Source organism: Falco rusticolus, chromosome 6 (genome assembly GCF_015220075.1).
Source record: "Falco rusticolus isolate bFalRus1 chromosome 6, bFalRus1.pri, whole genome shotgun sequence".
Taxonomy (NCBI): domain Eukaryota; kingdom Metazoa; phylum Chordata; class Aves; order Falconiformes; family Falconidae; genus Falco; species Falco rusticolus.
In genome coordinates this window covers 67688342-67832520 of record NC_051192.1, presented here as the reverse complement: position 1 = coordinate 67832520, position 144179 = coordinate 67688342, and the positions used below count along the sequence as shown (strand labels likewise).

At 39.2% G+C, this 144179-nt stretch overlaps 3 protein-coding genes and 1 long non-coding RNA gene across 10 annotated transcripts; 2 read left to right on the top strand and 2 right to left on the bottom strand.

Moving 5' to 3' along the window:
* Positions 1–31681: 31681 nt before the first annotated feature.
* SH3YL1 (SH3 and SYLF domain containing 1) lies at positions 31682–81946 on the bottom strand. Of its 2 annotated transcripts, none has more exons than XM_037393062.1 (10): positions 81796–81946; positions 69458–69568; positions 68342–68455; positions 67792–67856; positions 64994–65106; positions 62319–62447; positions 60367–60529; positions 59620–59692; positions 58846–58902; positions 31682–32273 (listed from the first exon to the last, which is right to left on the bottom strand). In XM_037393062.1, coding segments are annotated over exons 1-10 (1026 nt in total). In that variant the 5' UTR covers positions 81797–81946; the 3' UTR covers positions 31682–32073. The 2 variants fall into 2 exon arrangements, with proteins under 2 accessions (XP_037248959.1, XP_037248958.1); XM_037393061.1 differs by having other exon boundaries at positions 60385–60529; positions 81796–81900.
* ACP1 (acid phosphatase 1) lies at positions 81548–103180 on the top strand. 4 transcript variants are annotated; one of them, XM_037393064.1, is made up of 6 exons: positions 81548–81704; positions 92531–92604; positions 92885–92998; positions 97438–97499; positions 99754–99859; positions 100757–103180. In XM_037393064.1, the coding sequence occupies exons 1-6, from the start codon at positions 81563–81565 to the stop codon at positions 100832–100834; spliced, it is 576 nt and encodes a 191-aa protein (XP_037248961.1). In that variant the 5' UTR covers positions 81548–81562; the 3' UTR covers positions 100835–103180. The 4 variants fall into 4 exon arrangements, with proteins under 4 accessions (XP_037248961.1, XP_037248960.1, XP_037248963.1 ...); XM_037393063.1 differs by lacking the exon at positions 92885–92998 and adding an exon at positions 92716–92829; XM_037393066.1 differs by lacking the exon at positions 81548–81704 and adding an exon at positions 82081–82194.
* Positions 103181–104193: 1013 nt separating this feature from the next.
* ALKAL2 (ALK and LTK ligand 2) lies at positions 104194–119781 on the bottom strand. Its single transcript, XM_037393068.1, has 6 exons — positions 119496–119781; positions 118260–118584; positions 115764–115817; positions 115572–115652; positions 113163–113229; positions 104194–105194 (listed from the first exon to the last, which is right to left on the bottom strand). Exons 2-5 carry the CDS (start codon positions 118516–118518, stop codon positions 113165–113167), a joined length of 459 nt encoding a protein of 152 aa, XP_037248965.1. The 5' UTR covers positions 118519–118584; positions 119496–119781; the 3' UTR covers positions 104194–105194; positions 113163–113164.
* Positions 119782–121149: 1368 nt separating this feature from the next.
* On the top strand, positions 121150–126901 carry LOC119150505. Of its 3 annotated transcripts, XR_005105086.1 has the most exons (4): positions 121150–121522; positions 121631–122850; positions 125452–125532; positions 126410–126901. It is a non-coding gene; the product is annotated as an uncharacterized LOC119150505 (long non-coding RNA). The 3 variants fall into 3 exon arrangements; XR_005105084.1 differs by having other exon boundaries at positions 121150–122850; XR_005105085.1 differs by having other exon boundaries at positions 121150–122863.
* The last annotated feature ends 17278 nt before the right edge of the window (positions 126902–144179 follow it).

Genomic DNA, 144179 nt, shown 5'->3' with positions numbered 1-144179 from the left:
CGGCAGGAGACACAAACCACCTGGTGGGTCTGATGGAGCTTGGAGCAGACCCAGCCGTCCCCACTGACAGGCTCTAGCTTTCCTGATTTTCAATATGCTATTTCAGCACTGAAATGTAAGGAATAAATTAAAAAAAAATATTTTTTTTTTTTTAATTGTAGTTTTCCAGCCGGTAGGAATACACCGGGTCTCCGGAGCGGAGCGCTGGGCTGGTGCGAAAAGCCCCTCGGCTGCTGAGGAACCAGCCGCGGTATTTAGTGACATCTAGGGACTGTCTGACAGCACTGCAGCTCCGCAGTGTCACCGGCTGTCCCCAAACTGCGGCCGGAGGTTTGAACTCTGAAGGCTGCAGATGGACATTTCCAACTCTGCAGGGATGAGCGGTGAAGTCGGTCATGATCTGTGGGGAGCGACAAACCCCGAGCCACTACTTTATGTTTTAAACGAAGCATTCCGAATGACTTAAATATCGCAGGTTTTGACCAGAATAGGTTTTTTTGCTATAATTCTGTTTACACCCTTTTTCTCCCATGAAATTACATGCCTTTCACTATTTGTGGTTTATTTTCAAAAAAGTGCCATGATAGTGCATTCTGGCAAAGGCTGCACTGGCAATTTTTTCGTAGGGATGAACATAAAAATAGATCACTTCTCATAAAATGCTAAAACTCTGTGGTGATGAATTAATTTTTTTCTACAACTAAAACTGCTACCAGAATTTGGAACTGCACGGGCATGCTGCTAGGCTAAAAACACATATCCAAATATTTGGTTACGGTGCATCCCTATGGAGAGTTGCTATTGCCTTATCTTTCAGTGCAGAAAACAATACTACTAAATGTAATGGTCTTGAGACATTGTTTACATTTATTACTGTGCTAAAGAATAATCATTATTTATTTTGTTATATTAATTAGGTGTTATTGACTTAGAAAGTGTTGCTACGTTAGATACTTCTAGTGTAAGATTGTAAGGACTAATCAGCATTCAACCTATATTTAAATCTACACAACAGTTATTTAAAAACTCACAGTATTTTTAAGAGTGGCAGTCTGTTTCTAGGAACAAAATAAAGACCAGTAGCCCTTAGATCTAACGCCAGTGCTACTGGTGATCTTGCTAGACTGTGAGGATGATATTTAACCTTTTTTGCCTAATGCTGCTCTCCTTGACATGCATGTCAGAGAACAGGAGCCAGCCAAGTGTGACTCAGAGGAGGGGACGGCGGCTAACTGCTCAGATCCCCCAGTTCTGCAAGCTGGAGTACTGTGTCTCTGGGTGGGTGTCAGTGGTGGCATCTGACTCTTGGTGGCTGTGGCTGGCCAGGCAGCCCCCGCAAGCAGTGACTCGGCCTGGACAGCCCAGCCTCCAGTGGGTTTGCCCGGGGCTGTATTCACCCTTCCACCAGGCACTGTGGGCAGGGGGGGACTTATTTACTCAATACCTGGTAAATATAGGGTTCAGGGAGAGTGTGCTTGATTACATTTTAGAGTAGCTAAGTTATGGAATAATTTAAGGCATTATTGGTTAAGAAGCAAGGTTCTTGATGCATTTCTCATTTGTGTGTATCCAAGGATTGTAAGTGAATAAACATCAGTTTCTTATTAACCAGCATTTCTACTCTTTCAATCCCACTTTGAAGAGCTGGGGAAGCTGTTTTTAATTCAGTTTACCCTTTGAGTCCCCTGCCATCGGAATTTCTAGGCATCAGCCACTCGGGAAGCAACTGCTGAGCCAGAGGACCATGTCTGTCCACCACTTAACCTGCAGCCTCACACTGCACCGCCAGCTCCTTCAGACAGCAAGGGAGGAGTTACGCTGGGTATTTCAGGGCAAGAGGGAAGGGCTAGCACTTCATACTTAGAGTAAGATGCTTACTCTGAGTGGTGGTGGGGCTGCTGGGGGACCCAGCTGTGTTTGTCATGGGAGTGCAGCAGCAGCAGATCATGGGCAGCACAGGTGTCGGGGTGCCATCAGCACCTCCCTTAAACCATGTGGGAGCCAATGTGGACAGGGCAAGGTATGGCCCAAAGTAAAACACCTCTACTGAAAATTCCTCCTTCTCTCCCACCCAAACCCATTTGGAATTACAGAAATGAATGCAAAACCCAGAGATCTTTAGTCATACTGTTCTGCACAAAAAATACTCTGGAGGTTTAGCTCTCATGACAGGATTCTTTCAAACTTGGGATTGCTTTGCTAAGAAGCCAGCTGCACTGTAAATGCAAACACGTCCGTGCTTGGAGGACTGAACAGCAGGATGAGCCACAGTGGCATCGGGGGACCTTGCAGTGTCACAGTAATTGTGTTGCTAGCACCTGTGATCCCTGGTAATCATTCCAGAGGCGGTTCTTGCTAGGAAGTCTGCTAGTTAAATAAACAGAAAGAAGGGCAATAAGAGGCACAAAAGGACCTTGTAGTCTAAGGTCCCAGAGTGGGCTCCATTTAAGAGCACTAGAACCCGTATCTACCCTCCTTTCCAAATTTAGTGAGGGATGTCAGAGCATTTCAGTGGTTATTAGCTATCTCAGCTGTGGAAGAATATCCTCCAGAACCTGATTTGGATATGTGGTGGGCAGCCTTTCCTCTGGCTATCAAAGGAGCTCAGCTGAGGTCATGTGTAACTCTGGCACCTCAATCTCCAAAAACATGGAGTGAATTTCAGCCTATATTTCTGGTGTGACAATCTAAATAACCAGCTTTGCTGACAGTTAATTTCTCAGTAAGAGATTATGTACCGAGGGGTGGTGGAAGGCAACATGCTTACTTGTTTATTTCCTTTATTTTTAAACTCAGATGTGTTTTTTGAAGTTGCCTGTAATAGTATGCTGCTGGGAGGGTTCCCAGTGCCTTTCATTCCTTGAGGTTCTCGGGTCTGTGGTTACTCTGCTGGTCTCTGGAAAGCTTTTACTGCACATGCTTATCACTAAGGAGCTGTTTGCACTATTACGAGCATATTGCTGATTAAATAACCCTGATCCATTCTGAATTTCATGTCGCACACCTTCACAGGATTAGCCCAGCTTTCAGTGTGCACCTGGCAGACCACGGTGATGCTGTCCGCTCCTGGACTACACAGCTAAACAGCCCATACCCCAGGGGTCCGTGCAGCTGTGCGCCCCTTTTGTCCTGCTGCTGCTCCACTGACAGCTCCACCAAAAGAGTGGCTACAACATGTGAGCCTCCACTCTGCATGGATGCGGCTCCTGCACCTTCCCGAGCAAAGCAGCTTGTGCCTGGTTGACCTTGGATGGAGGCAGAGAGGGCATGAGGCTGCCGGCACCAGTCAGCATGGCCTTGCCCTGCTGTTTGGCGGTCACTTGAGGTTCCAGTTCTTCTCCCTTCTGCCATCTGCTTCATGTAGGCTTTTCTCATGTTAATTACTAACCTACTTATTTGCTTATGAATAGGATAAATTATGTTTCTCCCTGGAGAAATCAAGTGCTCCCACTCTGAGGTTCCTTCAGAGAGAAACCTGTGCCCAGGCTCAATAGAAATAATTGCCTTTGCCCCAGTGTAATGATAAAGAGATAAGCAATCTTGCAGCCCAGCAGTTTAGTGAATCTATCTTCTCTTCCTAACGGCTGGATTAGAGGCTTTGTGCTCCCAGGCTCTGGAATAGTTTCCATCTCTCAGAGAATACAAATAATTGCTAAGAACAAACCATGCTAACACAGTTGTTATATATTTCTTGGTTGAGTTATCAGCAATAACTTATCTATTATCTGAGGTTTATTGTTTTGGCACCTTTGGGAAACATATATGAAGCACAATGAATATAAATCACATTGCATTTTGACAGTATCTTAAGATTTATGGAGAAACAAAAGAGAAAACAGACCCACTTTGTATGTGGAAAGGATGGGAAAATTATTGATTCAAAAAACTCTTAGAATGGTCTCAGTCTGGTAAGACAATGAGAGCATAAGTTTAACTTTAGATCCATGGAATAATGCCAGTGACTTGAAAACAGTAAGGGATTTTCAAGCAGCTTACTGATACGGGGCAGGAAGGGAAATGCTTTTGTTTTCCAGAGTCACAGATAGACTGACAGAGAATGCTTTTGAACATCCTGCCTGCAGTTTGTACTGTTTATAGTAAGTTAACAACCACGAGAAAGTCTTCTCTATTCAGTTTTCAAGGAAAAATGTTTGCCACCAGAACAGGGGGAACAGCTGAAATACAGGAAAGCCTAATTACACTCATGAATCTGTTCAATCCAGAGACCCTGAAGCAACAACACCATTGCCATTTTCCCTGAAAAGTATTTGATTTTCAGTCTCTTGTACAAATTATTTATTTCCTCCTAGGTCCTGTAATATGCCTCTAATCATTAAGGTGATTCCCAGAGCATGGAAGTGAGTAACCTAATTCCTTATAAACTTTATTCAGCCCACCTGAGTCCTAGGCAAAATTTCAGTTTTGAATCAGATGGAAAATACCTTGTGGCAGAAGTAGCCGCTTCTGTTGCCCCAACACAATGAGGACAAGTTGTCTGTCAGTCCTGCCCCTGGTTGCTCACCCAACTAAAGGCACTGGTCTTGTGACATCCAACCCTGATGGCAACACAAATCTGCATCCTCAGAAAGACATATCTCATCCTGACATTGACATCTTACTGGAGCAACACCTAGAATATTAGTTTGGTGCATTCTGATGAATTAAAATTTGATTCCAACTGAAAAATGCCACCATGATAAAACTCAAATAGTTTGAGACAAATTAAATTGCTTTAGATTGGGTTAATGCCTAGTTTGAGCAAAAGTGTTATTAAAAATATGCCAATATTTCCACCACCACATTAGTAATTACATTAGCCTGGCCATAAACTTTCATCAACCAATATTTTAGAGGTCATCCACTAAACCAAGTTATTAATTATGCACATAGACATAATTCTTAGTTACTTAAATAGTGACAAAGTAATTGGAGTTTATAAAAAAAGCAAAATGAAGAGACCTTGATTAGGAAATTCCTAGAAAACTCAAATTGGAAGAAACAAATATCTTAGTGATGTGATTTTCACAGAAAAACATAGTGAAAAATGACAAGTCCAAAAGTAAGAAAGGATACAAATCAAGGAAAGCATCTGCACTAACAGATAACAGGCATGGGAGATTATTGTGCTAATAAAGCTTTAAACACATATACTTCTGTCTTCTGTCCTTTTAAAAAATACTGATGATCAACAACAGAAGAAGTGACATTATGGATTTCTGGCTAAACAGGCACAGAAGCATATGTATTACTAGGTATGGGACATCAAATCCCAGTATAACAACTTGTCCAAAGGCTTTTGTGGTGCATGAAACTAGCAGTTTAGAAACACAAGACTAATGCTCCTTCGAAAAGAGATGATGATTGATGGTTCATTTAATGTACTATGGGACCAGATCTTTGATCATCAGTGACAGAAGGTACAAAAGTTTTCATTGCCTATAAAGGACAGCCTTAAACATCAAACATCACTTTGCCTACTCAACGGCAGCTCTGTTTATAAGATTATTCCCATTATTTCCACTATTTTATAATCCTTAGGTATTATAAGAACTAACATCTAGGCTTATCTAGGCTCTCTTTCTCACGGAAGATTGGACCAGATGAACTTTCAAGGTCTCTTCTAACCTGGGCTGTTCTGTGATTCTATGTTTTTATGAAAACATTGTTTATTCATTTTTGTTCTTATACGTTAAGAGGTCCAGTGTGATATGTACTATTAAAATAACGATATTCCTCAAAAAAATGTAAAGATTCCGGTTATGTGGCAGTCTGCAAACCTCTGCACAGGTGAAACACACAAGCAGCACTTGGGATAAATAACCCTTCTTTGGGTCTGAGGTAGGAAAAGCAAATCTGAAGTTGAGAGGTCAAGAACAGACTGAGAAAGGCTGAGAACAAAACAACTGTTCTGAGTTTAATTTAATTATTTTAATGAATTAGACAATTTGAAAAAACGGAGTAGAATGGTAGAGGATTTTAAAAGAGGGTAGATGAGGTCAATAGTCCCAGTGGAATAAAGAGACATTCGTGGAAGAGAAAGCTTAATAGGAAAAAGATTTTCTGTTGTCTATAAAACAAATGAAATAATGAATTTTAATTTTCCAGTTCAGCTTTTGAAGGGGAACAGGGCAAAGAGCTCAAACTTGAAGTGTCTGCTTTATGAAAAATATTCTCCCAATGCTAACCTGATGCTTATGTACATTAGTGATGATGTGTTCAACTTGTATACAACTTGGTTAATTTTGTCCTTGTAGCACCATTCTCTACTTGATACCTGGATGAAGCACATCACATTCAGAAAAGGACCACTGAACTGTCTATACATTGCGTTAGCTCTGTTGGCACGGGACCCTTACTGTGATGGCTGCAGAGTGGGGGTGACTGGTTTTAACACTTAACAGGCATCATTTGGCATATCAAAAGATAGCATCCCTGCCTACAGATCTTGCCTCTCCTCTGTCTTCAGACTGCTAGGGCTGTTACAATACAAAAGGCCAAAATGAGAGTAAGTTATTTAGTATTTAAAGAGAGCAAACCCAATTATTTTCAGACACAGCAACCGACTTTTGGTCCTTCTGCCTCACACAGGCAAAATGAAATGTGATTTCACCTATATATTGGACTTTTTTAGCTTTCGGCATACTTACACCAAACTGTGGGAGCTTTCTGACTCGCTTTACTGCTTGAAATGCAGTTATAGGACTTTCTTCTCATACACAATTTACATTGTTAGCAGCAGAAGCAGCCCAACTGGGAAACTTGGTCTAAGAGGCTGCCACACTTTGCTGGTGGTCACTAAAGCTCAGAAAGATGCTTCAGGGCTGATTATGATGGGGGGAAACTGTTTATTGCCCTGTGCTAGCCTTCTGAAAAATGTCTTTGCTGTTCAGCTCAGACTGATAGTCTTGTCTACTGGAATCCTTACTGCACCATCTCCATTGAAGTCAAAGGCAGGCATTAATATTTGAGTGGAGCCTGTGTTTGTTAAGCGCCCATCATCGTTAGCCCCTGCGTCTTAAGCTGAGGTCATTAGATACTTCAACCCATACAGTGTCACATCTAGCTCCAGCTGTGTGTGCTCCCTGCACCTCAGCTCCTTACTGTATAAAGAGCTCAGGTACGTGTAGTAAAGTTGCAGTGGCTGACACCCACTGATGTTACACTGTTGTTTCTGTCCCCCTACTCCTAGAGGATTTGTTGCAGGTACCCTGTAGTGCCATCTCCAGCCGTTTGATCTCTTCTTTTCTTCACCTATCCAAGCCACCTGAGCCACTGGGACCCTGGAGAAAAGACAATGGGTGGCATTAGGCTGCCCTTACTGGGTAAGGGTGTTGTCAGCATTGTCAGCATCTCACTGTGTCATCAAGGCATTGCAAAGATGATACAGGAGGAGCCAGGATATGTCCTTAAACATTTGGTTTGTTCCTAGAGAATACAATAATTAAAGTAATTAAAAAGCAAACCTTAATCTAAGACAGCCTCATACACTGTCTCGTTGTTTTAGGGGAAAACCATATTTGTAACCCTTTTCATCAACAGTTTTAGTTATAATGACTGCACGGCTCTTCACTAAACCCCACACGATCTATGCATCCCATGGAGACTGGGTGCCTGTTTAAATAGCTAAATCTTTCTTTCCACTAAACAGCGCTAGGGAACCATGCTGAATTTGAGATAAATGGAAACTAGGATATATAAAACAATTACTATCTTATATTTTAAAAAGAAGAGTTTTGCAGTGGGGGAAAACCCAACCAAACATAAGTGGCGCTGTTCAGGGTAGGCTGTACATTTCTGACAGAAACACTGTCCGTTTACTTGTAAATCTTATCAGAAAATCCTTCTTGTGATGCAAACACCATACTTTTTAAGTAGTTGAAGCCTTTTATTTACCTATGCCCACAGTATACGATTTTTTTCAGTCTTTTTTGCACCTTCACTTCCATTAAACTGTGGTCTCAATTAATCCTCCTTAATTTTAGGCTGTCAATCAAGTGAATTAAGAACTAATGTCTTGAGATGCTCTGAGGCCACTGCAACTGCCCTCTAGACATGTCTTTTTCCCCGTGAGGCCATGGAGGGGAACTCAGATGCCTCAGACACAAGCCCAAGCAAAGCTGGATGACCGGTTTAGTGTTGAAGTTACAAGGGAGGAAGGGCTGGGGGCTGGGGTTTATTTCCATTTTCTACAACAAAACTTTTCCTTTGACACTCTTGATTAACTCTGTAGTTGACAGCAGACAGCATTTTCCTTCTTTAGACAATCAAAGTAATGAATTTCATGTGATCGCTGATACCTAACTATTTGTTTTCCTTCATTACCTCTCTGAAATTCGGACTCCTGATTTCTGCTGGAAAGGAAAAGGAAATGGTGAAGAAGGGGGAAAATTTAAATGGACAGATGACTCTAAAGACTTTTTATGTTCATTTTAACTTGACTCTTTCCAGATTAAATAAAAGGCTACAAGGTAGTGTTGACTGTGTCTGCATACCAGCCTGCAAACTTGCAACTTTCATTCAAGCTATGAATCAGATTGTGAAAGCTTATGTTCACATAACTAAACGTTCTCCAAGCCAAATGCCATCTGTGGCTGTTGCCTGCCTCAGCTTGCTGTGCTGGAGGGGATATTCATAGCACTGACCCCAGGAGGGGCTTGGGGGAAGACACTCCCCAGCAGCTGAGGAATAGCAATAAGAGAATTTCATGGCATGAACAGCAATGTTGATGCCTTAGACCTCTGAAAGGAGGGAATGACGGTGAATTTCTGTAATATTGGGTCCATTATCTTCTTTCTTTGTGACCTGCATTTCCTCCCACTTACAAAAATGATCTGAGAATGGAATAGCAGTAAAGCATTGCCATAGCTTGCCTTCTGGGATGGGTAGATTTGGGTCTCATTGCCCAGAACCTCACATTCTGGATGCGGTGTTAGCAGTGCCTACAGTGCCCTCTGTGCTCAGGAGCTGTTGGCAAAGCATCACCAAAAATACATAGGATTCAAGCATGTGATACAAGTTCTCAGAAGTGGTCGTGATGCTTTGGTGTTCCTCTGTGCCTGTGGTTCCTGAATACTCTCAAATGTCAGGATTCTCTTTGTTAACATTCCTTGTTCTTGTTGAGGGGACAGGAGGCAGGAATTCGGGGTGCAGCCAAATGCCTGAACTATGCTTTAAACTAAGGTCATCTGAGTTAGAGCTAGGTAAATAAACTGTCTGAGGCTGCTAATACATCCTTTGAATTTTGTTTATTTACCGCATTCCGGTGGTATGGCTTACACACTATCAAATCTACTTTTGTCAAATGCAGGAAGAAAAGAAAACCATTCTCCTCTGCACCAAGAGTCTGGAAGCCAAGTTTCTGTCTGGAACAATCTTAAAGGGCTGATTTATATAGACATCCAGAAATACAGGTTTATAAAGAAGAGGCAGAATGTCCCAGTGCTGTGCGTGAAAGTGGGGATTGCTACATTGCCTTAAAAAGCAGAAACATACACAAACCAAAATCCTCTAGAAGATGATAATAATAATTTTTTAATCTGTTCTCTTTGAAGTAGTTCTTTTCCTTAAGTGAAAACATGTGTGGGAGATCCAATATCTTACTAGGTATCAAGCTTACCTGTCTGAAGAGTATTTTAATAAAATTTGTGTTAGGGTTTACATATCCTTACAAGTGTAACTACTTTTCTCCCCAAAGTGCAGTCTTTGGTAGCAGTCTCACACAATTCCATGAGATGGTGTACGTGAACATAAATTCAGAATTTAATTTTCCCATGTTGAGAAATTTCTACTCCTAAAATGAAGTGGCTCATCACTTTTCAAGGGGAAGATTTGGTAGAAAATGGGGAGAGCTGACTTATGGTTGTGAACATTACTGTATAGAAGATGGCAGACAGTCTTAAATAGTTCACCACAGTTCAGCCAGAGGAATCAGATGATCCCAGAACACTGAGAGAACTGGCACACAGAGCTGGAAGTCTGGTAGAAACTGTTATAAATATACCCATCACACTGACTGTGGTAGCTTTTGACTAGAGAATAATAAACTCACTAGCTATATTTAATGAAAGAAAAACATAAACCAGGCATCTACAGATCCATTTGTCAGTATTCGTAATTTCAGAACAATTTTGAAGAAAAACATAAGTAAAGATGTGGAAGAACTGCAACAATACTTACCAAATAAGGGTTATGCAAGGCTTATCTGGCAGCTTTTGTGATAAGCTATTCCTGGGTAAGGGTGATGAACCAGAGCCAAACTATCCAGACCTGTCTAAAACACTTGCTATAGCCTTTGATCATATCCTACGTGAGAACTGAACTGAAATGAAGAAGATGAGGAAAATGGAAAGTGATCCTCAGGATGGAGATACTTAACAGGGAACAAGGGAGGGGTTTCTTCAAGCACATATATCCGGAGCTGAAAAGGGCGCTTTTTTGACAGAGATCGGTCATGAGATGGGGCTCATTTAATATTTTATTGATGGCCTTCCCACACAAGGTCTTACAGACTTTGCTAAAAAGCAGAGCACTAAGAAGCATTACAAGCTCACAGGGGGGTCAAGATCTGGACAGTCTTGAGACCTGAATTTATAGAAATAGGGTGAGAGTTAACAGCACAGAGTAGAAGTTAGAGCACCGGGGGATTATGAATTAGCTTCAGAAGTAATGTCTTCTACAAATTAAGCAGTGGAAGGCCCCCAGTGTTCTGATGACAAAGTGTAAACTGACTTTAAAAAGTCCAAAGGCGTGTTTTCTTTCTTGCCCAAACTCTTCTCAAAAATGTGGTTTTGCTGAATGAGACTGCATTTCACGATGCATTTACCTGCTATCCTACTTTCTTTCTTCAGCAGTGGGTTGTTCTGTTTCTCAGCTTCTGAGTGTTTGCAAGCTATTCTCATGGCAATCACTGGGAAGGAAAATGAAACCCACAAAGAAATAAGAGGAAGAGCTTTTGTGTTTCAAGACAGCAGCAAAAATTAGTAACCTGCTCACTGAATTTTCCTTTGCCTTTTGGCAGGATTATGCAAAAGGAAGAAGAGAGGGATATTTTTTTAAGAGGTAAGGCAGATGTTTGCTAGAAAAGATATCTCCTACACGGGGTTTCAGACAGCTCAACAGGGTTGTGCATTTTGTCTGATGCACCAAAAGAAAACCTCCGCAGGTATCAGTAACAGAGTTACTGAAGGATGAGGGCGCCAGCGATCACTGCTGCATGCATTTGGCTTGCAGCTGGGCTTCAGCAGCAGCCTGTGCAGGGTGAGAGTGAGGAGGGGGGATGCTCTGGCCGCACTGTCCAGCTCTTGTGTAACACAGTTCCTGGACCTCACTTGTGGGAAAACTAATTTTTGGGGGTACCCACAGGCAGTCAGGAGGATTACACTAATCAGTGCAGGTGCAGGGGACAAGGTCTGAGTAGTTTATTGAAGAACAGGCTGGGGAAGAACCAAGGGGGTGTGTTTTCTTCTGGTGGAGATTTTTTAAGGGCAGCCTGCCAAGCATTTCAGCAGCTAATTATATCAGGAGTTTATTTTTTGAAGTGTTTATAAGTGATCCAAAAAGAGGGAGGTTTGATTCTTCCACTTGACATGTGCCAAATATAATTGGAATGATCACACACCGGTCAATCTGTGAACAAATTGGATTTGCAATTTTGGCAATCACCCGGCTTTTGAAAGGCCCTCTGGAAATCAGGATGGTTTGTTTCATACAACGCTGACAGTTTGTGCACAAAAAAAGAACAGAAAAATAAGCACTTTCCTGATAGGCAAATAAGACCTAGGATGAAATCTTATTCTTTTGAAGTTGATGGCAAAATTCCCATTGGCCATGATTTCACCTCAAACTTTTCAGCAGTGAACCTACTAGTTCCTAGTAGATCTGCAGAAAAAACACTATGAAAAGTGATCAGATAAAGTTATCTTTTCTTCTTGCAAACATTCCCAGCTGTAAACACTGTGTATGATCAAGCTGACATTATCCTACCTGTAAAAAACCCCTCATTTATAGAAATTAGGAAGTGAGGGAAGTCATTATTTTCTTTAGGTCAATAATATAATGGCAGGGGAATTTCTAAAGATGCTTAAAACAAAGGCTGAGGACTTTTCCACTCCTATCTTCAATATCCTTTTCTTGTCCATCTGGTCCCTTGACTTTATCAGCCTGTTATTCTGAAAGACTGGCTCAAGGTCAGTTGCTTCTACTAATTTGTTTGTACTTCTTATGTATTCTTCTAAATTGTTTTCATCTTTCCTGTTTTCAAAGTCTGTGGGGCTTACTTTTTAAAAGCCTAGAAGGAGAAATGGAAAATAAGTAAGAATTTCTTGCTTTGAATTTTGCCATTTCATCTTTTCTCCCAATTTATCTCTTTTTTTTTAATTATTAAATTTTAGAACTTTCCCAATATTTTAATTAGAGATGAAAAAACTAAAAGAGAACCTTTTTAAATTTAAATTTAAAACTGCTTCATTTAGGCCCTAATTCAGTAAAGAAACTTAATTCTCTGTTAAATTTAAGCATTTCCTGAAGTTCAGTGTGACTTAAGCATGTTAAATGTATTTCTCAAGAGAAACAGAATATATCTATATATATCTTTCACCTACACAGCATGAGACCGTGTATTTGAGATTGCCACTATCACTGTCCAGTAACCTTCACTTCAGGTTCTCCTACTACCAGCTCAGCTATTTTGACTCCTGTGGGAGCAAGATACATTTCTTTCGTTGTTTCTCTCCGTGTTGGGTGTTAGTTGTTAGAACTTGTAAACCTTTCTCATTGATACATATTCGTGTTTGAGACAAAGAGCAAAACCTCAACAATTACTTATCCTTCCTAAAAAATGTCATTTATACATGGTATGTTCAAAACCAAAGAAAAATTACAAGAGTTTGTTCACAGAAATAAAAGGATTCCAAACCAAAATGCACTGTTGTAGATGCTGTGTATGCGGATGCAAAATTCCTTTCTAAATCAGACTTTCAGTTTCAGTGATCGTAAGCTTTGGGCAATGTAACAATGGATAAAATAATGCTTTCCAAACTGTTTATTAACTCAACTGACTACCAAGAATCTCTATCTATCAAAATCCAAGTTAGCTATTGCTCTGCTGGCTGCCACTGATGACAAAGTTTAGACTGCCTGAGAGCAAGACTCCCACTGAAACGAACTAAGCCATCAGAATTCTGCATTTTTGAAAGGCAGCCAAAATATACTTAAAATTTGCTTCTGTCATGAAGACTTTATCCATTCTATATACTATTTCCTTGGTAAATTTTATCCCATAATGTGAAGTACAGATACTCAATTAATGACCAGGTAAATGTAAAATTTTAAAAGCATATTAAAGTCTATGGAGCTCATACTAATGTTAGCATTTTAACATGACATAGATTTGCAAAAAGGACTATCAGGTCATGTAAATTAAAGTACTGTGTCAATTTTTTGTAGTTACAGAATCACCTGAAATGTCAAGCTATTCCTTGTGTTTCTGGGTAGCTAGGTGTGGCCCATGTAATCACATTAGTGTATCTATGAAGAAAAGTAACAGTAACTGTGGTTTTCCCCCTCTCCCGTGCTAAATTTTGTATTGAGCTTAAAAGCATATTTTTCTTTGATTCTGCAAGGAACTGAGTTGATGTACCAAAAAGGGGGGTGGGGGTGGGAGTGGCAAATTCCAGGACAGTGAATGTGAAGGAATAATTTTTGTATTTAGTTTTGATGGGTTTTGGAAATCACACGCATTAGGGACAGATGCGCTAAGGCCAAAAGGAGAACTGCTTCATTGAGATTTGCACAGTCCATTGCTTACAGATCTGCTCACAGCTGAACGCTTTCTACTTACTGCTCATGCCATTGCCGCGGCAGGCTCAGCCTGACCAGCGCTTGGGGCGGCTATTAATAATCCGCAGGAGGGAAAGTTTTGCTAATAAAAATTACAAACAGCTTAGCTTGCAACATGATGTTTCTTGAGAGGGCTTCCAAGTTTTAGCTGTATTTCTGGCTTCGCAGAACACAGATTTTTTGTGTAATCCTTGGGTGGGGGCCTTGCTAATATTTGTGTTGTGCCAATTTTATGCTTTTGGCTTCATGGGAAGAGGACAAGTAGAAATAAAAAGATATTTAATATCATTGGGAACTCGATAGAACAACAGGCATCTCTTCCATTTATCGTTAGTTTACAGGAGCAAATGGACTGTTCAGTTCTGCCTTCCTCCTCAGGCCTTAAAGAGGACTCTCAAAATAAAAGGGGGCTGACACACCAAACACAAAACATTTGGATGAATTAATTGGTGGTGGAAGTCTTCTGATACAATTCTTTTTCACTCTTTCTATTCTACAGCTTCTTCCCAAGTTCATGCCTTCCCTTCTTATCTTGCCCAGCCTCTCATTTTCTCGCCAATTCCAGTGTTGACTGACAGTCCTCTTTACACCGCAGCTCCTCTTTACTGAAGCAGACCGATAAGACCATGTTAGCTGGTTAGATAGTTATTTATCCTCTCTGTTTATCCCCTCTATTTATCTGGAATTACAAGATCTTCTTCCAGGAGTGACATATCCCTTGCTCCTTTCCCTTTGCTCCACATGACTTGGGCTTTGACTCTTCCTGCTCATTGTACATGAAGAAACTGATACCTGGGCAGTAGTGTCTTGTATGTCGCACAAACGCTTAGCAAGAAGCCTTGATCCGCTTCTCATGTTTTCCCAATTATAGTAATTTGATTTAGAACATTTAAAGGATTAGGAAAAATACCCCAGAAGATAAGAAAATGGTAAACATGGGTACTCTTGAGCTAATATAGAGCCCACCATTGTTCTTGCTGACATTGATCGCAGAATCATAGAATCACACAATGGACAGGGTTGGAAAGCACCTCTGAAGATCACCTAGTCCAACTCACCCTGCAGGTTCAACTACAGCAGGTTGCACAGGGTCACATCCAGGCACATTGTGAATGCCTGCAGAGAAGGAGACTCCACAGCCCCTCTGGGCAGCCTGTGCCAGGGCTCTGGCACCCTCAAAGGAAAGTTCTTCCTCATATTCAGATGGAACTCCCTGTGTTGCAGTTTGTGCCCGTTGACCCTTGTCCTGTCGCTGGGCACCACTGAAAAGAGCCCGGCCCCATCCTCTTGGCACCGACTCTTAAGATATTTGTAGACATTTGTTATCTCCCCTCTTAGTCTTCTCTCCAGGCTAAACAGGCCCAGCTCTCTCAGCCTCCCCTCACAAGGGAGATGCTCCAGTACCATAATCATGTTCATAGCCCTCTGCTGTGTCCTCTCCAGTAGTTCCCAGTCTCTCTTGAACTGGGGAGCCCAGAACTGGACACAGCACCCCAGATGCAGCCTCACCAGGGCAGAGCAGAGGGGCAGGATCACCTCCCTCCATCTCCTGGCCACACTCCTCCTGATGCACCCCAGGGTCCTACTGATAGCATCTTTTAATCTGTGATCTGCCTGGGGCTATGTCCACTGTAATTCTATGGATGTTGACACACTAGCTAACAGCTCTATAAATTAAATGCCCTTTACCTCAGACTCTTCAAATATGTTCAGTGAGGCAGCTCATTTCTTAAAAGAATATCCTTAGGCATTCAATATAAAACTCTCTGAAGTTAATTCCTAATGATTTCAAAAGCAATTGGATCAAACCTTTTTAGCATATAAGCTATTTTGATCTAGTTTCCTGTGGGTTTGGTTTGATTGTTTGGGGTTTGTTTTGGGTTGGGTTTTGGTTTTGTTTTTTGGGTTTTTTTGGTTGGTTGCTTGGGGTTTTTTTGCATTTCAGCATTTACTAAAGGACTTGGACCACAATGGGAAAGCAGTAAAAATGACCCTTTTCTTTCTTACATTCTTTTTAATTGCAGTGAGAGCCTCCTATTGTGTATTCATCATTCATGCAATACTTCTACTTTTCACAGCTGTTTCAAGTCAGATAAGATATATAGCATCTGTATACTCCCACCAGCAAACAGCCAGCACCCAAACTTGCCAAACTAGAAGGTGCATTTTCTTGGCCTGGTCTCCTGTTGGCTTTGGACCTAGTGAGCACAAACTATGGCCACTTTTAGTGTCTCTGAGACAGACCCACTTGCTGTCTGTTTGCTTTAGGGTAAGCCAGGCAGGTGTTCAGGTGACAGTGCCTTTCTAAACAAAAAGGACATGTATGCAACAGAACCTTGCACAGACTTCCACCCTGCTGCGAAAGAGAGCTGCTGTCTTCACCACTCTTCCCCCACCGTGTTCCCACAGTACAGATGCTTATTTTAAACTTTTTTTTTCCTTTTCCCACATTCTCAGTTCTTTTTGATAACATACATATAATTGTGAAAATATAAAGGGGCCAAAGGTTTGCTTTTGGAGCAATAGATGCCCAGGACAACCAGGGTTTACCCAAGATTGCAAGTCTTCTCTGGGATACAGCTTCAATTATTTTCTGGGTGCATAGCAACATTACAACTAATTTGCTTTCACTTTCTTTAACACCATGGAGACCACAGGGAGTTCAGCATATTACTGTGCTGTCCGCTATAAGTGACTAGTCCAAAACGACTGCACACAGGCAGTAAGTTGAACAGAGCTGCAAAGGTTTCAAGATGGAGAATCTAACAGAAGTGGCTTAGAAATATACTTCCATCTTTCAAATGTAGCTGTGCTCCATTCCTGCTGTATAATAGTCCTGGAATTGTTTTAAACACAGGATATTCTTCACATTGCACATGGAAAAGAGAAGTGGGAAAGGCTGGCTCAACCAAGAGATTGCATCAAGCAAGTGGCAGATGAGTGAGCTGGATGGACACACACAAACAGCTTTGTCTCTGCCTGCTGCTTTGCCATTTTCCTGGCCTGGCAGTCGGGTCCTTGATCACCTCTGTTTCCAAAAAAAGTGTGACCAAAACTTTATCTTCTAGTTTAAAGAGATGACACTTTATCTTATGCCACTGTCTCTGATGTGAAAGCTGTCTGTAACACCTAAATTCAGGAGTATAAAAGACAAAGTTGTCAGACTTTGAGAACAAACTTACATACATTTGCCCAGAGAAGACATCATTTTAACAGGGGTTACTTACGTGTCTACGCTGACCTTAGGAAATCACTTTATTCTTACTCAAAGGGAAAATTTTTCTGTGCCAGTTCACTCCTTGGCCTCCTTGCTGAGTGTGCTAACCTGGAAGTTTGTTTCATCTATGAATACAAAATATACTTTTTTAATGATAGGAAGCAATATTATTTGGTTTGGTCCTGTTTTGGATTCATGGGGTAACATCGGTGAAGGAATCATACCCAGGCACTCAAATTAAAATCAGGCCTATATCGTATCTGCACCCCCCGAGTTATATTTGGCAGTGTACAAGTATTTTGAAAGTCATGGGAAGTGAGCAGACCTTGAAAAAATACGGATACTCCAAATGTTGATATCATTGCTGTAAACTGTTTCATGGCTTTGGTATTTGGAGTACTCTACACTGTTTAATTTGGGCTATTAACATTCCAAATGAAAGTAGCAAGAACTCTACCAGAAGTTTATCTTTCTTTGGCTAATCTTAACATGCACCCAAGTCTCTGTCTAGCTTTCCAAGAACCACATGGTATGGTTATATTTCAGAAGCACATTATCTATGCTGCCTGCCTTAGCTGTTTCGCTGATACTGCCGCAGTGCCCCCCCCGGAAGCACTCACCTCTCTCCAGTGACTATGTAGGGAGTCTGCTCTTCTAGTTTTTCTTTCCTGAAGCTAAACAAAATTAGATCTTACAGTAGACTAAATCAAAGAATGCCTATAAGTCCACCAGTGTCAAGTTAGAGTTTTGATCCTTTAAATCTTATTCAGGCAAGTAAATCAGCAGTGCTGCTTGTGGAGTGGAAGAGAAGCAAAGCTATGTTATTAATGGTCACAGACCAGGGCTTCAGAACATCTACGGCTTTTGCTCCACTCAGCCTTAAAATTCCCATGCTCAGATCCCTCCCTCCATTGCTGTATTTCAGCCAATTTCTAAGTAATATTCCCAGCACAATATAATCCTGAACTTCAAAGCAGACTCTTAGTTTTTTACAGATATAGTAAAAGCATAGTTATGAAAATAAACATTAGCTAATAATATAAGGATGGAAGGAGCAAGACACAATATAATCCAATCAAAGAGGTTCAGTCCAGCATTATTCCATCAAATACTACATATAGATATGCACACATGAAGAGGCACTCATAAAATCTGCTGCGCAGGATCTACCTTTAGCTTACCCAGACCCTCCACTTTATTACCTACTGATGCAGTAAAGCCTATTGGAATTAACTTAATAAGCGCAATGAACAGATACCAAAGAACAGGATTTGTAAGAATCTTCTTTCTCTGCAACCACAGTTTCAGCTGGCTTCAAGTGTATTTTCCTTTAACATTCAAATCTGACACATCAATAGGGGAAAGTTTGCATTTGCTTTACTACAGACAATTACTAGACTGTTGTACTGTTAGTGCAAGAAAAATAAGGCCAGGTGAAGAAAAAAGGAAGGAAAGGATTATAATTATACACTGCATATTTAAGGTTTTCTCTCTCTGATGAACACATTCTACTGCAGAGATTCCAATCTCCTTTTCTTTCAGTAGTTTCTTTGCTCTGAAAGGCCATGAAATGCATAAACACAAATGTAAGGCAATATGTAGGAAAACTACTGAAACACTGTAGGATGACATAACTACTGGGAAAGTAGAAGAAAAGTCTCAGGGGGCTGGAACACCTGAAACACACTTGAAGAAAATTTTATTTTTCCTGATTTTTATTGAAATTATCCTTCAACACTCCCACCCCCCACCCCCCGGTTTGGGATGAAAAAAATAAATCTAAACATTTTCTATTTCAAACAGTTTAAAAATTGGACAGTTCTTGTGAAAGGGAGTATTTCATAGATAATTCCATTCTACTGAAAGAATTAATTTTGTCAAACCCCGCCCCCCCCCAGCTGTGATTCAAAGAATTAGAGAAGACCACATACTAGGAGGAACACATTGCCCTTTCAGCACCAGAAACTGGGACAATGGCCTCCATACACTTCTCGATCCTGATGCAAGGATAATCCCTTGCTGCCATCATTTCAGTTATGCAGGTCTGTACGTGGCACGTGGATAGCTGTACGTGCTTAGGTGCTTAGGTAAAATGTAATGTAGGGAAAGAAAATTCTTAGGAAAGCTGTGGTGCTTAGGTAAAATGTAATGTAGGGAAAGAAAATTCTGTGGATAGTTAGTGTAAGCGCTTATAGGATGATGGATTTGTAATTGTATAGTCTTTATTCTGAAGGAACTAAAATTTGTGAGCTGGAAAAAATAGATCTGAATAAACATTAATTAATGTACCCACCTTTCCCACATAAATAGAGGAAACTCATACTAACATACTTGTTTCACGAAGCATAGATACCATTGCCATCCTTATGTGTGCAATGCTTCACTTATGGTTATCTTGTTCCACTACCAAGTCCTGTAAGAGATTCTGCATAATCTTTTTATTTAAGTTTGGCATTGTTTGAGTGGTACTTGGGCAAGTTTCATCCTGTTTCAATAAAGGCTAGCTGTTTTGTACCTCCTGAAGCACGTATAGGAAGAAGATACTTCCAGCTTCCTTGCATTCAAGAGTATCTGCTGACCTCCTCTGCTGCACTAAAGACCTATTTAAAATATATTGTCACTTGGATTAAAGCTAATTCTGACACAAAAGAAAATTATGCAATATCCCCATACTATTTTAGGTTTATCGAATTCATTGATCTTACTAGGAGCTGGCCATCAAATACCTTTCAGCAGTAGAAAGCAGTGGGATGCCCACAGCGTTACTCTACACAGTAGGCAAATGCAAAGGTTTTGTAGTGAGGAAAAGATAAAGACAAGTATAGACAGTTTAAGAGAGTTAAGTGCATTTGGTAGATTTAAAAGGGCAGATGCTGTTTCAGAATGCCAGACATGTTATCCAGCTGTTTTTACAAGACAGGAACGCAACAGTCGAAAGGATGATACAAAATCCCCTGGGGAAAGCAAGGTGAAGTGAATGCTTGGGAGCAAGCGGGAAGCACACTGAAAGAGCAGGGGGAAGGAAAAACCGCGGCCAGGCAGCCTGCCAAGCACAGAGGCAACACTACACAGACTCTGCAGAACATACAAGCACAGAATAGAGATATAGTTGAGAGATGAATAATGATTTCTTGACTTTTTAACCCTTTCCTGCATGTATTTCTGAATAATAAGAGACTGAAGAAAGCCAATTCCGCATCACTGTTGACAGTTTTCTTAGATGAAGGGATTATTCTTGTGGTGTCAAATACAGTTGAGTTTATCTTGTTGTGCTGTCTGGAAGCAAAGAAGTGCAACCATGAAATTCAGTTTAAGATTAAAAGAACTGGGATGATATTGCTGGCTACAAAAGGATGACAGTGCAGACCCATTGTGGAGCCCTGACAATTTTCAAAAGCTTCCCACCATTTTCATTTATCACATTAAAAGGTTCATTGTTTCCTTAGACTTTCAGGTTTCAGGTCATGCTCCAGAAGAAGAATTCCCTTTTCCTTCCTTATTCCAAAAATTACTAAGGGACGTTATATATATTCAGAAGCCAAGGCACCAGGAGAGACTAACCACATTGTTAATGCTTTCGGTTGATTCTACTCACCTTTCACTGCACCATGTAAGCAAATATAAATACAGGTTGCAAAGGATGGACTCTATGATGGAAGGCAGACCCTATAGGCAGTTCCTCAGCCTCAAAGAAAACAGCTGCATAGGAAGAAGATATCTTTGTGGTTCAGTAAAGCATTAAGTTCTCAAATTTTTGAGCAGTGCACAGAACAACTACAGAAAGGACATATAGACCTCTGACAACCCATTTCCAGGAGGAAAGGTCTTGAGAAGAACCTGAAAATTTTATTTTCTTCCAGGAAATCAGTTGGAAATGTCTTCAACAATTTTTGAAATAAACTTTGATGTGTTCCACTGCCCCAAATCACATTTCCACTGAAGCCAATGGCAATATTCCTGCAGATTTCAGTGGCTATAAAATCAAGACGATGCTGTTGATACAGAAAATAGTGCCTCATAATTCATTTCATGCTTAGATGTCAGAACAGATTTGTTAAGATGTTTTAATTCCTCAGCTGTCATTGAACTAAGTAGAGGCAGGCACTATAGTAATACTCTTCTATAATATTTGAATCAGAGGACTTAAAGCTATTGCATAAATCCATACAATCAACTAATACTTCAGATCACTTAAACTGATCATGTTCATATTTTTAATTCAAGCAGTAGCCTCAAATGTACAAAGATTTTTTTTCATCTTAAGTTATTATGTTTGCTATCAATTGGTATCTGGTTTCTTGGTTTAGCTTTTGCTACCTGCAGAAAACTCTGAAAAGGAAACACAGCAAATCTGTGGAAATTATGCATTTTAGACATGTCAGAATTTTAAGGCTTATTACTCTGCTAACTCCATTACCCTTTACTTATCTCCTAGTCTACATTGTTCAGACACCTATTCTGGTTTTCACAGCAGCTTGTAAGACACTTTCACTAGAACTGAGAAAGGAACTCTCCATCTATCATGGAGGTGTACAACTTTCTTTAAAAACAACAGCCCAGGCTTTTCTAGGGCAGAATGACTTTTTATCTGTGTGACAGAAATCCCAGCTGACAGCCCTGTTTATGCTACAGAAAATAATGACTGCTGACAGTCTCAAGGACCACCCGGTGCGTTATTTACATTTGAAACATTTGAAATCAGCTCTGTTTAGATAATGCTTCAGTTTTGCATCTGGCTTGCCTGCACATGTTGCTTGTATGCTGTTTTAAAGTTAGTACATCTCATTTGAACGGTAATCAATAATGTCCAAGTTTCATACTGTCAGCCAGGATCTTTTAACGTGAAACTGCTGAGTTTCATGTTAAACACTTTATTCATTTGGATTTTGGAGCCCAGCTGTTAACAGAAGACTGTCCATGTTTAAGAAAACTGGCATTTTAAAAATGTGGTGATTAATGTTTAGGCTTTTTATTCTGACATCACCAGCAGGAGAAGTACATTAATATAATTATTTAATATTATAACATGTAAAAGATAGATATTCCAGGCTACCTGAGGTTCTTAGGCTTGGTATGTACACTGTTTTTAGATATAATCAACAATCAGTGTTGTTATATTAAGAGCCCTAGATTAAGATGTATGATTTGAACAGTTTTAAAAAATAACAGCCTTTCATAAGATCTGTGTTTTCTTCAGTTCAGGAAGTTCTCTTTTCAGCTCACTATTTTTCATCTCTGTTTTGCCGAGAATATTTCTAAACTGATCAAAAGAAGAATAACTCGAAGGGTGTTCTGTTAATCTAAAACAATTCTCTGAATATGAAGTTGAATAGATATATATTTTTGTCCAGCATTTGTCTTAGTACCAAAAAAGGCAATGATGAAATAAGCAGATAGCTTGAGTGTGTCAAAAATAGCAGCTAAGATTAATAACCCTTATTAATTCCTACTACCGAAGTAAATATGAACTTATATTGCTGCTAACTGTATCTTTCCCTTGCTTAGATTTTCCATTCTTCATTCACAGTGTCAGTGATCCATAGTTTCAGTTCATGTTCCAGTTTGGAAACTTTTGTTAATAGGATCTGAAATTGTGTCTTCTTGCTTAATTTAGTAGGTCATAGAGAAATAATCATACTTATTTCTGAAATGCAAGAATAAAGAATTTATATACAAAGAGCATCCTGAAGGATTGCCAACAAAATGACATCAGGATGACAGTTTCAAGGAACAAGCTTATCTTCTCTACTACAGACTCTAGCAAGTACCCTGGAAGGCATCTCATGCAAGCTACCTTTCTTGACTGCTTTGGAAAATGCAGACATCTAGCTTGGGAGGATTCCTAAACTTACCTGAACAGGTACATGAAAGTAGATGGCACAAATCTAGGTATATTTTAAAAACTAAAAAAGCTCTTTGGATGATGTGTCGTTGATGCTGAATATCCTTCCCCTCCACTTTTGGTTGTTTTTTTGCATTTATCAGCAGCGTGGTAATGGGTGCTACTCTACAGAAGGGGACTTCTGTGTATCACAAGAAAAAGCCTTGCTACAAAAGGAAAGTTCTTGACATCATGAAATACCCTAACTTAAGCTAAGGTGATGTTCCAAACCTTGATAAAGCAAAACAAGGAAATAGCTAGAGGATTTTACCTTTTCTATAGCAAATTGTTCTTTATGCTATCCAAAGAGCAATTGTGATCTGGGATCTTCAGAAAGACAGGCTCTTTCCTTTGGCTGCCATGTGCATGACCAGACTCCAAGGCATCTACAGGAAAAGATGCTGGCAACCCACACAGGAATCTGCAAAGAAGGTCAGGGCTGCTTCAGAGCTTCACTTGTAATTGGCTTAAAAAACATGAGATGTATGCGGTGGCTGTTTAAATACAGAAGTAACTGACCAGAAGAACACACAGATGGTAATATAGGAAAAAAAATACTTAGCATGGACTGATGCAAAGTCAGTATCCTTTCTGCTAGGAATGTGAGCTACTGGAAAACTACACTAAGAGTATGTATTGCTTGAGTGTGATGCCCATGAAGAAAATACTGACTGAATTGTTTTCAGAGGCATATAAATACATCCATAATCTCTGTCTTAACACTGTAATGTAAGCTCAGCCTGGCTCCTAGTCAAGTCAGCAGAGTAACGCAGTTTTTAAGTAAATGTAGCACCATTTAACATTTAAAGTCTACCTCAAGCTACCAAAAGAATCCCACTGATGTAAAATCAGCTGGAACAGGCCCAAGCATTTTCAGCATTGCCAGAAGGGAACAAGGGGTTAGTCTGAAAAGCATGAAATCAGATATGCAAAAGAAGTGATCCAAAACACATCAAATACAATCTTCGGCTGTGAAATCTTAAAGCAGCTTGTCCTGGCTCATGTTTGTAAGAATCTGATGGCTGACAAGAAACCAATTACAATAAAAGACTGCTGTTTTGAGTTTCTGGCTTAACTGTGGCCTTAACTTTGACATCAAATATGACAGAAGAAAACCGGGAACATTAAAATACAAGACACGTTAAAGAGAATAGCAGGTTGAGAGCAAGTAATAGCCTGAGGCAGGTTTTAAAAGGTAATGGGCGGATCTAGTTTCCAGAAAAAAAGACCACCACAGAATGTATAATTGAAATTAAACCCATTATTTTAACAGACATCACCTCTGCTTAAAAAATGTTCATTTTGTCCCAATTTTCTGCAGTTGATAAAATATTACAGAACAGCACCTATTTAAGTGGCTTGATGCTGTAGTAATCAAAACGGTCTCACAAGCAGCTGGGACTGCTGATCAGCAACAACACTTTTGCATCCAGTTGCTTTATTCATTTCCCTCAACAGCATTCTCTAAATTTACTGCTAGGCATAACTCACATTTAATTGTGTGAGTATAAAATGATTTAAAACCCTTGGAGAAAAAGGATTTGACTAGCATTTGCATTTGGAAAATAAAATTGATATGTCTGAAAGCATAAAAGGCACTGCAAATACGGTGAAAACAGAGGTTCAGAAACCCAGAATTTTAATGAAGTTTGTTGTGACACCATGTATCTGATCTGACAGAATAACAACTTTCATTTACAGGAGTGACGTGAGAATTTAGGCTGCCAAAGCCAGTTACCTAGTCTCTTCTCTTTTTTTGCACATAAATCCCCCTGCCTCCCCCCCGGCCCCAACTCACTCTTTGGAACAGTAGTTAGCATTACTCAGATGTTTGAAGGCAGGCCACAGGAAGGTTAGGTTTAATTGCTCTGGATGCTGTCAAATACAGTCCTCGAGCATTGCGTTTACCAAGTCAGATACTTAAAGGCTGTGCATAGCACAGGAATAGTGCAAGACTTGAGAGGGATACACAGGTGGAAGAGAAGAAGAGCAGAGGGGAAATTATTTGCTTCAAAAATTCTTGAGCAATAAAATCACTTTGACTATGATTATTGCTTTTGTGAATGGAATCAGTTGTATTCAGGTAGCTTATAGAAACACTTCACATACTTAAAATGACCTTCAGGCTCATTATTACCACTACAGACAGTGTTCCCAGGTTCAACAAGCAAGCAGCTCCTAGACAGCTACGTTTAGCTCCTCTAGGCACTGCCCAGCCTGTTTCTCTGCCTCTCATATAGACTTTTATATAAAACAAATTCTCAAGCTGAAGGCTAGGAATACACATGCTAGGAATATTTGCCTTTTCCATGTTAAATGGATTTGAAGTTTGCCAGGTAAAAGGTTTGAAAAATGTTGAAGAGAACTCCAAAGCTGGTACTACCTATAAGCTTTATAAAGGCAGGTGCAAAGACTCATCTGAACGATGTAGATGGTAGAATTCCTCTGTAGTCTACAGTTACCGGAATTTTTATTTCTACTGTTAAAAAAACAGATGTAGGTAAAGAATTACAGGATGGACTGCAGATATAGAAGAACACATGGATATCAACCGAGTGTTAAGAGTTAGCATGCATTACTTCATACGCTCCTGACATTTAAGGAACTATTTGCACTTAATTTTAGATGAAGTTAACTAAAAACTTTTCCAAAGAATGAAGCTTGCTATTTCTTTTTATTTATTTTTCTTACATTAGTTATGGCATGGGAAAGACCCAAAAGGTTTTCTTTGCAGTATTTCTAATTCAATTAAGAGCAAGAACCAATTAAAAACTCACAAATGGTTTCCCATGAACTTTTAGACTGAAGTGTTGGATATATTTAGATTCTCAATACAACATAATACAACCATCTGATTTCAAAATATTCTGGCCAAATTTTTAGAAATAGATGCCTATAGGTAGGATGCTGTGTTTATATTTAGGTAACACAGAAGAAAGGTCTGCATTTCAAAAGGTCTATGCATCTAAATACCCACAATAAATCAACATAAATAGTTGCAGGTCAGCTTGCTTTAGATCAAACGATTCTTTTAAAGATCTACTGCAAAGGCTATGTAAACGACTTTTTGTCTTCCTTATGATCCTATAGGCATAAACTACGCACAGAATTAGTAGAAATACATGCAATGTGGATTTGAGAATGTAAAGTTTGACACAATTTGTAAAAATCTGGTTTCAAAATTTGTGCAAGCATGATTAAAGCTACTCTAGAAATGTATTGAGCTTTTCAAGGGGAAACTCAGTCATTTTTCAAGGAGATGCCAGTACTCAATCCTAAGGAATTTCTGCCTGCCATCCTACTCCCACTTTATTAAAGCAAATAGAACAAAACATCACTGAGGAAGACATTCAGTCAGACTGTGCTCGTCTTTATCCAAACATGGATCCAAAATAACCACTACCGCGTGCGGGCGTGCACACACCATAAGAGCGAAACATAACAGTTAATCAGGAAAGATCAGCCTGAAACATTTTGGTGGAAGGTTCAATAAATGGGAATGTTTGGCCTGATAGAAGGGAGAGTGGGATTACATGTTTACTTGTTGCTGAAGAGCTGGAGATACTAGCTACTATGGAAATTTACATCTACACCTACCAGAAATATTTTTTTGGTCAGCAATGGCCTGCAAGGGAAAAAAAAGAATGAAGGAAAATGTCAGATCAAAAGTTTTGCAGTTATATTTATTACAACAGTTATTCCTAAAATTATGAGATTAGGTTAAACTACTAGTAAATTAAAAGATTTTTGCAAACCAGATATTACAAAGAACAGAATCCGAACACACTCTAATTGTGGTTTTGGTCATGTACTTAAAAATATTGCAAACATACATAACCGGAAAAAATTATGTAAGCTGTCAAAGAGATGCTAGGAATAAACTGAATAAGGTTTACAAAACTTTTAAATTTCTGAAAGCATAGATACCATTTTAAATAGTTAATTAAAGTGGAGACTAATTAAAATGGATGTGGAAGAAAGATTTGCTAATTACAGTTGCACACTGTCTCTGTCTTAACAACTAGCTGATAAAACAGCTGTAAGAAAGCAAAAAACCTTTTCCCCCCCCCCCCGCATTTGGTAACTTTGGCTGGAATCAGGATAAAATGAGTACTTTGGTTTTAAGCTTATCTTAATGGTTTAAAGATAAACTTTAAAATGTACCATTATCAAAAGCTGAACACTTTTCTTATTTACATAACTTGTTGACAGATGATTGCCTAAATATTCTGAATATTCAAAATTGTGGAGCGTGGAACTGTCATATAGTATCGTTCCACCATTAAAAACATTGTGTAAAACTTAGTGTATTGAATAATTATGGGGGTTTTTTTTCCCTGAGTTTTTTTAAATGGATCCTCCTTGCAAAACTAAAAGATCCTGTAGTCAACTAATGTAAATTTTGATAAATACCACTATAAAACAGGTAGCAAGCCTTTTGAAGAAACTAAACTGTCACGTGACTTTTAACCACATAAAACACGGGAGGAAAGAGAGTCTCGATCCAAAAGCTGATGAGAAGATTCCTGTGGAATTCCACCAGGATCTTCCTGTGAGCTGAACTCCTGCTGGATAGACTTGGTAGATCGTCTTGTTACCACCAATATATATTCTCCAGTAAGCTTTTATTGTGGAAAAACAGAATTAACTAGATGACAGTGGATTGGGCAGTGACCAGCCTCACGAGGAAAAGCTTGCATGCACTGAACAAACTTGAGGCCACTGGAGAAGCTACATCACCTTAACATGTCTAAGGCTCCCGAATTACCTTCCTACGGGTGATGGACAGAGCTTAGGAACTAATTCAAAATCAGGTTTGAAAATAAGGGTAGAGGAAAATACAGCTTAGAGAGACTATGGAAACTGTTAAACGAGGAACAAGACTAACTTCTTCCCTTTATCTTTCTCCAGTTTTAAGCAATGAAAGCTATCATAAATGGATATAGATAGTAAGGCTTTAACCATCTTGGGTTTACCTTGAAAAAACTTTAGTCCTCTAAACTGTTATGAGGAGTATCTTTGAGTCAACTAGAAACTAAGCAAGACCCAAACTCACACTGAGGGTGAGAAAAAAGTAAGATTTAGTTCTTTTTGTCTTTCAACTCTGACATTTATGCAAGCATCTCAGTTTCTGAAAGGGTGAATAGACACTGACAGCATGGAAGATGCATTCAAATGCTTGCAACGAATAAATCTTTTGATATTTTATAAAAGGCCAGAGACGTGGGGTTTTCTTGAAAGAAAACTCTCTTGCAAACCTGCCATCAGTATGTGTACATGTTAGTGAATGCACACCAGCTCGACAGGTCAGAAGAAGATTCTTTATAGGGCACCTTGCAATATTGATCTGCCACTCCAGTGACCCATCACGAATCATATCCTGAGAAAAATGTTTAGGCATACAACAGAAAAAACTATTTCTGGGCACCATGAAATTCAAAATTTGAAGCCTATAATACAGTAAGACATATTTCCTCCAAAACATAATTCTACCTTGACTATTCAGGATGGTGAAACATTTAATGTGAAGATGAATTATGATTACGTTACCTGATGATGTTGAAAACAGAGCACACAGTCCTAACTATTACCCTTCGGGAATTACTTCGCTCAAAACAGAGCTTATGAAGACTTCCAGGAAATTGGGCTGCCATATATAAAATATAGTCATGAAATAAATACATAAAGTACCTGTGTTATATATATCAAAATCACCGTTGTCTGATTAACTATGCTTCAGCAATAAAAAATAGTTCTTTTATATGCTGAAGATAACTGCTTGTAAGAGCAAGATGATGAGCAGAACCTTCTGAACACCACAGCAGAAGTCCTTTGCCCATAATCTGTACCTTTTACTAAGTACCCCCTTGAGGGCACCCTATGGCTCTATACCTCATTTTTTTCTCTTGCAGTATAGATACCCAGTGATTTGGCCCTACAGACATCTATTCTTGCAACCCCCCACTAACACCTGGATGCCAGGCACATCATAACTGGTCTACAAACACATTTAATACTTTCTGCTAAAGGCACCATCTTCAATATCTTTGCTTTCTTCTGGATCTGGGCCAGGCACCCTGTAGCAAAGGAACATGTACATGGACTTTCACGAAAACCTCCCTTACCAGTACATAAGCGTCTCTTGGGTGGGCTCTGTGTATCTCTAGGTTTTTTTGCTTGTAGACACACTGCAGAGAACTTGCTGTATAACTGCCTGTTGCTTACAGACCTCTTCGTTTACAGATTTGTGCAGACTGCCTTACACTGTAAGGCAGTAATAAGTTTGGAATTAGCCTAAGCCCACTGACATGAGTTGATTCAGCCTGCATCAAAGGGATGTAGAATCAGGCAGCAGAGTTCTGCAGGGCTTCAGGAAGGTTTGTTTTTGACAGCCAATGGCTTTTCTTGCACTAGGCTAATCCACTGAATATTTTCATGAAGAAAGAAATGTTCCAGGTATGAGATATACTTCCCATTTAATATTTCTCCCTCAAAATGCAGCTTGGATTTAGTAATTAATCAGCGCTATCCTGCAGAGTCTAAAGACTATCATGAACACTTCGATTAGACAACTCTCATTTTCCCCCAAACTCAACTAAGACAATCCAAGAAATTTACATAAACACTAAAAAGATTTTACTGTACAAGTTCATAAATTCTGACATTTTCATGGAAGAAGACACTTGAGATGAGTTAAGAAGCTTTAACAACCATACATAAAGCCAAGTACACTAGCAGAAAAAGCAGCCAGCATTCTGAGAATGACTAATGAAGTACTACAGCACAATTCTGCCAGTGGACGCTTCAGCTTGCACTGCGTAACTGCTGTGGTTTAACCCCAGCTGGCAACTAAGTACCACGCAGCTGCTCACTTACTCCTCCCCCCACCAGTGGGATGGGGAGGAGAATCAGGGGAAAAAGGTAAAACTCTTGAGTTAAGAAAAATATAATAATTGAAATAAAATAATGATAATAGCAATAACAACAACAACAACAGTAATGAAAAGGAGGGAGAGGGAGAGAAGAATAAAATCCAAAAGGGAAAAAAACCCCAACAAGTGATGCACAATACAAATGCTCACCACCTGCTGACTAATGCCCAGCCAGCCCCTGAGCAGCGACTGACAGGTCTCGGTCAACACCCCCCACCTTCCCCCAGTTTATATACGGAACATGATGTTCTATGGTATGGAATATCCCTTTGGCTAGTTCAGATCAGCTGTCCTGGCTGTGTCCCCTCTCAATTTCCCGTGCCCCTCAGGCCCTCCCACTGGCAAGGTCTCAGAAACTGCTAAGTCCTTGGCTTAGTATAAACATTACCCAGTAACAACCAGCCATGTGCTACCGACGTTATTCTCGTACCAAATCCGAAACACAGCACTGTACCAGCTTCTAAGAAGAAAATTAACTCTATCCCAGCTGAAACCAGGACAATAACTAAAGTGCAGCAACAGGGTGTAATAAATGCAGGAGTGACTCTTTGTGAATATGTGGCATATCTAGCTTCTGGGTGTATTATTATTAATCCTGTTCACTGAGTCTTGATATTGGATGATTAAGTGTTTTCTTGCTTAATAAGTTATAGCTGCAGTTTATGAAAGATAGGTAAATGCAGGTTTTCCTTTCTCATTTCAAACTGGCAGATGCTACAACAGTCCATCTTAAGGCATATATTAACACTTCCACTGCAGCTACATAAGGTTATACAAGTCTTTCCAACTTGCGGGAAAATACCTTCTAAAAAAAGGTAACTCCTCTATACTAGGCTTAACCTTGCCATTCAGATGGGATAACTTAAACAGCATCTGGCAGACTAGTAGATCATAACAGCAGATGAACTGCAACTTTGTTGCTGGAAAGATCATCCATACTGATTTTCCATCTGATACTCAAGGCACTGTTGTAAGAAACAAGGACTTAACAACATACATTTTCAAGTGTGGGAAAGCTGAAACTGAAGAAGCATAATTATCACCTTGGCATTAACTCCATGTTAAGAGGCAAATTCAGCACACCCAGCAACGAGAAGGAAGCTAAACTGGTTCTCAAGAATGCCAAGTGTCATTCTCACCTCTGCTCTGATTTTTCACATCAACTTTCATAGCATAAGCATATGTATCATAAGCATCTGTAAAATTAAGTTGATTTACAAAACACTCAAAAATTAAGTTGAAATCTGAGAATGCTAGTACTATACATTATTACTACATATATCCCACAAGTATCTTCCCTATCTTACCATTAATAATTTACTCTAATTACTCTGTAATTCAATCTACATTGCTCTTTTCTTAAAGAGTAAACATTAAAAAAATCTTACATAGGAAGAAGCATGAAGATTTGTGCAAGCTCACTTGTGAACCAGGCAGAGATTTCTCTATATTGCTTTCCATCTATGGAACAAGTTCCTACAGGAGCATCATAAGCCTACATATTTTCTGGGAGGGACTATTCATGCATTTTATTAAATATTAAATATTAAACTTCCACAAATGCCCTCAAAGATGAGAGCAATATAAGACAAGCTATCAGAGAAGCTGAACTGCTTAACTATTAAACAGTTGTTTATGAAAAGGTCTTTGTACACCTAAACAAGGACAAACATCAGGGACCAGACCTGAAGTAGTTACTAAGAAAAACTGCAATGCCTGAAGTGATTTTTAAAACCAAGTATAAAAGTAATTTCTTCTGCCATACCTGCAAAAAAATTCTGTATTTAGTAAAAGTAAAGAACTCCAACTCAGAGATGGTTTGAAGCAAGTCTGAGAGTATTTATTATAGAAAGAGACCATAATTTATAATTTAATAGAAAACAGTATTTTTTCAGTATGTCTAGTTTTAAATTGTTTGTAATCTGTCCCTCATGTAAAAAATAAACCCATATAAGCAAGACAGAAGTGAAACTAGATACAAACTGGAGTACTTTTTATATGGGAACTTGCTCAGAAATAAAACCTCACCATAAACTATCACCTACTGTTTATTTAAGAAATAAGTTTAAGGGAAACTTAAACTCATTTAACGCATTTTAATTTTGTGTTACAATAGTCTTGATCAAGAATCTCATCTTAAAATCTGAAAAGTTAAAATATATTTTTCAATGTAAATATATTACTGCTTCAACATCTTCTATACAAATTTAGTTGTTACTTATGGCAACGTAATTGGCTGGAAAGATGCCAGTTTGTCCTCCTATTCTTCCTTCCCACCAATCAAACTGGCAATCTGTTTTGCTTGTGACTGTGATTTTGTCTCCAGCTTTGAAAGTCAAGTCACCTGGCTGTTGTCCTTCAAATGAATAAAGTGCTGTGACTTCTACTGGATTACTCCAAGAGTTACCTGAAGTGAAAGAAATTAAAGAAAAGGGAAGTTATTAAACTGCATATACAGTAAATCCTTAAATACAATATTCTTAAATGACAGCAGAAAACAGTAACAAAGACACGAAAATAATTTATCTGAGCATATAAAATGCTGATGAAAAACAACCTTCCATTTCCACTACATTCTTAAGAAAGTGAAATATGAATTCTACCCTATCAGCAGAGCCTATGTAATAAAGTAGTAGTGTATACACAACCAAAGATCAGCATTTTTTTCTGGATGCATAACATGGTCACAGACAGTGGGAACAAAAGCAGTGTGTTGAGGAAAGCGCAAGTGCTCCCTAAAAGACTGCTTAACAGAACCACTTTTGGGTTTTAGTTTTGATATGTGTTCTCTGTGACAGTTTCTTTATAGAAACTGCAAAACTTAAAGCAGGGATTGAATTTTTTTATCAATACTCAGGATATAGGGTGGTAAAATACATAATATCCACAGCACTTCAGTTTCCATAGGGTTTGCAGCATGTAGGATTTTGCTGTATCTTGCGTTTTAAACAAAGCACACAAAACATGCTAGTGCAAAGAATTGATTATGCTTTGATGTAGTGGAAGTGACTTGGCTTGTGCAGTTGTATTTCAGACCACATAGACAAATGGCTTTTATTCTTTTTCTGCCAGTCTCTTACATAACTCTTTCAGTCCTTAGCTGAGGTTGGAATCATGCCGTGAATCTTCTGATCTAGTTTCAAAAACATCTGAAGTCTGAGGCACCATTATCCAGTCTCCATTCCTGTTGACACTTTCTTAGCCAATGTTTATTACTACTGAACTTTTAATCCAAGTGAGTATTTTCAATTTGCTAACAACTATGTTTGCTCTCAGTTTCTTTAACTGTCTGAACTATGCGAGGTAGTTGCATTTGTTTAATGTTGATTTACAAAACAAATCTATTGCATGAATGAATCTAAAAGCGAGAAATGGAAGGTGCAATGGATGACTGCTTAAAAGGAAATAATGAAGATGCTTACACAGTCAGGTGGAGAAGTTTCAGCATGTATGGCTCATACGGACATGATGGCTGCACAAATGTTCAAGCATGTAAGATTAAAGGCTTTTAGCATTAGCTGTGCCTGCTTGCTGCCAAAACTGTGTTGCAAAAGGGGAAACCCAAGCTCTCGTTAGTCTACATGTTGCAAGTACGGAGCTAGAAAGGATGGTGAGACAAGCATTGATAGAACCCGCAGACTTTTCTTCTAGTTGCTTTTATCACTTTAAAAGAAAGAGGAAAAGATCGTCGTCCCTCAAGCCTCTCAAATACAAATTGTAGCCAAAACAGGACAGAGAATAATGGACTACAAAAGTACGCATAAACAGCACAGATTTTTTCCCCAGTATCTGTCAATATATATGTTCATTCCACAGGCCTCTTCGTTCCCTTCATGATCTGCATTTGTAGCAATCATCAAAGATTAATACAAAATTATTTGGCCACGTGCTGGGAGAGTGCTGGTTGCAAAGAAGTCAAATGCTGTCTTCCTTGATCACACAGTTTCTATCTACTGATATCTATATACATGATCTAAAGTCACACACCACTATTTCTTTGATGTGAAAAAAAAAAAAAAACCCAGACAAGAATACCCACGTTTATCAGGTCTTACCTCCACCAGTTACTCCTACCAAAAAAAGGTAGCAATACAGCTTTTCAAAATATCTTTTGTACTTTGACACCTGACAGAGTATTCAGCAATTACATGATCTTCCCCCAAGAATTCAAGCATTTGATGCAGTTTGGGTGATACAATGAGTGCCTATGGAAAGTGTGGTTTGAAGCTAGGTATTTTGATTGAGGAAATCATAGCAAAAACCACAAAAGTAAAAGATGCTTTGACTTTTTACTCCTAGTATTAATTGAAGAACAGTAAGAAAACACTGTGGCTCAGGACTCTTTCCGTGCTGAGGCATGAAAACACGACTCAGCTGCATATAAAAAGGACGAGGAAGTGTGTTTTATTCCTGTACCACATTCAGGCAGCATGTATGGTTAAAAGTGCATTTTTTAAGTTACGATGATTGCTACAAATTCTTATACCTTGAGTTCTTAACTATATGCGTTTCCATCACCTAAATGTTCAAATGGGTAATCAACCAAGGAGAATTAGTTACCATATATATATATTACTGCCCAAACTATGTTAATATACTTGAAAAATTAGATAATTGACAGCACAAAAGAAGAGACTGGAAGTGCTAAAAGTGACGGTGAGAGCTTCTTTTCATTACATTCATGTCACCGTCACTTTAATATGCTGGACTCATAGTAATGGCAGCAAGTAATAGTTACCTCCTCCATGGCTGAACATGGATTAAGAGTAAGACTTAATTCCTCTTACACACACTCACTGGGTCAGTAAAAGTAGGAAAAAAACCAAAGGGAAACTAGATACAAATTAAAGCAGGAAAAGATGGAACAAAAGAAGTGCACAAGAGATAATAAAGTGTAGGAGTGCATTTGATGCATGTCAATCAAGCCTCCAATTTTTTGCTGTCATATGAACAAGACTGTTTTATGCATTTCCCTTCCTACGTTTTGCCCCTGTGCATATGTATCTTTCCAAACATACAGAAACCTCAAAGTAAAACTGATTGTGAACATCGAGTTCTGTGTCCTTGTCCCATTTGCTACCTGCTATCATTTAAAAGTGTTTTCCAGTTTTATTCCTGCCAGCTATTTCATAACAATTCCTACTTAATTTTCCCTAGCAGCTCTTTCCCATACTATAGTTTCATTTTATTTCTTACAAAGATTCTAATCTCTGTACTTTAATTCTGTATTTTTGTAGCATAAACCAGATAAAATGTATATTTATTGCCTCCAGATTGCAGCATCCCACGTCTCATATTTATACAGATCATCCTCACAAATACATAAATTAATGCAGTTATGAAATCTACCACATATATTATAAGGGGGAGCTATTTCATCTTCTTGTTTCCTGATTTCAGTTTTAAATAAAAGGGTTTTAAATAAAATTGTTATAGTCAAGGTGAAGATTGCTGAATGCATATACTGAAACTACATTTGCAGCTCACACAAGATGGTGCTACAGTGCTACATACAGCATAGGATACTGAAATCATCGAGATTTATGAGTATGCACACTGGAATAAAAACAAATTACATTGTGGAAAATCCTTAATTATTGGTATCTGAATACACACAGCACACTTCTACAAACACAGTGGTCAAAGCAGAAATACAGAAATTTTGGCTGAAGATCAATTAGTGCATCAGCCAGCATACATATTCAACGTTTTAGAATACCTGGGTATGGCGTATGCTTGATAACAAACTGCTCTGACCACAATATTCTTTCATTTTTATTCATCTTTACGTACCATAATGATACGAACAACTTTTTGCTAAGGACTACTGCTATGGATTAAGGACTTGATGAGGTGTAAACTAGAATGAATTTATGGCCTCTTGGGCGTGCTGAAGTACCAGCCAGAGAGTGAATGGAAGAGTGATAAAACCATCTTTAATTACAGCACATTTACCATAGAATGAAAGCATGCTGTAGAAAGTTGCTACAGAACAGATACACAAGCTACATTTCTATTAATCAATTGAAGAGTGTCAAGGCCTTTCCTTGCCTTTGAGGCCAACTGGCATAGACTGGCCACATACATACTAGTAAACACCATCCAGAGAGGAGAGCACATCCGAACTACCTACTGGTTTCTATACTGGAGTAACTCCTAAACCACATCTATGAAATATCTGGGAAAGTGCTAGGCAAGAATGACACCAAGGAGCTTTCTAACAACACAACCACATAGGTGACTGAGTTCTAGTGCTTGGGCCCATACCTTCACACTGTTTGATTTACTAGTAGATATAACTACTAGTTTCACAGTTTTATGTGAACCTATACAATAAAAGTAAACCCATAGGCTGATTCTAAGACTGGTTTTTAGAGAACAGGCATTTTACATCATTTTGCGTTCAGCTTTTTATGCTTTCAAAAACTGTAACTGAGCCAGAAGACGGAATAGTAGAGTCCAGCTGTGGGTCCCAAATTTAATTTTACTGGCATAGATAACTCTCTCCCTCCCTAGCCACTGAGCGTCTGATGCCGAGAAGCTTGCAGAAGAATTCTATAAAAATGGTAAAGTGCTGCTTTTGGCCTTTGACACAGCAGTAAACCTGAAATAAGTTTCATGTGCTTGAGGTTAGTGGTGAGACTGCTAAACATCCACTTTGCAGAATTTGCTGACTGTGATTAGAGAGCTAGCATGATTTTGTGGGACACGTGCACCTATGTCATAGTTTAAGCCCAGACGACAACAGAGAATCACACTATAGAAATAAAAAACAGTCTCTTGCCACCAGTTGACTGACACCCAGCCTGTACCTGAGGAATGGACTCCCAGTCAGCTTTTCCCCTAAGTTTATACGCTGAACATGGCATCATATGGTATGGAATATCCCTTTGGCTGGTTTGGGTCAGCTGTCCTGGATGTGTCCCCTCCCAGCTTCTTGTGCATCCCCAGCCCACTAGCTGGCAGGGCAGCATGAGAAGCTGAAAAGTCATTGCTCAGCAACAACTAAAACATCAGTGTGTTCTCAACACTGCTCTCATCCTAAATCCAAAACACAGGACTATACTAGCTACTAGGAAGAAAAACCCTATCCCAGCCAAAATCAGGATGATGCACGATAGAAACTATAAGTGAACTAACACAAACTATACTGCTGGTTTGGGGTTCATCTAAACCATGTTAAAGTTTGCAAAAAATGAGCCCTGTGACTCAACTGTCACCGCCAATGAGCCATCTGATCAAGGGTACTGATGACTGACAGGGTAATCCTGTTTTTCACTGTCCATACATTATGCACTTTCTGCTAAATCTTTCCTTTGGTAAACGGGCTGTGGGTCTGGTTTCTTTCGAAGTTGAAAGGTTATAACATTGCTTCTACTGGGACACAGCACACCATATGAAAATGTGATCGTCTAGGTAGATATATTTTTCCTTGAAACCAAACAGTCTATCTTACTCAAATTTTTGTGCAACCTTTAGAATGCATGCTACAGGTTTTTTTTATTTAAAAATCAATCTGAATGAGCAGCACATTCAACGTAACATTACGAAAGTAACTTCTACTTTCTCTGTATTCTGTAAAGAAACAGAGAGAAGTGACTGGAACTGCCACACAAAGTGTTAAAAGTCATATGAGTTTCCAGCATTAGAGATGACAGAAGTTGTATAATGCTGGCATAAAAGCTCCACAAAAAGTGTAAGCTTACATGAAAGCTGTAATAGAATTCTCACTGGTTAAATAAAACCTAGAAAACTAAGCAACAACAGGAACCCTGTTTGTGCAGCAGAAGTAAGAGAAAACCGATAAACAGACCAAATGATGGAAAACTACTAATGAATCTAGGCAGATGCAAACATCTATGCTTTTAAAAACAAATATATCAAGTATCAAAAAGGTTTACTAGTACATTGTGCAGAGGCATTGAAAGCCTCAGGTATTGCTCATAGGTTTAGGATGAGAGCTGTAATTAACAGTGAACAGACAGAAATCTTAGTTATTTAGCCATTACGGGACACTAGACTTTTGTTTGGAAAGGATTAGTATTGAGTTTATAATTAAAGTTCACAAAACAATCTAAAGTAGGTTAAAGAACTAGGTTAATTGCTGGGTCCTGCAAATCTCTGAGTGAAAAATTATAGTTGGTGTCAGCAACAATAAAGAGTTTATAGGAGATTTTAAAGGCCACCCTTAGCAAATGGTCTGGACAACACCACCTGCTAAGATATGATTGTGAGTGTAAATACCATATGTGGATACATATATTTATATATTATTTATATTTATGTACATAAACTGCCTGAAGGATGTTTGCCCCAAATTATCATATTAAAAAGGAAGACTATTGAGGAAGACAACCATTAGCTTGATTCAACAGCTTTACGTGAGCCAGCAACATGCCATGCAGCAAGAGCAGGCAAACAGTATCCTGGGATGTGTTAGGAAAAGTACTGCCAAGCTCAAGGGGGGTGATCCTTCCCCTTTAGTCAGCACTGGTGAGGCCACACCTGGAGTGCTGGGTCCAGTTCTGAGCTCTTCAGTACGAGAGAGACACAGACATGCTGGAGAGAGTCCATGAAAGGGCCATGGGGATGATGAAGAGATTAGTGCATCTCTCCTATGAGCTGTCCTAAGAGCTGGGACTGTTCGAGTCTAGGGAAAAAAGGCTCATCAGCGTCTACAAATACTTGAAGGGAGGGAGGAAAGAGGACAGAGCCGGGTGCTTTTCAGTGGCACCCAGTGGCAGCAGCATAGGCAATTGGCACAAACACAGGCAGTTACCTCTGAACATCAGGAAACTTCTTTACCATGAAAGTGACTGAGCACTGGAACAGCTTGCCCGGAAAGGCAGTGGAGTCCCCATCCTTAGAGGTATTCAAAAGTCATCTGGACATGGACCTGGGCAACTGGCTTTCTGTAGCCCTGCCTGAGCCTGAGGATTGAACCGGGTGATGTCTACAGGCCCTTTCTAACCTCAATCACTTTGTGATTCGGTGGAAAACTTCAAAGAGACTTTTGAAACAAAGTTACCTTGAATCATAAAAGCACCACCGAAATTCGTAACCGGGAGCTGCAGTGTGGACTGGAAGAGCAGTCATCAAAACCCAATTTGATACAAATGGAAGTCACCTTGCCAGCCTCACCTCCTGTCTAGGCTAGGCAGAGCAGCCTCCCCGTCAGACACTGGGGACTGCCAGCACTGGGTGCACCTAACAGGGTGTCATGGTTTAACCCTGAACGGTAACTAAGCGCCACGCAGCTGCCTGCCTGCTCCCCCCTCACCCAGAGGGATGGGGAGGAGACTCGGAAAGGAATGTAAAACTCAAGGTTTGAGATAAGAACAATTTAATAACTGAAATAAAATAAAATGAACAACAATAAGTTATAGTGAAAAAGAGGGAGAAGGGGAGAGGAGCAAAATCCAAAGGGAAGGGAGAAAAGAAAACAAGTGATACATAATACAACTGCTCACCGCCTGCTAACCAATGCCCAGCCAGTCCCCAAGTAATGATAGGCAGGCCCTGGCCAACACCCCCTCCCCCAGTTTACATATGGAACATGATGCCCCATGGTATAGGATACCTCTTTGGCCAGTTCGGGTCAGCTGTCCTGGCTGTGTCTCCTTCCCCTTCCCTGTGCCCCTCCAGCCCTCTTGCTGGCAGGGCCTGAGAAACTATAAACATCACCCAGCAACAACCAAAACCATCTGTGTGCTGTCAACACTGTTCTCACACCAAACCCAAAACACAGCACTGCACCAGCTACTACGAAGAAAATTAATTCTGTCCAGCTGAAACCGGGACAAGGGACCCACATCTCTGCGCATATGCGACTTTGTGGTGGGGCTTTAAACATATGGACTAGTGTGTTGTATGTGTGCTTGTGCAGCTCCCTAGCGCTGCAGTACCCACATCTCCTAACAAAAGGTTTGTGCAAGCAGGAGAACCTGCACTGCCAGAATAGACAGCATGTGCTCATAACCCATACTACCCACGAGAGGGGACCGGCATGAATGTTAAGCTTTGTCCACACAACACTTTATGTGCATGCATGCCTGGAAGTGCAATTGAAACTTTGGAGGTTGCATTTAGAAACTTCAGGTGTTTATTAACTTTTTGCAATTGTCATATAGTGAATTATTTGCTGTAATGCTGATACTGAAACTGAACGTATACTTCATAGATTCCTAGCTAACTATCTGTCACTAATGATTTAATAAAGCACTTAGATCTGATTTTGGTCTAAGCTACATGAACTGAGCAGTCCTTCCCTGTGACAGTTCTTGCAAAAGTGTCTTCTCCCCACAGGAAAGATCTGGGTTCAGGCTGAATGGCTCATGGCCATTGATGAGCTTTAACCAATAATTATAATGAAAGAACTTCTTTAACTTCTGGTCTAATAAGGAGGACAACTATGTGTTGTGATGACAAAGCTAGGCTGAGAGCAGGATTTCAAATATGTGATAAAAAGTTATGCTCACTAGCAGTCCCATAAGAAGCTAGGATAACTTCATTTTTTTTGCAAAAATGAATCAGTTTAGTCTATGACTGGCAGAGCAACTAGGTTACTGTTAGGGTTCAGACTAGGATCAGAGTTTAATAAGGGGCTGAAGAGAAAGATTCATTGGTGCAAAAGCAGTATTACTAATGAGATGAGGCATTAAATGGGAAGAGTAAATATCTTGCTGTGCTCATCAACTGATAGAGCTAGATCTGGAAACTAAAAGATAACACTAGATTCTTGCAGGACATGTGAAGGATAGAATAAGAGCAACAAATGACTTATGGTTCATTCTGAGGTAGATACCAGTTACCGCATCACAGTCAAAGTCAGCTTTAAGGGTAGAACCAGAATTTGAGCACAGATCCAGTCAGCAACAGTTGACTTCTACATTCACTGTTAATAGGAGTTTGAACTGGTCCAGTTCCTACAGTGATAACTGCTGCCCCTCCTCCTTCATATTTTCAGACTTGAGGCTTATTGAGCTATATTTTGGGTAGGAACTGCAAACAGCAGAGACACCTTTTCTGCTGGATCCACCACACTGCATCAGAATGTGGAAGGCAAGGAGTGGGCAAAGGAAATAGCACATAGTAAATTCTGAGGGCATCAGGGTAACTATATCTATATATATGATGCCCATATATATGTATGAGAGCATCAGGGTAACTATATATGACAGGGATATCTTCTGAATTAGTGCTAGGGCTCACAATGGTAGGAACTAAAGATGTAAAATTTTGACTTGAGGAATGCGGCAGCACCTGGCCATGATGATGCCTAAAGGCAGGCAGAGAAATGGCTTAAGCTTAACTTTGAAGTAGGTACGTGAACCACTGAATCCAGTCTGTAGTACTCATGAGAACAGGATGAAAGCTGGATCTGGCAGGGAGGCTTTTGGTTCTGTTTGAGCTCAAAAGATGTATTTAACCTGGGAGTCAGTGGAGGAATGTAAAAGATGGGCAAAGTGATAGGTCAGGAAATTAAATCTGAAGCAAGAACTAAATCTAGATGAGAAGAAAGGAATATTGAATTTGCAAAGGTCAGAGAAGGATGCTGCAACAATTGAATCAAAACAAGAAAAAAGCCTGGACAGAAGTAGAGACAGAAAGAAAAGGCTGCATCTGTGAAATGGTATTCAGAGAACAAGCTATAGGACTTACTTCTCAGAAAGTGAGAACTTTCAGATCTTGAGAATCACAGGTGTTCAACACTCATCAGCAGCAAACAGTTCCATATTCCATTTGATCATTTTTAGCTTGAATTCATGATTAGTTAACGAAGGACTACAAGAGTAAGGGAGGAAGAGATGGATCTGGAACAAACGTAGCTGTGAGTTGCCTGTAGAAAACATTACATAGCAAATGAAAAGGGACAAACAATAGCTAGCTGGGAAATCTGAACAGAAAAATAAGAGGGCTGATAAGAATGCCTTCTCAGTGACACACTGCAAATACAGAACTAAAGGCAACTACAGACAGCCCAGCAAAGGAATTCAGGGAGCACAAACATTATCAAAGAAAACAGATGACAATTAATCTGTCGTGTTAAGGGATGATGGAATACAATTCCTAATATGTGCTTATAAAAAGGTCACTAGAAACTTGGAAGTAACATTTACACCAGTGAATGAAGCAGTACCAAGACCAGCTGCCAGTCTGGCCCTGTCCAGTTAGCACACGCTAACCTCCAAACTGCTGAGGACATCCCACTAACTTTCCCAGATCAAAATCATACCAGGAATCCAGTAACAATTTAATGGAATAAATGACAAAGTTTCAGTGCTCAAGCACATTCCCTGGCAATGTTTAATTTATCAGCATAGACAGAGCCAATGGCTTGAACTGGGTGCAAGAGAAACTGCTTTGAAGAGGGTCCAGCATAGTACTGAAGAACTCCAAAACAAGATAAAAGAAGACTGGGTAACAGCAATATGATCAGCTATGGTCTTTATAAGATGAAAGAGGACGAGATGCTAACAGTGGGAAGAGACGTTGCTGGATGAGACTGAGGGTCAAAAAGAAGCGACAAGATAGAATTAATACCTGGGAGAAACAGAGACAGACGATAAAACAATGAGAAACTTCTGCAACTGTGAAAGCTATAAATTTTACAGAAGATATGAGCTGAGGGCAAGCAGAACCATGATATCTGTATTAGGATCCTCCTGAAAGGTACCCGGTACGGACTGATAAAAGGGGACCGACACTGGCTAGGATCTGAAGAATGATCTAGTAATGCAAGACCTCCATACAGGTGAGACTGGGAGCATGTAACTAAATAAAGCACATTCTCTGAGACTTCGGTGGGTATTTGGTGTGTTGCCAGACATTAAACCATCTTCTTGGCCACTCCTCTTTTTTCCCCCCATTAGTCATCTGGGAAGACTATTTCAGAGCTGCACTACCCCAGCTGGTAAGATGGTTTTCTTAATGTCCACCTTCAAGTAATTCACTACTAGTTTACATTTATTTTTTTGTTTGTCGATATTGGGCTTTGGCTGAAACCTTTCTTGCTTGGCATTTACCTTCCCTTATGCTTTTTATAGTCAAAAAAACATTTTTTTTAAACTTTCAGACTTACACTAAAAATAACTTAGCTACCTCATATCAGTGGCTCCTTGCTCAGCTTATTGTACTTATTCTTCTCCACAGCTATTCAATTTAACCTAATTTCTCTTGAAAAAGAGTAAACAGAATATTACCATTAGGTAAGAGGTCTGTAGATAACTGACTTCTCACACTCTACCATTAAGCATAGAGCTGTTTAAATAGAAGGATGACAGAACTGAAGGAACAGAGAATTAATTTTGTGGAAATCATGGATTTATTTCTGAATGTGAAAATAAAAAAGAAAAATATTTGGGATGAATCACCACAGGAAACTATCAGAACAGATTTTTTTGATGAGGAGATAGCCATGAATGAAGAAATTAGCAAAGAAAAAATGGAAGGGGAAGGAGAACTGAGAACACTGGAGGAACTGGAAGCCACAGAAAGTTGAGGTACAGGAACAGGAGAGGTATTAGTGACATAACAGAGTCACTCTTTTAGCTGAAGTCTGAGCTGAACCAAAGCTGCAGAACTGGTGATAAAGTTAGAAAACACAGAGCTAAGGGGTCAAATGCATTTAGAAGGATGATAATGAAATTACAAAAACTAGAAAAGAAGATTAAGAGAAATAAAAATAAAGGGGATGTATACATAAAAAAACTTGAATATAGAAAGATACAGATTTTGATTATGAATGGGTGTATTCCAAATCACAGAAATTTAAACTCACAGCCATATTAGAATTCAACATAACACAATATTGAACACACGTTAATTATTAGTCTAACATCAATCTAACAAAAAGTCATTACATCTATAAACTGTTTAAATATTACTAGCTTTTGAAAGGCTAGAAATCTCTGTGTTACAACACCACCACCACAACCTTTAGAATAGGTTCCCAAAGACAAAAAAAAGGAAGCTAGCAAACAGAAGACGAGAGGATGCAAAGTTAGGAAGGAAAATAAAGATTTGTGATTAGTGTCTTTATCTGTTTCATGACCATAAGAAGAAATACCAGCATGTGAATTAAATGGTGCAGCTATTTCAAACAGACTGAAGAAACATGCCTAAAATTGACCTGTTGATATTAATTTAGAAAACAGTTAAGAACAGCATTAATCAGGTTCAAGGCAAAGCACTGTGTGTTGGACTACCAATATGGAGAAAGAAACTGCATGGTGTGTTCAATATAATACTAATTCTTCAGTTCTTTTTTTCTCCAAAGAATTATGAAGCTGAAACTAATAGTCTCAGTGACACAGCACCTTTTTCAAGAAAGAGGCAAACCCTATGTCTTGGTTAGGTATGATCAGTTGTACTGGGGAACATCTACCTTTTACTACATCTAAACTTACGCTCTTGGTTTCAATTACATTTTACATCTACTTGTGAACTAATATGTAAAACAGCAGCTATGAAGATAACTGATGAACATGAAGTTATGCCCCACAGAGATTTGATTTTTAGGTGAATTGTGTCAGGGATAGTCAAAACAGCATTGGAAGGGAACTGAGAGGGAGTGTGTGGAAAACGTAAGGCTTAGTTCTGGATTTTTGAGGAAATCACAAATTATTCCTACATACCCTTTCCTACAAGCTGTTCAGTCCTTTAAAATTAAGCATCTTATGTCTTATGTCATTACTAAATTTTAAACTTTTAAACAAGAGTTTTAAACCAAGAATGGCTAGCTTTAAATTCAAGATATGTGAATTAACAGTGGGTTTGATCATAATAATTCTAAGGGGTTAGAAAAAAGAAACAACTGAAGACACACTTTGTTGATATTCTAAAACACAATCTTAGAAATAGTTCAGTTGTCTGAAAGCACGTGTGCATGTGACTAAACTTGTCTCCTTAGAAACAAAACAATGGAAACTATTACATCTATGTTATGATAACAGTAAAAAATGCACAGAATACCTCTGAAAACACAGAAAAACACATACTCTAAGATGTAAAAAAATAAAGCTACAAAAGTACGTAATTTTATGATTATTAACTACATGCACACATACAACAAAAAAAATATCTTTTGTTACCATTAATTTTTCCACTTGGAGTTTAGAAAGCAATCAAAAATATTGAAAACTGCAACAGAAATCAGCATTCTGTTATTGAAATAGAAAATCTGTGGCTTGCAACGGATATGACTACCAGTTTGAATATTTCTTCAAGTTTAAAAACCTCTTGCATGTATTACATAATTCCTTTATTAAAAAATGACTGGCTCATTTACTTGCTAGAATGCAAACAACGAAAAAAAATTTCCACAGTGATGTTACAAAATATTGCCTCAAAATACCCACTTTATGGCCACATGCAATAATAAAAACATGACAGATACAGTGTCTTATTCCATGTGACTTTTGGAAAACTGGTATAAAAATTGGAGGTTAAGACTTCATTAGGTATAGTTCACTGGATACTGAATACTTATCTTTGTAATGCTTCATGGATATAAAAGTTTAATGCAATTAACAGTCCATGCTTTGATGACATTTGAAGTCTGAGGCTTTACTATTTGTAAGTACTTTTTAACGAATATTGTTTGGCTCAAAGTTGGGACTCAGACCCACAAAGGTGATGTTGAGTTCACGTTCATGGCTAGGTTGCAAAAAAATTAAGTCAGATCACTGAATTTCCTAGGTTACATCATCATGATAAGGAGAAACAAAAAACTTCATAATGTTAAGATTCACTTACTGGGCACTTATTGGGCAATGTCCATTCTCAGGTTTTATCATTCCCTATGCCTGTCAAAAGGCCTAAAGCAGCAGCATTTTTAGAAAGTGGCAACTGGTCTGTGTTTAAAGACTTAAGATGGAAGTGAAGTAAGGAGAGTCAGGATGAAAGGAAGTGCCATATGAGTTATTAAACAAAGAAGGCGGCAGTATACTAAAGATGTCATGTCTGTCTTCTCTCAGAGAACACGAAACATCAGCCAGTGGGGGTGAGGAAAAGGGGAATAAAGCAGCAGTGTATCGTACTATGTTACACACTAAGAATCTCTGAAGATACTAACTTTTCAGGTCCTGTATGGCAACAAGATACTACATGTGTTAATGCCCACTTCGGAAAAATGTCTCCATGCAACTCTCATTCAGAAAGAAAAATAGTAGACCAAGTGTATCCTAAATACTACTACAAGCCATGAAAATAATTTCAGTTCTTGAGTCACACCACTATACATATCAGTTCTTTTTTCAAACTAACGTGCTTCATCTTCCATATTCTTAGATCACACCTCTCAGCCTTTAACCTAAGAAGAAAGGATTTTATCTCAGCTTCTAGAGGGGAACAGCTACTTACAAATTTTATTTTAGTTGTTTCTGGACAAATTACAAACCAAGTGTTTCTTCAGTCTTACAAGTGAAATCTCAAATGTCCCATCCACGTTAAACTACTAATTTCCTTAATGACCTTTTAGATTCTGTTTTTCAAAAGTAGACTCACCTCAGAAAACCCTCAGTATACACAAAACAACAATCTCAGATCTCACTAACAGATGTCTGGGGAGGCCTACATATGCACACTAGATTTGACATTTTATATCTACAGGTATTAATCTGCTATAACCAGATATAAGCAAAAATCTTTCTGTACAGATACTTGAAGTATGTCATATGCCACCGCTGATCCAATTAATCTCCAATAATGTTAATCTGATCAAAGGCCAGGAGACACGATATTGAGCAAACCATGCTCAGAACAAATAATCTCTTGCTTTAGCTGTTGTTTTGCCTCTAACTATGGCTTGTTTTCGGTAGGTAAACAAAACCACTTGTCTTTCTCTACTTTATGAAAAAAGTTTCTTAAAATTTTCAAAGTATTTAAATTCAACATTGAAATCTGAAAACAATTCCTTCTTCATAATTAAGAAAATGAGGATGGACTTTTTGGGGTAACTGAGCTCCACTGACACTGCAGTAAAGCAGTGCTCATTAAATGCCCCCACAAATGCTGCTTTGTGCAATCAGTTACACAAACCTGCTCTGAACAGGGAGGGCAGGCACCAGTTGCTTTGCTCTATTCTACAATCACTTACAGGCAAAGTAGTGTCCCGCATTGAGAAGATCCGATGTCTATTTTGTTAGAGCAGCTGTAGATTTAAGGCAATTTCAAAATGTTCAAGGTACCTTGGATAACATCAAGGAACACCTGTATCATTCCAGGAACTACACTCTTCAATACCTCTCGGTATTACACATACACCCCAGTCCTAGAAAGGAGTGCAAACCCAAATGTTAAGCCCTCTTCCACTTCCATGGGAACCATCTCAGCAAAGCCCATTTTCTGAATTAGTTGCAGAGCTAGACATTATGTATTAGTTTAACTAGGTACATTGTCCAGGTTTCCAGAGTCACAAAGCCCTCTGGCTGATTTCCGCAATAACTTAATAACTAAGTTCTCCATTAACAAAAAATGGTGGCTGGAAAAAAACTATTTCATGTTTAATACTTGTTGTTAAACGACAGTACAAAGCAGAGTCAGCTACAGACATTCTGTACAACATATGCTACCCTTAATTTTGCTCCAGAGCTCCAACAGACAGTAATAATCTGCTACAAATGTGTGTGCATGGAATGAAGGTGGTATACACATATCTAGAATAGACTCACAAAACCCAGAAAAAGGCTCAAGTATTTTTGACCTCTTCCACACAGACTGGAAATGGACCATTTCAGAGCAGCTTCCATGTCACCAACTTGTGTCACTACTGAACAGTGTCATGTCTAGCAAACAAAACTGGTGGGTTTATTGGTGGTTGAAACAGAGCAGACTATATTTAAAGTTTAAGTTACTATGCAAATTAAGCTCATTCAGTATGAAATGTATTTCACTGGGTTTGAGTTTCTGGCCTACCAGGGAACATGCTGGCTCATCATCTTCATCTGCTGATGGAATGCTTTCTATCTTTGTTTCAGCACACTCAGCTTTTGCATTAAAGAAGTGCCTTTTTAGTCAAGCATCTGTGGATGTATTTGATATTTAGGATATAAAAAACCCACCTCCTGCTTGCAAGACTCAATTCCATAACAGTACTTTTGCTGATTACTTTTTGCATTTTTCTGCCTTTAAAAAAAATATTTAAATTTTCATTCAAACTGAAATGGTCCAATAAACTATATCAATGTCAAGGGCTTTATTATGTTCAAGACTACATCAATGCAAATAATGCCAGTGCTGAAATCATACTGCAAAAGCTGAGATGCAATGCCAAGCATAACTTTCATACTCTGAAAAATACAGTACAGTAATGAGAACCAAGCACTGCTTTATTTAGGTAAAACTGATGATTTGCGGACTTTTTATTATGTTGATAAGCTTCTCTGTGTTTCTTCTACACATACTGCGTTAACACCTCAACCTGAAAATGCCGTCTCTGCCTTTCGCTTCTCAAATCTCTGTACTGTGACATTCAAAAGTTCTACTAATGTGTTACTGGCACATGAGCTAGTTCACGTGATAGAAGTCTTAGCTTTTAGCCCAGTCTGGAAAACAATCTACAGCCTCAAAAAAAAAAAAAAAAAAGAAAAAAAAAGAAAAAAAAAAGCAGTAAACCCAACTTAATTCTATAAAGTTTCTGCCAGGTTCTTAGCATAATGTTTTGTGAAATACTAATTGAAAATTTATTTCAGCCTTGCAAGGAGAAAAACTTCTCTGCACTGTTTAGAAAAAACAGTTTAAAAGAAAAAAACCTATAGGAGACGAAGAGGTATCTCATATGGAAACAGACAAAATAACATTAGGCACAAGGCCTCATTTGAAGTGTTGTTGGCAAGTCTCGTCACTGATGTTTAAAACTGGATGACCAGGAATAGAAAGCCTTTTTTCAAAGGGAAATGAAAATGAGTTTCACAGAATAAAACTCAGGTGAAAGAGGTTACTACTACCAGACAAAGGAGTAAGACAGAAAAGTATTTTAGCTAAAGAATAGGAAAGCATGAGACAAAACCAATTTAATCTTGCTAAGAATAAATTCAGATGAAAATAAGAAAGAAGTTTCAAGTCACTAAGAAAGATTCAGAAACTGCTTTGTGTTAAAAAAAACTGGTATCTCCTAAATATTTTAATACAAAGTCTAGCACTTTCATGATAACATATTTATGCTATGTGAACATCTGCAACATATAGAAAATTCTTGTTAACTTTAGATGGATTAAAGGGCTCAGGGGCTGCTGGAATCTATGCTAGGATTTATTCTTGCCACAATTACTTATTCTCATTGCCGTTATGTTGCTCTGCTACCCATACAGCCACTATTAGCTCGACCTATACCACAGGCTCCATCAGCTTGTAACTTCAAAAGGTATTCAGCAGATGTTCCTTTCCTCTGCCAAATGGTGACCCAAGCAATTGCACTTTCACTTACAGTATCACAGGGCACACGCCTGTGTCATCTGATCACAGTGTAAACTGGTAGGAGAAAGGTAGATACCCCTAATTCATCACTGAACAGCTTCAGTAAGAGCTAGAAACAGCACAGATCCATGAACTAGAGCCTAAACTGGTCAGTGAAAATCTGCAACTTGCAACAACCGCCCTCATAAGGATGAAGTAACTTAGACTGCCACCATCACCACACCATATTCATGTTATGCTTCCCAGGCTAGCACAGCCAGCCTTCACTGAATACTCATTACAGCACCCCGGCCAAAAAGTAGACAGTTATGATAAAGTCCATGAAATGAAACAGTAAACATTCTGTAACTCTCAGTTACAATTTAAGAACAGTATTGACAGTAATCTTCATAATTTTATGAACATGATGCAAATGCTATGTATGCTTTTAGGTCAAGTGAAATACTGGATGTGTAGATGCTCCTTCACAATAAAAAGCTGATAGTAACTACATTTATGACAAAAAATATGCCTTAGTTCCAGTATGAGGAAATTCTGGCTTGCAGATGGGATTTGGCCACTAACTCTATTTTGTCCAATGTGCAACAAACATGAAGGCGGATATTTTCCCCCCACAACAGTACCTCCAGACTCTCTCTGCTGCCCCAAACTCAGCTGTACCACTGATCTCAAATCCTTCCTCATCCTTCAGTAGTAGTTGACAAATGGCAGAACTGGTGGAAGAAGTAGCAAAGAGACAGTCTGAATCTCATGACAGGGACCAAACCATGAAATTGTGTAATAGAACAACTTCTTCCCTTCTATTTTTTCCTTACAGAAGAGTTTTCTTTTTTCTTATTTTTTTTAATCTTTTTTTGACACCTTCCTTGCCAAATACTGAAGAATTTGCTAAGAACACAGACATGTACCACTGAGAGGAAAGGGAGAAGAGGGGTGCAACTCTCACAGTGTATGAACAATTAATAATACCTCACTTCCAGAAGAGTAGAGTTGAGATTCTTAGAGAAACAAACAACTGGAAAAAAAGAGGGTGTGAAGGTTGCCTAATATATAATAAAATTGTTAATGAGAAAGAGAGACCCAATGGAATATAACCAGAGATGCCTCAACAAAATCCTTGCCAGACCTTTCCATGAACAGGTAAGAAGTTTCTTGAAACCATATATTTTCATAAAAGTAAGCATCATTACACCATTTCTAGAACAGCTATTTGTCATACTAATTCAGTTTATATTGGCATTTGCTTTGTTGATTTATTTTTGCAAGGCCTCGTCTTTCTTATTCAGGAACTAACAGTTTTTCCACAAAATGCGAATGACCTTGGTTCAAATCAACAATATCCAGCTGGCTGATCTGCACGATGTAAAACTGAACTAGCAGAGCCAAGATACATGCAGGTCCCCAGGTCCCTCCATGACAGAGAAGACATTGCTTTTTGGGGAAACCATAGCACTTAATTTTACTGCTCGTGGAAAATGCGGTTGTTCCATCAGGGTAAATAAATAAATAAATATATATCCCAAGAAAGGAAAGTATTATCGGTCTTCTTTTAGCACATAGTATAAAGTAGATGTTCAGTATCTTTCCAGGAACAGACATGCAGCATTTCTTCCCATCTCTTTCCTGTCCCTCACCAGAGATAAGGGGAATGTTGGGGACAGGATGTAGTGAAGTTTCTAGTCCCTAACTATCAAGACAGATATGTAAAGCACCAGCCTATTGTTACTGCAAAACAATCTCAATTTCTTAGACCAGTGTTAACTTTCATCTCAAGTCAATCAAGCACAGGGTATTTTGCCGCAGTCTGGATAGAAATCCTGTATATCTATCACTTCCTTGAGGTACTTCAATGTTCTGTTTGGCTTCTATTAGTATTAATGAAGCAGAATCTCCCATACTCCCAAAGGCTTTTCTAGATAAAAGATAGGAAAGCAATTTAAACTTGCCTTTGTCCTACTATTTAAACAATACAGAAAGAAAATACTATCTCAAGCAGTTCACAGCTTTGAAACAACTTTTGAAGCATATATTTCATAAATATGCTAAAACATTGAGCTGCATGCTTTACAAGGGCCTCAGAGAAAAGACTTTTAACCTATACTATTTAACAATTTTATATTTACATGAACAATTTCACATTTTTACTGATGCCAATCAGAATTATCATCTTAATAGTGCTTTACACTTAAAAAAATAACTAGAGATTGCATGGAGATTTTTCCTATGATTTAGCTCTAATTTCCTAATTTTTATTCTAAGCCATTAAAAAATGCCAAGAAAAAAATATTGTTCCCTGCATCAGTATATTTGGTTCATACTTAGAATAACAGCTCTCTGCCACTGCACGCAACACATCAGAAAGACCCCAATTTCATTCTAGCACGTCTGACCTCAATCTCTCTGTGCGGCGTTGTATTTTGAGTTAGCTGATTATATGCAGTAAGTTATTTGTTTCAGTGTGACCAGTGAAGTCCTGCATGCTACATATTTTCCTCTCAGCTTGCCACAACATAAGCCATAAGCAGCTTGATTATCTGACTTATTACATTCACAATAGTAACAGTACGATCCTAGTAAAAGTGAATCATGGATAAAAACAGTCTCAAAAATAATTTCCTGGGATTTCCTGGGTTTGGTTAGTATTAAGAAAGAGCTCATAATAGCAAGAAAATTAATACTGTGGGGGACCACCAGATGGATGTTTTATTTTTCTGGTAACTAAATATAAACATGTCACAAGCCTTGCCACGAAAAACACAAAAATAGACCAAGCTTAGATAAAACTCTTAAAAAAAAATACACACAAAAAGGCACTTTACTTTCCAGGGGGTTAACTTCTTCACGTTTACTGAAGTAGTAGACAATGTAATGAAGGATTATGACAGATACATCATATATCTCACTTTGTAAAAATTTTCTAAAACAAATATCTATTAGTCACACTGGGCTGTCTTACTGATTCTACAGTTCATAATCTGCTGGAGTTCCTCCTCAAATTATAGTATAGAAGGAACAGATTACTGCACAGCTTGACAAGGCTTCTTGCTTACAATGTGAAATAGTTCTACTTGATCCTATAGCAAATCTTTGCCTTTCTTGGAAAGGATTCATGAACTTAAGAATGAAAGGTGGCTTTTTTTCAGTTCCAAATACATGGCACAGCACATCCACAGCACCTAAAGGAATATGCACACATGTGATTTTATTGGAGCTTGTTATTTTAACTATTTTATCCAGTTTTCAGTTATTTATTGAAATCAGTATTTTTTATTCACGATAAAAAATGTCTACTCCACTTCCCCATGAAGGCACACAATGGGAAAACAATTTCATTAACCAGGTAACTTTCTTACCTACAAGGAGTAACACCTCAGAAATATCCCAGGAAAATACAGGAAATTCAATTGAAAGAAGGGCTTCCTTTATCAGCACTCCATCAGGTGGAGCAGACTATTCCATTTATCTCCAAGTTCTCATATTCCCATTAACGAACACACTTTTAAAAGTGTACACTCTACTGCCTATGAAAATGACTCACGGCCAATGTTTCTGAAATATCAGCTAGTCTCAGTGACAGAAATAAATCATGTTTCCATGGATGCTTTCATTTGCAGTTCAAAAGCAAAACACATTTTCCCCCTCATTGTTAAACATGGAGTCTTCCTCCGCTCTTAAAAACAACAGGTTTTGGATCCCTTCTCCCTTCCAGGGTCTATGCAGATAGTGTGGTACAAAAAACATTTTATAATCTTATGGAACTAAAAGTTAAAAGCTTTTGATTAATTTTTGCTACAATTCAAGCTGCCAAATAAATCTTCAGAATGATGACACCATTTAAAATCATCTTGATCCAGAACAGACAGAAGCAACAACTGCAATATTGACAATATTCTAGGAAGACAGACATTACACATGTTTTCTGACAACAAAGAAAAAGCAAAAATTCAGGTATTACACTGGGGAAAAAGTTAGCCTGAGACCACAGAGATACCTGAATTTTATTGGCTCCAAAACTGATGAAGTACTTTTACTCTACTATTGTGGCTTTTAGTCTTAATTACAATAAAAATGCCCAATTCAAAAGACACTTATCAAAAGGAGATCTGGGCACACTTACATTTCTCTTACTGTGCAGTTCTTAGTATTTATTTTTGTCAAGGGTATTTCTCAATGTGGAACTGCATAGCTGATATAAATACCTGTATGTTAGATTTCTAGTTAATTTTGAATTGTTCCAAGTAATACTAGTTTGTTAAAATTAAGTCGAGAAGCATATCAGAAAAATAAAGTGATTGTTGCAATACACATTTAGCCAAGCAAGCCTATTTAAATTTGCATGCACATAGGGTAATGCTCTCTTTCAGCAGCTCTATCTAAAATTTCTATTGTTTCACTACATTGTGTTTAAACAAGTTCAGCTGTACACTTAGAAGTACAGAGGTATTAATTAATGCACAGACAGCTAGAATCACGTTCACGTTCCAGGTTATATTTTGTCTTTTCCCTGAAATTGATCAATATCTTACAGGGTAGCAGCTCTATAAATAACAAGATCATAAGTCAGATGGAAACTGAGCTGCAGAACAGGCATGCAAGTAAAATAAGTGAAACAGGAGGTGGAGTCACAAGTAAGATTATGCTATTGCCCTCAGAGAGCTGCAAGATACATTTTTATTTTTTTTAAAGCTTTTTACTTCAGAAGCATTCTATGAATTCTTAGTTCATGTAATTGTTTTGGCTTAGTTAACATGTTTGTAACTGGCCACAAAAAAACCCAAACCCAGCCACGCACACCATACTGTACTAACAAAAAGAAATTCACACACAGACCCTCAAGTTTCCTTGACAAAAATACACTTAGGGAGGCATGAAAACCTGTCTTGAAATTCTCACTGCAAACATATTTTCATCGATTACTGAACCATCTGGCATTCATAGGTTACCGAAAGAAACATTGAAATCATCTCTGAAATTATAGAGAATTGGGCAAGACCTGACCCCTGGAGAACTGTAACCATGAAAGGCAGCAGCTCTGAGAGGGATTTAGTCAACACAATTAAGTCTACCACAACCTCATGGTACCACCTAATCAAAAAGGGTTGACAGTATCTCAACTGTTTTAACATAGAGTAGCAATATGTAAGGTTAATAAATGAATAAATAAATAATATAAATGGTAAGGACTGGAGTTTAGTCCAAATTCATTATAGCTTTTAGGAGCCCAAACCTTATTGATCTCAGTGAGCTCACATCTAAGTATTCACTATTTGTAGCGCTACTTAAAATCTGAGAGGAAAGAGAAAATGACATATGACAAAGAGCTCATCAATCTGTTTAGCAATCAAAAGAAAGATCAAGGAAGATCAAAAGGTGATTTGATTACAGCACAAGTGTCTCAAAGGGAACAAGAGGTGAACAAAAAAAACCCCTCTGGGTAGGAAAGGGCTCTTTAATACAGTGAAGAAAGCCACAAACATCACTGTCTGAAAGCTGCAGACAAATTCATATGGGAAGGCATGAATTTTTAATAACGAGTTGACAAATCATTCAAACCATCATTGAAGGAAGGAGGGGTTTTTTGGCTTCTTAAAAACAGTGACAAATTTCTCATCTGCCTCCGTCTTCATCAGTAGGCTTGACATAGCACTTCTTTCAGTATGTAAGAATACAAATATATGCCTAATGGGGCAGTAACAATCTGTTAATATTTTAATATAATTTTCAAAGTGAAAAGTTTCTGCTGAAAAAAATAGTTACAATTCATATTTCATTTGGTTTTTTGATAAACATTTACTGCAATCAAGTTTGGGTGTGATGATTTTATGCACAATAGTCCTAAGAGTTCAATGTCTGCAGACAGATAATTTATTCAGTTCAAAAAGTCAAAAGAAAAGGGCTCACATTTTCCCCCAAGATAAAATTTAAAAACATTTGCTTTGAGTACTTGTGGAAGGTAAGAAAACCAGTGTTTCTGAGAGAAATATAAAAATCTCCATTCCTGCCTCAATCTGTTTCCTGATTGTTTCAGCATCTTAGCAGTTTTAAGTGATTCTTTTCCAAACACGTGAACCAGTCCTTTTCTGATTAGCTGAGCTGAAGAAAAAGTGAAAACAATATCTGACTTCTGATTCTGAACAAATTGCCTGTTAATGATTCAGTTCCTGCCACTCTACCTCAGCTCCTACATTTACCAGCAGATCGCTACTCCTGCTACCAGTTCAACTGGCAAATTGCATCACTGCAACGTTTCCAGAATTGTACAGTATTCAGCAGTTAGGAGGACAGACAGGTAAGTCAAGTAACAATTTATCGACATTTTTGATTACTTGCTGCTCCATGGCAGAATCCCAAGCAGAAATAACTAGAAATCATGACACTAATGAAAACCTAAGTATTTAGGATTAGATATTCTAGTGTGACAAACTATCAACCTCATGTATCTAAAAAAATTGTCCTAATAAACTTCTTTTGACTCTACAGTGCCCAAGTAGTCCACTAAAGAACCACAAGTCATTGATGTTACCAAAGTAGTACAGAACTCCACAGAAACCTTCTATCCTGATAAAGCTAGATTGTGGTAATAAAGTTTGGAAGGACATTTTACTAGCTTGTACAACATGGAGGGGACAAGTAGAAAAATGAAGCCAAAAGTCCCTAATTCTAGTAAGGGAGGAGGCATGAACTTTCATACTCATAAGCAAATTTAATTTGTCTGAACGGTCTCCAGAAAAATCTCAACTACTGTAGAAACTTCATACTTCACTGAATCACAATAACTGTATCAGCTATTAGTTATTGTTGTTGGTTTTTTTTTAATTGTAAAAAGTGTCTACATATTATTTTTTTTCATTTTTTTTACAAATATTTGTGGTATTTCCAAGGTTCTGGAAACATTTTAAAGCATTACTGAACCTGATTTTACAACTAAGTGAATTACCTTAAGTATTATTCAGTTATATGAAAAACATCTACTTGCATTTGAGTTCAAGTATCATACTATCAATTTAGAAAAACATGTTTTTCATTTAACATCCTTCTTGCATTTGACATAGGTTATATTACATTACCTATCTAGATAATTCAGGTCCACATAAAATAATTAAAAATGTTTCATCCACAAGTCTAGCTCTTCTTCCAACTAATGAGAAGAATTAATTATTTCAGCCTTTCTACTACTTTTGTTACTGTTGCAAAACCAAAGCCTCATAACACAATGCCAAACAGCCCCCTCTCTGCTCAAAAGCAAGTCTAAGCTAAGACAGTAAGCTACTGGCAACCCAGACAGGCTTGTTACTCAACATCAAGATCTATCCCTGCAGCAGCCACTACACACCAAATGTAGCTTCCTAAAGATTAGTTCCAAGCAGTCTTTTATTAGTTATCTAAAAACTTTTTTTAAAAACTAGAAAGACACAAAAAAATGTTGAACTTTTTTTTTTTTTTTTTTTCAAATTACTGCAGAACATCCGTTGCAGCAACTAATCCTGCAATAAAGATTGGCTAGTACGAGTAACAGCTTCTGTTGAAATCATCTGGACTATAAGCAGGCAGGAAGAGATTATTGACAGGAGGTATGGCCTTAAGGCTCCTTGTAGTCTATCACCCAGCATTAATACACCCTTTGTTACTGATGTGAGAGGGACTGCAACCCTCTTCCAGCCCCCCACCAACATGCATGTAGGCTACAGTATTGAGACACTCAGGGGAACTGACTTCAACTTTGATTTTTTCCCTCTGATAGACCAATTCCTCAGCCTTCAGAAACATATACCACTTCTGTGGATTCAGACAGCATTTGAACTGTTACCTATGGAAATAGAGTCTGCCACAGAAAGCAAAATATACCATGCCAAGCTTGTAAGGTCAACAGAAATTTACAAAACAAGATTTCTTGCAGAAAGTGTCATTTACACAAGATCCTACTGCCTCTTACACTGCTGAAAGATAAACTTGTGTATTTCTAGAAATCATTAGGAATCCTCAGTAGCAGACTGACTGAGTCTACGTTTTGACTTCAATGAATCTTGAAAGCCATCAACAAATGACACTAGAAGATTTTTACCTTTTTACTTGCACCTGAATGGAAGAACACTCTTTTTAGTATAGCAAATGTGTGTGCAAGTTTTTCCTGCTGCTTTAGAAACAACTTCTCAGTTGGTCAGGTTTTTTTTAAGACTGGGAAAATTTAGTTTTAATGACCAGAAGACCAATTTTTCTTTGTTTTTGGATGACAGCTACTGAGTACAGATCACTAGAATCATCACACTTTTCATGGTAAAAGTGCTACAGCACAACAGCAAATTTTGATTCTCAGGAAGTCTCTGATCTGCAGAAGTCACATCAACAGCTCAGCTTAAGATCCTCCTATGCTGGTGCCCTCAACAGACACACACATCAATGCCACACATAGAGAGAAGATATGAAGGAGAATATAAAGACAATGACACATATAACGTCTTAATTTTTAGTGAAAATCTCTATTTACATGAACCAAGAAATAAAAACTGCGTTCATGATTTTGGCCTTCAGACAACAGTGTTTAAATACTGTGTTAAATCACAGTACTCTGCCTGAAATACTCTTCACTGTGATCTATTATCAAGCTTGATTTTAGCTACATTTTCAACAGTAAAAGAAGAGAGGTTTTATTTAATTTTATTTCCAAGTAGTGCATGCAATGTATGAAAATGTGTGTACATATTCACATACATATAAACATATATATAAGTGTAAAATATGGAAGGCCTTGGTCATAGTAGAGACCACTTAGAAGAGACCACTAAAGCATTTATTTATCAAATTGAGAATATATTTCATGGGTGAATAATTTATTTCACCAAATTTGAAACAGCTAACAGTCTTTTACCTGTGAAAGATGAGACTCCTGGTAGGAGAGAACACTACAGCAGCCAAATGAACATAACCACTTTTATTATAAAATTTTCCCTAACAGGTCACAAGTTTGCAGATGATGGGTCTCACAGTTCAAGAGTTACATTACAAATACTACAGAGTAAGATTCTCCTATTAGAGCTGAAACTGCTTTAAGCTTAAGAGAATCAGAACTGAACAATGAACAAGTAGTATCTTTGTAGTATAATGCAGTTACCTCAACTCAATACAAAAACTTCAAGGAGTGTAACTGCAATGGAAATCTATGTTTATGCCAGCATAATCAGATATGACCTGTGGAAGCACTTTTAATTAGAAGAGGAGTCATAGTACCTTGCATAAGGACTTGGACACAAGCTTGTTACATCAGCTTTCTTTTTCACTTCAATTAGGTGGTAACATAAACCAGCATTTTTCAAGCTCACCGAATCAAGCAAAAGAACTTTGCTGTTCAGAAAAAGAACATGGTTGTTGGAATATAAAGCCTGGGAGTAAGATTCACAGTTACGAATATTTTCAGGAAAGCATACAAGGCATGCATCTTATTTTAACACATGGACAATAAAGAAAAACACACATGGCCAGCTACTGTTAGATGTCTTCTACAGTACTTCTACGTCTTCTCAGATTCCACACTGCATTAATAAAGTATGTGTACGCTTAGTACTCACTCAGAGAGGCATAATCATTTGGAAGTTCAGGATACAGTTTGTTTGTATTCTTTTTAGCTGAAAAAGAAAATAAAGTAGCAAGTTATATGATATACTAACATATTGCTTATTTCATATACTACTTTTCTAATACATGTTCAATAGTTACAAAATTATTGCAGTTATCTAAGGAGCAGTACAGAAGAAACAAATAAGGGCCTTGCCTTATATCCTTGTCCACAGAAATAAATCAAGTTAACAACAAAAGCTGCACAGTAAAGCCTCACTTTCAATGAGAGCACTTAGGTAGACAAGTAACAAACCGTTACAGAGCCAAAACTCTGCCGCCTCTGCTCTACTGGAAGACCTCTACCTATTGAAAGGTAACGACAACCTAAAAGAGAAACTAAGTTTCCTAGAAGCCAGATGTTTCTAGAAATAAGACTAGCAGTTTCTAGTAGGACTACTGTTTTTACTAAGAAGTTTCATTGAACCATGGGGCTTTTACATATTCAATAAACATGAATGCTTCCTTTGAACTATTACATGCTTCTGTAACTATACATACACTGTATCTATAGCAAATCTGTCAGTGAGAAAGTTTGTTAATATGAAACAAACAAAACCTTTACCCTTTATCATTCATGGCACTATTCCAACATGCTTCCCAAGGAAGAGTATTAGCAAAATATTTTTAGAGTTAGATACTACTATAATAATTGTGTAACATTCCTTATCTTTAATGCTTTATTTTTATATAGGGAATAAATTAATTATTATCAAAATGTTTTTAACCTGGTGGTGTTGGTCTAACAGCAGGTTTAGGTGGCTCTGGTCTTGATGATGGCCTAGCAGGTGGGTCATTTACCTAAAATATACAAATTTTTTTACAAAAAGTCGTATCAGACCTGGAAGTAGATTGCAACTTCAGAGACTAGAGGTATGTCAAGTTACACTGAAAAAACCAAAATAAAATCACTTTCTCTACTGAAACTGTACGAACTTGAGAAACATACTAAAGAACTAGTGACATATGCATGACTGTGAAGTAACTCACTACAGGTTTAACAAAGATAAAGGTAAATGACTGCCTGTAAGTAACATCAGCATCTACAAGAAAACATGTTCTACAGTCTTAGTATTGTATTGTAAATGTGATTGAGTGAAAGACAGAAAAAGTAGGAAAATTAAAATATCCACGTCAAACCTAGTATGCTTATTATTTGCGGATTATCTTGATTAGGAATAGTCAAACAAACTTTTCTAATCATCACCTCAGATTTTATTATGCACTATTATAAAAACAAGGGTATACTTTGTTATTCTGGAGGATGCAAAGCAAAATCAATATCATTCATGTCCAGAAGAGCCTACAAGGGCAATACTTGAACGAATGTATTACTCCCATGCAGCATTTGCAATGTGTTCTGCCTTTAAGCATCCAATAGAGATGTTAAGAATGCCACATGAACATCAACATTACTCCTAGCAAGGAACAGTTCAGTAATAGAAAAAGCCTATGTGAAAAAGAGGTGCACAAACCCGTCTTTGTTCCCTTACAGCTTTTCCTGGATTATTTTTTTGCTCTTCATTTTCATATACTTCAGTGAAGGATGCTAGAGTTTCATAAAGATCTTCTGCTTGAGCAGGAAAAGGCACATCACCAAGTAAGATTGCACTAGCACGAATATCCTGTCCATAAAACCTGAAACAAAAGAAAAGTATTTGATTATCATTACATTTCAATGTCTAGGTAAATTCATCTCGTGCCAATGTTTCCCCCAGGTCCCTGGCCCTGCATTTTCCTACTGATCTTCTATTGAGAAAAGACAGAACAAGTTCAATGCTGTACATTTGTAACAATAAATAATTGTAGCAAACTTGAATGCCTACCTACCACCTTATTTCAAAATGTTCTTTACGAGTAGTATTTTGCTCCTGGTCATGCAAGTATGCATCAACTAGACCATTTGAAAGCCAATCACAAAGCAAACTGAAGAAACACAGACCACTTTTCAAAACACTGTAATATATTCCTTAATGACATAGCAAAATGCCTTAATGGAAACACTGGAGCCTTAATTTTATGAATGGAGATAGCTAAAAGTTATTAACATGCTGTCATGAAGATCAGTGTTAGTCTTTGCTGCTATTAGCAAAATCAAAGTTTTCATAAACACAGAACACCGAGTGCCAGATGCTCAGAGACTCCTTATATTTTAAACTTACCAGGCTGCACCAAGGAAGCAGCATTCCATAAGCTGGCTATTTTCTCCAGTTCAGTGGCACTCTACACCAATTCTTTTTTTGTTGTTTGTTTGAAAACAGTATTTCTTATTATGCAGTGCATACCTCAATACCTGTCTTCTACAGTACTGTGTTGGGTTTAGATGGCACAGTGTTAGTAAGGGGTAGGAACTGGTAGGGATGAGTAAGAATATGTGAGTGAGACAACTCTGTCAGTGCAAAAGGAAGGGGAGGAGGCACTCCAGGTGCTGGAGCAGAGATTCCCCTGCAGCCCATGGTGAAGACCATGGTGAGGCAGGCTGTCCCCTGCAGCCCATTGAGGTTAACGGTGGAGCAGTTATCCACCTGCAGCCCATGGAGCACCCCATGTCAGAGCAGGTGGATGACCAAAGGAGGCTGTGACCCCATGGGAAGCCTATGCTGGAGCAGGCTCCTGGCAGGACCTGTGGAGAGGAGCCCACACAACAGCAGGTTTTCTGTGAGGACCTGTAACGCTGTGGGAGACCCATGCTGGAGCAGTCTGTTCCTGGAGGACTGTACCCTGTGGAAAGGACCCACACTGGAATAATTCATGAAGAACTGCAGGCTATGGAAAGGACCCATGCTGGAGAATTTCACAAAGGACTTTCTCCCGTGAAAGGGACGCCATGCTGGAGCAGGGAAAGAGCATGAGGAGGAAGGAGCAGCAGAGACGTGTGATGAACTGATCGCAACCCCTATTCCCAGTCCCCCTGTGCTGCTCAGTGGGAGGAAACAGAAGCTGGGAGTGAAGTTGAGCCCAGGAAGATGAGAAGGGTGAGGAGAAGGTGGTGGGTTTTTTTTTTTTTTGTTTGTTCTTATTTCTCATTATCCTACTCTCATATTAACTGGCAATAAATTAAATCAATTTCCCCAAGTTGAAGGTTTTTTTGCTCAAGACAGTAATCGGTAAGTGATCTCCCTGCCTTTACTTCAACCCATTGTCATCCTATTTTGTTTCCTCCCATCCTGTTTGGAGGAGTGACAGAGCAGTTTGTTTGGTATCTGCTGAGTAGCCAAGGTCAACCCACCAACATACCATGTCTAAACATTCAGTGTCATCTCAATACCCACTGCAAGATGTCTAAATTGAAGAAAACTTTGTCCCTCAAGAAACTCTAAACTCAGCACAGTATGTTCTGACATCAAACTTTTTCCAAAGTGAATGTGTTCTAGTTAATTTTGCCATTATGCCTTCAATGAATGTTGTAGATTTGAAGAGAACTTACTTGCGATTTGTTTCTTTCCTTTCAATTAAACATGTTCCTTCCAGAGATACACCTGCAAACAGTCCTCGAGATTTGCAGTATGTATAGACAGCAGCAGAGCTTCTCAGGGCAACATCCCCTTCTAAGTTTCTAGAAGGAAAAACATTTTGATTGACATTCTTCAATATGGCTTTGCAACATGAACAGCAATTATCTTTTTATGTTAATCCTACCAAAAGTCAGCAAGAGCTTTACTTCCCTCTGTTCTTACAAACTCTACAGAATATATTCAAGTGGGCCAGACCTGAAATCTATTTTCAGTTCTTGTTTCAGACAGGACCCAGTTCAAGGTAATTTAAATTGTTTGGTAAGGTTTCCTCTGAAGCACAAAACAATGTTGCCTCATGTGAACACTTCACGTTAGAATTTCTCTTGCATTCAGTAGTCTAAAAATGGTTAACCTATGTTTTAATAATTTTTTAAAATGTTCTGATTATGTTTGTGGTGACTTGGAACTCTACTCAATATATCCAAATCCTCCTTGAGTTTATGGTGCCCAAAACAGCAAGTAAGGCCTTATCAGACCTCAACAGAATTGGAAGGTTACAAGTTTTGTCCTACATATGATCAGAAAATGTTTTCGGTCTGAAAATACCTCAGGCAGGCAGCCAGTCCAACCTCCTGCTCAAAATGGATACATCAAACTGATATCAGGTTGCTCTGGCCAGTTTTTGAAGACTTCCAAGGACATAGATTTCAGACATTCTGAGCAACCTGTGTCAGTGCTCAATTATACTAATGTTGAAATTTTTTTTCTCTCATATACAGTCAGAACCTTCCTTGTTTCAATTTATGACTACCATCTCTCACTGTCTTGCCCTGAACGTCAGTAAAGAATCGGTGTCTATCTTCTTGGTGATCCCCTGTTGGGAATGCAGTTCTCTTAGAAGACCTAAAGGTCTTCTCTCCTCCCAGGTTAAATAAGTCTCATTGTTCACGTGCTCTGTGTCGCTGGCCACCTTGATAGCCATTCACTGCATGCAATCAAGTTTATAAACACCTTTCTTGTACTGCAGGGACAGGACTGAGCACAATATTCTAGGCACAGTCTATGAAGTGCCAAGCAGAGGAAAAATCACTTGCCTTATCTCCTGGTTACAGCTCTGTTGATGCAGTTCCTTACACTGTTCACTGCCTTTCCTGTTAGGATGCACTGCTGGCTCAGCTTACTGTCACCAGGACCCCAGCAACTTCCCAACAGGGCAGCCACCCAGCCTGGCAGGCTCTGCCTATGTAACTGCAGAGGGTTCATCCAACCAAGGGTGCAGAACTCTGCATTTGTCCTTGTTTAATTTCATGAGGTTTCCTGTTAGATCTCTCCTCTACACTCTCTAGATCCATAGCTCTGAAGGATGGCCATACCCTGCAGTGTATTAGCTGCAACCCCCTGATTCAGTGTCATCCACAAACTTAGAATATTTTGCATCTGCTCCTCCAGATCACCGATAAAAATATCAAGCAGAGAGGTACAACATGAATCATTTACCACTACTCTTCAGGCCTGATGGTCTGGTTTTTCACGTGTTCGCTAGTCTGCCCCACCCTGACACTGCGGCCACAACGTCCCAGCTTGGACACAGAGATGTTGCAGAACAGCATACTGAACACCTTTGAAAGGCAGATGACATTCACTGCTCTCCCTGATCCACAGCTCTCTCTCTCATCTGTGGAATAGGTATCATCTTATCCTTTTATTTTGTCAGGAAAGGTGAAAAACTGCCAGTAAAAACTTAATCATTAAAAAAATAAAAGGCATAAGGAAGCACATGTCCCATGAGCACAGCCTGAGGCAACTGGGCTTGGTCAGCCTGGAGAAGAAAACACTTAGGGGGAATCTAACAGCAGCCTTCAAGTAGCTATGAAGAGGCAACCAAGAATATAAAGCCAGGCTCTGTACAGCAGTGTACAGTAGAAAGATAAAAAGCTGGACATGAATTGAAATGAGAAATGTTTTGACTGGATTTAAGGCAAAACTTTTCACCATGAGGACAGATGAACAGTAGAGCAGGTTGCCCAGAGAGCCTAAGCAGTCTCCATCTCTGGAGGTTTTTAAGACTCACTGAAATAAAGGCCTGAGCAACTTGATCTTCAAGTCGCAACAGACCTTACTTTGAGCAGGAGGCTGGAGTAGAAATCTGATAAGGTCCCTTCCAACTTAAATTATCCTATGATTATATCATCTCATCCTACAAAGCAAGCTAACTTTACTGCTTAAGGTTTAAAAGTAATTATTTGGTGTATTTTATTTACTATCAGGCAGACCTGCACAGACCCATAGGTTAATGGGAATAATAGGTTAGTCAGGCACAGTAGCACCCGTGCTCTTTATTGAGCCTGGCCAAGCAGTCTCCTGTCTCCCGAAAAAAAAAAAGACAACCTCAGAACACTTTCCTTCTTCTAATAAATGCCTTTATCAGGAAAGTGGAAAAAAAAACAAAAAAAAAGGCCACAAGTGACTGAAAAGGTGTAAACTACAGAAACAGTATGGTCCAGTCAACATACAGGTTGCCCAGGTTGTTTTGTAACATATCCAAAAAAGCCACATCAATACCTATGTATAGCTTTAAAAGCTATCTTCCATATTTAATTCTACCACATATATATATCTACCCTATATTAGGAAGCATTTTACTCACCTCCCCAGAGGTCCAATTGCCACAGTAAGATTTCCTCCAAGTGTAAGATTCCCTCCTTTGGCAAAAGCTTCTACTGCTCTTTCATGATTCAATATTATCACTAAGTCTGAAACCTATAAAATATCAAATAAAAATACTACGCTTTTTAAAGACGACCGTGAGAATGGCACAGGATTTTGCAGGAAAACAGGTGGGAGTATCGAAGATATTCCTTTCAGCAGATGAAAACTAGCTCCAGATTTATCAAGGGTTTAGTTCAAAGAGAATCTCTCATTCTCTCAGACAATTACTTCATTTCTTGTAAAAGTTTCTTTTGAAACAGTTTGATTCTTTTTCTGCAAGGTATTTTGAAACATTTTAAATCAAATTTGACTGAATTTTTTTTCAAGTGCTGATATGGTCAGTATGTGATAAACAACAGCTGCAACAGAAACCCTATTTTAATTCAAAATTTCCTAATTAATTGATTTTTATATTCTACACCTTTTTCAAACAGTTACAAAGGCATTTTCAGATGTGAAGAGGGATCACAGAAAATAATTTTGATCCTTCCATAATTGAATTAATAACAGCAAGACAAAACTTAGTAAACAGAAATTAGAAACAGTAATAAAACTCTCCTAATACTCTTTTCCCAAACTAGGAAGCATTTCAAAGACTGGAAAAGTCTTTCAAAAACAGGCATGATCCTCTAAAGATCACTCTGTCTTACCTGAAAGCTCAGTAAACACACTACACATATTAAACAAAATAAAAATACTGCATCAGTACCAGCCTGTTCGACAGAGTAGATTACACTTCTGTAGCTTACTGTGATAGATTATCTTTTCAACAATATCTTGACTACCCAAGGACTATTGTGCTTATCTTTCATCTGAAGGACTTGAACGGAAAGCCAGGTTCAGAAAAAACTTTCAACTTACCCCAAATTCCAAACAGTGATAGCAGGGAATAGAAGAAGAAATACCAGATTATTTGCAAATCAAGGCTGGCCCAAAAGTATTACACATAGTGTAAGAGAGGCCGTTGTTATCATCCCCCTAGTAACCTCCACCCCATCCCAAACAAAACATGGTTGACGAGCACTTTCTAAATCATCCAGGGATGGAGAGAAAATTTCATTCAGGATGCTGCTACCTCCCCTTACCCACAGCTAAAGCTAAATAAATCCATAGTAGGAAAACCTTCAAGGAAAGCATTTAGATAAAATTAGAGACCAATTTTAAAATTCAATTACCAAGTTGTTTACTATGACTTCTGAAATCTGTGATTTCCTTCTTGTTGTGTAAAACCACCCATAAGTACTGCTACAACTATGCCAACTATAACCTCTCCTACAGGAATAAAATTCAGCCTGTTTCTAGAAGGTTTAAGTTTATATATGACTAAAAGAATGCTGATATTGGACTCTTGGCTCCCAAGCCACTTAGTTATTTCTGAACAGCATCTCTTGTCTAGAACTAAGTAAGATTGTATTATAATAGTGCCAGCAAGGAAACAGTATTTTGTAAGCTGACTAAAATTTCCAGTGAAGGGCACAACATTGCTCAGAAAAAACCACCCTCTCAGCAATAGCTTCTGTATTGAAATTATTGAAGTATCAATAGTAAGTGCTTACATTATCTAAAATATCAGATAGAGATGACTAAAGTTTAATAATCAGAGCATGTGAAGAGTCTGTTTCATTGTCATAAAAGCAAAAGAAACCCAAACAAACCCTGGGCCTCAAACCCAATGTTTTGTAATGCATTCAGATTCTGTAGTCAGGAAAACCAAAGAAAAACCCTTACAAAAATTAATATTTTTGCATTCACAGCATCCTCCAAAAAGCGCATAGCAATAATGCCTGAGCTCACACAGTGAGCAATAAGAAGACAATAAAATACTGATCCGTTGCTCATTATGTGAGTGCCGCCTGACTGGCTGTCAGGACAGGGATAGCTGGTTAGTGGTAGGAGACACACTGGGAACTGGTGTGGACCACCCCGATCAGCTATGCATGGATTCTGCTGAAGAGCTGAACACCCACAGCAAGAGAACTTGATGGCAGCATACTGTTACTTTGATTTTCTCTGGGAATCAGAACAGAAGCTGAACAGAAAGAAAAAAGGACAGGACTGAAGGCTAGGTGGGAAACAGGAGAAGCAAACAAGGGTGAAGGAGCTGTGAGGAAGAAGAGACGAGAAACAGAGGAAAAACACTGTCAGGGCTCAGATCAATAGTATTTCTCCGAACAGGCTGAGAATCCCATACTTAAACCATTTCGGCTGGCTGAAGAATGGCTTATTTTCTGTAGCATTCCTTCAGAGGAGGCACCATCAGTTTTGGTGCTTCCAGACAGAAGGGTGAAGTCACAAGTTTGAGTGGGAAATGCAAGGGGTACAATAACATTAGCTAGGCTTCATTCTACTCCACCTTCAATTCTTTCACTGTTTTTTTGCAAGATGGAGTCCTCTTTAACAAAGCATTTGATACAGTATGAAGCACAGGATATTTTTAATTAGCTCCAGTTGGATTTTATGTGAACAACTACAGGAAGCTTTCCATCAGGGAAAAACTCAGTCTGCTAGAAGTGAGAAATTGAGGAAATAGCTGTTATGTCACTTCATTTAAATCTTTCCAAGCAATTAGACTGATAGTATCAAACCCCTTATTTTGTTTGTCTTGTATAAATGATTTCTACAACAGCTTTTTTTACACAAATATTCTGCTACTTCCCCAACTTTTAGATCTTTGTCAATGCATTTTAAATTCTTGCAAAAAAGTTACCAACAAGTATTTCAAACGCAAAATTGTACCTCAATTCCAATTTCAAATCCACCACCAAGGCCAGCAATTCCTATCGCAGAAGGAGCAGACCAGGCTGTCACACAAAACAAGACAAATACACATACTTTTTACCATGTTACAAGAAATACTAATTTTATTATTACAGTAGAAAAGTGCTAACAAATTCTCTATTTAAAACTATGTTCAAACCCACTACAATGGAATCACGTAACTATACTGGTTTATCCCACAAGAAGGAATTAAGGAGTACAAGCTTTCATGATCGAAACAAGTCTTTGTTACAAATAATTTATCATAGTTGTCCACATTGGATATAATTCATTCTTCTAATGAGTTTTAAACTATATGCTTTTAGATTTTGTCTTTTTCTGCAAAGATACTGAAAGCATTTATATCTGGTCAAAAGTAGGTATAAAATTTTGAAAATAGCTTTCAAGCCAAACATTGTCATCTACTGACTTGATTCCTGACACAACTCATTTTATGCTATGAAAATAAACTATAAAGAAATTTTCTTTTCATTCTCCCATGAAGTACGAAAGGAAAACATCCACTTACTTCCATTAGGAAGACGAGCTAATACAATTCCACTTCCACCTCGAGCTGTCACCAAAAATCCAGCTTTGATAACGGACAAAACTGCAAGGCCTTTGGCTTTTGCTATCACATGAGCTGAAACAGCAAAAGCATTTATTCAAGATCTTGCAAGAGAAGTTCTAAGAGAAGGGAAAATAAAACTCTACATTTAACAATCTTGAACATATGAGTCAAATAACTGAAGCAAAAGCTTAAAGAAAACTGCAAAAAACCTGAACTGATTATGATGACTACTCCACAGTCAATCACAAAGCTAATCACAAGTCACATCAGCCTGCACTGATCTCCACATCATCACAACTGCTTCACCTATTCCGGTTAGCTCATACTGAATTAGTTTGCTTATTGCCACGAACACTGTATGTGAGTACCTTTAACAAGATAAACAGGCAGTGAATAGTTGACATCCACGTCTCTACAGTTTTTTGCAGGAGGGGATTCTGAATTTAAATCACAGTGACACATAGCAGCCTAATCAGCTTATACCATTAGACAATGTTTGTGGCAAATAGTGTCATCATCCTGCAAGTCTCATTACAAACCTTCTGGTACATAATAGTTATAAATGCAAAGCCACAAACGGCAACACCAGATGAAGGAAGTTACTAGGAGAAACACAGTACAACAATTGCAAAAATAAAGATGACAGCAGCAAATGAGAGTACTTAATTACTATCATAGGAGAAATATACCCTCATCTCTTTCTTTCAACTTATTTTCATCTAGCCAATTCTAATAAACACAGATATTCAAGAATTAGAGCTACAATTCCAGGTTTTCTCTTAAGAACAGATATTCACAGGGTGAGCATGTCCATCCACCGCTCAGGGAAGCCTTTCTGTGCAGATACCCTGTGGCTGTTAACATGCAAAAGATCTCTCCCAGTAAGTAATGTCTGCCTAGAGCATGGCAAACTGAACCCCTTCCAAAATGTTTTCACAAGTTATGGCACCCCAGATCTTCATTCCTCTCTATGTTATGGTCAGTGAAAACAGAGGGAATTGGTAGAGAGACCATGAGTGCAACACAGGGGAGTGCCGGAGGTTTTAGCTGAATAAAAACATTTTCTTTACTCACGAGGTATGATTTTATCAGGTCCATTTCTGGAAGTTATTTCTGTAAATTCTCGTAATATTTTGGCTGCCTTTTTAGCTTCTGACTTCAGGTTGGAAGGTATAGGGTTATTCACTGTAAAACACAAAAGAAATAAGAAATTGTATCTATGGTCAGTTCAGGATAGCTTACATAAAAATAAAACAGTGTAATTTAGATGGGAAAAGTGATTTTTTACAAATAGAGAGTAACCCAAACGAACGGCAAAACAGCAAATGTAAGTAATGATCTTCTGCATCAGATCCACATTTTGTCTCTGATTGCTGTAACAGAAGACACCACTAAGGAAGAGCACACAAGCCCGGTTCTGTTCTGCAATCTGTTCCTGTTGTACTTCCTAAGAACCCACACTGGTTAACAGCAAGGATATTGGAGATACATCCTCAGTTGTTCCTGTCACTATTTATTTATTGGCTTATTGCATATGAATTTGTCTAATAACTTCTCAAACCTGCTGATACTCTTTGCCTCCAGAATTCCTGCAGCAGTGGTTCACTTCCTGCTACTTAAAGAATACTTGATCTATTCAAAATTAATCTAGTAGTTACAGCGAATGCCTGCTTGTTCAAATCTCATGAATTCTGGTGAACAGCTACTGCATTCAACTTATCCACTACCTTCATGCTCTTACAAATATCCACAGCCCTGCACAGCCTTATCTACTTCTTCAGGAGTCCCAGCTTTCTTATCTCAAGGTAGGCTCCATCACTCTGATCACTCTAATTGCTCTTCTCTGTACCACCACAAACTCTGCTGTCCTTCAAAATGGTAACTGTTGACCAATGAACACCAAAAGGCTACCATCTCTTCAGACTTCTCTTACAGAGCTAAACTTGCAGCATGTTCTGAAAGTGAATAAAATTCTGTTTCAGACCAAGAAGTTTCCTTTAGAAATCTGCTTCCTGCTGAAGGGCTTATAATTTTTTTTCTCTCCAGTGTGATGCAGCGTAATCACCTCTGTAGATTTTGACTGAAGAAAAAGCAGGTATTAGGGACAGATTATATTTGCTTTATAAAGTTGTAAACTACAGTAGAAAACACAAAAAAAAATCTTGAAATTTACCCTCCAAATCCACAAGATCATAAATTCTACAGAAGACTGCTGTCACTAATCAACTACTGAACAGAATATAAGATATTCATGTTCTGCAACAGTAGAAGTATCACTTTATGTATGTATAGTAATGTTTCACCTCTAGATTTGCAAAAAGAGGCCTTAGTGTAGATAAAAAGATATGAGTTAGCCTTAATTTCTACATCTACTAAACCCCCTCAAAGCTATCACTTAAATTATTCTTGTTTTCCTGTCTGGACATATCAACACCCACCATTTCCAAGTTTATCAGCAACAAATCGTCCCAGTAACACATGAATATATTGTCAGACCAAAGAGGCATCTAGCCTCATGCCGTGTCCCTGAAAAGAATTAGCAACAGCATATTCATAAAATTCCACTGTTCTTAAAATCACAAAAAACATAGAAAAGACCATGCAATGAGAAAAAACTCAGTTAAAAGTGGCCTCATTTTTAAAATTGGTGTTCCCTGAATATTCATTCACCTCTTCACTCTGGGCAACATTCCCACCCATAACCAAGAAGGTGCGATTAAATAAATGAAGCTTGGACAGTAATTCAGCTCAGAGTAAGTGAAATGTTCAGCGGCAAGTCAGCCAAGTTTCTGTCCAGGCTCCACTGACTAGAATAAGAATTACACCTCTACTTTTCACAGTGAAGTATATTCTTTTAGTATGTTCTCCAAGCAAGAAGGAAGATTCCCAGAATATGAGATTTTGACAGCTGAGTCTCTGAACTAATTTCCCTGTGAAAGCTTCCAGCAACATTCAGCTTTAGTGAAAATGCGGCAGGTTTAACATTGGAGAGTTTGAAGTGACAGCAGGCATCACAAGGTTGTGCAGAAATACCAGTCTCTCTGGGAACAGGAGAAAACAGACGCAAAATGCAAAAAGAAAAAAATGCAAAAGTGTCTAAACTCTATTGCAGGAACAGAGAGACGACACACTAATTCTATCTCTTAATTATCCCTTCTGTTTTCAGAAAGCTAAATGATGGCCAAGTCCCTGTGTGTGAAAGCGCAGGGGAAGGTGAAGCTCTAAGACCTCAGGACCTTCTGAAAAAGCTATTGGCATGTGCATTGTCTCTGACTGTTATGGCACTAAAACTGTAAGCGCGGCCGCTCCCGCCGCCCCGGCCATGGCCAGGGACTACGATCACCTCTTCAAGCTGCTCATCATCGGCGACAGCGGTGAGGGCGGGCGGCGCCGCCCGGGGGCGGGGGTAGGCCTCTGGCAGGGTGGCCGCCCCTCGCCAGCTTGCAGGAGTTTTGAACGTGTGTTTCTTCCTTGGTTGGTCGGGCGGGAACCTGGCTACGCAGTCACAGCAAGATGAAGAGACCAGTGTAACTCAAACAAAACATGAACAGACAATTGCTTTTGGTAGATCAACAAACCAGGCTGGAGTAAATGTCTCCATTACTTCTGTGGTTTGTACTTGACATTTCATTTTCAAGGTCAGGGGGGAAACATTACGAGCATGTTGTAAGAGAAAAACAGGAAGATTTTTGCTTTTGTGTGGAGATATATTGTGGTAGTCACAAAAAGCATGTTGCAACACCATTCTTCTCAAAAAGGCATGAATAGTATGCTTTTAGCATGTTATAACTTACAATTAACATTGTAACACACAGTGCATGTCCATTTGCATATCAAGTGAACACTTTTGTATGAAGGTTTTCACTTAAACTATTTTCTATGTCTAGAGGTCTTGATTTTGTGGAGGGTCACCTACCCAGTCTACCCAAGACACACATTTCTTGGTACTTAATTATTCTTATGGTTCAACATGATTTAAAGTGGAAGATAAGCTTCATTTTAACGGTGGTAATATAGACAGTTACATGCCTGACCTTGCAGGACTCCTGGCAAAGTGATCAAGACAATGAAAATAAGACATGTGTACAGCAGAGATAAAAAACATTGAGAAGATAAAAACTTTACGTAGCAAAAGCAAGCATTATCCAGGTTCTAGATTAGAGAGAAATAAAAATCTTCTCCTCTCATTATCCTCTTCCTCATCTTTGTATGCATTCCTTCCTCCCCTTTGCTTCTCTTTGGCCAATCTCAGAATTTGGAGGAAAACCTCCAATTCATACTTCTTATTACTAAAAAGGGGGAAAAAACCACAAGTTCTATTTCAAGCAGATAAGAAGATAAATCCCTTAGCAAAGTCCATTGAAAAAACATGGGATGCTTTCAGACCTAAAAGTCTGCAAACAAAAAGAGATTAGTAAAAACACTGGGAAAAAAATAATTGCTTTACAGTTTTCATATGCATTTTCAGATTCAGAATTGCTTCAGAAAGATTTGATGGTTACCAGAAGACAGTGTGTGCATGTTTATGTGCGTGCAGGAGTTCCCGTTTCATTGAAGACAATTCAAAGCTGAACTTCATGAGCCAGTAAAAGTAATAGTTACCACCTCACTGTTCCTTCAACTCTCAATACATAACTGGTTTCAAAATCAGGTTTTGGTTGCAGCTTAGGGCAGGAGGAAGAAAGTAACCCTTTTTGGTGTTTACTTCGAAAGTTTCGCAAGATACCTAGGAAGACTCAATGACTTCCCTACCTCACTTATTTTTATCCTGTTGTTGCTATTTAGGATGAAATTAAGAAATTTTTTTGGCTGGGTTGGTTTTTTTGGGTTTTTTTTTTGTTTTGTTTTTTGTTTGTTCGGTTGGGTTTTTTTGGTTACAATGAGGATGGTGTTATTATGAACAGGTTGCCCAGGTAAACGGCACATGACCCATCCCTGGAAACATTCAAGGTCATGTTGGACAGGGCTCTGAACAACCTGATCTAGCTGAAGATGTTCCTGTTCATTGCAGGGGGGTTGGATTAGATGACCTTTAAAGGTCCCTTCCAACCCAAACTATTCTATGATTTATCTGCACTAGAACTCGAAACATGGTATTCCCAAATGCAAATTTTGCACAGAAAAATGGTGTTACTCAAGCAAACTGAAAATTATGTATTTCCCCTCCAATCCCTCTAAAAGGGTATATTTTTTTGTGCCAAAGGGGGGTTCCTTTATCAGTATTGATTAGGAGAGATGGAGAGAGATCCCTCATCCAACTGTACACTGCAACAGTATGCACAAGAATAACCTAACTTCCCATCCTCAAAATCACGGCAGAAACTTCACTTTCTCTCTGTATTATTTGTTTCCTACATCAATATTGTTTCTGCATTCCCTGGGTATCTACATACATTCACACTTCCATTGTCCCTTGCTTCTTCCCTTCCTGCCACAGACTGAAGCAATGCAGGATTATTTTGCCGGACTAAAAGAGCAGGAGGGATTTGACAACAACATTCTGCCAGTTACTTTGCCTGGAGCCAGATTTGTGTGCTTTCAGAAGTGGGCTAAGAAATGGGTGGTATTTCTAAAGCACAGTAGAAATACATAGGGGAAAAGAGAGAAGGAAAAAGGGAAGAGGTTGAACACACTGCCACCTGAAGAGCTCAAAGCTACACCTCATAAAGAAGGGTTACAAAGTAAGATGACTTGCATCCAGACTTTAATTTAGACAGCAACAGGTATGGAAATTAAAGTGACCTTAATTGGCAAGCAAGCATGGCACAGAAGAGGTTTAGTAACAATGGACAGTATCAACAAGCCAACTGATTAACACTTCAGTTGCTGAAAACCACCACAGTTACTCAAAGTGGCTACCATATGATTCTTTCCAGAGTGGCTCATTTTGAGTTCCTTTACTTACTTCTATAATGTTACACAGTTACTAAGGAACTGGCAGGATGCCTACAGGGGTCTGGAGGAACTGATGACAAAACAAGTCCACACCCTAATCTTAATTATGTATAATATGATGCTTGGTGAAGCTCAGCTAGACTCCCATTTTGCTAATATTACTAGAGCCATAGCAAAAGAAATGTAGTATTTTTGTCACTGAGGAACGGGAGAGATTTGGCTCTCCCTCTTTGGCTATGCCACATGAGAATTTGTTGACAGAATCCAAGTTCAAATAAGGACACAGACAACAATCAACACTAAAAATGCCAAGTTTAATGGTTAGCTATGTAGCATGGGTGAGGCCTCACTCTTACTATTAAATTTTAGATCAATCTGCTCCGTAAAACTTTGTCCAAAGGCAAAGCACATAATGCTTTTTCAGTAAAAACCTAGTAAGTAGAAAATTGCACAAATATGCCAAAGAATTAATAGCTAGCTATTTACATTTTTAAGGAGAAAAAAAAGGGAAGTACAGGGAGGTGTGCACTATAAAATGGTGGTATCTGTCTCAAAATACGATAGAAATAAAATTGCTAAAGATTATAGTTAAGGTTAGGGACAAAGTTGTGTTTGTATGTACTTTAATCAGACCAATTTTAAAACAGACAACCAGAAGTAGAATTTCTGTGACATCAAAAATGGTTTAAACTTCTGTTCACCTATCAAATTGTCCTCCCTCTCCCTCAAGCTTACTTTAGGATTTGAACTGTAAAATTATTTTCCTAAAAACCGATTTAATATTGCAAGTCTATTGAACAGATGTTGTAGAAATATCTGATTTTAATAAAAATACTGTTTGAAATCTTTAGAAATAAGCAGAAGTGCCATGTTCCATTTACCCCTTCAAGAACACAAGGAACAATCCTGTAGCACTGTCTTCACTATTAGCTTTTAAGTATGCATCTATAATTGTCTGTTTTGTATTCAAGTAATGCTCAGGAAAGAGGTAACCAGGAGCAATACGACAGTAGTATCTATCAGGAGGATACACTGACTGATGTATTTGGAATGCCATGACCAGCAAATGCTCAGCTGGGAGCAAGCTTCATTTGGACTCCTGCTTGTTGTTGAAAGAAGAAGATATTGAGCATATGTGAGTCAGCAAACACAAACCCCATGGGGGAATATCACACCAAAATTGATTAACTGCTTAATTTGTAAGCTGATGAGGCAAGTGCGTCAGCCTCTAATTTACATTCTGACTAACAGTAATAATGTGTTGACTGAACATTTGGTGAAATTATCTGAGCAAGGTGTAATAAAGAATAAATAAAGCCTTTTTACTTAAAAGCTCTAATTCTGATATAATCAAAATGCTGCTGAATATGAACAGATGAAATAAAGCGTGGTGGCGTTATGAGAACCTGAACATCAAGAGTACAGTTTCAAAGAAGGTCGATGGTACAGTGGAGAAAAAGCCTCATATGCAGATTTCAGATATATATGTTGCACATGTATGTATGAGCTTTGAAGTATTTGGTGGAAGGCAGTTTGGGGCTTTTTTGGTTACAAAAGGAAGAAAAAACAATGGCAAATACCTTTTACAAGGCTCAGTAATTCAGCCTTCGCTTTCACTTCACTGAAAAGCACAGAAACAGCACAAGAATACATTAAAGCATCGCTGATTTGCAAATACCCATGGTTAAAGCAGCAACATCAATACTGAAAAGCTTGTATGAACAGAGAACATTCAAAATTATGATTAAGAACATTCACAAACATGAGAACTAGCCCAGTCAAAGAAGAACGTCTAATGAGACAGAAAAACCTGAAAAGCAAGACATTGCAGTGTTGGAAAAGAGCCTAAACAAGATATTTCAATTGAGAATTACAGCTGAATGCAATTTTGGTTTCAGAAATGTGTAACATTGTGGTACTGTGGTAGCCAGCGTTAGCCTTGGGATCCATCTGGTACTTGGAATTCCTAGAACGACGTGTGAGACGTGTTTCAAAAGTATTTTACCTAACTTAAAGAAAAAAGTAGCGTTGAGTTATGCCAGGGTACAAGTAGGACAGCAGGAACTACATGGCCTTGCAGAGTTGGCAGCTGAGCTGTACTGGAAGACTAATGTGTGCTTTCACAACCTTAAAGATTTTTGTAAATTAGCGTAACTACTCTTTCCTCCTTCCCTACCCTGGATAACAAGAAGTTTACTGGATGGCACTGCATTAAGCTGCTGCTGGTAGGGAAGGGAGAAGAGAGCAGAAAAGTCCACAGAACCTGCAGCCTTCAGCATACAGAAAACAAGGAGGTGGAAGTATTTTAAGGTTGACCCAAGACTAATGGAAATATAAGAACAAGGAGATTTTTCTTTGCAAACACTGCATTGAAACCAAAATGGTGCTTACAAATAAAGGTGAAAATTTAAAAAAAACAAAAACCAAACACTCTTACCCATGTTAAAACCAGCTTGTTTTTCCTTGTTTCACCTGCAATAACCTGCTAAAGTTAGCTGTTAATGACAGCCTGTGCACAGGGTAAACCGCATCAGCATACTAAAGTTACAACTACATTCAGCCGTCAAGAACTCAAGTATGAAAAAGGAATGCCACATAAAATAGCACCTTCTCTAAAAGGAAAATAGCCAGTTATATTTCTCAAAGACAAGAATCTCACAGACATTTCTATCACTACATGAAGCTATTTAGTGTTTTGAAGATTTATTTTTTTTTATTGAATTGGGGAGAGGGTTATAATAACAAACCATTCTTAAATTTATGAGGTTTGCATTTCCAAAATTACATATATATATTTACATATTTAAATCACAGCAATTTGAGGAGGGAGAGAATTACAAATGCCATTTTAAAGATTAGTACTTCTGAAAACCTGTACGGAATCTTGCATTGCATCTGTATGTTTATTCCAAGACAGAAAAGAAGTCAGACAACGATGATGGGAAACCCAGTCATCAACATTTGGATTTTGGTATGCAAATACGCAGTATGAAGTCAACCCAAACCCTACAGAATCACACGTCTTTATTCAAAAAAGACCAACTTAAACACAGAAGCCTTTCCATTTATGGAAATGAAATAATGGAGACAGACAGTAGATTTCTTCCTTTGTTGTCATCTGTGGGTTTTGGATTTTGGTGGGTTTTGTTGTATGTTTTGGTTTTGTTTTTTTTTTAAACCCGGTATTATTGTGAGTTATGGAAATCAAAATACCTCTGAAGATAACCTGAAGGAAGACAGTATTATTACAAGCATGTAACTGTGGTAACTCTGAACCTGGAGAGGGAAACTGCTTCACCCCCAACTTCCTGCACTTGTGCACTTGTACTGCTTTTATGATTAGCTGGTATTTCAAGGCCAATTGCTCTCTGCAGCCTTCACAAGCACCTCACTTTGACTTTGGGCTTTCTGCTATGACTGTTTTAAAGGAGAAAACTTCCTTTCTGGTCAAGTTTTTAGACTGTTTTCCTCAAAGCACAGGATGTTGTAAAGTCAAGCTTAGAGATATAAACTAAGATGTTAGCTGATGACCTTTCTGAAGGCAAAGCAAAATTTCTTTGAAATGCAGTAACTACACAAAATAACACATCCAAAAACAGCCTCTGCAGAGACTAAGCTTATCTAAATAAATCAAATTGTATGGAATATGATAAAAGTATTTATGTCTGTTACCTTTGTCAGTGTGAATATTGTCAGGCATAGTGTCCAAAAGCATACAGGATTTTTGGTCAGCTGCTAGTGTTGGCAAGCTGCCTTTTCAGATTTTGCTACCTGTTATGTATGGCAGCTCAATATTTTTCATACGGAATACCCATGTCATTAAAGCTTAAAAACCCCCACAACGTGCAACCCCCCCAAAAAAACCCAAAACCCACAAACCAACAAACCAACCAAAAACCTCACAGTTTCATTGTGTGCGTATTTTTTATTTTAGTTTTCTGAACAAAGAGGAAAGGAATTAACTAATCCAAACACCAAGTGTATCACTTGGTAACTCAATGAATATCAGTCCTCAATCCCACAACTATTTCCTTGAGAAAAGTCAAGGAATTTGAAAATAAAAAAACCCCAACCAAACCTGTAACACACAGAAACATCCACATTATCAAAAGCGTTTGATGAGTTGGGTTCCCAGCAGTTTTTGTACTGAGGTCAGTTTGGAGGAAATTCTAATTTGAGATGCTGAATTTCCTCTTATCTCCTAGAAGGATGAACTTTCTGATGAGAGCTGGAATACATGAGGTTAAAATCATACTGACATAGCTGAACAACGCACTTCAAAGAAAAAGGTATTCCCTTTGTATATGCAAGGTGTTTCAACTAGGTAATGCCTCTTTATTTCTAAAGGACCTGTTGCATGTGAAGACAGTCACTACCTGCCTGAGGTAACAGCTGAATCAGAGGATTTGTTCCAAAGAGCACATCAGACATCTGTTCAACTGCACGGGAGGCAGAGCAGGAGAAAACCTGTAGCTACAAGTCTTCAAAATCCTTGTAACTTTTAGCAGTTACATGACTGCTAAAATCCCAAGTCCACAGTTCTACAACTTGAGTTGTAGCCTTTGTACTATGACAGAGGATAAACCCAAGGGGCATGGGGAAGAAATCACTCAGTTTGTAGAAAGTCAGAAAACTACATGTTCAAGAATACAGAGACAGTTGTGTGCTCTACAACATACACCGAAGGCAGAGTTACCCTGGGGGCTGTCTGAGACTAACAAGCGAACTCTTACAAGAATTTGTACTATGAGAATTGCAGGCTTTTGCTCAAAACATGCCACCGCATCTATCCACCCTGCCACCCAAGCCCTGGAAAACTGTTGACCTAAAACACTTCTAGCAAGTCTTTCATATGCACTTGTAGTATGTTTGATGTGCAAACATTGGTACCAAAGGGTCTGGGTGCTGCCCACCAAGCAAGGCAAGTAGCATGACCGAAGCTAAGTCAGAGTTAGGAATTCAGTTCTGCCTATTTCTCCTCATGTTACTACAAGAGCTGGTATGGTATGTGAAATTTAGACAGGGGGGTAAGGGGAAAATCCCAAAGGGAATCCCAGCTTTCGCTCTCTAACTCTATTTTAATCACAAAGAATACACTTCAAGACAATCCAAACAGGTAAACAAGTACATTAACTTTTGTACAAGAAAGCTTTAACTAAAACAAAGCTGTGTTTTTTATAAAACCCTAAAAGCCATCTTGTTCATGTTCTCACCAGGGACAGAAGCACAGAGAGAACAAAAATGTTAGACTACAACTCCAACGTGCACTACAATAATAACTATGTGAAAAATATGTGGGTACCTTAAAACATTCCAGCTACTTCCTGCAGAATAAATATTTAAAACTTTATCAGTAAGACTGTCACTATCATTCAGACCCTCTTATTTCATCATTTCATAGATGTCCCACTTCCCTATGTGCATTCAAAGTAGTTACTAATTCCCCAAATGAATTAATTTCTACAATTATTCACACAGGAAACATTTGTTCAAACTAAAAGGAATAAGCATTAAAAAAAGAGAAGTCTAAGTGCTTGGCATTTATTAGTCAAGAGTTTGAAGAGCCCTAGTTCTATCTAAACTCTTTGACTGTCTTGTTCACAATAAAATTTCTCTCCCACAGGGTCACCCAGTGTATCTTAGCAGCCTCACATTACAGGCTCTTTTACAACAATGTAATGGATATTTTTAAAAAAACCACCATAATATAGACAGCTTAGCACATGAGAAATAGTAATTTTTAGTAGTGAGAAACTATGATACAACACAAACAGTGAATTCTGTTAAAGTTCATTTCAAAGGTATGAAATTGATGTTAACTGAAGAAGGTACACTGACTCTTCCATTACTGAGGGCTGAGAATGCAGAACAATGCTTAAGATAATCCTGCACACGACACAGAAAAATGAAATACTTTGAGTCAAAGTTAAAGCTTGGCACATACCTACACGTAACATACATACATACAAATACCATTTTTCATATGAACTCTAGAACAGTCTTTCAAAGCACTCACTTCTATGCACAGCCATGCTTTCCCCTGACACACAAATACACGGAAAGGTGGTGGTAAATTTGCTTCCTATATTGACACCTCAAGGTGCTCCACTTGATAGAAAGCAGGAATAAAGGCACTCAGCACTGCTCAGGTTATACAATGTGGCAGAGCTACATGCGAGAATTTTACAAGCAACCCATCTTGCCATTCTCTCCTCCACCGAGGCAACATCTGATGCCATGGCACCCTTCTGACACCCCCCTTGACGCTCCTGGCACCCACAAGCTGACCTGCGCCATAGCAGGGTGCTGCAGTGCGTATGGGGTACTCTGCATAACGAATCAAGGTTTCTGTTTACAGATTATTTCCACTGCAAAGTAAAATAAATATTTAAAAAATGCAGTTGCACAACTGCGCTTACAAAAAAAAATAATGGCGAAGTATGCAAAAAGCGATGTATGCATGCCAGCATATATAGTCACATGAAATGTGCTATTTGTTCAATTCCACAGAAAATATGTTATATACTGTTTTGGGGTTTTAACAGTTAGTTAGCCATCACTTTCATTTGAAAGTTAACAGATTTGACACAAAATTTAGTATGTGATGTTTTTATTTAACGTCCAAAGCGCTGCATCTTAACTGAAAAACCAGGCAAACCAGTCTTGGGAGCAGCAAAGGAATCCTGCCAGGCCCAGCCCCGCCAGCCCCAGGAACCCAGCCAGGCGCAGAATGGCCCAACAGCTGAAGCCAGATACAACAAATAAGCAAACAAACCAACCAACCCCACACCCACCCCCCCCCAAAAAAAAAATTCAAAAAAAACCCCAACCCCCCCAAAAATCAACAGCCTGGAAACGCAAGCGACGAGTGCGTGTGCTCAGCTTCGCCAGCAGCCTGCTGAGGCCAACAACGTACTCGACGCTTCTTAGGTTTCTGCACGCAGGACGCGGCACATGCCCAGCACCGGACAAGAGGCGGCATTAGCTGGGACACCAAGCGCTGCTCGCAGTAGGGGACCGCGTCTGCTTAACTGCGGGGAGAACCCGCCCGGCTCGGGGCGCCGGAGCCCCGGAGGCGGCAACGCCAGCGGCGCGGAAGGGGCCGGCCGGCCTCGCTCCGCCCTGCGCCCGCCCGGAGGCTGCCGCGGCGGGGTCCCCCCCGCCATGCCCGCCCGGGGGCTGCCGCGGCGGGGTCCCCCCCGCCATGCCCGCCCGGGGGCTGCCGCGGCGGGGTCCCCCCCGCCATGCCCGCCCCGGGGGCTGCCGCGGCGGGGTCCCCCCGCCATGCCCGCCCCGGGGGCTGCCGCGGCGGGGTCCCCCCCGCCATGCCCGCCCGGGGGCTCGCGGGACAGGCGGCCGGCCGCCCGGGTGGCCAACGATGAGACGGCGGCGGCGGGCGGGACGGAGCGGGCAACCGCCTCAGCGGGTAAAGCCCCGGCGGCAGCCGAGGAGGGCGGGAGCCCTTCGCCGCGGTTCCCCCGTTGAGGAGCCCACCTGCCCCCCGCGAGGATACTCACTCCTGCCCGGGCCGGGGCACCCCCGCTGCGCTGCGCTTCCACCACCCGCCGCCGCCGCACTGGGCCGTGCCGCGGCGCGCACCTGCCGCAGGTGAGGCGGGCGGGGCCGCGGCGGCTGCCAACCGCGCCTGCCTGCGGGCCGCCCCCGCCCCCACGAGTGGCCCCGGCCCGGCCCGGCCCGGCCCCGGAGCGCACACGCTTGTGCTTGGCAGAGTGCCACAGTTCGCCCCTTTTTTTTCCTCAAATCAGGCAAAAAACGTAGCCGGCTGTAACGGCCGGTGCCGTAAAGCGAGGCGCAGGCGGTGCGACAGCCGGGAAGGCCCCTTCCCTGGGTGGCTGCCCGGCCGTGAGCGAAGATGGCGGCGGGGGAGGCGAAGTCGGTGCTCTTCGTGTGCCTGGGTGAGCGGGGCGAGGGGAGAGGCGGGCCTGCTCCTGCCCTCCTCCCGCCGCGCTTCGGTCAGGGGCGCCGGGCGGGGGTGCAGGGAGCGTGGCGAGGCCAGGGCCTCCGCGGGGCAGCGGTGGGGCCCGGCGGGGCTGCGGGTAGGCCCAGCCCGGTGCGGCGGGCGGGCCGGAGCAGTGTGTGAGGAGGGAGGTAGAGAGCTGCATCCTTCTTCTTCCCGTTTGTCTTTGTGATCGGTCGGAGTAACCAGTGCGAATTAAGACGCGAAATCCAGTATTGGTAAACGCGAAAGTTACGGGTGGGGAAGAGCGGCACCTAAATGCGCATCAGCCGACGTGAGCTGTGAATGAAACCCAGCTGCTGAAGAGCGGCACTGCCTGGTGGTTGGGAACTGCTGTTGGGAACGGGCTGCTCGGTGCTTAGCTTGTGAGGCGGCAGGGAGGGAGCGGAGATCCCGCCCGCAACCGCCCCGACCCTGCGTGCCTGCAGCGGTACCGCCTGGACGCGGTTCGCAGCTGTGAGCACCCGACCCTCAGAAGGGAGAGAAACGGTGACAGGGATGGCTTACGGTAATGGAGCAGTTACTGTAGGTAGAGGGAAAACACGTTAGGACTTTAAGTAAGAAAAAGATCTTGTTGGAGGGTGGAGGTGATTTTGATCTATGTAATTATGGTCTTCATGAAAGGAGTAAAAAGAATTAAGACTTATTTTTGGAGGGTCACCCAAATGAAAAAGTAGGAAAAACTTAATTTTGTTTTCGAAAGATACTCGCTGTATTGTGTATCTCGTGTCATGAGAAGTCAGACAACAGAAGTGTAAATGGGATCAGAAAGGGTTTGGATGTTTTCCTGAAGTTTAAGACAATTGATTACGGATAAGCAAGATGATCTTCTCCACCTTCACAATGAACAAATTGCTAACCTGACTAGATGGATTACAGTGCCATGCCCCATTTTGTATATGGTTTCTCTACACATCTGCTTTTGCTCCTTTTTGGAGATAAGTTAGATGGCTTTTTGCTCTGATCTGGGCTTTAAACATCATCTGCTTCCTAGCCCTTGTAATCTTACCTATGTGCTGAGAGTTGATCCCTGTGAATCCTTGGCATTTTTCCAGGTTTGTTACAAAACCATTAGTAAATACAGGGGGTTTTTGCTGTTTGCTTTCCTGTTGTAATAGGAGAAATGCAGATTAATTGAATAGCAAAACAAGAGTATAGTTTTTTGAAATATGTTCAGATGTTTACCCTGGAGTAAAATTAGCCCCTAATAATAATTAATGGAAAACATTCGTTATTAAGGGATTATCAGTTGCTGTATGTTTGGGAGCCAGGGGCCTAGACAAACATTTTTGTATAAAAATACTAATTCATATGCATCCTTCTTTCCAAACACGGTGCTCTAAAGGCCGTAGTAATCGCCATCTCCATGTGCCAAAAGATGAGTCGGAAGGGAAGATGACCGGCTTGGCTGAATAGAGAGCTTTGGCTGGAACTCATTGGGAAAAGAGAGAATTTATGACCTTCAGAAGAAGTGGCAGGCAACTCTGGAGGACTGCAAGGATGTGAGGTTTTACAGGGAGAAAATTAGAAGGGCCAACTTAATCTGACTATTGCTGTAAAAGATGATAAATATGTTTCTATAAATATGTTAGCAACAGAAGGACTAAGGAGAATCTCCATCCTTTAGTGGATGTGGGGGGAAACAGTGACAAAGGATGAGAAAAAGCCTGAGGTACTTAATGTTTTCTTTACCTCAGTCTCTTAATAGTAAGACCAGTTGTTCTCCGGTTACTTAGCCCCCTAAGCTGTAAGCTGGGGTCAGGGAGCAGAATGAAGCCCCCATAATCCAAGTGGAAATGGTCAGCGACCTGCTACACTACTTAGACACACACAATTCTATGGGTCTGGATGGGATCCACCCAGGACTACTGAGGGAGCTGCCAGAACTGCTCACCAAGCCACTTCCAGTCATTTATCAGCAGTCTTGGCTATACTGGGGAGGTCCCAGAAGACTGGAGGTTAGCAAATGTGATGCTCATTTTGAAGAATTGCTGGAAGGAGGATCCAGGGCACTATGGGCCTGTTAGCCTGACCTCCATGACAGGGAGGGTTATGGAGCAGATCATCTTGAGTGCCATCATGTGGCATGTACAGGACAGTCGGGTGAAGAGGCCCAGCCAGCATGGGTTTATGAAAGGCAGGTCCTGCTTGACTGACCTGATCTTGTGTGGCAAGGTGACCCGCTTAGTGGATGAGGGAAGGGCTGTCGATGTTGTGTGCCTAGGCTTTGGTAAAGCCTTTGACACCATTTCCCACATCATTTTCCTGGAGAAACTGAATGCTTGTGGCTTGCATGGGTGTACCGATTGCTGGGTAGAAAACTGGCTGGATGGCTGAGCTGAAAGAGTGGTGGTGAATGGTGTAACATCCAGCTGGCGGCTCATCACAAGTGGTGTTCCCCAGGGCTCTCAGTATTGGGGTCAGTTCTGTCTTCATCATTGATTTGGACAAGGGAATTCAGTGCACCCTCAGTAAGTTTGCAGATGACGCCGAGTTGTGGGAGGAGTGCTTGAGGGTAGGAAGGCTCTGCTGAGGGATCTGGGCAGGCTGAATCATGGGCCAAGGCCAACTGTACAAGGGTCAACAAGGAGGAGTGCCAGGTCCTGCACATGGGTCACAACAACCCCGTGTAATGCTACTGGCTTGGGGAAGAATGGCTGGAAAGCTGTGCAGCAGGAAAGGACTTGGGGGTGCTGGTCATCAGCTGGGTGAACATGAGCCAGCAGTGTGCCCAGGTGGCCAAGAAGGCTAATAGCATCCTGGCTAGTGTCTGAAATAGTGTGGCCAGCAGGACTAGGGAAGTGATTGTCCCCCTGTACTTGGCACTGGTAATACTGGGTCTCGAGTACTGTGTTTGGGTTTGGGCCGCTCACTACAGGACATTGATGTGCTGGAATGTGCCCAGAGAAGGGCAGCAAAGCTGCTGAAGGGTCTGGAGCACAAGTCTGATGAGGAGTGGCTGAGGGAACTGGGGTTGTTTAGTCTGGAGAAAAGGAGGCTCAGGGGAGACCTTATCACTACAACTACCTGAAAGGAGGTGGTAGTGAGATGAGTGTCAGTCTCTTCTCCTAAGAAACAAGCGACAGGACATGAGTAAACAGCCTCAAGCTGTGCCAGGGGAGGTTTAGATTGGGTATTAGGAGAAATTTCTTGCTGAAAGGGTTATCGAGCGTTGGAATAGGCTACCCAGGGAAGTGGTTGCGTTAATGTTGTTAATTACCTTTTAAATTTCCTCTTCTGTCTTACTGGGTTATAAAAAAGATAACCATAATGGTATGTGGCATGTGACATAGAACCTAATTAACATGACAAGCACTTCTTTTTCCATACAAATATGTACTCTTTTCTGTTAGGCTTTGAAAGCAACTTGTTTCTTCTCCCTGCTTTAAGTTTGCCTAATTTTTATTTTTTTTTTGCTAGTCATGAAGAGTGATACTTTTGCTTTAATAGAATTTTTTTCCTTCCTGAATTTTATTAGAAATACCTATGGTTATTGCTAAAAAGAGTAGTAAACAGATTTCTTGAACTGCATTTATCTGTAGTACTCTGTGCTGGTTGTCGAAACACATTAATTCTGAAGTTTGGCACATTCAGTGAGAGCTGATCCCCAAAAGTACCAGCCTTCATGAAAAAGTACATCTTCTTTCTGCATTATTTTGAAAGAAATTTATTACTGAAGTATCTAGTGACTGTTTTCTTTGTAATAGGATAAGCAGGTATTCATTACACAGCAAAATACAATCTAGTTAATGTGCATAACTGTGTTAATGATAAGGGTTCCTCATCACTGAGAAATAAATAAACCCAGCAACATATGTAATTACAGTATATGAAAAGGCACTGGGAAAGGGTTTTTTTTTTCTTTTAAGGCAAAGAAATAATTAAAACTGGAGGTGAACCAAAATGCAGTTTGCTCTTTTTACACTTAATGTAGCTCATCTAATTAATGGTTGAGCTCCAGAATGAGCTTAATATGATGCTGAGTTACATAAGTCAGCCTTTTCCTCTCTGATGACTTGTTCCCTATAACATAACAAGCTGATAGGCATCTTAGACCAGGCACTGGCTTACAGATCTCCTTTGGAGGAACAGTTGTGAGATGGGTGAACAGTGAGCAAAATGGTTTTGGCTGGGTCCTCAGAAAACTGATGCTCATTGTGAACCACTGAGTAGGAGTATTGCCTTCAGAGATCTAGACTGCATTCTAAAATGGCAATTCATTTTGTGTGAGGATATTAGGTTGCAGTTACAGAGAGATTTGAGTTTCCTAGTTCACTTGTCACATTCCATTATATGTGTTTATATATTGTCAAATAAAAGATTTTGTGGGATAAAATGCTGTTTATAGCTGCAGAATGGGAAAGCAGTAGGTTGGATAAGACATTGAAGAAGTCATGGAAAACAGCTGCTATAATGAGGGTTCTTAGCAAGCTGACAGAAAGAAGTAATGCCATTTTTTGGATAAAGAAGACAGTGTTAGATAAATGTAAGGAAAATTCCTTTCTTCTGCACAGAATTGGGAAGATATTGGTAAGAATATAATACCTTACTTAATCTGTGTTTCAGAATGATGCAGAAGTACTAGAGGATTGAAAGCATGGTTGTAAAAGCAATCTTGGAATTGGAAAATACTTTTAAGATGTATAAAAAATGTTAACAATCTGATTATTGTGAGTAGGTGCTTATGTGTTGAAAACTTTTATTTTTGTTGGGGAACCTTTCGGTTGCTCTCAGAAAAGCGTAACGTTCCAGTAGTTGGTAACTCGATATAATTAACCTTGCTGCAAGGCAAGATTTTTAAAATGTGAACATTCAGCTAATTAGCTGATGATTTGACTACCATGAATCTTGGCAAGTCATATAGTTATTGACATTGATCACATCGACTAAGCCTTGATTGGCTAGGAACTTTGAAACCTAGTGCTCCTGTAGACATCCGTATTTAGATACCTTGAGCTAAAATTGAGTTCTGCTTAGATTTATGTATATATATATATGCACACACAAACACACCCTAATACTCAAGAGAGAAATCCCACTGTATATTGATAGTGGGGAGGATGTATGGAAGTTGGATGATTTCTTTTAGGTAGCTATATGCTTAAGTGTTTCAGATAAAGAGTGTAAGTATTCAGTGAAATTGATTGTGAATGGAAGAGCCAGGGAATCTGGAGTAAATTTAGAGCCTTGAATAGTTTCTTACAAAGCTAATTGAATGCTGAGTGTGACAAGATAGAATTAACTAAGAACTAGGACTTACAATGAAGTTCAGACAGAAATTTGCATACAGTATGGAATAGAATAGTAAGTTTTAAACACTTAAGATGACCTGATGATGGTGTAAATGATACTGGGAGGTTTTATTACAGTTACTCAGATGAACTGACCACGCATAGAAAGATAAGTAGAGTTAAAAGCAGATTTTTAAATGTGATAGGATGAAAGCTAGTGCAACATCTGTTACAAACAGCAGACAGAAAAACAAGGGAAGAAGAGGAAAACATGTTTGCATTTGGGGAAGTGCTGAATAAGGAACAATGAAGATACAAACCCGACTGAGAGAATAGAGGATTAGATCAATAGTACCTAAAGATGAGCTATAGACCTGAGCATGAAATGGATTCAAGTTGTCTTTCCTGTCAGTAGAAGCAACGCTTCCATTTCTGTATGGAGATGGGTCAAAATTAATGCAGAGACTGGAGTAAGAACTCAAAAAATTAAGCATTGGCTTGGAAGGCTGTCAGTGAAGTCCTTGTTCCTAGAAAAATGAGTGAGAAAGCATGACTGTAAAAGTGATCAACAAATGGTTGCAGTACTGATTCTGAGATTGAAATTTAAGTTTCTTATCCTTGAATCATCATGTTTGGAAATGTTTGTAGGATTTCTTTCAATGGACAGGCTCTGTCTGGGTACCAGTTTTCTGTGATTGAAAATGTCAGTACAACTTAGGGAGTTTGAAATTAGAAAAATGAAGGGAGAAGATGGAGATTCAGAGAACTTAAATACTGTTATCTTCTGTACAAAAAGAGTGTGATCAGATCAGTCACAGAAATACAACAAAGGAGAAAGGAACATCAGAGGATGATAGGCAGCAAAGATAAGGTATAGATAACATTTAAGGTAAATATGATTCAAGTCAAAGGAGGAAGGTAGTATCTCCATGACTCTCTTTCTGAGATTTCCCCCCTTCGTTCCACAAGTATGGCTGTCAATCCATAGCTTAGGAAATACTGTGCATCTGTGAGGAACTTCAGCAAAGCCTGGAAAGACAAATGTGGGATGTAAAACTGGATATGAAATAGATTGAAATTATAGTGGGAAAGGGATGTTGACTGGAAATAAGGGTTGAAGTTTGCATGTGTCGGTGAGAGAAGATGGGGCTTTGCATTAATGATGAGGTGAATGATAACAGTCACAAGGAGTGGCGTGGGTAAACGGATTTGGTTAGGATGCAGATAATACTGCAGAGAAAAGAGCTTCTGTTAAGTCATTTCTGGGATTCTGTCCATAGTCCCCAAGAATAGATTTGAATGGTGATTGCAGTTCCATAATAGTGTTAATACCTCCGGTAATATCTGGAATGTGTCATCATGGAAGACGTTAAATTTTAAGTCACAAACTAGGTTATGTGTGTGTTCCAAAAATAATATAACTTCACTTTCTAGTTATTGCTAGAAGTGGTAGTTAATATATTTTATCAGTCAGTGGTCATGGTGTCATGCATGATGATATTTGATATGATACTATCGAAGATGATATTCATGGCATTTAAGTCGTGAGCAGGTTACAGAAGAGTGAAAATTTGGAACAAGTCATTCAGCCTAGGTAAAGCAGAAGGTTAAATAGAAAAAGCCATGAAGGGTTTATTTTAAAAGTACCATTTGGAAATTGGGGGAGTGAGTTAGTAGGACCGCAGTATTAATTATTGTTTATTACTGAAATTTTGACTGTATTAATGAAACTTAGTGTTCATGCACAGTTGTGTGGGATCATTCATACAGAGGAAAAATACTGTACAGGAAGTGGATGGCCTCAATAGCTGGTGTAATGGAAACAGAAGACTTAAAGGTCACCTGTTTGAAGCAAAAGAGAAAGAGAGGGAATGGACAACTAGGAATAGGGGATTATGGTCACACATTTGATACTTATGAAGGATTTTAAATGTGATTATAGAAGGTACCTCAGGTTATTTTCAAAAGAGCTAAGTAAATGTTTCAGACCTTTTTTCTTTTGTAAAACAAATAGGTAAATTTTTTTTCCTGCAATGTGGTCTGTGGTTTTATTTGTTGGTATTAAAGAAACATAAATTCAGATCAGAACAAGTGCAGAGTTGGCCTAACTGTAGTGATTAGATAAGGGTCAGTGAACTTCATGAGGAGATGAGAGCTTGGTTTGGTTTAGTTTAGCACAGCTATGGTTGACAAGGATCTGTATCTGTTGAAGGAAAGGTTTTAAGATAGAGTGATGTTAACCATGATCAGATGAGCATAGACTTCCAAGAATAAATATTAAGTGGGAATTGGAAGGATTCAGACTACCACAGGAAATGAATATCTGGAATAACGTTTTTAAATAGATGATGCTTTTTAAAGAGAGCTTGATGTGTTTGTAAGAAGTGATGCTGTATATGCCTGCAGTATCGAAGGATCAGGCTTATTGATCATGAAGATTCTTTTCTGTCTTATGCTGTATGTTACCATGCTCCCTCTGTTTCCTAATAAAATTATATTGTTTAATTCTTAACTTACTCAATTGAAGAAGTAAAGTTTTTAATTTATTACCATATTCTTTTATAATTAGTAAGTACTAACCTGTTTTCTCTCTTTCTTTATAAATAAACGCAGCTTTTTCCTGCTTTGTTTTTCTTCCAAGACTGATTTAGTTTCTTTGCTTGAAATAAGCTAGTTCAAACGAAGGAAATAGTATGCTTTTTCCTTGAAGACGATCCGCTGCCATCAGAATTCACTTAATGTTTCAGCAAAATCAGTTTCTCAGCCATTTCCTTTTGACCATGAAGTGATTCGATACTCTCTAAAACTTTCACAGCAAATTTGTATTACTTCAGTGGTTCGCTTCCCGCTTGGTTTTTTTGTATAGTTGGCATGCCTGACAACAAGTTACTAAATGCCTGGGTAATAGTAGCTTCTTTCTCTTCAGCAGTGAAGTATCTACCTTGATATTTTGTTTGAAAATATAGGCATGAAAATGAGGCCAGGTGCCTGATGGGAAAATTTCTTTTGGCTGCTGGAAATTAAGCTTTGTTCATGGGCGTTTCATTTTTTTACTGTTTGAGATTTGGAAAGAATTTAATCAGTAGTAGAAGAATGATTTATTTAAAAGTATAGAAATTAGTGTTGCCACTTGTGATATTTTATACTTACCTGCTCAGAAGTCAGAGATGAGCAAAGTCATATATTCTCTTTGGTGGGAAGCGAAGATTTGTTTGCATGATGTATTGTGCATCTGGGTGACATATCATATATTATGAATACCTATCTAGTTACTCAGAATTTCTGAAGGATGAAAAGGTAGAGTTAAAGTAATAGCGGAATAGACTTTTTATTGTTATTGAGACATTTCATCCTTTTTCAAAAAATACGTATTTTTTTCATAAATGTTTGAGAGGTCTGTCTTAGATGGTTAACTTAGTTACAGCTTCACAGTGGAGCAAAAATGCTGTAGATCCATAATTTGTACTTTTTATTGGAGCACTGTTTAATTGTTGAAATAGGTTCTTATTGAAATTAAGGTCAGATCAAGTGGCTAGTGCAAGTGGAGGCCATTGGAAGTGAAGGTTGATTACATATTTATATAATTAAGTACCTTAGCTGTTTGTTGGCTGATGGACAGCACTTCAGTTTTGCTGTCAGTTACGTTTTATTGCTAACTCTACATATTTTGGACAAAAAAAAAATCCTGGAAGATTTATTTTCCTGAGGTGTTTTTAGAGCTTGTGTAATTGATTTATTTTTTAGGGGTTTGGAATTTGTATGTGGAAGCTGCTCTTGATGAGGGTTCAGTTTGACCTGTAGTAACTTCATTTCAGCGATCAGGAGCATTTCTGCTACAGGTTGTTCAGCCATTTCACTACGTTGGTTCCACAGTGGTGGTGGCTGTGTTTTGGAATTGTCCAAAAGTTTTTGTTAACAGGTAGGTAGTAATGTAAGTACTTCGGGCAAATACTCGTGGTTCTTTGGTAAAGCATTAGTTGAAATTTGTCAGTGTATAGGAAGATTTGAAGATAATTTGCTGCTGTTTAAATTCAGTAATTTTGTCTGGTCCTCTGTGCCCGTGAATTCTTTGTGGAAGGAGAAAAGAGCAATGTGCTTACACAATATTCCTTCTGTTTATTTTAATAAGTTATATCTTTCCATATAATGATAGGCATTTCAAGAGACTGATGGATAATATAATAGAATGGTTTGGATGGGAAGAGACCTTCCAAGATCATCTAGTCCAGCCCCGCTGCTATGAGCAGGGATACTTTCCACTAGGTCAGGTTGCTCAAAGCCCTATCCAGCTTGACCTCAAACAGTTCCAATGGTGGGGCATCCACAGCTTCTCAGGGCAACCTGTTCCAGTGTTTCACCACCCTGATGGTAAAAAAAATTCCTTTCTTATGTCCGATATAAATCTACCTTCTTTCAGTTTAAAATTGTTGCCCCTTGTCCTGTCATTACAGCCCCCTTTATATATAGAAAGGCTGCAATAAGATCTCTCCAGTCCTTATCTTCTCCAGGCTGTACAGCCCCATTTCTCACTCAGAGGTGCTCCAGCCCTCTCACCATTTTTGTGGCTTTCCTCTGGACTTGCTCCAAGAGGTCCCTGTGTTCTTGTGCTGGGGACTCCAGAGCTGGATGCAGTACTCCAGGTGGGTCTCACCAGAGGGGAGTAGAGGGGTAGAATCACCTCCCTTGACCCGCTGGCCATGCATCTTTTGATGCAGCCCAGGATACAGTTGGCTTTCTGGACTTCAAGTGCACATTGCTGGCTCATATCCAATTTTTCACCCGCCAGTATCACCTAGTTCTCTGCAGGGCTTCTCTCAGTCCCTCTGTCCTGCAGTCTGTATTGATACTGGAGATTGCTCCAACCCAGGTGCAGAACTGGGTTTCCACCCTTGCAGAATGTTTTGGGTTATAATAACATAAACAATTGGCATTCAACCTAAGTAAATAAAAATCTTTGATCTGTGCTGACAAATCCACAAAATTAATTTTTTTGTTGTTGTTTTTCATTGTCTGAAATTGCTCTCAAATCTCTTGTTTCTGTAGGAAATATTTGTCGCTCTCCAATAGCTGAAGCAGTTTTTAGAAAACTTGTAACTGATGAAAAAGTTGAAAATAAGGTAAGTTATTTATATCTGTTCCTGCCTAAGAAATAACTGTCTCCTAGCCAGTTAGTAGAAATGTAAGCAATGAGAAAGAAAATATAAAAATACAAATTTGTTTTTCTGTAGTGGAGGATAGACAGTGCAGCGACATCTGCCTATGAAATAGGAAGCCCTCCAGACTATCGAGGACAGACTTGCATGAAGAAGCATGGCATTACCATGAATCATATTGCCAGGCAGGTACTGTACTTTAATTTTCTTTAAATATGTGTGTGTATTTGTTTTGTTGTTACAGTGGATGACAGACAGTGCTGCTGTTTCAGACTGGAACGTGGGGCGCTCCCCAGATGCAAGGGCTTTAAGCTGTCTAAGAAATCATGGCATTGAGACAGCACATAAAGCACGGCAGGTAGAAGAGAGTATATTTTCTTTCTTATTCATACCCATGCTTTGTCTAGTCCTAACCATTACAGTCACAGAAGTTATTTGACTAATGCATGGTTAAGCATCAAATAATAATACAGTTTTTCAGAATACTCCAAAGTGGTCTAACTTTTCTAGTTGAGGTTAGAGTTTCTTAAGCTTCACTGGAATTATAACCAGGAAGCGTTGGAGCAGTTTCTGCATTATAGGAAAATCCTGCATTCAAATGTTTAGTATTTTGGGTATTTTTCTGAAACATTTTTGTAATACTTCTTAAAAATGGATGTACTCTAGTAATCTGTGATGCTTCTTTCAGGAAGGGATTATATTTTTATTTAGCAGGACCAAAAAAGTAGAATACTTGTTCACCCATCACAAAAAGCTTCTGCTATCGCATGAAGATATTTTAAAAACATTTAGTGTGTTGAATTAGTATGAAGGCACTCAAACCCAAGATTAGTAGCATGCTTGGTGGTAACTTCAGAGGAAAATGAACTCTTGAAGCATTTTTAATTCAAAGCCAGGTTTGTCACTTAGTGAAATCCTCTAAATTCTACCAAAACTCCTCTCAGTTTTTTCATTAACAAAAGAACCTGTATTTCCATGCTGCATTTTAGAGAGACTGGAAATAAATGCATCTGCATCTAAATCATTCAGACACTCGACTAAATGCACATAACTTCCTTCAGTTAACTATTCTCTGGATATAAGATAGTCCTTTAGGGCTTGACCTTTACTTAGCTTGCATTTATGCCACTAGTTCTTATACTGACAAAGAGATCAGGTAGTCTTGTTATTGTCTTACATTTCTGTTCCCTTCAGAATTTTGCTAGAACTTACTGAGGTCATGTTTACTTTCTTCACTTTCAAAGACTACATGTTTAGGTTTTTAAGTTTTTAAAATAAATTCCCTCAGTTAGTCAGTTGCCCTCTGCTGAATTCTCCTGATGCTAATCTCCATTATATAAGACAAACAGGATTGAGCACAACATTGTTTCAGATTTTCAATGTTTTAGTATTAGAATCATTATTAGAAGCCTGTTGTGTTCTTTTCCTGTTGCAAGTTCTGGATTTAGTATATACCAATGCTTACAAACAGCATTATTTATCATTATACAAGCTAAATGGCATTGAAACTATTTAGTCAGTGTTTCAGTCACAGAAGTGTAACATATTTGTGTTCGTAAAAGATGAGCCTTGGAAACTTGAGAACTGTTCTTGGGTATTACTAGAGTGGTTTATGAGCAGTTAAACTAGAGCGAAACATCCCAAACAAACTGATTTTCTGCCTTGAAACAAATCCATATATCCTGCTTTGGCAGAGGGGGAATGAAAACACTGTAATGAAGACATTTGCTTATACGTTCTGACAAATGAAGGGAATTTTAAAGCACGAGAGCCTAAAATGTTACATATACAGGGAGAGGAAATTAACAAGAATGAGACAATAAAAGGAAAGATTAACAGGATGAAAATTTGTCTAAAGCATCCCAGTACAAGCAGTTTCTTCTATATATTTTATACATATATATTTTATATAAAGAAAAATTTCAAATCCCTGAACTGCAGGAAGCTGTTCATTTTGCACTGATGTTATCTATGTAACTCAAATATTTTCTTTCAGCTTTTGTCAAATGGTCTCTGCTGATTAAACTGTGGACCTGATATGGTCTTGTAGTACTTCTGGAAAGAGAGGGACTCAGCAGTGTTGGACAGGACTTTTTACAGTGGTCAGGTTATTACAAGTGGAAGTGCATTTGTTTCATTATTGGAAACAAACTCAACAGTAGAATTTTGTGGGTGACTTGTTTTAGAACAGATTAAGAAAGATTTAATACAGAAGCTCTAGAAATAGGAGGGATTTATCTTCTGTTGCCTTCGAAATACTGTCATAAGATGAGTAACTCATGCAATTACCCTCTTCACTCCTGTGGAAAACAGTTACCTACCCAGTGAAAGGCACTTTCTTTCATGTAATTTTGTGTGTAATTAACAATAATAATGCATTGAGTAATTTTTATTCAAAACTGACATAAATGCTACAAGAATAATTTATGTAACGGAGAATGTTAAATTGGTTACATCCTACCATTGTATACAGTGATCATTTAGGTGAATTTTAAGTGAACAGTGAAGTATAAAAATAAATGCATATATTTATATATAAAATAAAAATTTGTTAACATTTTAGTTGATGGTAGGTTTTTGTATATTTATGCACCCATTGAAAATCTCTAAGCTCTTAAGTCTTTGTGCACAAACCAGATAGATACTAACCAGTTTCACTTTTGTTCACGCTGAGCCCGAAATTGATTTTTGTATGACTCATACCGTGCACTTGCCTTAAATATGAAATTGAGATTAGAGGAAGTTTGTATTAAATGTGTCCTGTTGTAAAACAGTGTTTGAGGACTACTGCTTCTCTTTGGTTTTTAGACAAAGAAAAGCAGATTTCCCTTCTGTAAACAGAGGGAAATGTTTAACAAATAAATTGGAATGATGATGTGTTTCTACATTGATAGTCTTTAGTAATGGTTATATGCATTTTTTTAGTGTTAAGTTATTGTTGTTTGTGTAGTGCCATCCAAAGTGAACTACTTGAGCTCCTTCACTACCATTCTCAAAATGTACATAAATTTTTATGTCTGCAATTTATTCCCCCAAAATACTAATTTTCGTAGTTTTGAGGAGTATCTTTGGTTCAGTGGGGTTTGTTCAATTAAGCTTTTTGTGGCTGATATGACTGTAGGGCTTAAGAGCAAAAGCTAACCAGTAATATTTTTTTTAGGGATGCATTTGCCACTGTGTTACTGCTGCTTCGTAAGATACTAACTTCAAAGTATACTGAGAGTGTGGGAAGGATGGGAGGTGTGTTTTCTCTTTTCACTGTTTTTTATTTTATTCTTACATATCTGTACTGCGGAGAAATCTATGCCCAGGTATTTTCATAGGGGCCAGTGTTCAGCTGTGTAGAGCAATCAGAAGTTTGTAGAGGTATTGCTTAGAGTTGCCAGGAAAACAGAACTATTTCCACTGCAAAAATATTTTCATAGGTCAAAGGCACTGCACGAATACAGCAAATATTTTTATAGTGCAAATAAACAAGTCTGCATTAGTTTCCACCATTAACCATTTCTTTTCCAATGCTCCCCTCCCACACCTCACCCCTTCGATCCTCCTTGTATGGAATATTTCATTTACGGCTTTAATCTAGTGATAATTTCTGTATGCCTTTTCTAACTTCCTGTTATGGGAGCTTAATCAGTATCTATTTGCTGTTTGCACATAAAATAAGTGGGTGTTTTGCCATCTAAACCTTTTTTTTAATATATAGATTATTTTTACATGTTGAAACTGACTTATGGGATAATGTGTTTTGCCTTTTTGTTTGTTCACTTGCTTACTCGCTTCTCTAGCCCATCCTTCTCAGACGCCTGCCAGAGAAACCTGTACTGAGCAGACTCCAAGTTTCTTGGTTATGGTGCTACACATAGGACTATATGTGAAATGCAGTCTTAATGTGAACTCATTATAGATTTTATTATCCTCATTATGGACACTTTTTCAGATATACTAGTATATTGTGGCCGTGGTCTGGGAAGATTTTACCCTAAGCTAAGGCTTAAATGTAAACTAGGATAGAATTATACTTGTAAAAATCTGCAGCCATCCTTATTCCAATGCAGATAACATTAGTACATAAGTTAGTGGTTTATCTGCAATGTATGCCTACCTGACTCTGAATTCAGATCTCTGAATTTAGTTAATATTCATGTTTAGGAGTCAGTAAGCTACAGGAAAGAAAAAGAACAGATGGTATGGTGATAGGAAGATGTACAATAGATGACAGATTTTTTCACATCATACAATAAATTCTGTGAACTTATATGGCCTAAAATACTGTGAATGCATTATTTTTTTTTTTAAGAGATTGTAACTCATACATCATACTTCAGCTTTGAATTTCACTTGGTATCTTTTTCTGTGTAGTGACAAATTTCCAGATTGGAAGAATTGCAACTGATTGCAGGTTACCTATATTTTTGTTTTCCTATGAAGAAAATAATTTGTCTGTATTTTTATTGCATGATTTCCACATCTGGCAATGAGCTTTAGTTTTAGTAATTATAAAGCATTAGAAATACCACTTGTAACAATGTTCTAAGTTGACGCATAAGGTGTTTTTTAATAAAAAAGTATAGCTGACTTTTTTTTTTCTGGAAAGCTTGCAGAAATGGATAAATAATCATGGCAGAGTATATTTAAAGTGCCTTAAGTTATTGTAAAAGTTGATGAAGGTACACAGTTTTATTCTTTCCACCTGTGTCTCAGTAAGTAAAAAATGCAAAATCTGAAAATACTTCTTTTCCTGTTTTTATAAATCAAACACAGTTTGTAGGCTAAAGCACGTATTTTTATTTCTAGATTACTAAAGACGATTTCCAGACCTTTGATTATATACTTTGTATGGATGAGAGCAATCTAAGGTAATGTATGAAGAAACTGAACAAATTCCTATGGATTACTTGTAGTGATGTGTCATGAGTCACCTTGAAGACAAATGTCTTAGCTTGTCTTGGAGTGGGTTTTGTTGTTTTGGGTTTTTTTAATATGTCTGTATATATGAGATTCTAATAGATGTATTCTTTACTTCTGACAAGTTTAATGAGCTAGAACTCAATGGTTTATTTACATGATACATGCCACTCGGGGATTAAGGACGTGGAAATTTAGTATACTTTGCGCAGCAGATGCCTGTATAGTTAAGAATGAGGACATACTGTTTTCATCAGAGATCTGTTTTCCTAATTGCATAGGATCTAAAAGACACTGTGGAAACTTGGAAGGGATTAAATATGGTGTGGGTTTTTTTTCCTTTTTTAATAGAAATAGTGAGCTCTGAAATAAGTAAAGTTGCTGGCTGGAGGAAATACTGTTCGTTGCTGTTAGCCATGATCTAATTAAGTGCTTCTTTTGATGCTTTAGAAGGATTTGGTGAAGTAGCTGCCTAGTGTGAGAATTTAGATATCATTAGAAAAATTCTACCTAATTACATACATATTTACAATTGGGATTAAGCAGCTGAGCTTTAATAAACTACAGGTGTCATAATTCTTGTAAGGACTATTACTTGTAGAGTTATTTTTAAAAAACAGACAAAAAACCACCACTACCAACAACAAAACACAACCCAAATAAAACCCTATGAGTAACATAATTTTTATTATAGAATTTAAAAATTTTAGAAGCATCACCACTTAACTGAAGTAAGTATCATTTTGTTGAACTTTCTAGAATGTGTTGAATGACCTCTCTTACACAGCATGTATGAATGAAGGCTATATAACACTTGGCTTGATTGCAGTGTGTGAGGCAAAGACATGGCTAGTTTTACTTCTATTTTCACTTGATTTCTTAAACAGAAATTTCTGTATTAACAGTTTATATGATATAAACTGGAGAGCAGAAGAAATGCCACAACTGTAATAGGGATAGTACTACCGCTACACTTAAGTTCCACCTTAAACTTGCACCCAGTTCAACTATTTTCCCTGGCTAGTTCCCTCATAGCCCTAGGAGGACAAGCTGATTCCAGGTGTTGATGGGGTGCCTGTCGTATCAGAAAAGGAGGATTTGGGGCATTGCGTTACCCTAGTACCAGAGCCACCTGGCCCTCTCCTGTACATTCAGTGGTATGCCAAAAGCCTTGAAGGAAATAGTTACGCATTTCTTTAACAATGAAAGGGTGGAGAATTTATTGAAAATCTGTAAATTCAAGCAATAACTTCGTAGCTGATAGAGGAGTCCTGGTTTTTCTTAAAGGAAAAATGGTATTGTGGTCTCACTGCTGAAGTTAATTTTTTAATCAGACAATAATTGGAATTTAATTTCTTAAAACTGATTATGCTTGTGACTAAGTATTTACAGAGTTTTCTTTGCCTTTTTTAATGCTGGGTAAGTAAAATGATGATTTGGTATACAGATGTGTAATACTGAAAAAGAATTTAATAAGTTCTGTCCAGCATTGTGAAAATCACAGTACTGAGCTGCTTTTAATCTGAAGATGATGAGAGGTACATTTTAACTGCGTTTGGGATAATGGATGGCCATTTGTAAGTAGATGGAGAAAATACCATCTCACAACTAGTATGTTTTATCAACGGGAGGCAATGTACAAGAAAGAGGATATGACAACTGGTGGAATGTTACAGTATGTCAAAGAAGGTCTTGCTCACCGATTTACCGTTTTCTGTTAACTGAATGCAGTATGACTTCACGTGAGTTAGAGGTATTACTGAGAGAAATTTCAACATAACAAATTAAAACACTGGTTTTGAACAGATGGCAGAAGCTTTCTTGTGCTTCTAGATAATTTCTGTTATTTTTGTTCAATACAAGCTACACGTGGATATTGAAAGTACTAATGATTGATTTGAGGAAGAAGTTGATGAACTTACTGTTACAGAATTCTGTTAAGTCATAGGTCAAGTACCTGACTGCTTGTTATGTATGCTCTGAATTAAGTTTATGTACATGTCCTACATACTTAATTAAAAATAAAAAACAACACACAAGAAACAAATGAAAACAAGGAGCAGCATAGACCATTCACAGAACGGATTGAGTCCAGAGGCACATTATTTTCCTGTCTTCTCTAGAAAGAATCATGAGCATCTCATGCTGATGCCACAAAAGATCTGAAGAAAAATTAATGGGAAAACGTTATTTTCTCTTTTTCAGAGATCTGAAAAGGAAAAGCAACCAAGTTAAAGACTGCAAGGCCAAAATTGAATTACTTGGAACTTATGATCCACAGAAACAACTTATCATTGAAGATCCGTACTATGTATGTATAAGAAATTCTTTGGGTGGCTTGATTAAAAATTGTGTATGTATAGTATATAATCTTTCCAGATCCCATAGTTGACATGTGACATATAATCTGATGTTATACAAAGCCAAGTGTAAACATGTTTTTTAAAACAACTTAATATAAATTATTGGGATAGGAAAGGAAAACATGTCTTTATGCTTATAACAATTATTTGACTTTAAATTATGCATTCCACCTATATGTTCAATATTGGGTGAAGCCCTAGTTGGTCAGCCTCCTTGTGAAGAGGAGAGATGTAATCAGGAAAGATGGAGACAAAGGCATGGACAGAAATGGTTAAAGTTGAACAATACCAGCCAAGAGCAATCAGTTAGATTAAGATTATTCAGTTTAAGAAAGGTAAGTGGATGAAGATGCAGTAGGATTCTATAAAATCTTGGTATCATGGGGAAAATGTGAATAAGGAATTGCTGTTCATTATCCAAGAAGTAGAGAATATCAAATGGCATTAGTAGGAACCATGTTCAAAACAAGAGTTCTAGTTGGTTTTTTTGTCCACACCGTGCTTCATTAAACCATGAGATGCAACATGACAGGTTACTGTGAATGTAAAAGAAAAAAAGAAAAGGCTTATAAGGGCTCAAAGAGTGAATGGAAGAAAAGTGTGAAGGAAAGTTCACCCGGGACTGTTGAGTACAAAGTCACAGTGTTTGTCTGTGGAAATTCCTAGCTGCAGGTAGTTCAAATTAGGGAGAAATACGCAAAAGCTATCCCCAAGTATTTATGCTTTTCTTACTGTTCCCTAACGTGTTACTGCCCATTACTGACAGTGGGAAACTAGTTTGTAAAATTTTTTTGTTTGAGCCAGTATTGCTATTCTTACTTTCTCTTTCCTCTGTTCTTTTCTAGGGGAATGAAAAGGACTTTGAAACTGTTTACGAGCAGTGTGTTAGATGCTGTAAAGCATTTTTGGAGAAGTCTCATTAATGTTTCATCATCTTATTTCTAAAAGAAAATACTAGCTTCTCCTGAAATATGTAAGGTTTATTTCATTGATGTATTTAAATTGTAAAATTATGCCTCAGTGTTCAAAAAATTTTCAGTTTAATTTTATATTTTAGGTGTCATCTAATTAAAAATATAGAAGAGTTTTAATTGAATTAGGTGATCAACCATTTTGTCACACATCAACATAGTAATAAAAGTATATAATTCAGAATAAATTTATCTGTAAACACTTCCAGTGTTTTCTCACAAGCACTGCAAAAGTAATGTCTTGTTTCTTTAAACTGAGGTCTTTTCATTGTGCCCTTAATGAGTTAATTTAAATGAACTTTCAGTGGGAGTCTCTGAGTTAATAGTTCATGTATGATAACTTAGGTGTGTCATGCTAGTATCATGAGACAGCCTTTGGATTGAAGCTGTTTGATATTAAGCCTGCTAGACTGAAAGAACTGCCTGCCCCCAGACGGACATTGCTGTTAGCACTATTTCAATGCTTAAGCAAGCAAAACCTCTCTGTGTGTCATCGGGATTGTGTGGAAATGTTTTTTTTTTTAATTAGTTTAAATGCTCATTTATTCAAAGAAGAAATATTTTTTGTTCTAGTACATTTTTACACTAATTGAGATGAACTTAGTTCAGAAATAGTGATTGCTCTTAATAGGCCTTTTCTGGCTAGTCTTCCTTTGGTCCTGTAGTCAATCTAACATAGCATTTATTTGAGGACAAAACAGGTCACTGTCAAAGCCTGAACATGAAACATACATTTTGTATCTCATAGTAGTAAAATACTCAAATCCATGCAGTATAATCAATGAGAAATTTGCTATAATCCCAGTCCCTATGTGGGTGTCAGACAATATTTTCAAATCTACTCAGGAGAATGGATAGCCTGTCAAAAGTGTTTTCTGACACTGTAGTTCAACCTGAAGACAGTCCACTGGTAGTGTAATACAAAGTTAACAGGCAGCCGGGAAGTAGAAAGCTCTGCTCTTGGACAAATATTGAATACTTTGTAAAAGTCCACACCCGTTTGTCTGAACACCACCTTTCATTTCTGCCTTAGAAACATAAATGTACCAAGGTCAGTAACGTAACTGATACCATAATAATCTTCCTATTTTGAATAATACCAGCATTGGTATGAACTAGCATTACCATATGATCTGTAAAACTTGCTTTCCTATTTACTTAGCCTTGGTTTTGCTCCTGTCTGCCTTCCAAACTAGTAGAGTAGCCTCTGTATTTGTCACGGGCTCTCCTTTCTGGGAGAGGGATGCATTTCAATAGAGGGCCTTGTTACTCCTGGGGAGGGAGGAATCCTGGTGTCACTTTGTGTGTGCTGCAGCCTGCACAATGGGGATGAAGTTCCCTGTGGGACTCTTGCTGTAGAACAGCTGTGTTTGTGTTAGTGAGGTTTGTTTTGTGCTAAAATTTCAATCAGACATAAAACTTAAGAACCTGCTTATAAAAAGGCAATTGATAGATGAAACAAATATCTTTGTGCATTATTGCATTACCAGTAGTTTTGACTTTTAAAGAACAAGCTAGAAACTTGCAAGTTAACAGCTGATTCACTTCAGGGACAAAGAGTAATAATATTTTAGGTCAGATCAAGCACTGACTCAGGAGTCTTTATGAATGATTTGACAAAATAAGTAAGGGAAAATGATGGGCAGTTAGGTTCAAACCACCTTAAATGTGGTTTTATGCACTAACCTCAGAAAGGAACTATTTAGGTGTAATTTAATGTTATTCTCTGCCAGAATGACCATTTAAAATATTCCAGTGAAAGCAGAGTAACTCAGAAAATTAAGAACATGGTGGTTTGTGCTTTCCCATTCGTGGCTGACTAAGAACTGAACCTATAGTTTCTTACATGTTAAAGTTAAGATTTAAAGGTCTTTCATCTTTGAGCTGTTGGGTTAACAGGAAGGACATGAAAGGGTATGGTTGTTTACCTTCACTAGGCTTAGGAATCTTCCTGTAAAGTGATACTAAGTCAAAACTATTTGTGTTAAATTCAGTGCAGATTTTAAGTTTCAGCCTTGAGGTGTTTTTCAGCAAGTAATCTATTGGCTAAATAATTCACTAGCTCCACTAGGAAGAAAAAGCCAATTGATTGATTTTTATCCTTAGTGGGTTTCTTTTGGAGGAGGGGAAGGAGAGCACCATGGTATTTTAGAAGCATTTGTAGAATACAAGAATACAGAACAAGAATTGTCTTCGGGAAGGACAGTTGCATAGTACCATTATTTGGGTTCTAAGAGAAACAGTGAACGTAGGATTAATGTACAAATCATGTATCGTATCGATGACTACGCTCTTGCAGATTTAAAATGCCACTCGTGAAAAATGTAACGTTGAATGAAATAATACAGAACTGAGGAGTCCTTCTCTCTGTCCCCCACCATGGCTTATTTTAGTTTAGGTAGTATGGTTATACTTAAAACTAAATAAAACCAATCTGCTACAGTATAGCTGTATCTTCTGTCAAAGCATGCTGACTTCTGCTAAACCTAGAGAAAACTTCCATGGGATTAACTTATTTATATTCATTTATTAAATCATTAGATAAATTGCTGTTTTCTTTTTACTAGGAAATTTTCTGTGAAGTTTTTATTTAACAAGATTTCAGGTGTCCTACTATAGAAAGAAGGATTTTATACTAATTCAAACTCTCATGTTAAATAACATGCTGTGATCTGATTTCAGTCAGTGCAAGCACAGAGCATAGAGTTCCACCCACATGTTCACTGCAGAGAAGCAGCTAAGTGAATCCTGTAGCAGTAGATTCCTTTAACTACCAGGTTTTTGGTCTGCATGTATTGCTTCCATTGAGAAATGAAACTTTAGCATTTAGTGGTCACTGAAAGCAAATAAAAACATTTACTTTGCCCTTACTAAATACAGCCATATTCTAGGATGGAGTTTTGTACTTCTGCCATTTTTTTTTCTTTTTTTCTTCTGAAGAGCTAGATGCTGAAGGTTCTTAAGTGTGAATATCAAGAATCCCAGCTCCTAGCTATTTCTCAGGGTGGGGAGGGGTGTGTTTTGGTTTTATATTGTGGTCTGAATTGATTATAGAATGGAAGCTAATGGCAGTATTAAGATAAAAGTACCTGAGGTTCATCTACAGATCACACGTAAAAATTTTCTTCTGGTTTGAGCCGTTTTATTACAAGTAGTTTCAACATCTGATTTAAGGAAGAAAGGGAAATGCATATCAAGGCTTCTTGAGTAAGTGTTCACTGACTCCTTAAAAATTTTATGATACTAGAATGATTTGTTGGACATTTACTGATTATATTCCCTTGCAGTATCATGAATAGATTACAGATAACTTTTTTTTTTTTTTTTGGTAAAAAACAAAACCCAAACAAACAAAAGACCTAAACCAACCATTTGTCATAAAGAAGATTCAAATTTATAATGCTCTAGAGAACTGCAGTAGCCTTGTGGTCTGGGCGTTTTGTGGGACTGGAACACACAGATCTGCCATCCTCACAAATACATAGTCCGAATTACTGGTCTCTGAGGGTGGTACCTTTCTTTCTTACTCAAGTGAACTCTTACTGGAAAGAGGTTTAAGTGTATATAGGTGATAGTAGCTACTGGAAGATAGCTTGTTTATCTGGAGTCAGGGAACAGAAAGCAAATATAGAACAACTTAATACCAAACACTTTATTACTTATGCTTGTTATTTACAGTATTTACATATTGCACGTTCGCTGGAATGTTTTATACATTTGTTATATAAAGTAAATTAATGGCAGCTTGTGTTTGTGTACAAAATCCATGCTCCACTGTCCCAAAAATACGTCTACTTGAATTACGTTCCTGTTTGTCATGCAATTTGTACTCCTAGGGTACAATGTGACCCCAATGCAAGTCTGTTTTAACCAAACTTTTAGAAAATTGCATAAGCATGAAGGGTATCAAGTGACCACAACTACTGTGGAGCAGATCTTTAGTAGTTCTAGATATACAAACAAACATTCCTTAAAATTGTAGAATTAAGCAATAGAACATCAATTTTCTTGGTGAAATACTTGTGTTTACATAATTTTTGGCAGCATTACACATCAGTTGTAAAGTGTGTTTTTAAGTATGGAGCATTGAGTACTACTGGCAGTTATGCTACTGTAAAGAATGTCAATCTGCAAACTGTTGATGACATACAAAATGCATGTTAAAAGAATTATGGGAAGTAGTCTGTCAATCTGCAAAAATAAATCTCTTGTTCACAATGGAATATGTTATAAAGGTAGTAAGTTCTATTTCCCTGTTGGTTTCCAAGGCACTTCTCTTGGTTCTTGGTGTTTCTTTTCATGGCAATAACATCTGGTGGATTAAAAGAAAGAAGAAAATAGCCTTTCATCATTTTTATACTCAGATGCATGTGTTTAAGAATGTCTTCATCATACTGAAAATAGTAAATAAAACTGGAGAATTCATTATTAACTTTGGAAAGATCCAGTAGCGCATTTCTGATCTAGCTCAGTTAGTTCATAGAAGCCTGACTGCTATATTACCATTTCGCTTGTTTAATCAAGGCTGAAATTTTGGAAAGCATCCCTAAATTTGGAAAATACAGTTCTACCTATTCATAATGTGCTCATAGTTACATGTAGCCTGTTCCTAGGAGCGCTGTGAAGTCAAAAAGTGAATAAACCTCAAGGACAGTACTAACAGATTGCAAATTTTGGTCTTAATGTCTTGGAGTCAGGAAGCTATTGATATGATGTCCAGTAATATAAATCTGTCAAGGTAAGGTTTGAAGGATCCAGGAAGGGTCTGATGTTTCATTGGGCCCATTACTGAAGAAATTTGGACTTGTATAAACAAGAAACAAAAGTAACTTTCTGAGAATAGTCATAAAAATAGCCCCTGCAACATGCAAACACTGAGGCAACACAAATGTGAGTCGGAGCTGCAGTGGTTCAGTTTGCTGCCTGTTTTCTTCCCAGAGTAGCTTCTTGGAATGAAATCAAAACTATTTCTGTGACACTGGTATCAAAATCACTGATAAGAAGTTATAGGTTTCCACATTGTTTATGTTACATATATTGTCTATACTCTAGAAATGTTAATTCAAAGGCTGAGCAGTGAAGGTTTCCATGACCCTCTTCCCCCACACCTTTAAGCCTTCTGAGAAAATGTAGCGTCACCGTCTCTGCGTATACGTATCTAGAAATGTAACTTCTCCAGTAACTATGGAGTTGGTTTTCTGCTACCAGATTTTCTAGACAGGTGACCATTGGATGCTACAAGTTTGTCTACCCACTTACATGTGTTTTGAAGACAACCTGTTAATGCCTTTATTTTGAAGTAAAAAATGCACTGTCTTATTAGTTAATACGAACTGCAGGGGGTGAAAGACATGCAAACATTCAGCTGAAGCTTGTGTGTCTCATAGATGCCCAAAGTCCACGTGAGAGAGAAAAACCTGGTCCTTTGACACTAGAGTTCTGCGGATCGAAAGTGTTAACTTTCATAGTCTGTCTGAACATATGTAACTCTCTTTCCCGTGATCACTGTGAATTCTCTGATATTTTGAGTTTCTCTGCAAATTATACTTAAGCAGTAGAAAAAGTAATAAATCATCTGAATGCAAAGTCAGTCAGACTTGACATAATCCATTGGAAATCAAGCTATTGGTGCATACAGAAATACTTGTTAGTAGTATTTAAACATATTTAGTTTTGCAATTTTTTTAAAGCTATTAGGAAATGTAATAATGTTACAGAGAAGCTTAATGTAATTTAGTTTTTTTCTGGCTTTGCAGATAGGACAAATACCTTTTTTTCTTTTTTTTTTTTTTATTAATATTCTTCCTTAAAGGGAAACTCACGTAAATTTTCCTTGGCTTGTATTTTCATCTAGGCTATTTTCTGTATGTGTGCCCATACTGTACTCTATTTAAGCTGTGGTGTTTAAAAGTTACGTTTAAAACCAAATTAACATGATTTTGGTTTGATCGGTCTGTGGTACAACTGATACAAAAAACTGAGAATTTAATAAACAGTTTTTTCATTGCTAATACTAATGGGAATATGCAACTCACTGAGGGTGAAAAACTGGATATGGATAGGATGCTCATTTGTCATCTCAACTGTATGTGCTTTTGTATGGATATCTGATCAAAAGCTGTGGGTCTTAGATTTCCAGCGCTTAGCTAAACTGCATTTCTAAATGTCTGGTATTTTCAGAAAACCTTGAAAGGGCTCCAGATTTTTAGTACTGATTGGTCTGTTGTTCTTTTTTATGTCACATAGTCTATGTTATATGCATCAGTCTAGGAAAATTATACTGGAATTTAACTGAAGGATGGCAGGTGGTCTTAGTGGAGATCTTCAGTGCTATTTGTCTGCAGTCTGTTGAAAACATAGGTAGCTATGTAACTCCTTTCTCCTCTTTTATTCAATTCTTAGTTCTCCTTTGCTAATGCAATTTTTTTTAAAAAAAAGCAAACCCCAAAAACCACAGACCCAACCAGCAATATTAGCTGAAACCAACCAAACAATACAATTGTTCCAATTTTAAAAAGCACAAATGAAAGCTATTTTAAAGGCATATTGCAGCTTTCCAAACATGGTTCTAGTCATTATCTGTGCATGATGATAGATATAAACTCTCTAAGAGAAGGCTAATCTGTATAAGAGTTTAGTGTTTTAAATATAAATACAAACTTTAAAATATGGTGCCAGTAGGATCTAGTAGCAGAACTTCCTTGTGCTAACATCAAAAACTTCCTTCCCCAAGTGTGAACACCCGGGTGGAGTCTGGTCTAGTGTCAGCATCAGATCACGGAGATCCATGCATTGAAGAAGCTCTTAATGTTACATCTGGTGCTAGCCAGAGATCCCATAATAAGAAAACTCAGAATTGCCTCTTAACAGAGTTGGACTATGCCACACTAGTAACCATGTACACTGGCTGCCTATTTAACTCAAAGCAGTAGTTCTGATAAGTCTTAAATTAGTTACCTTGGAACTACTTCCTCTCTCCAAGTAGAAGTGATTGAACGTGTCGTGGGAAGTTGTATATAATGGATCAAGCTATATTTTCTAGAAAAAAAGGGTCTGCTTTCACAAATGTGCAAACCCCACATCTTAATTCCACCTTCTTTTGTGAAATTAAAGCGTCTGACGTTTCTTGAGTGCGCTCAATGTTAGTCTGAATAAGAAGCTGTGTGAGACAGAAAGCGACTAAGGGCAGTTTCCATTATTACAGACCACTTGAAACAAAACTTAAGAGCCCAAATATTATTTTGGTTTAAGAATAGTTTGGAATAATGGATATATAATACGGTGTACAGGAATGGGATATTTCATGTGGTATTTTAATTTTCTCTTTATATATTTAAAGTTTCCAAGTTTATCTTGTACTTTAAGCTTTTGTAACGTATATTACTGGTATGGTCAATATATCTTGGGGAGTTTACACAGGTTTTTCTGAGTTCCAGAGGAAATCTCAGTTATTGGTGTGTTTAGGCTTATTAGGAAATTTATAAAGAAACTTTCACCTTTGTATGTATACATATTTATTCTTGCCCTATCATGTACTTTAAGCAAGAAATACTCTATTGCCTTTAAATATTGTTAATTATATCTGCTTCTCTAGGAGACAAGCAACTGGTAATTTGTTCATACGCTCTTTATAGTATATAAAGCTCGTTTTTTCTGCTTAGCCTGAGATTCCTACTACTTGCGCTAGTCTTGTATTTATTAGTGCAAGACTGTTTGTTGCCTCTAGTTTTATTTTGTTCATTTGAAATAGCTGTGGAAACTTAATAAAAAAGTTTAAAATATGTAAATGCTTGTAAGTACAGTAATTAGAAGAAATCTTCAAAATGGAAGTACATAATCACGCGTGATAATGCAGTCCTTAGTCCTTGAACTACTTATGGTACAAGGAGGTTTTAAGCATACATTATGAGATCAGTGTTGGTCTCTAGCAAATACTTAGAGGATGGGTAACGGCAAGGGAAGGCACCAACAGTAGCACCTGCAGTTTTCAAACAAAAGCAGGAAAATCCGTATGACTGTAGCCAAAATTATCATGACAAATGCTGTCCAAGAGGCCAGATACTCTTTCTTAGATTCATCACCACCTGTTACAAGAAACCCACAAGATCTGAATTGGGAACCTTAGATGAAGACTGCAGGAATTTGTTCCTGACTTTTCTTACCTACTGCAGATACAGACAATGTAATGATTGTTGGATGTATCTGCATGGGGTGGAGCAGAGCAAGCACGGAGTATGGGAACCATTATGAAACTTGGAGAAAAATGAGGCTGAAGAACAGAACAAAAAAGAGCATCAAGGATAGGACTCCAAGTACCTGTGCTGAACATGAGAAGGTATTACAGAATAAAACTAGTCAGAGATGGTGCTGGTGGCAACCAGGGAACATGGCTTAGGTTGCTGATTTGGAAAGAAGAAAGAAAAGGGGGAGCTACTGAGTTATGTGGTAATACAAACATGCTGCTCCGGCTTCACGCATGCAATCTCAATAAGTAAAAGGGTTGTTGCTGGGTCCCTGCATTGCTTCTGTCTGTGGGACAGGCAAAATATGAACATATGCTCGAAAAGAGACAATGGAGCCCAGTTACAGAGGTGTAGGATAAATGAGAAAAAGTGAAGGCTCGATAAGATGCATTGTGTCATACACCCCCCCCAACCTCGTCAGGTATGTATTGTGACAGTAATAGATGCCCAGCTCCTGTTTTCTCATCTTACTTTCTTGTTTGATCTTAGCACTGAGTTTCAATGTCATGTGCTTTAAAGCCATGATAGTCCAAAATGCATTTTAAGTACAAATAAAAAACAAATCTGTTCCCTTTTTCTTCCCCACCAAATTGATTTCTAAACATGGACAGATGCCCATGGATCTGAAAAATGCACCAAAACTACCAGTTTGCCAAAGTATCAAAAAAAAAAGTAATAATTCATCTATAGCCCAGCCCACTCATAAGCCTCCAATGAAATGAAAATCAGATACTGAGCAAAACAGGAAATCTAATTTGTTGGGGAAAAAAATGTAGGTGTGGCTAATTAAAAATGTTATTTTAGCAGTTTATAATACAGGAGTTACAAAAGAACTTTCTAAAATGTATTTGTCATAACAATATAAATTTTCAAATTCTGTTGGTGAATTTAGACCTTTTTGGAGTAGTATCACTTAAGAAATTTTTGTTACCCGATATTCAGGAGTTAGCCTGAGCTTTAGAACTGATACTAACTGGTAGCTTTATGGCAGAAACCAAAAGTCTTTACCTATTGCCAGACTGTAAATAAACTTTTTGTACACTAGAGAGCTATCTTAAGTAAGAAATGGCTTTGAAATCTTGTTTTGCTATGTATAAGCGTTACTATATTCACAGCTTTGCAACTTCTTGAAAACACCTTGGACTAATGATAACTATACACTTTGTAGAGGAAAAAGGATGGCTTGATAAGTGGAAAAATACAAAACTCCCTTTTTTCTACAGCTTAGTCCATGAAATGGTGAAAACAAATAAAGCCTGTATTATACTCTTCTGTGAGAGGGGATATCTTACCCACACAAATTGAACTGATGAAGTGGAAAAGCTTTGAGGAGGAAGGAATTTTATGGAGACACCTGTGATCTCATGGCATATGTGGCAGAGAATAGCCTTCCTTTCTGCTAATAGAGGTTGCTTAAGAGTGCTGATACTATTAATGATTTGTCTGTGGAGAGCAGCACTGGAGGCTTGTTACCCGCCTTGAAACACGCTGCTAGCTGAGCAAAGGAGTTGTTTGGCAAAGTGAGATGGACTTTTTTAAAATAGTCTTCCATCTTGAGATGTTAACTGCTGTAGTTATTGTTCCTTCATATTATGAGTTTGTGTTTACGTGACAGGATGTAAAGATAACAGATCAATGTTTGGAAGGAGATTCCAATGTAATGAAAGGGAGAAAAGAATTCTGTACTCTGATATATCTGCTTGGTATCGGTAGTAACATTATTCACCTGCCTTTTGCAGGTAAGTATCATTATATACTCACATATATCTCATCACGTGTTACATATATAATAGCTAATTTCTTAGGTGCTTTCTAGATTTTACAATTGAAAGGTTGAATCCCTTACATTTCTCTGAGTCAGATCAAAGGATTTACCTATTTGCTGACTTACATTTGCCCTAATACTATACGCAAATGTTTCCATAATTCCTCAACATGCGATGTATGAATAGAGATTCCTCTCCATGGCTGCATGTTCCAAATTAAGACAAGAATCATAGAATCGTTTAAGTTAGAAAAAAAATCTTTAAGATCATCAAGTCCAGCCATTAACCTAGCACTGCCAAGTCCACCACTAAACCATGTCCCTAAGTGCCACATCTACAGGTCTTTTAAATGCCTCCAAGGACGGTGACTCGACCACTTCCCTGGGCAGTTATTGGACGTTAAAAACATTCTGCATTGAAGCTGGGCTAGTTTAGGTTTATTTTAGGAAGCCAAGACAGAAAATACTTAAAAGACATTTTGAGGAGTTTAGCGTAAAGTTAGGATGCTGAATTACATCTAATGATGTAATATATTACCTCTGTCTTTGCCTCTAGAGAAGTCTTCTCTTAACATGTAGCTGGAATCCTCTCTTGTTGCAAAGTTAAACTATGTCTTTATTTATCCAACCTGGATAGAGGGAATGGCTTCTGGTTGCTTTTTATGAAATTGAATAGCTCCATCATGGTTTCCTGCAGTCGTCTTTTCTTTAAATTAAATAATCCAAATTCCTTTTAGCTGTTCTTGTAAACCAAGTTTTCTAGGTCTTTGGTTGTCTGTGTTGCTCTTCTTTGGACTTTTACAAGAAGCACCTGTATGTTTTCCAGTATTGTGTCCTTAATTAAGTACAGTGTTCCAGCAACAGTGAGTATTTCAGGTGCTTTATAAATAATCATTCTATTTATAAATTCCAGTGTGTTTGGTTTTTGTCAAGTGTGACATTGTTGACATGCTTAGTTTGTGATCCACTACACCCCCTATGTTTTCTACAGAACTGTCTGTCTAGCTGTTCACAGCATGCTCTGTATTTCTGCAGCCGATTACTCCTGCGTGACTTCATAATTCTGCTCTTTCCTTTAGATTTTATCCTGGTTTTAGACTATTCAGCTAATTTTCCAATATTATTTTCAAGATTGTACTCTGTCATGGATGTTTCTCTTACACTACTTTCATCCATAAATATACTGTCTTCTATCACCCAAGTTGTTAATGAAAATACTGCAAAACGCTATACCCATAGTGATGCTGTGTGACTCTGCTCAATACGTATTTCAGTTTGACAGTGAAGCACTAGTAACTATATTTTCCTAGCCATTTTTACGTTTATCTTGATCACATTTCCCTAGCTTGCTTTTGAGAATGCTGTGCAAAACAGTGTCAATACTCTAAAAAAAAACCACAAAACAACTAAGGTGCTTAACATTTATTGCTTTTTCTCACTGAGTCTCTCTGCAAGATGTGTATTGTCCCAGAGCTAAAATATCTTGGCTTGACAGCATCTGTTACTGACAAATCCATTTGGGTTATTATTTATCCCTTTGTCAGAGATGACATTTTTGTCTCGGGTAAAGGTTGAAGACAGGGTGTAAATCAGCCCTTTTGTATTCCTATGTATCAGTTTTCTAGAAATACAGATAGTTTGTAAGTAGTTGGTTGGTTGGTTGGCTTTTGTTTTTATTTTGGTGCATGGAAATTCCCCAAGTAATTGTGGGAATTAGAGGTACATCTAGGTAAAAAGGGAGGGATTCAACCCGAAGACATGAGAGGTGAGCACAGTGAAAATCCCAAGAAACCTGAGTAGCTTGAAGTTAGTTTAAAAAGTTAAAAGCACCTGCAACCTATCTGCATTTATAAAGCTTTCATGTGTATGGCTATGTATATATTAACTCTTACTAAAACGTACACCACAGATCTACAGCTGCACACATAAAAGGGCTGCTGCTGCCAATACAGGCAATTGTGTACTGAGTCAACCCTTGAAAAAGCAGCTACAGCTGTTGCGTTTTGTTCTGTGTATTTGCTAACTGTATGCGGCTATGAATAATGCACAGCTGATGCATGTGGACTTTTATATAACGACTTCCAGTAGGGGGTACCCTTCATTTATTGCCAGTAGTTGCCAGATTAAGCCAGTTACTTCAGGTACTTTGAAAGGGGAATACCTTAGCCAAAGGACGATTGTTACTACACTCCTATGAATTTTCATGTATAAAACACAATATCCACTGCTTTGCTATGTGTTAGAATGTCATTACTGCTACGAAAAAGCTTACCTTTATCCTTCCATGCACATTGGGCTTACTGCCAACCGAGTAAGAAGCCTGGCACATCTTTTATAGTCTGTCATGAAAAAAAGAGCATAAACGGATTACTAAAGTAACCAATTTTGACTTTAAAAATAAAAATTGGTAATGGTGTGCAAATTATTGTTGTAATAAAGTTTAGTGAACACTTTGCAGCAGTACAGAAATTGGCTCCTTAGACTTCAAAATGAGAGTGTGTAAAAATTGCATAACTGAAAGCCATGTCTAATGGCACATGCAACTATGCAGCTGACTTCTGTATATGTAGTATCTATAAACCAACAGCATGAATGTACTTGGAGGCTCTCCAAGTGTGTGTAGATATTTATGAAAATCTATACATTTGTGCCCATGCTTAAATGTGGGATCTAAACATGTGACTAGTATTTCCATACTAGAGGAATAGTAAGTAGTACGTATCCATCTTTGAAATCCAGCCCCCAGTGAGCAAGTCTGTCAACATTAAGTAATGCAACTCTCCAATAAATTTTTCTTCCTGGAAAAACTGTTACATTAGACAAATAACATCTAGTCATAGGAGTAAGTCCAGCCCAAGTAGGTGACCTCATCATACAAATTCATTTATAACTGTATCGAGTTTAATCTTGGAACTAGTGAAATTGTTTTTTCCACGGTAGTCCTATTAGTAGTTCTTACTTTAGGTACCTTCTGCTTTTTGATGCATTCACTATAAGGGGTAGAACCAATGCAAAACTAAAAAAATAATCAAGATCTTTTCTTTAACATGGCAAACTGAAAGCAAATATTGTGAAAGTTTAATACGGACAGACAGCAGAGTAAGTTACTTTTTAGGTGCCAATGCTACCATGCTGTACAAAATACTAGAAGGTCTGGCAACAAAATGCATTTGTACTGGCTACTACAGTGTTGCAGCATCATAGATTCTTTTAATGTCTTTGTTGTTTGGCCTTTGAAAATCAGAGTATTATCTAAAAGTAATGTCACATTGTGCATAAGGAATTAAAGCAGGTGGTTAAGCTCATTTTCCTAGAAGAAAGTGACTTTAAGGAGATGCTAGTCAGTCCAGTCCCGTGACTGATGCTGATTTTTGTTAGGCATTATTAATGAGTAACTACATACAATGTTTCCTAGAGATGCAATGTTAACAGTCTCTAGCTCACAGCACAGGTACGCTGTAATTGCCATTCATACAAATTATCCTCCATTACCCAGACATTATGTTGGTGGGTATGTCACCTCTCAGGAGGAACAGGCTAATTCAGAGTTTAAGACCAACTAGTTTTTAGTTTAACAGCTTGGAGCACTCATCAGTGCTGAGTCAAATTATATTTGTGTTGTGTTCCTTATGAAAAAGGTAACATGACTACTTGCTTTTCAAAACAGACTAGTTATGAACACCTGCCATCACCATCAATGTCAACAGACTGCGATCTGGTTAGCTCTTTTCCAGAAATCCTTATCTTTCCAGGATATTCCTAATCTGAAGCCTACAAATGGAGAAAAAAGTCTGCAATTCCTACCAAATAAGCCTTTAAAATACATTGGGCTGAAATATTTAATACTCGAAACTTGGAATCTGTAACTCTTGTTTCTATTCCCAGCTCTGCTACTGACCCAACTGGTTGACCTCAGACAAGTAAAATAAAGTGTGCTTCTATTCTGAAAAGGCTGTACTAAAATAGCATCTACTTACTCAACAGATCCACCTCAGTATGAATCTGGAGTCACATCTACTGACTGATAAATGTCTATGTTTGATATTTTTTAATTTGCTGTGCTGCCAACAGTGATGAGATATCGTGAGCTGCATTTCCTTATTTGTGTCCATCTGCACCTTTTTTTTTTTTTAATCTAGGCCTTAGGAGGTTATACTTTTATAATTCACTGAGGACAGTTGCAAAGATTCACTGTTGACATCATTGGTAGACTGGCAGCTGAACAGTCAAAATATAAAATTTCTGTAAAATATGTTCTACATCAATAATCAATGAAAAGGAAATAGCTCCACCTGGGTTTCTGATCCTATCTTGAATTTTAAGCACTTTAAATTTCATGATTACAAGCAGGTTTGTGAGAGGAGTCACGTGTTCCTATGAAAAGCAAATGCCTTTGATTTGGAACTAAAAAGGCATATACATCAGTACCTATGGAAGCGGTGTTTACAGCCATTCTATACAGTCTATTTGCGGTGAAAAAGTTATTTTTCAGTTTTTCTCACTGTAATACTGACACTGTTCTATCAACACTGTAAAGTGTACTTAGTATGTTTTGGAGCACTCCAAATTCTTCATTGCGAGGCAAGTATTCTAATGTCGTTTCACTACTGGTACCTCACAGGGCTATTAAATTTTAGAGTTGTTTGTTGTTTTATGAAAGTCGCTGGTTTTTGGCACTTACATGCTGGGATGGTGCAGTCCCTTGTATTGTGATAAAGCCGATGAAAGTGTTTACTACATTTTGGGCTGAAGTAGAGTGGACCTGAAATATAAAGAAAAGAAAAGTTATGAATTATGACAGCTCACAGGAAGAGTAATGCAGCTTATGCTATATATGTGAAATGATGGATACCAATGCAGGATTAAAATATACCTGTTAAATGCTTTAAGAACTTGTCTTTCATCCGCAGATCTCTGGGAACTATTTCTGTTGGACAGAAAAAAGAATAGTCACTGTGCTGCACTGGAATTGCGCTTGCCAAATATTGTATGAGATGCACACAGGTCAAAAGTCCTTTGCATACAGCAGGCCAAGCTGCAAGTATTTGTTTTACATTAGAAGCTACTGTAAAATGCACTATGAAACACACTGCAATGATTAACTATTAGGTGTGTGGTCATTAATGATGATAATTAACTAAGAGATTGTAGCTCTCTATGAATTACATTACCATGTTTACCTAGATTTAAATTCATCCAGAAATTTTAGTTTCATGGTTGCTCAAAAATAGCATATTCCACTAGTGGTAAAGACCCAGAGATACAGCCAAGTTTGGATTTGTGTCTTCCAATTCTCTTATGCAAATGTATCCACTCTTTTGTCACAGGTATATTTGTACAAACACTGTCCTGCTGTAATCATGAAACTGGATTGATCTACTTACAGGAATCTTCCCCTCTGCCTTTAGCAGCAAGTAAAAATTCACAGGAAATGATCCCAAGCAAATTGCTCTCTTCTGGCTCCCTACGTTTGTGGTTTACCGCCTGGCGTTTTGTGTTCAGCAGATGGCAAAATGAAACTGGTTTACTGAAATCCATTTTAGCCCTAACCCTTGCTTGTGTCTTCCTGATTTACAGCTATCCTTGATTGCTTTCTGTTACGAAGTCTATGCTGATAGCTTAGTGCTGATTGTGTACGATACACTACATGGTGCTTTATTTATTTGATGATAAATGCCTGAGCAGCCTTTTTCATTCCCCTGGCACCTCTTACCAGATATAAAGCAGAGAGCATTTCCATCCAGATCTGATTCACTTGTGAGGATAGACACTTCTCGAAAGTCATTCTTCATTTACTTCTAACTTTAGTCAGTGTAAGTAAAATTGACCTTATCATATTTGACCTAATTATGTCATGTAGAGCATTAAAAACACACATGCTTCACTCAGAAATTTCCCATGGGACAGGCTCACTGGGAAAGTGTTGCCAAAACTGAAATGGAAGATTCTAAGCAGTAGTTCCTTTTTCAAGAGTTGCTAGGAATAACTCCATTGTAATAACAGAATGAAAAATCCTGCTCAGGAGCCAGGAACACTACTACTAACCAATCTGCTCTGAAGTAAGTTTATTATTTACATAGATAACTGCTGAGCACCAGTCAGATGTTTTGCACCAATATGCTGATGTAGGGTGGCCAAAACCTATGCCCATGTTCCAAGCTGAGATTTAGAGTTGTGCAGATGAGAGTTCCCTGCTTAGTCTGGCCTCTTTAACTTTTCAACATAATTGTTTTATAAAACAATGTTCTCACTGTGCTGATCTTAAGTGGAACAGAATTGTCTTCCTTTGTATATTCATTAATCATGCAAATAGAGAAGTAATATTTTCATGACAGCCACCAAAAAATGCAAATTGTGAAGGTATTTGAATATGAATGAGAACGAAGAAAAGGTACGATGAAGCTTTATGAGATCAATAAAGGCAAAATAAATAGCATACTAGCAAAATGAAAGCCAGTTTTGAAAAAGTAGTGATGAGTAGACATCAGCTGGAAAATATTCAGAAAGTCACTTTCAGTGGGAGGGGTAAGATGAGCAGCAGTAGTGCTGTAGGGGTTTGGGAGTGACAGTTAACAGTAAATTAGATATGGCAGCAGGAGAAGCCAAATCAACTTTCAACTGGATGCACATCACAAAACAGCAGTAACTGTCCATCACTATGTGGCTTGGTACGACCACTTCCAGACTGCTGTACACAACGCCAAACATCTTATGAACAAGCCTGGGCTTTCACTGCAGGTTAGAGAAGAGCCATTCAAACAAGTAGAGGGATGACAGCAAGAGCATCCCAGAGGGATCATAGCTTGTACAGTGACAGAAGAGTACTCTGTTTCAGTTCCTTAGTATTTCAAAGGTGCTACCTCCAGAGTACAAAAGGGACTAGTAAGCAGGGCGAAAAGTTTAGTGAAGCTGAGCTGCAGGAAAGGCTTCTAGATGGGAGATCTATAAGAACATACTATAGTCTTGCAGGGGAAAATCTTGCTAGGGTCATTTCCACGCAACACTTAAACCAAGCACGTTTTAAAATGTGGTACACTTCCAGGAAAAAGAGTGTTTTCATCCCTTATTTCTTTGAACTCATCCCATTTCAGTCATTTCCCTTATTAACGGGTTTCATTCAAAGCCAATACACAGGAAGCCGGACTTTCAGTTGAGTACATTATCCAGAGAGTAAGAGACTCTGAGATGTGAATGGAGTTTTTCTATTCCAGATTTGCTGTCTGTGTCTGTTTCTGATATCAATGGGAATCTGCAGGTATTTTGAGCGGCGAATTCTTGATACAGTAACCTGATATGATGTCTCATTCACCAAGGCACCCCAGAGGAAAACAAAAAAAAAGGATCTCCTAAGTCATGGACTGTGACTTACCAACTCTCTGCTCATCCTGGTATCCTCCATAGTCGGCCACTTCCCTTCGATCCAAGTTATAGTCGTGCTTGGAGAAGTACTGCACCCCACTGTCCTTCTCCAGGTGGTACCTTTTCAGTTCCTGAATGATCTCCATGATCAGATTTAAGAGACTTTGCCTCTCCTTCAAATCTGTGGAGTCAGTTTTCTCTTTGCAATACCCTGCTGAGAGCATTAAGAGCACCAGCCCCAGCAGCCCTGGCGACCTCAGTCCACTCATTGCAGTCTGACCTGAGGGGTGCAAGAGCAGATGAAGGATCCGCTGCAGTGGGAGGCCGCCTATTCACTGGAAGAGAAAAACGGGCTCATGGGGGTGAAATCGAAACGCTACAGTAGGACAGCGCGGAGACCGCTCCGCAGGTCGCACACGGCGGGAGCGCGGCCGGCCCCGGCAGCCCCACCGCCCCCCGCAGCGCCCCGCCGGGGGAGCGGCCCCAGCGCCGGCAGCGCCCGCCCGGCAGCCTGCGCCCACGGGGGCCCCGCGGAGGGCGGGCTAAGCAGCCGCGCAGCGGGGTGCGGCGCGGCGCGGCGAGGCGAGGGATGCCGCGACGGGACCTGCCTCTCCCCGCGGCCCGGCGGAGCAGATCCGCGATGGCCACGGGCTAGCGGCGCGCCCCGCCCCGCCTCGCCTCGCCTCGCCCGCGGCCGCGGAGCGGAGGGGCGCGGACGAGGGGCGCCAACTTTTTCCCCGAAGTTTCTTGCCGGGGAGCCGCGGCAGCCGCGCACCGAGCGAGGCCCCCACCCTGGCTGCGGGGCTCCGCGCCGGGGCCGCGGGCAGGAGCGGCGGGACGGGCGGTGCGCGGCTGGGGGGCGGCCGTCCCGGGGCAGGGAGCGGCAGCGCCAGCCTCCCCTTCCTCAGTCCTTCCCTCCCAGCTCGGGGACGGGGCGCGGGCGGCCGCGGCCACCTCCACGGGGAGCAGCAGTGGGCGGCATCCCGCCACGGCGGGGGACGCCGCTTCCTCGCCGGAGCCGCTCACCTCCGGACGGCTGGCTGCCCGCTCCGCCGGCGCGAGGGGCGGCCGGTCCCCGCCCGCCGCGGCTCCCCCCGCCGGGGCTCCCCCCGCCGGCTCCGTGCGGGCTGTCAGCGGCGCGGCCCCGCCGCACGCCGCGCTCCGGCTCGGCGGGGCGGGAGGGGTGGGGTCGTGGGGAGGGAGACGGGGGGGAAGGAGGGCTGCTGGCCCTTCACGGCTGCTTTACCTGTCTCTCCGTCTCAGGAGCCGAGGCGTCTTCCCCCCGGGAGCCGCTCCCCGGCTCTCCCCGGACGGCAGCAGCCCGCGAGCGGCGGGGAGTCCAAGTTTTCCGCGGCTGGCCCGCCCGCCCCCCTCCCGTCCCTGCGCTCCCGCCGTGCCCGCGAACTACTCCATCGCCGGCAGCCCCAGCGCAGCCGCTTATATAGGCTATAGGATGGACATGAGACGGCAGATAGTATCGACTTGGAAGTGGGTGGAAAACAATAAAAGTCCACTTGGCAACCTCGGGAGCGTCGCTGCTCGCACAAGCCCCCCCCTTCCCGCCCTCCCTTCCCTCCCGCCCCGGCCCCCCCGTCCCTCCCCCTCGCTCGGCTCTCCCGGGCAGGGCTCAGTCACCCCTTCCCCTCTCTCCGACGTAAGGAGACGGTCCCAAGCGTGCGTGTGTGTGCGTGTGTGTGTGTGGAGCGGGAGGGGGCGGCGGTGGGAAGATGGGGACGGGGGGTGGCGCGCCTCGCCCGAGCCTTTAATTAGAAACGCGCTGAGGAGCCTCTGAAATATTCATGGCCTCGGCGCGGCTCCCCGCCAGGCGGGTCCCCGGCCCCGCGGCCGCAGCGCTCCCCGCAGTCCCCCGCGGGGGGCCGTGTGGCGGGGGCGGGCGGGGAAGCCGCCTGTTTACCGGGAACTCCGGGCCGGGCTGCGGCGGGGAAAGGGAGGTGTTGGGGCGGGGGCGAGCTGCCGGGGAAGGGGCCGGCGATTTCCTGCGCCCGGCGGCCGGGAAGGCCGCGGAGGGGTGGCAGGAGCGGGGTGCGGGTGGGAGACGCGGGCGCGCCGTCCTTCTCGCCGCTGCTTGGCACGGGCGGTCCCGAGGGGCCAGGCGGCTTCCTGGGCTCGCGGCGCGGCGCTGCCTGGAACCGCTCCCGGCGGGGCCCGGCGGGGTGAGGGCGGAGGGCTCGGGCAGTGCTGCCGGCGGGAGAGCCCGGCCGGCTCCCTCAGCCGCCGGCTCCCTCGGAAGACTGACGGCCCGAGGAAGGGGAGCCAGCGGCGGAGGGTGAGGGGGCCGACGGCCTCCCGGAGGCGGTGCGCTCCCCTGCGGACGCGGTGGCCGCCTCCCCGACATACGCCCGCCCGGCCCCGTACCCTGCGCTGCCCTCCCCGCGGAGCCCCTCGGAACGTGTGGAGCGGGGCGGGTGAAACACGATCCGGCTGAACTTTTCTGTTTACTTTGATTGTGTGGATAAACCTCTCCCTTGGCAGCCGGAACGGGCAAACAGGGAGCTGCATCGCGTGGCGGCCGTACTTCCCAGACACCGAGCGACGACGCGGTGGCAGCGGGAGGCGCTGGGGACCCGCCTCCCGCGGCGGCGCCCGGACCCGCGGGGGCGGTGGCGGCCGGGAGCGGCGGGCAGTGCCGCCGGGAGCGGCGGGCAGTGCCGCCCGCCCCGCCGTGCCCCGCCGCCCGCCGCGGCGGACAGGTAGCGCGCGCGGCCGGCCCCCCCTCAGGCAGCGGCAACAGCGACCCCCGGCGGCCGCCGCCGCGCCTCAGTCCCGCGCCGCCGCCGCCTGCCGCCAGGCGGCGCTGAGGGGCGCGGCCTCCGCGTGGGCCCGCCACCCGCGCGTGAGGGGCCGGCGGGCGGGCGTTAGCGGGCAGGGCGAGCCGCGGCGGCAGGGGCCGGCTGAGGCGGGCTGAGGGGAGAAAATGACCGTTTCTCTCTCACAGCGCTTCCTGCACCTCTCGTCCCCGGTGGTATTCCCTAACTACTACTGTGTTATTTTCATCTGTATTAGCGGATTTATCTTGCCTTTCACACCGACATACAAACGGCATGTATGTCTGTTGCTACAAAAATCTTAGTCCATGCTGTCACAATGAAGTTACTAAAAAAAAACCACCAAAAAGGTAAAAAATGCACCACATGATGAAGACAGGCACCCAAAGACAAAACTGAGCAAGAACACCTTGTCAGGAGTCCAGAATCCTTCCTCCCTGGTGGCTTCATGGCCTCTTTCCAGTCACCTTAAGACTCTAGGAAAAAGGTAAATTGAACGAGCAGTTCAACAGTGAGAGAGAGAGTGACCCTCTGCATGATATAACTTGATATGGCTATGTTTACAAGTTAGTCATAGCAAATATTGACACATTAGGGTCACCTGGTGAAGATAAGGAAGATGGAAAACGAGCCAGGTAATATACAGCCTGCTGTTCTGTTTCTACAATTACATTTCAAGTAGTCTTTCACCCGAAGTAATTTCTTTGGAATAAAGTAGATACAGCTGCAGAACTGATAGATGTGTTCAGGAAGTCAAACACCTGGCTGGATTCTCCTCTGGCTTACAACTACCGTTTCCCTGTCATTTTTGGTCACTGCCCCGTAAGGAAAGAGCAGCCTGTGTTTCGAGTACACACAAGTTCACCTCAGGGAATGTCAGGCTGCCTCTTTCCTCGTAAGTTAGATGTAGCCTGGCACAGAGACCAGCTGGCATGGAAGGACATGCGACTTGTTGAATAACATGGTTTATGTAGCTTTCTTCCTTTTGAAGAGACAGTGGACATTATCAGAAATTGAGTTAATCCCTCTTACGAGCTAACTCCACCATGAAACTGGGAATGGGATGACTGGCATGGGCCAAAAACACAGCAAGGACAAATTAACATCATAGACAATTTCATCCCAATGCTCAAGAGTATTCCCTTTAAATTTACTAATGTAGACTTAAACTCAAAGTACAGTGGAGATACTGACTGAGATACAAGGTAGATAAATAAACAGCCTGTTGCTTTTTTATGCATGCAGAAACTGAGGCAAGGATCTATTCTGATTTCTTTACGCTGAGTTATACGAAGATATGTAATAGCTCCCATGACTTCAGTGGAGTTAAATTCACACTAATAGATTCAGGATGATAATTTAAAGTGCCATCGGGTTGCATTTGCTTCAGTATATTTTCTCAGGGCTTCATCTAGATGATAACCACCTGAATGCTACCAAGCTCCTCCTCTGCACATATATTGCCAAAACCATGATTACTGAGACTTCCACCCACCCTCAGCCTGACTCCTGAGGCTTCCAAAGCGAGTAGGTGCACTGCTTGCCACGACCACTCACAGGTTCTTGGACTTCTTCCTGGATATGGGGAAGTGCCTGATTCTTGTCAACAGTAAGGAGCCAGGATGATGAAGAAATCATTCTTCCTGGATTTACAACATGTAAGTTTTAATCCCTTCAGGTAGAGATGAAAAAAGATGAACAAACCTTGCCAGCCAGGACAAAAACCTGCTTGCTTTCCTTGAAAGAGGGCAGAGAGGGAGATATGAGACCCAGTCTCAAAAAGCAACATCAACCTTGGAGAGCAGGTCATTAAAGGTAATGCTACACGGTGAGTGTTTTGGCTTGTCCCAGAGGGGTAGATTTCATTTAAAAACACCTGGTGTGATTTTTTTGTCTTATTTTTAGAGGACATAGAGTTAGTGAACTCTTCTGCAATCAAAATCTATGAATAGCTCAATGTACAATGTTATTAATAATGCCCTATATTTAAATATGGTGATCCTCAGGATATTGGCCTTGCGAAGTAAGCATACATGAAGGAGATCAAATGCAGTATTTGGTGGGCAGTTTTAACCAGTGTACTGTTCCGTGTTCCATTGGTGGTTATGAAACAGAGGCACTACATTCAGAACTCAGAATAAATGCCAGGCAGAATTTCTCGCTTTGTTAAATAACTCACATTAGTCACTGTTTTCACCAATTCCATTCTATTATGCCATGCTAAGACAGTAAAGGAAAGAGATCTTGACTTCTTTTACTTACGTGTACATGAAAACAAGAAAATGTGTTCTCTTTGGTTCTGTCTTCTAAGACTGGTGAAATTTTCATGCTAAGAGCCCTACAGTTTCAAGCATGCTCTTGTTTCAGCTGATTATAACAGACATAAGGGTTCCTATCTATATTTAATAAAAGCAAGTGCAACATTTTCTGAAGTGATTGCAGAGCAGAGCTTATTGTCTAAATCAGGCTCATAACCAATACATGAACTGAGTGTATGCTTAGGAGAAAATTCCAATGGACACTCATATGACTAGGCTACAAAAATGCCTCTTGCACGGCTCTTTATTGACCTCAGAACTTCAAAACAATATTTTGAAATACGTTTTCTCCTTAGACATCACAAAAACTTGCAAAAATCTTAAGAAGTCAAGTTGCACTGTTGGTTTAGAAAACCGACTTTTCGCTCTTCACAAGAAAAGCAGTATTTAATCTTCAGGTTACACGTCAATCCCACTAGAGATAAATATGATAGAATGAGATGGGGCTAGTAATTCTGTTGGGTTAATTGAGTGGGTATCAGTTTGTTGACATGGCAACCGGACTTCCGAATTATTGACTACACACATGGAATCTACATGCATGGTAGTTACTTTTAAAATCTGTACAGAAAAATACATACATTGCATCCAACAGATGATGCTTTCCAAAATATCTAGTCTAAGTGAGGAAAATGCAGAATATGTTTTCAATATAATGTATTGTACATAAGTATAAAATAATATTTATACACCTGGCTCAGTCATCTCTGTGAGCCTCCAACTCTCAGAGGCAATGCCCAATGACAGCTGCTGGGGAGTAAAGATGAGGCATTAAGGATTCCTGTAGCACTGAAATCAGCCAGAGAACATATATAACTAGAACAAAAACTTCAACAGATGTTAGGGGTATTAAAGCCAGTTGAGCATTTTAAGGGCTTTCCCCACTTCCTACCTGATGTGAATGTCAACAGGATTAAAATTCTATCAATCATTGCTGCAACCAAAACTAAGGAAATTTGATACAGTTCCCAAATGTTTCATCAGTATTATGGCCATGGCCAGCTTGATGTTTGGTAGAAAGTTTTAAAAAAAAAACAACAAAAACAACCCACAAAAAACCAAACCACAACAAAAAACTCAAACCATATTTCTGGCGAGAACTTTTATTTGCATGTAAATTCCAGACGGCTCTGAGTTGGCCAATGCAACCGTTATTGAGCTAGTTTCAAAATCATCTTCAATCAGCTTTGTAGTGCTGCACCAATGCAACAGTACTGCACCAGTGCAGAGCCACTGCAGGAATCCTACTGAACCAGCAGGAGGAAATTTAAGTCTTGTGAGATGACTGTCAATTTTTTTAGTTGCCTTTCATGGTCTGCAAAGTATCCCCTGAAGTCTCCAGAGACCATTTCTCTGAATTATTCCATATTTAGGTTTTCAGAGATTATTTATTTTGCACAGTAAATGTAAATGCCCCAGTGAAGCAATTCAAACCTCTCTTGACTGTAGAATGTTGCCTCAGGAGGACACTAACATCTCACTTCTGGGCAGCTAAGGAGGCTGGGGGATTAATTCCATTCTAAGAAACTATCTTTCAGGGGCATTGGCAGTTCTGTAGCTGGTGTGCAGCAGTGAGCCTACTGTATGTGTGTTCACTGTTCACTCCTATCTGTTCAGACTTACATAGCTGCAGCTGCAGAAACTGCCTTTCCACATCAAATTAAGATTATGAGCAAAAGCCCTAGCTGATGTCTCATTAGCTGAGAGAGTGCAGTACATTTTCTGGCCTGCTCTGATCCCCCTGTGCCAAAGGAAAGAGGATGGCTTCAGTGTACTTAAGAACTCGGTAGTTTTAGAGGCAGAGTAGCTTCCTCTTTCATTCTCAACTATGATTCTTAGCTCGAGGAGAGAGGAAGTGGATCACATGTGTTTTTTAGAGCCATTGCTGATAAATGATAACGTGTTTTGGTAGTGTAGCCTAGATTTGAGAATGTTATCTCACAGCTTGTTTGCACCACTTTAAAAAAAAATGTGTTGAAAAACAAATGCCATATCAGGCAACATAAGGATATCCCGTATGACTCACTATCAGCATCTGATTGCTAAGAACAAACATCAAGAACTTTAAAAAGTAAAGGTACTCTTTTTCCTTCTGCAGGTCATCAATAGGCAGGTGTGCTGTTCGTTTAGTGCGCAGGCCCCATGACTATCTGGTGGACATCTGGATGTCTTTTTACAGGTCAGATTCAAAGCAGGCCTATCAGCAAGGTCATGGTCTAGAGACTGCTTGTAGGCAAGCAGACTCTTTGGAAGATCATGTGCCTACAAAAGCAGCTAAGGGAGGGTGGGAGGTTAATTCCAATCTAAGAAACTGTCTTTCAGGTCAAAAGCAGTTCTATAGCTAGTGTGGCCATGAGCCTACTATATGTGTTCTCACTGTTGACCAATGGCTCTCTCCCAGAAACCAGCACTGCAGTCCAAACTACCCAGGCCAACTTCGTAATGAAATAAGCTGCCTTCCAGGGTAAAGGCAGAAGGTTTATTCAATAGCAGCAGAAGACTATAAAGAACAGTCTATAGATCTAAGATTTCAACTCCTAGCCTTTCTTGATTCTGCACTTGATGTGGTATAAACGTATGAAAATGCAGAATATGTTTTCAGTATAATGTATCATACATCCATGAGCTCAGGGTTGTGAATGTTGTCTCTTATATTGGAAGTCTGCTGTCCTTTACAGAAAATTTAACATCCTGAGTCAGCCAAACTGTGGGAAGTCCAGGACCTGGCATACACAGGCTACATCTGCAGGAGTAAATATAATGTGCTTAAGAGCGTTGATAAAGTCTGTGGCACTTAAGCCAGCTGGCACAGGATAGGCCACATCCATTCTGTCCATTCTTCTTACTGCCTGTGAGAGGACAGCCTTACGCAAACTACTCATTAGGAACACTTCCTGGGCTGCCTAGCTTCCCAACAGTACCGAGGAATCGATCAGGAGAATTGTCACAGACTAACCACATGCCAGGGACTGCTCTAACAATTTAACAATATCGATGGGTGGGTGCCAGTGTCAGGAACCCTCTCTGGCAGTGTTCAGTTTTGTCTTTTCGTATAGGCACAACCTGGAGGTTCCAGCCATGTTGCAAGGCATAGAGACAGCTGCAAACCGGCAATCCCTCTGAAGACTCTCTCCAGTTGATAGAACTGACAAGAGCTTTTTTGCATCATGGCCTACATTGGAATGAAATAATCATCAGAGTCTGGGAACTGGAGCGGCTTCAAAATGCACCTTCACAACTTGAAATCAGCTTAAAACAAAATAGTTCCATGTCTTTATAGTTATGTAGCTGTACACAGCTTCCACTGGAGGCAGCCATGAATCAATATAAATTGTGCAGAATCACAGTGAAATCAACTTAGTTACAGAACAGAAAAAAAAGATTTTTTTTTCCTTCCCCCCCCCCCCCCCCCTCATGTGCATTGTCTGTATAAATGCAAGATCTTTTAGATCTTGTAAGGCCATGGACAAAAACTGTCAATATCTTTATTTTTAGCCCAAAAGAAAAGAAAAGGTTAAAAAATAAATTTATTTGACCTTTGCCTCACATTACATTATTTTAAATAAGCTGTATCATACTTACTGAATATTTTACTACTGTGATTGTTCTCTTCCGCCTCTTTCCTAACCTGATTTTCACCCCAAAATCGCTAGTCTGTTTTTTAATGGAGCAATTTTCGCATGTAACAGAATAATACAATTTTGAGTCCAATGAAAATGTTCTATTCATTTAAGAGATTGATTATTTTTATTACTGTTATTATTCACTTCTTTTGTCTTATCCTAAGCTGTCAGGTTTGTCCAAATTTGTCTCACAGAACATTAATGCCAAAGGGTTCTGAGACTGAAAACTGACTTGGATTTGACATTCATGACAAAGTAGGATCAATCTTCAATTTTTATGGGTTGTTTTATTATTGGTGTTGAAGTGTCATATTAAAAAAATCACATTGTAGAAGTATTTTCTACAATTTTCCCTCTAAATTGTTTCTATTTAGCAAACAGCTAAATGGAAAAAAACCCCAACCCTGCAAAAAAATAACAAACAGGTATAGCTATGGGAGGACCCTAAATTGCTGAATTAGTACCTGTTTGTTATCATAAAAGATAAAAATCTAATTGACGATCCACTGGTCATGTTAATCATTTAGATTTTACATTGAACTGAACCTGAATAACAGAGGTAGTGCAATTGTTTTCACCTTTTCCAGCTGGCATAGTCATTGAGGAAGTCTTCATGCATTTTTGTAGTGAGTTAGTGACAAATGCCACAAGGGAAAGGTGTCTGTCTTAAAATGTTAATTTCTAGTTAAAATATTCAACCGAGAGGTTATTTCTCATGTATGCAAATTTTTAAAATGTTTTTCTGATATACCAGAGAATTTGTCTCTGTAATTAAAGGCATGCAGGTGGACTTCTATCGCTGCCATCAGGTACTGCAGATAGATATGGCTATATATGCCCATCTTCTCACTTATTTTGTAGTGCTAGTTTAGTGGAAATATCACTTTGGTAATTTCAGTTAAGTCATTTATTGCAGTCAGATGTTTCTGTTAGAGGCTGTCATAGAGAGAGAATGTTTCCTGGTCAGTGTTGCCCAATGCAGCTGTGAGCTCTGCAATTATTCTATTTGAAAACACAGAATTCAGAGTAAAAAAACAAAAGCCCTTGTTTCAGACAGAGCTATTTTTCTCCTTTTCTTTGTCCATTCCTCATTTGTTAGAGGATCAAAAGGCCAATAGTCAAAGGAAAAGGGCCATAGTAACACTAGTTAGGAGCTAGATGAAATCTGGAACTTCCATTCTCTGAAAAAGTCCAACATTTCAAAACATTTTGTGTTTGTTTTGAGACAATCTCACAAATAAATAAAAACCCTTCAAAAATATTGGCAGTGGAAAATAAATATGAAAAGAGGTTCAGCAAATCAGAATATCCTATGATTTTTCCAAAATTAAATGGTGCACCCAGCTAAATCAAAAGTGGGAGCACACTTGGGAGTTCCCCAAATTTAGGACTAGCACAGGGAACATGTGGAACAGGATGTCTAACAAATCAAGTCTTGAAGGGCCTTCCAGGGTCTGTAAAGCTTGAATCTAACTAGATTTCCCAAGGCTGCTATGTTCTTGGCTCCATGATGTCCTGCAACTCCTGACTGTGCCAAGAAACTTGATCTTGAGATAGGCCGTTCAGTCTGTTAAGTTCCCAGTTGCCTGACTCTTAAGCAATCTGTTTGGTGCAACCTACTAGGGAACTGCATTTGTGATTTGTCAGAGGTTGATAGAAAGTCGTATTTCTGCAGAACTTTAAAAAGCTTTTAACAAAGGAGTGCTCCTCTTATGAAATATTGCCATGTTTGAAAAAGTCTTACTAGCTCTTTTCCTTTAGTAGGAAGTTCTCAGTCTGAGAAACTGGGTGAAGGGATAGAAATTAAAGGAGCATGATCCATTTGGAGTATTTATCAGTAGTAAACCGCTAAATATTGCTGCCTTCCCACCCCCCCACCCCCAGACAATGTAAAACTTGCTGTGTTCAGTAAGCGAGTCCTTGTGTAGGCAAGCAGTTGCCTACTGAACAATGAGGCACAAACATCAGAAAAAGTTCTGGTTTTTATGTTTATGGCAAAAATAAGTATTTTCATCTTATTCATCTTAATCTATATTCAAGGTGAGATGGCCCTAATAGCAGTACAGTTATCTGTCAGCAGTGTATCCCAGAAGGATGGCAAATGGATCTGGCAGTTTTCTATAGCATACTTTAGAAAAGAAATGTTATTCTAATATTGATCACATATGTGTCCAGAGTTAGTGGATGCTGTGATCAGTTGCTCCAGATAATGTGGAAAACAGGTACATTTTTGTTGCCATGAAAGGGAAATTGTATGGTTTTTTCTTATCTTACCCAAAGGAATATGTACAGAAGATCAAACTGAAGTGATACTTAATTCAGTAGAACCACATTAACCTCGGTCCTAGTTCTCTCAGTTGATGAAATATCCATATACTTTATGTCACTAGAAAAGTGCTTAATGAAGGCAGCCCCAATTAACTATTCAGACATCAGTGGATTAATCATAGGTTAATGGAAGATAACAGTGATTAGTTACTTCACTTACTTGCTCATTGTAACAGATTTTCATGTTATTCAAGGCAAGAACAACTGACTCTCCTTCCAATTTATACTGGAATGTTTCTTTTGACATGTTCTACAGTCCTTAAATTATTTTTATGCCCTTTTTTTTGTGATCCTTCCTCTTTTTTCCCCCACATCCTTTTGTAAAAGGAAACATCAGAAGAATTCGTAGCATGCCAGTAACAATCTCACCACCGCTATATCTGGTTTTACAGTTGTGTATATCTTGTTATCAAACTCAAGTGCCAATTCATTATGTTATTTTGCTACAGAATAGTATGGAGTTATTATATTAGTAGCACGTATTTAACTGCTTAACAATATATCTGTGTGGTTACATTTGTCAACAAAAATCTATTTTCTAAAAAAATAATTCATCTCTTCTTGTTTGACAAAATCCATTTTTTGTGAAATCTGTGTTGACTGAGATTGACTAGAATCCCATCTTTTAATTTTTTATTTATTTATTTTTAAATATTTTTCTCTTAATTTACCCCTGACTGGAATCAGACTAATCAATTATCATCCATATCACTCCATTTCCTCATCCTGAATGGTGACAAAAAAAAAATAATCAGTGTTTTCAGTCTTCTACAGTTTCATTATCACTGTAATAAATAAATAAAATTAAAATCAGGAGGCCAGATATTTCCTCAGCAAACAATGAAGTGTTACTGGAAATATCTTACACCCCTGTAAGATGGTTATCTGTTTTTGATGTTGTCTAATAACTTGGTTACTAGTGAATTAAGAATCTTTCCTTTATTCCTATGTGATCCATGTATCTTATCTGGCTTTCTTCTAAAGACAGAACAAAAGTATTAATTGAATAAATGTTCCTTTTCAGCCCTATTAATAATTTAACAATTCATGTCTAGTTAAAAGGCCCGTTTCATTGCTATGATTCATTTCTTTTTCAGTGCATTAGAAATCCCTCACTCTTAGTTGTGCTGCAAATGGATCATTTTTTCTGTTGTTAGCTTTCCTATAGTTCAGGTGGTTTTAGCTACTTATCATTGTATTTCAATATTATTAACACAAGTTTTGTAAAGGAGAGTCATGACTTACATATGTATTGTGCTTTTTTGGAGGAATTAGCATGCATTAGGGAAATCTGGCTGATACTGTCAACAAATTCTCTCAAAAGGCTTCTACATAAATAAAGCATCCACAGAATAAGAACCAAAGTCATTACATAGGTAAATAATTACCTAGAATACAGAAAAAGGAGATTGGAATAAGGAGTAAATTTTCACACTGCAAGAAGGTTATCAACAGAACCCTTTAGGGATCTGTGCTAAGATTTTTAATTTCCAGCGTGTTCATGTATAAGGCATTCCTTGAAAAATGTGATAGTGTTTACTGATATGAAGTTATTCAGGAAAGCCTGACTATGAAAAATTGGAGAAGAGCCTTGTAAGACTGAATGGCCACTGTAATGGCAGATGAAACTCAATATTGATACACCCAATGTTAAGCAAAATGTATGGGGAAAATAATCTAAGTTTTAGACAGAAAGTAGATCGAGCTGGTTACTGTTCTTCTGGAAAGATGTCTTGGAATTAGAAAAGATAGTTCTGTCAAAAATATCATCCTAGAGCTCAGAATCAAGACCTTTTTATAAAAGAACAGAGAACACGGTAGAAACCACTCCTTTCCTTTCTATGGAGCACGGTGATCTGTCTTTTATCTGTGTTTATCCTCCCTCCTGACTGCAGAAATATGTACTAGTACTGTAGGAGGTTCTGAAAAGTTTAACAAAGGTGATCAGGTGTGTGAAATAGCATCTGTACAGCGAACAGCTAAGTGAATTAGGACTTTCAACATGGAAATTGTATGAGTGAAGAGGTATGTGTAGAGGTCTATGAAATCAGGAGTGCCACAGGTAGAGTAGTATAGGGAATGATTGTGCCTTCCAGTGCAAGATTTGGGGTGTGTAGATTCAAAACAGATGATAGAAAGTGACCACAACGTGGTTTATCTGCAAAACACCCTTACACAGAATGCTCCACATGGTAAGCATTTAAATGTATTCAGAGGTGACTGGAAAAATCTGTGGAAGCAAAAACTAAAATAAAAGGCTACTAAATTATAAAAACTGACATCTTTGTTCTCTGAAGTTTGTGAATGAGCTCCTGGGGATTCCAAGAGTAATCTTTTCTGATGAATGTATCATTAAATGCATGCACTTCTATGCTATTTCCTATGTGCTCCCTTGTCAGACTCTGGATGCTCATCTACATGGAATCTTGATTTCAACAGGTATGGCCACCCTTCAGAAATGTTATGGGAGACAGCAAATAATTTAGCATGAAGCATTAAGAAATTTTAAACACATTGCAGTCCAGATCTGTCAGAATCAACATTTGCAGTTGTGATTGTAGTTTGGTGCTACATTTTAAGCCTAGCCAGAGCCTGTTTGCCTTTAATTACCTCAAAATGATGGTCAATGGAATTACATCCAGTTGGCGACCGGTCACAAACGGTGTTCCCCAGGGCTTAGGATTGGGGCCAGGCCTCTTTAATATCTTTATCAATGATCTGGACAAGGGAATTCAGTGCACCCTCAGTAAGTTTGGAAATGACACTAAGTTGCAGGGGGAGTGTTGATCTGCTTGAGGGCAGGAAAGCTCTGCAGAGGGATATGGAAAAACTGGACCTATGGGCCAAGGTCAGTTGTATGAGGTTCAACAAGGAGAAGTGCCGGGTCCTGCACTTGGGTCACAGCAACCCCATGACACGCTACAGGCTTGGGGAAGAGGGGCTGGAAAGCTGCTCTGTGGAAAAGGACCTAGAGGTGCTGGTCATCAGCCAGCTGAATATGAGCTGGCAGTGTGCCCAGGTGGCCAAGAAGGCCAACAGCATCATGACTTGTGCCAGAAACAGTGTGGCTGGCAGAACTAGGGAATTGGTTGTCCTCCTGTACTCCACACTGGTGAGGCTGCACCTTAATTCTTGTGTTCAGTTTCTGGCCTGTCACTACAAGAAAAAGACTGATACACTGGAGCGTGTCCAAAGAAGGGCAATGAAGCTGGTGAAGGGTCTGGAGCACAAGTCTCATGAGGAGGCAGCTGAGGGAACTGGGGTTGTTTATCCTGGAGAGGCGACAGCTCAGGAGTGACTTTATGGCTCTCTACAACTACCTGAAAGGAGGTCATAGCCAGGTGGGGTAGGTCTCTTCTCCCAGATAACAAGAGCTAGGACAAGAGGAAATGGCCTCAGGTTGCATTAGGGGAGGTTTAGATTGGGTATTAGGAAAAAATTCTTCACAAAAAGGCTTATCAAACATTGGAACATCTGCCCAGGGAAGTGGTTGAGTCACCACCCCTGGAGGTATTTAAAAGATGTGGGGACGTGGGGCTTAGGGACATGGTTTAGTGATGGACTTGGCAGTGCTGGGTTAACAGTTTGACTTGATGATCTTAAAGGCCTTTTCCAACCTAAATGATTCTAGGATTCTATGGAAATCCACTAGAAACTGTGTCACTGGCTTTACTTTTTTCTCCTGGCTCTGAGGACACTATAAAACATAGCAATTATGTTTCAGTCCCTATTTTTGTAACTATAATTTTATTTAAAACCCAACTATAATTTTTAACCAGTTTGGTTTATATCAACTGCAGAACTTAGTCAATTCACCCTTGCTGGTATACAACATCCTTTCTCTGCAAATTTCGTAGAATCTCGTAATAGATCTGCTTTCTCTCATCATTTGTAAGATGACCTTAATCATAATATCATGCCCAGTGTTTCATTTAATAGAAGTCAGTGAACCAGCTTTTCTCTATGATTTTCAATAAATCAGTTGCCCATGTTGGGTACAGTCCTCATTTTAATCCTGCAGGTTTTGAGGGGTCCTGGCATAACCTGAGATACCCATTAGCAACCAGCATGGAAACCTGCAGTCATAAACGTTTTGGTTCTACCAGCACCAGCCCACTTCCTGTGTTGGGGTTTGGCTTCTCGCTAGTGCTGCTCTAACCTGTATTCCTAATCCCTCTTCTCACCTAAATTTTAGTTACAAGCCTACAAAGCAATATGTCTGCCAAAGTGAAAGGACTTGAACAGAGGACAGTTGAGCAGTCAGCAATGCAAGCTAGATAGTTTGTCTGCCAACACATGAACCTTAATGCTTCCATAAGGTTAACCATGCCAACACATGAACATTTGCTGCAAAATTCTAGGCAGTACTATGTAGCCTCCATTAACAAGTTCTGTACATGATCTATGGGACCGATTTTTTTTCAGAAACCCTGTGATACCTGAAGGAGAGATACTTCAGAGGTCTGTGCACATTCAGTTCCTTGAAGTTCAAAGTGTTCACCGGTTAAAGAACATATATTTTTTGTTCTTGTCACCTTTTTGAAATTTTTTCCATTTCTTTGACTGAGGCTGGTCTCCACTCTCACTGGTTGCTGTTTCTGCACTGATTGTAATATTCGTTTATTTCTCTTTCCAAGGACACTTCCTCAGACTTACCATATTTTATTCTGTTGTTGTGTCAAGAGTATTAAACTACATAATGGCAGCTACCCTACTCATTTATGAGGGGAGAGGGGAATAATGCAGTCACAGTTTATTTATGCTGTTACTCATGACAGGAACAAGTTATTTTGTATTTAGAAGTCAATTCAGAAAATGTTAACCATAAACTATGCCTGTTAACTCCAGCCTTCACCTTAATCAACCAAAGATTTGAATTGTACAGACTTTAGCACTTTTCCCAGTTCTTTTCAGTCCTAGCCCATCTCCAGACCAAAGCATTTGCTGAAGAGTAGTCCAGGATCCCATTACATCCACTATAACTTATTCTGAGCTGTTGAAAACCAGCTGTATTTCTTATACGATATGATGAACATACTTGCTTCAGAAATAAATATCAGTTTGATGGCTCCAGACCTCCAGCTATTTTGATCTTGTAAAATCTATCTTTTTAAAAAATAAATAATATTTTCAGCAGTTTCTGTTGAGAAACCTCAATTGGAAGCCCAAGACCCATGGCAGTTACAATCTCTGACGCTCATTATAATCCTCTAAGTGACTACGTTACCCATGTTACCCTTATAAACCACCTTACTGTACTTGGTAGAAAATAAAATAAACCCCATTATATGCATGCTTGTTCTGGTTTTACCCTAGCTGTGTGAGCTTTGCAGGGTTCAATTTTAAAGCTAGTTAATCTATTCTTCCTGTTTGAATACTTTCACTTTACCAGCAATGCAGTGATGACTCACAAGAACTAATTTTGTTAGCTCTCTCAAATAGAGTTCATGTGTCTTTTTTTGAATCTAGAAAATTGACTGTTTGTGTTCCATAATGAAACAATACACACATGCATGCAATAAGCCCAGGAGGTTTAATTCCTGCCTCAGTGAATTAAGATACCTCAGGCTAGAAGGAGTAGGAGAGCTTGCATACCAATTTTTCAAGTATTTGTGGATTTTAAAAGAGTGGGGCTGCCATTGTGTGTGTCCTGATTCTTCTATAATAACTGAAAAATCTAATCTTCTTGTTTATTCGAGGAAGAAGGACTTTGTTGTTGTTGTTCCCTGGGTGAAATTGCTACATTCGCTTTGTGTTGAAGCCGTGGAGTGATACCAGCAGTCCTGCAATGACCATAGGCAAAGCCAGTCCAGAGCTGCAACTGTTGCAGCAAATGTACCTATAGCCACAGTTGCAAACGCAGAAGCAGCAGTCCTAATGGAAGCTTCAAGAAGAACCTGTGAGCAATTGCAAGAACTTAATGGCACAATAAGAGCTGCAGCTACCGGAGCAACATTGAAAACAAGACACTCCAGAACTAAGGAGAAGGATTAAAAGCTGTTGCTCTGATCATTAGACCATGATAGAAAGAAAACCAACACATACAGCAAGCATAATGATGAAACTCAGAGAGAATGGTTGACTTCCAATAAAATCAGCCTGAGGATAACCTAGAAGCATTGCTAGAGCTTTCAAGTGGCTTACTGAGATCCAGACACCCTTAGGTTGTCAAAGCATCCAGTTTGTGGAAGGCAGCTTAGGAAATCCCAGACTGCTGCAGGAATTCTTGCAGGAATGGAAGACCACAAGTCAAAATGTGGTAGATCTACTTACTTATATAAACATGATATGAAAAACATTCTCAGGAGCTATTAGAGTATCCATGAACCAATACTGGGTTTTACCTCATTAAGAGAGAGGAAGTTGTTGAACTTTGTGGGCTTCTGTGGCAAGTTGTGAAGGATGACTGTAATATACAGGGCCTGGATATATATTCTATTTAGCAAGACCTTGATGCTTTCAACTGGCTCCTCATTTTCAGGACTGAGGCATAGTAATAGACATCCTATGCATAATAGGAGAAGAAGTCTGGAAAGTTTTCAGAGATGTTTGTTTTGACATCAAGGACATGCATTTATTTGGACATTTCTGTCCAGGTGATTGCACAACTTCCGAATATAGAAAGCCTGGAGCATACAGTAAAAGGATAGCAGAAAATGGGTGTTAACAACATTGAAAAGCTACTGGATGGGATAGCTCAACCATATTAGTTACAAAGTCTGACAGAGATCTGACTGTGTTGACTATGATACATCTGGTGCTACAATTATCTTTTATGGATGCTGGAACCTTTTGATGTCTTTATGTCAGGTGAGGTATCAGGGGCCTGCTGTTTCTCTCTTGCATGGGCTGAAACAATGTTAATTAGGAAATAGTACTGGAAGCATAACTGAGAAATGAGCTGAGAAGCTGATTTGCTTTCTTAGGTACCTCTTTCCTGTTGGCATACATTCATTCAGCTCTCATGGTAGGAGTTTATTTCTAAAACATTGGATGGGTGTTTCCCACCCACTCTTGCTACCAAGGACCTGAATGCACCAACAAGAGCCCCTGCATTCTTTTCCTCTCTCCGAGGCGTTTGACCACCTGTGGTCAAGGCCAGATCTGATACAAAACAGCCATGTAACCTGGGACCAGACTGCTGTGAAAGGAGTGTGAAAGAGCTCCGAGAAGCTGTGTTGGAGGTCTCAACTATCTCAAGAGCTGAATTTCAGTTCAGGCCCTTGTCCCTGGTCGTTATTGAACCCTTACATTCACTCCAAACCCATCTTTACCATATCAAAGGATATGCGTAGTAGCTAGAGAAACTGCTATAAACATTTACCTGTACCACATTCAGCACTCATCTCATTTTGAATTTATGTCTGTTATGCTCCTAAGTGGAACTTTTACTAAACATCTAAACTTATAATTTTCAATAAATCAGTGATTCTGGTAATTCAATAGATGGCAATTATAGACTGGAAATAACTACACTGAACCCATCCACTTCCGTCAGTTCAAGTTTTGTTTTTGCTGGCCTTTGAGAACTCAGGAAAAGTTAAGTTTTTACTGTGTCTTATGTAAGAACCTGACACCTTTTCCAAAAGCCTAGGCACTTTAACTGTGGCCAAGAGATTTCATTCCTCCTTAAGTCCTTAGGTAAGATAATAGTGCCCACCAGTTTCATAACATTACAAATTGTTACGAAGTGAGACCAAATAGCTGATAATACAGTATTGGAGTAAAGGCTCATACTACTGGAATAAAAGCTGGTGCCAACAGGAGTGGGGGCGTCATGGATCATTCTGTGGCAGTTATGACTAACAGATGCAAATTGATAGCAAAGATCAGGAACAGTGATGCAGTTAATGCTGGCAGGATAGTTGCTGAAGAACCTGATCTTGCAGGCATCTTGCAAGCCATGCAGAGCTAAGATGAGTGTTGAAACTACCAGGGCAAACACTTTATTTTTGTTTCTGGCTAAAGGTAGAGGTATGCTTTGATATCAGGTTCAGGTTAAGGCAAAAAAGGATACAGGCATTCCAGACCCAGCCTTCATCCAATTTCTGCATGTTTAGCAAGATCCAGAAATAACCTTAAGAAATCAATCACTCGTATGCTTAAATTTAATCTCAAAATTGGGGAAGGGTGGGGGACAGGCACACGAGAAGTGAAAGGAGGGGAGATAAAAGCACCATGCATAATATGGTTGTATTCTCAAATTTCTATACTCTCCTCTTTCCAATAGTACTACCAACACAAACCCAAATCTTATTTTCAAGCTTGTTATCAGCCTACAGTAACCTAGAAATTAAGAGTAAGATACTAGACCTTGCCAGGCCCAGCCCAAGTCCCAGTTTGCCAAGTAGCATGCCTCAACAATATAATGCAGTATACTTTTCATTTTGCCATAACCCCAACCTTTTCCTCTGTCTTAACTGCACACTAGCATGCTGGAATAGCCACAGAGTTATCTTCTAGACGATACTCAGTAGCGACTTCTTCCTATGGATCAGACTGCTGCTGACAATTTTAAAAATAAGAAGCAAGGTTATGATAATGGGGACTACAGAGTTGGGATAATGGCTTTATCTTTTCTGCAAGGTCTGTAGAACCAGAATTATAGCTAATTTTGGTTTGAATGAGAAGATAGTTCTGTGAGGGAAGGCATCATAGTTCTATGGAAAAGGTAAAGTCTGGGGTTAATTTTATGGTACAGAGTAGTACTAACAACAGCAGGGACTGAAGTCTTTTAAGATGTATTTTACAGAGGCAGAATGAGAATGAATGTCGTTAGATAAAATTACTTCTTTTGTGTCTTTAGGTATGATGGTTGTGTTGGAGGATTTATTGTTTTAATGAGGTTTAGGAATAGAATTAAGTGTAAGATGAGAGAATCAGATGAAGAAATTGTTTATTGCTAGACCGAGCAGAGCATACAGGGCCAAGAAATTCTGTCAAGGAGTTTACAGACCCTTAAAGCACAGCTGAGGGAAGGGCTAGAATTGAGGCTAGGAAAGGGTCAAATGTGGGTTCTGTACAAGAGATGGTGAAAAGTTTTGACAATTTCGTGTTTTCTGATTCCTGCAGAATTAGGATGATCCCACATCTGGCCTGGGTAAATGGTTTTATTTCTGGTTCAGATATGCTTCACATAAATCTAGGATAGGTGCTGTAATGATTGTAAAGGAATGTAACAGTTCATCAGCGACTGAAAAAAGTTGGTTGTTGTAGCCCCTGTAGACTAAAACAAAGACTTGTGTTTAAAGGAAAACTGTGTTTAAGACTAAAGTATGGGCTGATTTCTCAGTTAGGGCCTGCTACAGAAGATACTGAGAATCTATGTTTATACTGGAGCTGAAACTACAAGTCTCACAGAGCTTGGATAAGACTTTAGTATTACAGGCAAGTGGGTTTTCCATAGGTTTGAGGCATATTTAGCTTGTGTATTTTATTTAAAGCTAAATTTATGCTTGTTTTAAAGATTAGGTGCTGTAAAGCGAGGCCTCTAGAGGTAAGCTGGTTACAATCAATATAGTTCAGGATCTTCTGAGTCAAGGTGAGGGATGGTCTTGGAAAGCCTAATGTCTAATATTAATGTGTACATCGATTGTTCGTAAAAGGAGGTTATTTATTACAGTTAGGGTTATTTTAAAGATAGGAGATCAGCTATAAGAGATTTGTTTCTACAATTTCCAGATCTCGTTTTCTGCATTTTTGCAGCTTCCAAAAATAGTCTTATCATTTAACACTTTCTGTCCCTGACTCTGTGAGTCTTATGGGTTAGATCTAGCCCATATCTTCAGTACTTCTTAATCTTCAAACTGAAATGAAATATAAATCAAACTTTAACAGTAGGCTTGCTGGCCAGGTCCATCTCATTCTGAGCTATTTGACCCAGCTAATCATACCATCTTAAGCTTGCAAATCACAAATAACAAACTAAAAAAATCAGTTCCTGCTTTGCAAAGTTAAACTGCCAACCAAAATAGAAATTTTATTTGTACTCTACAGTTGTGCCCTATACCATGCCATGTATGTGAACCACTTCAGGCCTCTGGTACTGGGTATTCTAGAGTGCAGGGCTACAGGAACCTGAAAAGAAATCTTGTTAATTGCTCCCTCATATTCTTAAAGTTAAATCAAAGCTTTCTTCAGGTATGCTCCAATCCATACTTGCTGTAGGTGACATTGCTAGTAAACCCTGCAGGTGCTAGAGGATTCTCTATATTCTCACAACCAAACTTTACCCCTATTGATAACTATACCCAAAACCCCGTAGCATCTAGAAAACTAACCAGAACCACTTCACTCCTCCAGCCCCAGGTCTTTCACAACCTTTTCTGCTTTTCAGATGCTACGGATAACGCTATGCCCCTTCATACCTCCAGGTCCTGATCTTACACCTTTTCTTAAACAAACAGTTCACATCTGTGTTCAAACTAAGTAGAAGCCATTGTCCCTGCCACTTATATGCCCCTGTATTAGCTCTCTAGGCACTAAAGGATCCAGAAATTAATTTAGATCTTCAGTCTTCTCTTTTCAGACACTAAATCCATTTCTAATCCAGCCTTAGCCTTACCAATAGGCTAAATTCCCTTCCCTAACTCATTTAATACCATTTTGTCATGTTCTCATGTACCTAAGTGTGTTCAGAATCCAAAAATAAAACTAGATATTCAGTCCAACTATAACTGTAACCCTAAATTTAGACAAATATTTCAAAAAGATAAGGAACTGGCTAGAATTATTGTTGGCTTCTGCTGTTGTACCAACTCTACATGCCTTGCAAATGCACATAAATTAACTTTTCAGATTCTTCTCCCTGCGACTTCTAAATGTGTGACAGTAAAGCTTTTCCATTTTTAAATGTTTTGGGTTATCATTATTGGTGGTAGCATAAATCTCTGATGGTGCCAAACCTGGCAGCAGTGTCAGGAATTTGCCAGTACTACTATAGGGAGTGCAGTGCTGGGCTAAGCCTCATTTCTTTTGTCAGCCACAATACTTGCGTGAAGTGCATCAGAAGTTCCCTTGCTCTCGGGGTCTGTTTAAGAAGAAGCTGTATGAAGCAGGGTTTATCTTATCTGTATATATATCCCTTGTTATTTTATATATCTATGTATATACATAGATATATATCTATCTTCATTACAAAATACAGAAATATCTTTTTCCTAATAATATGATTAAGTTTTAAAATATTCCATGGTCTGAAAGAAACTTGGTCAAAACTTCTCACATGCACTGAACAATAGACTTTGCATGCTCAATTCACCATATAAACAAGGCTGCTGCCTACCTTGAGAGTAAAATTTAGTACCATTTGCCAAACTTAATTAAAATCTTATTATGTTTTCTGTATCAGAGTTAAGTTTTCATCTTTTCACAGATGATTCCTTGTGTTTTCTATTAATGAGTTCTTAAATTACATAACATGCCCAGAAGACTTTGTAATCCAGAACTTATGCTTACTAAAAATACTCACATTCCTTTGCTTGCTTGTAAAAAAAATCTGTTACACAAATCTCATAATCCATGGACAAAATCAAGGCGTGGGGGTGTGTTATTTTTTTTATTCTTATTTTTTTTTCTACAGGAATTCCATCAAAATTGTTACTGGATAAAATGTCAACATAAAGATTTAGCTTTCACTTCACTACGGTAAAGTATATACAAATATATATTATGTGCTGTGATAAAATACCAAGTTTAAAAAGGCTTCCTTCATTTCCCTATATTGTGTAATTAAACCAATTTTGGATTTATTATCTGACTGTTCAAAAAACCCATTGATTTTAATAATTGAAAGCTAGAGCTTTAGATTCTGAGATGTTAATTTGTTACCAATATATGTTAGATTTAAAATGATGACTTACTGGTGGTTTGTCCTGGTTTCAACTGGGATAGAGGTTTTTTTCTTCTCAGTAGCTGGTGCAATGCTGTGTTTGGGATTTGGTATGAGAATAATTCTGATAACATATTGATGTTTTTAGTTGTTGTTAAGTAATGTTTATCCTAAGTCAAGGACTTCTCAGTTTCTCAGGGCCTGCCGGTGAGAGGGCTGGAAAGGCACAAGAAATTGGGAGGGGACACAGCCAGGACAGCTGACCTGAACTGGCCAAAGAGGTATCCCATACCACTGAATGTCATGTTCAGCATATGAACTGGGGGGAATTGGCTGGGGCCTGCCACTTGCTGCTCAGGAACTGGGTGGACATCAGTCAGTGGGTAGTGAGCAACTGTACTGTGCATCACTTGGGTTTTTTCCCTTACCTTTGGATTTTATTCCTCTCCAATAGTAATATTAATGATAATAATAATGATAATTATAATAGCAACAAAAATAATAGTAATAATTTATTTCAATTATTAAATTGTGCTTCTTTCAACCCTCAAGTTTTACCTTTTTTCCAATTCTCCCCATCCCACTGGGGCAGCAGCAGGGTGAGAATGCTTTATTAGCATTTTTTTTTTTTTCTCCTGTTTTGGTTTACAATTACTTCAGTTACAGCGTTTCTCTACCTCTCTTCCCTAAAAATCCCAAACAGCAGAACATAGTTGTAGGAATGATTTATTTAATATATGAACTCAGTCCTAGACATGGATGAAGCATACTAACAGGTGCTGAAAAACAAAGTCATCCCAAGACTGTTATTCTACCCACAATTTCAGTGTCAAGAAACAAATAAAACACAGTTACTACAAATATCCATTGATTCTATACTTAATAATAATTGAATATATCATTTCATGCTTTGTTCACAACTGAATAAATTTACAAAACCCACAAATGATAATGTAATAAACATAAAGATGTTAAACTGAGATAACACCAAAAACCTTCATGTAGATATTTCCAAATTTTTGATTATATTACTTTGAAACTAAAATAAGGTTATTTTTCTGTAGTTCTTTTTAGGTACCTGAAAGTAAATTATTAATTTATATTAGATCGCCCTGAATCTTTAAGTAGAGCCAGATTTTTATACAACAGGGGGATTAATCTTAGGGAGATCTAAGCACAGTTTTTACTTTTACCTTAGACCCCATAAGACACAGTGTGTGCATCTTCATGTCTTTTTACCTCTGAGCATGAGAAAGTTCAGTTATAGTTGGGATCTCTTTAACTGTCACTTACCTACAAACAGTCTCTGGTCTTGAGAGCATTTAGTAAAACACAGAGCCCTCTTAAGCTAAATAAAAATGCTCTTTTCCTATCAACACCTATTAAAAAATTCTTCCAACCTTCAAAAACCCTTTAGATTTGAAGGTTCTTCTTTAAAAATAAAAAAAATAATAAAAAAAAAATATTTACCCACATTTACTTCAGTAAATACTTGTGCTTTTGCAGTTGTATTCAAATAAGATGAAGTTATTAACACTATTAAAGTATAAATGTGCAAAGCCCTCTACTAAGAACAGTAACAACTACCATAGTTAGTATTCACTTGTAAAATAACTCTATTAGCTTTACTAACTGCCATACCTCTATATGGCCAATTTCACTCCCCACATTGACCCTATCAACTTTTTTGTATTTAAATTCAGTTGCCCCCAGTTTTGCAGTCAGTAGCATTGTGCCAAAACTGCTTTTTTTGTGTGAACTTTTTTCCCATATTATTGTATTTCTTCATTTAGGAAAGACAGAATTTAATGGCCTAAATGCTAAATTAACATGCATCCTCTCTTTTCCTGTACTTTGGCCATTTTGTACATCCTTAAAGTATTTATTCAAAGCATGGAGAAGAGCACAAATCTTTTACTTCTGTTCCACCATATGGCTGGGGTTGGTGCTGAGCTGCCACAAGGTGTCTTGTATAAAGAGAAACCTGTGCAAACACAGCACACTTTTGTGCCAAGCTCAACCAATCCTTCTTCCCCTCTGTGTAGTAGCACATAGTTACAGCCTCCATCAAGAAAGCAGAGAACCTGCATTGTATGCCATATGGAGCCTAAGAACAAACACGCACTCCACAAGAGTACATCTCCAAAGGAATATTATTTTAAGGCTGCTTTGGGTGGTGTTGACCAGGTATTTTACATCTCTTCAGAAGCTGTGCTGCCATTCAGTATAGAGTTCAAGATTTAAGAGGAGACAGAAAGAGACCAAGCCCAGAGGATGGACTGACTTTGTAGCTTAGTGACCGAGTATCACTGCTGAGACAATGGATCCATTTTAATCCTGCTCCTCGTTCACTTTCTACATTTTATACTAAACAGTCACTATTTTGATAAACAACCCTCCTCTTTTCCAGAAGATCGTCCTAGGCACCTGGGAGCAATGCTATGTCTTTACTTCTTTGAAGAAATCTGTATTTTTTCATAGATTTGAAATCATGGATGATTCTTAAATCCTTCAATGTAGAAAAGGTCTACATTGATACTGAGTGGCTTTTCTTCTTGCAAAGCAATAACTCTTAAAGGACTACTTGAGTCACTCTAAGATGTGTGTGTCTGTGTGTGCATGTGAGGCCCCTTCAGACTGAAGAAGAAAGTGAAGTCTTCCCACACTTCACAAGGGGTGTTTGAGTGTGCATGTTTGTACTAATGAGAAAAAAATGGAAGGATCTCATTCTTAGTATTTGTCTGGAATAAGACATGAAATCCACCTTAGCTCTTAGCACAAAAATAAGCATCATGGACAATTTAGGCAATAGGGATGTTCAAAGACACATTTCCCTCCTCATAGTTTTTCTAATAGCTGCTTTGATCTTGCTTCTTTTGTGTTATTTGTTTCGGGTCCTGTTCTGAGGTGCCCAGCATACACAAATATAATTGAGAGGCTAGATCTGAGTTTAAGTTTCAGGGATCTAAAAATTGGCTGCAACATGTAACTTTACTGGACCTAACCTAAGCTTGACTGTAAAAAATAGGCTTTTGTTTATCTAAA

Bases quoted from the DNA above. Each gene is read 5' to 3' on its own strand.
- ACP1 (XM_037393064.1), top strand. From the start codon at position 81,563: ATGCCCGCCCCGGGGGCTGCCGCGGCGGGGTCCCCCCCGCCATGCCCG. The intron at 92,605-92,884 runs GTAAGTTATTTA...TTGTTGTTACAG, and splicing joins ATGAAAAAGTTGAAAATAAG to TGGATGACAGACAGTGCTGC. The intron at 97,500-99,753 runs GTAATGTATGAA...TCTCTTTTTCAG, and splicing joins ATGGATGAGAGCAATCTAAG to AGATCTGAAAAGGAAAAGCA.
- ALKAL2 (XM_037393068.1), bottom strand. From the start codon at position 118,518: ATGAGTGGACTGAGGTCGCCAGGGCTGCTGGGGCTGGTGCTCTTAATG. The intron at 115,653-115,763 runs GTATATTTTAAT...TTTATATTTCAG, and splicing joins GTTCTTAAAGCATTTAACAG to GTCCACTCTACTTCAGCCCA. The intron at 113,230-115,571 runs GTAAGTGCCAAA...TTTTCATGACAG, and splicing joins GGACTGCACCATCCCAGCAT to ACTATAAAAGATGTGCCAGG.
- SH3YL1 (XM_037393062.1), bottom strand. The intron at 68,456-69,457 runs GTGAGTAAAGAA...TTGCTGTTTCAG, and splicing joins ACCTGATAAAATCATACCTC to CTCATGTGATAGCAAAAGCC. The intron at 62,448-64,993 runs GTGAGTAAAATG...TTTTCCTTCTAG, and splicing joins GCAATTGGACCTCTGGGGAG to AAACTTAGAAGGGGATGTTG.